Below are 132,743 nucleotides of genomic sequence, written 5' to 3' on the forward strand. Positions count from 1 at the left end.
CACGTGTAAAGTCTCACGTATGTATGAAGACTATAAACCCAAAACATGTACCAGAGTTTATGTCAATGATAATAGAATTCATTAGCTCAATCTTTTTCTCTCTCCTCTAACAAACTCCTAACAATCTCTCTCTCTCTCTCTCTCTCTCTCACTAGTTTATTTTTTTTTTTGAGATTTTTGTAGTTATTGCGTAATTTTTTTTTTATTAATAATAACTCTATGTGAAAATTCACAACAATGTTAAAGATAAATAAATATACAAACAAATTAAGAATATAAAATGTACTAAATACGTGCACATAAAATCCGCAGCAACGTGCGGGTTTTATCACTAGTTTATTGCTAAAATATGTCGTTCGACTCTTTTAAGCTTTGACACACATCAACTCCTAAATTTGTATTTAACTTATTTTTGTATCTTCAATATTTTGCCTAATTTTTGTTTAGGGTTTCATCTCTTGACGCTGCAACTTCTAAATTCATCCGCACTTTAAAATCTATTGTAGATAGGCGGGATGCAACATTTTTTAGCCTAAAATAAATATTCAAAATTTTGTCTTTTTTGAAGCAACTATTAAAAATTTGTCATTTTAAATATAACAATGAAATATTATTAAAGAATTTAAAGATTTATACAAAAATAAATGTTGTTTAAAATATTTGTGGGCTTTCTCTGAATGAGGCCTAAAGCCTTCAGAAGCTTTACACTAAGCCGTCCCTTATCTTACACCCAAATATGATTTGTACGGGAGCAATGTTGTTCATAAAATAATTACCAGATTTATCTTATTTTTATATATTTTTCTCTGAATAACTTCTTTCTCATGTCCTACTTCGATCTTCAGCTTCCTCTCAACTTCATTTTTTAGAAGAAAGTTTAGATGTTGTAGCTATTAGAATATTCTCAAAGGTTTTATTTTTGTTCAAATATCCATCTCACGACGTATTCTAAGAAGGATTTGAAAAATAAAGGGGTGTTCAGGAAATTCAACCTCTAATTTGTGATGTAATTTCCATTAAAATAATTGGAAAAATAACTAACAAATTGCCTAGACTGATGCATTAACATTTTGATATCAACTAAATTTTCAACGGAGCATCAAAGTCCACTACTTTGAAATAAAAACGTTTTTTTTTTTAAATTTTTTTAATTTTGAAAGTGTTTTTTTTTTGTTTTATAAAAAAGTAGTTGACATTGAGTACCCAAACGACATCAATAAATAAACAGAAACGACAATTAAAGTCCACATAGCTGGTGGGCCCCACAAACTCCACGTTTTCTTTCCGATTAAAACGACGGAGATAAATAACCAGAAAGCAAAGTAAAAACGAAGAGCAAGTTGCAACTACGAAGATCTAATCTATGCATTTCATATGATTTTAAAAAAAATGGAATGTGAGTGAGACTTGTTGAATCATACGAACATGGCGTCTACGAATCAATCGCAAAACCCTTCTCTCCTTCCCGAGATCGGACCAGACGGTCTTCCTCGAGAAGCCCCTGTGATTGCCTACACTGAGAAGATCATCGAGCAAGAACAAATTCAATTGAGGAAGTGAGTTTCTAATTTTCTTTTCGTCCTCATTTCAGATCCAGTTCTCGCGGTTCGATTAAATGCTTGGTTTCTGTGATATTGTTGTTTTGTTCCGCCTTTTAATTTTCGGAAGAACACAGTGTGATTGAATTTAATGAAGGGTTTCAATGTTAAATTGTTCAATTCATGTGCTATATATGATTAAAATCTGTAAAAGCTTGGTAGGCGATCGATTATGCGTTCATTCATTCGTGTCATGACCTTGTGGCTTGTGCAAAATCTTGTAATGCTTGTTGGTAGAATCGGACTTGTAGAGTTTCTGATTCACGGTTTGAAATTCGTATGTTCAAATACTGATTCAGATATATAGAAGAAAACTATTCAAAAATCCGAGATGTCGAACGTGAGTTTGCGAGCCTCAACATGGAAATGAAACTCACGGCTGGACCGAAAAAAGCAGGTTTGTAATCGGTGCATTGTGATCGTCATCATCATCGGTCTTTGTTTACATAGTTTAACTAAAATATTAATTTTGTTATGAAATATGGTTCAGCGCTCGAGCATTTAAGGAAGAAAATAGAGATGGGAACAGAGAGAATCCGTTTGGCCAAGCTGAAGGAAGACCAGGCTCGGAAGGTTAGATTGATCATGTTGGTCTCTTTTAATTTAGTTACTTATGCTTTTGAGCTTCTGTTATATTTATCGGTTCTTCTTTTTCTTTTGTAGGAATGGGAAGCGGCGTCAAAGGTTGTGAAAGAGGAAGAGGCACTGAAGCAGAAGCTATGTGAAGATTTAAATAGTCTGGTAAACGCATCTCTCAAATAATTTATGGTTTTTTCACTTTTAACCACTGGTTATTTTACATTGTTTCCTCTTGTTGTTTAGGTTCAAGAAAGTAGCAACGCTCAGTTTGCAAGACTAGAGGAGTTGAAAAGACGATTGGAAGCTATGAACCCAAGTAGAGCATCATCGGCTGTTGATCCTCGTGTATGTTAAATCTCTTTTCTCTCTTTTACATTTTTTTTCTGCTTGTTTGTAATGTAGATATGTTGTGACTTTGGTGTCATTGTTGCTCATAGGCGTCGATTTCGCATCTTTTTGAATCTTGCACTTAAGTATGCATATTTTAGCAAGCAATGATCACCCATTTCTGTAGATAACATGCTTAGGTGGTTAGTTGTGGATGATAGTCATTGAAATGAGATTGATCATCTGTCTAGTAAAGGATTCTTTGTTGCATTACAAATTTTAGGGATCCTAATGTAATCTTTCTAGTGAAGCTGTTTTCCGAGCATATTTTCTCAAACACGATGCTTTGTGGAAGCACCTGCTCCGGTATCAGATAATAATAGTTGATATTTTGTGTCGAATTAATGCAAATAGTAAGTGGGGTAGTTCATCGCTGACTTCACAACATATTTATGGATAAATTCTATTATGATCTATAGCGCAGATAGTCCATCAACTATTCTGAGAGTGACATTTTGGTCCCAAGTTAAATTTTGAAGCAAAAAGGATCCTCAACCAGCAGCACGTTCATAAGATTTTTTTTTTCACTTAAACAACTTAAAATTTAGTTAAAAATCTTAAATATTTTATTATTTAATAATTCTACAGAGTATCATTGAACAAAATCTAACTTTAAAAATTCAAGGGGTTGGTCTAGTCGTAGGAGTGATTTTGGACGCAACAATTGGGGTCACTGGGGTAGTTTTCCAGTGGAGTTGGATCTAACTCAGACACCATGGTTGTATAAAAATTCAAAATTGTTTTTAACTTTAATTGGCATTTTATTTTAAATTTTAATTAAGGATTTTAAATATGTTTTAAGTTGTTAGGGTGTTAAATTTTATTAAAAAAAAAAGTTGAATTGTTTGAAAATCACTAAAATGCTACGAAATCAGCAGTTTAAGGACCGTATTTATGAACCAAAATGGCAGGGGATTATTTGCACTAAAAAGCCTTCTTTATTTGGTAGAAAGTTAACTAACAATTAGACCAAGCCAAGACAACAAGAAAGAAAATCAACGGACCCATAAAAGTGTCGAGCAAGCTGTTTATGAGATCATTCAAATGGTTGGAAGACATTGATGGGATGCTTGTGAACTTCCGTCTAGGATGATAAATCAGCAGGCACTACCGCTCAGACGCCGGAGGTTTCGTCGACTCCTAAAATTCCCAAGGAAGAAAAAGGCACAAACGGGGTCGATCAACAGGCTTCAGTGGAGGAAGATGGAAGAACAAAGAAGAAAAGCCAATTTCTGGGAAGAGGGAAAGGAAGAGGAATTGGGGCCGTGAGAGCACCTCCGGCTCCTGGCTGGACCGGGGCCGGGTTCAACAGCTAATCGATGCTCGAGTTCTATCATATGAAGCAATTTGAGTATGCTAATTCTATTTGGTTCAAACTTTCCCTTCCGGTGTAATATTGTATTCGATACGCATAACCATGTGAATATGAGAGAGGCATTCTTACTCCTTCTTACTTGATTTCGGGCTCGCTGCAAGATAATCGCATAACCCAAAAACATCAAGATCTGTCGTAATTAATTTTCTTGTTCTGCCTCAGAGTCATAGGTAAGCATCTTGTGTAATCTTAAATTCCTTTAGAGATTCATTGTGTTATGTAATTCTTCTGTTCACCTCCAACCCGGGGGAAAGTATAATTGTTTTTCTTACATGTTACTAGTTAAGCTAACAATACACAATATTTTACCGTCTTAAGTATTTCTCTTGATTTTCTTACTCACAGCAAGAACAATAGGAATGGAGATCTGAGTCATGTCTATTATAAAGCCCTACTATAACTATCTCCATAAGGTTGAGAATTCAGATTGACTGACTTTTGCTTTGCCTCTAGTCTCATAAGAGGGAAGTAAAAAAAAAAACCCTCTTCCAAAATTGATAAGTTGGTACCAACAAAGCAGCTAACTTTATCAGATAAGTTGAAAGTAGGTCTGTATATGAAGTGAATGACTAGGAGTAGAGTAGGAGGACCACTTTCAATTCAAATACCAAAGTTGATTCAGATCATCAAAAAGTGGTCCCATTTACTTCCATTAGTTTATGACCAGCCAGTCAGTGAGAGCTTCAACAGTGATGCTCAAGCCTAGAATGACAAGCAATGGAGCAGAAACTAGTGTGTCTACTCATACTTCATCTGTAATCATGTCCCAAAAGCACAAGTAATAACTCTATTCACTGCGCTTCATAGTTAGGTATACGATTATAGCTTGGTTGGTCAACCTATAAACCCCACAAATTTATATATGCATTGACTCAAAGTTATGAGATATACCCAGAAGTTTGTATCTCCACTGTCCTATAAGCAACATCAGAAGGTTAACGTTGATTAAAATTTTAGCCAATTCATCTCTTCCTATATTTCTGATAAACGTTTACCAAATGCATAATTTTGTTTTCAAATTTAATGCGTTCACCTACTACTAGTTAAAATAGAGGTACTTGCAAAACTGGAAAGACAATAACTTAAATAGACATGATGGAATCAATTCAGACATAATGTTGGCCAAGCAGCAACATATAGTGATGCTCACAAACACGAACAATCAGTCCTCATATTCATGTAAGAATTTTCAGATACATGCATTTCAAAATTTAAATACGGCTGCTGATGGATATATGCCACACTTTTTATTCATGTAGAAATCATTTACCGTATGGACATAACGACGGATAAATCGACAAGATATTGAAAATGTGTAATGACGGAGAAACTGTTTTCCAATGAATATATTTTTTTTAAATAATTAAAATAAATACAGTTTGCATATACATAAATATATGAAAACTCTTTAGATATATATATATATATATATATATATATATATATATATATATATATATATATATAGTAAAAGAACTCGCAAATTCAAACCAAAGAATTGGTTTTCTTGAGTTCTAAGGAACGATCCACACACACAGGGAACAACATTGAAAAATACAAGAAAGAAATTACAAAACACCTCATACCCTTGACCCAAACCTTTCGGATTTTATCTCAAGTATTTTGATCCTTTGCTTTCTAATGTTCTAATTAGAAATGTCTCACGTACCCTCTAAACCCCTGAGGACCTTAATCTATAGCCCATAGAAATTATATGCCCGTTTGCAGAAGTTACCTGTCACCTAAGCTACCCCGATCATCCAACGGTCTAAATAAGGTTTTGGCTAGTTTCTTGTATCAAACGGCTCTAATGACATGACTTGTAGCTTATTCCGAGATTAGATCAACTTTATATATATATATATATATATATATATATATATATATATATATATTATGTTAAATATAGAACTTAAAATTCATAATTTGCATGACCAAAAACGAAAAGTAATAAGGGCCAAACTCAAAGGGTCTACCATTGGACAAATTGTAGACGTACGTGTATCATATATTGACGAATAGAAGGCATGGGTTTTTTAATGTCATTCGCCATTAACCACGGATAAAGCGTTTACATTGTTACCACGGTTATTTAGATCTTGTGTTACATATATGACAAAAAAAAATATGTAGATATTTCTTATTTCAACAAAAAAAAAAAAAAAAAAAGTTGCACAGAAATTAAATATGTGTGCGCGCGCATTATATTATAATTTATAAGTATAACATGTACTCTTCATTTAACATGTACGAAATCTGGTTGCAACAATTATGAGATCTGATATCCCTCTGCATGCAGAAACTAACCTAACTCAACTACACAACCATCAATATTATTATAGCTATGTATGTATAATGTATGTGTGTGTGTATATATATATATATATATATATATATATATTACACATATACTAATATATATATATATATATAATTTTATATATATATATGTGGAGGTGTATCATTGTCATCAAGTGTTGTGATCTAGAAGGTACAAAAATTCATATATACAAACAAACATTAAATCACAGTCACAGTCACACACACACCGTAATAGCCTAATGGGTAACTAATAGAAGTCCTGGTCCATAATATGAAAGTCTAACTTTACTACGAACGGTCTATTGCCATTAATTGCAGTCCCCACAATTATGAGTCAACTCTCTTACTTCTATACATTATTATGATTTTCTGAATAATTAATTGAGACGTTTTAGTAATCAATAATTTCCCATTATTATCCATAAAATAAAAAAATCAAGCCCCACAACGTCATATCACATGCAAAACCTTTCGTAGCTAATATATAGTATTTGAATTTCCCGCTCATGAGCTAATTTGAATTATACGTACACAATACCCTGCAATCGTACATGTGGTTTATATTTTATCATCAACGTTATACATTGATTATACATTTATACTACATAGTTAATACGTTAAATCTAGAAAAATATATTGGCTGAAATTAAATGTGAATTATTATCCTGGCAGTAGTGTATGTATGTGGTTCTAGCAGAAATTTCAGAATTTTGCCTGCAATAGGTCACACGTCACCTGATCTGGCCTTAATCTTTTGGGATTAATATTTCTACATATGGGCTCTCAGACATTTTATAAAGGCTTGTGTCATTTAGTTTTTTTTCACTTTTTTTTCATTGCAAAATAAAGTTGATAAAGCTTGGAATCTTTGCTAGCTGTGCCACTTAACTTTTGCATATTATCATTTTTACCTCTATGTCCCTTCATACAAATTTGAACTCCCTCTCTCTCTCTCTCTCTCTCTCTCTCTCTCTCTCTCTCTCTCTCTCTCTCTCTCTCTCTCTCTCACTCATTGTCTCTCACATAATATTTATAGACGTATATACGGGAACAACATGGCAGTATATATGCCAAATATATTAACTTTCATTTAATTTTCCTTTATGCATAGCATAGGCCAAACTGAAAAGACATTAATAAATGATACCATATCGTCTGCTATCTTATTCAATGCATCATTATTTTGCTACTAGATCTTTTTCAGTGTAGAACATGTGTGAATATATATCTTCAAAACTTATTCATATTTTTAGGCGCATGGTCTTTGCCATCCCAAACTTATCCTGAATAATTACAGTTGTACAGCTTTCCATAATAGTAACCTCTCAAATATAAAAGGACAAAGAATGATTAGAAGTTCAAAATTCAATGATTTATTGTATGGACTAAATTATCTACGTATAAGGAATGATCAATATGATGTCCTTGGAAATACATAGTATATTGCATTATCCCAATGTAATTATTCAACTTTAGGCTATAACTTTATCAATACGAACGTGCCATTTCTTGGGTATGCACAAAATAATCTTTTCAGTTTGTTGCTTGTTACTTTATTATTTCTTGTTACAAGCTCAAACTTCCATATAATTAAGACCAAATCACACTTACATGATTCTCCCAGCATATACCCTTTTACACACACATAAAAAAAAAAAAAAAAAAAAAAACCATTAGTGGTTATTCTTGATAACAGTGTGCTAGAATATCATTTATCCAATCAATTATCAGAGTAAATTAATAATTTTCAAAAGAGCCGTTAACTTATCCTCTAGTAATCTTCTAATCATTTCAAAATCTTCTTAATAAAGATTAATAATTAAAAAAAAACATAGTGGGTTGCAAAATATTCATAATTTCATTATATTCGTAATTGTCATGTAATCAATGTACGGTATTAATTAATTACCAGAGTCACATTTAACAAGTCGCTATGGCACGTGTTAGACGATCGATTCAAATTTCAGATCATGCATTACCTACTTATCATAATTCATAACCTTAAAGTTATATTAAAGCTAAAAGTAAAAAAAGAGATAATAAAGGGAAAAATAAACAGATGAGACGAGCGCACCAAAACATGACTTAACAAACAAAACTCAAATAATATACGAGGAGAGAGAGAGAGAGAGAGAGAGAGATGATTCCTTTCTGGCAAGTGTTTGTCTTTTGAAAAAAGAAAAGGGGCGCGAGGGGCGGGGGGTCAAGCCCTTCGTGGCAACGCTCTTCAAAAATTAAGTCCATAGCATCATAAATAATTAAATAAATAAAAACCATATTTAAAAGTTCCAATTCACTTCAATTGGGTCCCACCTTAAAATGATAGCTTTCTTATTATATATAAGCATCTCATCACGTGAAGAAATGATATTTGACTACTATCTCATCATCATGTGAAAATAGAAGAAAAATTGTGAGTCATCCTCTCTCTCATGTCATATCTCCCAAGAGTCAAACAGTCAAATAGAAAAAAACACTCACATGAGCATTGACACGAAAAAAGACAAAAAAAAGATAGAGACGTTGCTTATTAATTAATTCTTATAATAATAATGACTATATGACTAATTTATAATGTATATCCACACAACCTAATAACTGAAAAAAAAAAAAAAACTAGCTTGTACATACGTAACATATTTGTAATTAAAAAGTTGAATTAGCAATCAAAATGAGAGCCGTTTCATGTACAAGCGTGTCAACCAAATCCTTCTCTATCTCCGTCACTAAAGCCTCTCCTTCGTCCTCGAACGAAACATTATTATTTCCTTTCCCACTCTTGATGATTATTGCGTTGCGTTCACTCAGATCGCGATCGATCAACGCGTCGATGTCCTCGAGAACTTGACAGTCTTTGCATGGAAACCCTTGGACTCTCGAACACAAGATCTCGATCAAGTCTTGCCCTTGCGTGGCCTTACTGCCACGTGGCAGATTCGCGAGGGACGTCCATGGCTTCAGATTCATGCAAGGCCTAAGAATCTCCGCCAGAAGCTCGTCAACCACGTCAAAAGTCAGCTTTCTGTTGCAGCGAGGGCTTAATATTAACGAGGCGTGAGAGCGGCGAGAGTTACTGCGGTAAATATTGCTGTCGGAGAAGTGTAACTCCAGGCGGTGAAAAACCGAGGGGTCCAGTGGGTGAGAAGGAGAGAACCAGTTAGAGAGCGACACGTGGGAAGCGCTGGACACTCCCGTGCGGCCCAGGATTTTTGTGATGTACTGGCGGAGCGCGACGGTGTCGTTTTTCGGCGATGGTGGCGATGATGACGTGTCTCGCGAACCGGACACGTGGATTGAAGAGCGTGATGACGTCGGCACTTTTATGCGCTTCGATTCTTGAGCGTCATCTGCACCTGCCTGCTTTAATTTTCGCAACACGAAAAAACACAATGTTACAAAATATATTATAATCTAATTGATACGTACAAACAGCATGATAGGATTTTATTTATAATAAATAAATTAAACATTAAACATAGTTAGTCGTTAGTCTTATAAAATACACTGTTACATTAGTATTATTTTTCTGGAACATTTCTTAAAATACTAGTAGTTGCAGCACTAAATTATTAAGTAAATAGATCATTACATTAATAATCTCGAGTATCTTATCATTATCGTCTTAAAAGAAATAAAAACATCACATTTGGAATTATTGGGTCCCACTCTATTCTCTTTCCATGTTCATCGATCAGATTTCATGTCACTAACAATCATAATACTGGGAAGTAAAATATAAAAAAAAACATAATTCATGGTGCAAAACAATGTTTAAACAATGAAATTAAAAACACCGACCTGTGCTTTTTGAGGTTTAAGGTGGTGGCCGTGGACGATTATATTACCGTTGGTGGTGGTTTTCTTAACGGCAAGGAGACTCGGAACAACGTTTATGTTGAGTAGATTGTTGGACTTTGACGAAAAAGGCGGTTTCGTCATCTTTGATTTGACCTTGTCAGGAATATTTATGTTAGCTCTCTTATAGCTCTTACTCTGCTCCGTCTTCTTGGTCGGACGACCAAACACAAAAGTCTCTTCCTCCATTATTCTCTTCGCCCTCGTTCTCCGACTGTGATCACCGGCGGATTTATTCCTCCTCCCTTTCTCTTGCTGCTCTTGCCTCGCCGGAGAAGGAAAAGCCACCAGCGACGACGAAAGTAGAGTCGGCTTCGAAACTTGAAACTTCTGGTCTTCACTGACAGAAGGTTTGACTTTCAGCCTGGGAGAGCAAGAAAACGACGACGAAGCGGACACCATCGCCGAAGATGGCTTGGTCTTTGGCTTATCGTGCTCTCTGAAGAGCGTGTTGGTGACGTCAGCCAATGCGGTGGATTTCCTGGTCGTGACGGTTTCTTTGACTTGCTTCACGATCTGCCTCGCGTAATACCCGGGGCTTCGAGCGCTGTTTCCGCTGCTACTTGTACTACTGTCGTAGCAGTACTGTTCTTGATTATGGTGACGATGATGGTTCTTGGGTCTCCGGAGAGACGAGAGACGAGAGAGATCGAGATCGTCGACGGAGCTGCTGTTTTCTTTGCTGATCTGGAGAGAGAGGCGGTGGTGGTGGATGTCCACGTCGGATCTTCTCGCCAGCGAGATTCTCGGGGTCTCCGGTAACGAACGAGTCCCTGAAGATGAGGACGAGTTCTTTTTGTGGTCTAAGAGGTGTTTCGCTTTGTTCTGGATTACTGTGTTTCTGGGGTTATTATGGGTATTTGGTGAGTTTGAGTTCGAGGGACTGTTATTCTCCGGAAGAAGGTCGAGCCCCATCAGCCTCGCCACGAGGCTCGGCGTCTTCGTCCCCGGAGAGTCGACGGAGTTCGTCTCCGATACCGACGTTTTGTTGGCGCATCTTGTTTTGATTTGATTGATTCCCATCTGCGAGTTTATTACGTGGTTAATTAAGGAAAATTGGCGAGGGGTTTTATTATAATAATTGATAACGGTTTTTTTTTTTTTTTTTTTTTGGGTACTTACTTGGATATTGTTAAAGTTTTCTACATCTTCATCTTCGATGATGGATGACAAGGAAGTGATTTCCTCTTCTAGGCTATTCCTTGGAGCCTCAGCACCTGAAATATTATTGTGAAAAAATATGATAATTTGAAATGAGAGAGAGAGAGAGAGAGAATGAAATAATAATAATAGTAATAATATGTTTATTATGATAGTACCTTTTGGAATACTGGGTTCTTCCGGGAGCTCGAAAGTATTGGTAATGGACTTGAGAGGAGGCTTTTTAGTGGGATGATTATTAGTTGAATCGGACTGAAAGTGTTGAAAATCGAAGAGCTGAAAAACAGCGCACATACAACCAGCAGTGGCACTATTGTGATTATTGTCCACTAATACTCTTGACGATCTCTTTGAGGATCTCCAATACCACTCTTTTCCCATCACGAAAACGGCAAGAGAGAAGAAGAAGAAGAAGAAGAAGAAGCCAAATGTTTGAGTGAGTGTAAAAGTTTTGATTACGAGAGTAGTTTTAAAAGCATGAGAAAAACGGATATGAGATTAAGCCTGAATAACTGAGAAAAGTGGACCGCCTAATTAATATATAACAAGTATATTTTTCTTTTTGGGGTTGTTTGGAAATTAAGTACAACTCCTTTCAGTTATATTCACTCCTTATACACGTCTATCATTATTAATTATTTTTTTTTATTTTTTTTTTACAGTTTTACAATCACTCTAAATTTAACTTACTCCGAAGTTTTACTAGATCAGAAACCAGAACCAACTCTGCCCTTTCCTTTCATCCTCTTCTTTATTTTTCTCTCATTGGGAATTGAAATGGTTTCTTTTTTAAGAAAATATTATATAATTAAGATAATGATTTTAGCTGACGACATGAACACGCACTTCTTGACACAGTTGTAATAAATACCAATAATACTCTGCTCTCTAATTTTATCTCTTAGCTAGCTCAATTTACAATGCTGTTCCTCACTCACGCCATAACCCTAGATGCTTTTATTATTATTTTATTTATTTATTTCACAATACGAGGTGGGTTTATTGGGGATCTGCAATCTAATCCTACCCTTCTGTTTTCTCAACTACGTGAATTGTGACGTATATATTTATCCTATAATTTTGCAGTGCTAATTATGTTGCAATTATCAATATTTTACCAAAAGCCTTCATATTATCTTGGGCTATGAGGAATTTGCTCCGACCAAAATAGAACAAAAAAGGACTATGCAATGATGGGTCCAAAGTCTTCGGATTCAATTATTGAGATAGAGTTATATAGGCTTATCCCTTAAAAATCACGGAGCTTGAATTAAATTTTTAAAAACCCATTAATCAAAGTCAATGGGCTAGAGTTTATGTTGATCTGAAAAAAAATCCAGACAAGCCTACTTCGTTATGCTATTAGTTATTATGAATAATTGGAAACTTTTTTTAATAGCCCCTTTGACTTTTAATTGCAGCCTACTATTATCTTACCGTTGGAAACACCTCATAAAAATCACATGCATTAGCAAAAAATTAGGTCAATATTATGTTTTGAAAGTACGAATAGGCCTAATTGAATGAATGATATTTTCCTTATCCTAACTAGTTAAATTAGTCTATAATTGAGTAGGCGCAGAAAAAGTCAGGCATATTTCAGGGGCAAAGCTGGAAACTCCCAAAGAATCAGGAAATAGCTGAGACACGTCAAATGTTATGCATGAGGCAAGTAATAAATGTAAATACGAGTATACATGCTTATATGATATATCACTAGCTAGTACTATTTACTAGTATATATAGATTGCATGCACATAAAAATGAAAACTTCCGTGAGTAAGATTATTCATTTTTTTCGCTTTCAAAACATGCACATTTTCTTTAGGGCTTATTTGTGTTTGTAAGTACTAAGTTCCATATAGTATTCCAATGTTAATAAATAAATAAAATCAATTTTTTTGAAAACGAACAAGTAGCGATGGAGGTTGAGTTTGGTGGGGCCATTGTGAGCTATATTTTGGTGCATCATGTGATGGGTACGCTGGTCTGTGGACTGTATATGAACATATATATATATATATATACATATTTTTATATATATATACATATTTTTATATATATATATATATATATATTGTGAAGTGATTTCCGACAGCGGAAGCTACTAGTACAAAACGACGCTGCATTGGGCCCCAAAATATTTCTATATAAAATCCTACTTTCTTTAATACTTGTTGCCTGGCAATTCTTTGCTTTTGTACAATTGTATTTGGAGGTTTTATACAAAACATTTTAGCTCCAATGGCACTTTGGCTATATAACAATTCTCTTATATCTTTATTCAAAGGGACCACGTACAAAACGCTGCGGAATAATATGGTCCTTTTCTCTCATGTCATGATACCTTAAATGTTTCTGATTCTCTCTTTTGAAATGACATTATATAGTTTTACAGGTTTCTTTTTCGTTTGGCCGATATAAATTGCAAGTCCCAACAAAATGAGATAATGTATGAAATACGAACGACTCATGTATCTCCACTCTCTTCTGATATCTCCTTTTATTTATTTTTATTTTTTTGTAAATTAAAGTGTACAAAGACTTTGAGAATTAGTAGAAACTATTTACCGGAATCTCGGACTCCTCAAATTTTTTAAACATTCAAAGTTTCTTGTTATTATATTAATGCTAAGATTTATGCAGCCTTTTGAAACCAATAACCACACTTGATTTATAGACCCTCTTGCGTTTAATGGTTATTTTCGAAATAGTCAAATCCAAAATTTGATGTGGAATAGGATTTTTGAAACTCAAATTATAATGTGATGTAAGCTGCTAATTAAGTATAGGGTAGTGGTTTGCTTTTGGCAAATATTAATTTGTTCAAGACCCTAATAACTACATTTTCAAGGTTTCAGCATAGTTCGGTCACATATTCTTTCCCTCGAGAATTCAACTATATATATTGTTATACTTTTAGTTCCAAGATTATTCGAGATAGCATTGAATTTGTTATCTGATCCGTTTATTCATGGTTGACGTGGTTCTAGATTCTAAAAAAATGTGGTTCTCAAACTCATTCATTAATTATTCTGGTTCATCATCACAAGTAACTGAGATCGTTTGTTCGAATTCTATGCCCGCTCTATTGGCAGAGAGTTGATTGTGTTGTGTATTTTGGTTTGATCGATGAACGATCTTCAAGAAAGTGGTCGTGCGAAAGAGAGATGAATCTTTTATATAAAGGAAGCTTATATCGTAGTGCATCTAATGATAGAGAAGATGAATGCTTGAGGGAGTCTGCGAGTTTGAGTGGGCTAAAATTTAGAAAAATTATATAAATTTGGGCTAAAACTATAAAAACAAATTCGGGTAAAAATTATAACTTTTAAAAGTTGAGTGGGGGCATTGAACCTCCCTTACTCCAAGGCAGCTCTGTCTTTGAATATACAAGGTAGATGACCACTTTATCGTGGGTATTATACATGTACAAATTAGGCGAACTAATGAGTCGACATGTCCATAAAAAAATCAAGAGAATGCTTTAAACATGTCGTATTAACTTAGGATATAAGATAATTAATTAGGATGAGTTTTGTTTAACTTATGCAAGATATATATCACGATGTGTAAAATAATCGTGAAAAGATGGGACATATTAAACAAAGATGAAAATTTAATCAACATGTAAAATAAATAATATTAGGAGCTGATAGTTATTACGATATTTTCATATACGCAAGTGCATTATGTAGTCCTAAATACGAGTCAATCCCCACGAGGACTATGCTTAACCGAAAATCAAACTAACTAACCACGAATTGAACTCAAGGATTCAATGAGAATAATTATGACTAAAATTGACAAAGAAAATAAACAAAGCCTAGCTATCTCCGAAAAAAGCACAATCAATCTAATCTTTCTCAAGCATAAGTCTTTTTGTTACTTTGTGTTGGTTTATTTTGGTTATGGCGAATCTCTTGTTCTTTATGATGTTTGAAACATCAACATAGAACATGAGATGTCTGGTTTACATGTCAGTACTGTGACGTAGATTTCTGCAGACATGCTTTTTGTCTGATATGCTTTCGCGCTTTTTCCGATTGTCCAATGAGCATTCACCAAGTGCATTGAGAAACCCTAGCTAAGGAGACTTAATTGGAATGTGTCATATATAAGGAATGTTTCTCCTTTCTAGTAGGGTTACACATCTAGGTATTTTGCTGCAGTCATAATCACCGAAATATTGGGTCCTAGGTGTGCATTTTACCCGGGATATTGACAGTCACTGTTAGAGCTTAGTCATAGAGTTGTTTCGGTGTTATTCTGGTTATTGTAAAAACACAAAGTGTTATGAACGTTGTTCAAAATACTGGAAGAGTGTGTGAGTGGGAAATTAGGAGAGCTCAAACACAGGGGGAGTCTGGGTTAGAAATCACTAGGGTAGTCTTGAAGTTTAGAAAACATTTAAGGTGATCATCCATGGTTGTCTAATGTTGTACTTATTCTACCATCTAGTGAAGTTCTCTTTCCACCGAGAGTATCATCCCTCCAGAAGTAGGCACAATTGGCCGAACCGGATTACCAACTCTTTGTTTCTTTATTTACAGTTTATTTATTCTCTATATTCTGCTAAACTGCTAAGTTGTTTCATAACTTGTTATAACATCTTAGAAACACCACGAAAAGTAGTAGGTCTTCTTTTTCAAAGTCAATTCTAATCTCATAAACGAGGTAGCTAATATCATTCAAGCATTAAGATCATAATTAAATTAAACAAAGTAAGATGGAGTAAAAATACAAACTTCAATTAACTAAAAATTATCTATAACCATAATCAAGACTTGCTACACCATCACCCTATCGGGGATTAGTTCATGACGAAGACAGAAAAAAAAAAACAAAGAAAATAAATAAAATTCATAATCAAACCAAGGCAAAATATAATAAATGAGAGTTCCAGAATTATGGAGAAGAAATAAAAAAACGTTGAATCGATGGTGGCGGCGACGGTGATGAGCAAGTCTTCTTCTCCGTTTATCCTTCTCGATCTTCCAACTAGCCAAACAACATAACTAAAACGTAGGATAAAAAAACTTGTGTGCTTTAGAGGCTCTAAGCTGTAAATGTAGGTTTACAAGGTGTTTTCAGAGCTATATGGGCCATTCGAATGGATCTGATAGCTCAAAACGGGTTAAAATTACGAAATTCAAGTTTGCTGATATGGGCATTTTCGCGGTACTATTCATCAGCGCGCAATCGTGCTTCGAATAGCCATAAATATTAGCTCCAATGTCTTTGACATATGTATCCAATGACGGACAAAATGCATCCAAATTATTCAATAAAAAATCTCAAAATCGTACAGAAGGGGACATCGTGTTTCTTGTTTAGCTTTAAGTTGCCCAAACGTGTATGAATCGTCTTGAATTCTCCGATTACATCCTTAACATCAAAACACTCTCTCAAACCTGTAATTCACTAAAAAATACAATAAAAGCAATCAAAAGCACTTGAAAACTTATGAAATCCAAACCGGAAAATAAAAGTTTAACGCATACAAAATGAACCTATCAATAATCTTACTTGGTGCAATGAGCAATACGTCTAAATGGTTGTTGCCTAGTAGAAAATACATTCACTAGTCATAATCTTTATTTTCATTCACATATTATGTCAATATACCTTTTATACTTTGTGACTAATTATTTTTTTCATTTGCCATATATCTCATATAATAACATATACTATTTAACTTAATATATTTGAACTGAATTATTATGTGAAAATAGGCTTTAACGCTATATTATATATATATATATATATATATATATATATATATATATATATTTGGTTGATGTATTTTTATAATATTCTATAAGATAATTTGTACGGACAATAAAGATTACATAAATGTAAATTCAAAAGTTACGAAAGGTATATTCGTCATTATACTGTAAAATGAATAGTGATTTTGTAGTCTGTTTTATATATAATAATAATAATAATAATATATTTATACAAATTTGATCAGTAAGTAAATAGATGTGAATTGTGTAGCTATAAATAGGCTAAAAAGAATATAAAAAGACTCATTGTAGAAATTTTTGGATACCTGACTAACGTCATCAATCCAAATATTTTTGAATAATCTTGTCATGATAATCCTATTGAGCACATATAAGTTTCAATTTTTTGAATATCAGTGACATTTTATGTAATTTATATTCTTATATAAGATCATTACATTTTATAGAATTAATGGTGAATTGTTTTTAGATGAATAGTAAATTATATATATATATATATATATTTGAAACGTGACTGTATTTACGCAGTCCGTGTGTATATATTACAAAAAAAATGTTATAAGCGAAACGGTCATGCATACAATACAAGTCAACTTATTCAAATACAAACAGTGTATAAAAGAAGTGGTGTTCGTGCAAATTTTGATTTCTAGTAGGAGCTTTGAAAGCCTAGCCATGATAATTAATGATAACAACATAACTAGGTTTTAGTACTGATTAGTGGGAAAGATTTGAAAAGTTTAAAGCTACTTCCAAACATGATAAAATAATAATGGTACGTGTAGTAGAACTAGAAGTTGGCCAAATCTATACTGCCCAATAGAAAAGAAAAAAGAATGAAAAGAAAGAAAGGAAAAGTCACAGAAAAAGACACCAAAAAGGCCATATTAAGGCCAATCTTTTTAGGAGAAAAGAAAAAAAAGGGGTTTTTATCAGTTTAAGGTTTGGTTAGTAGCACATGCATGCACCGTTAAAGTAGAAACAAATTACGCAATGATATATTTAGTGGTAAATTTCCTTTTTCTTTATCTTTTTTAATAATGGACAAACTCCCTTTACAGAATATTATTTTTCTTTTCCATTTCTATTTGCCAAGAACCCTTTTTGAAAAACTTTACCGTTTTAGCTTTATATATATTAGATGTAGCGCAGATAATTAAATATTATATAATCTATGCAGATTCAGATTTTGTTGGGAGATTCCCCCAACACAATATTCCTGACCATCTAACAATTTCCCTAGGCTCCAAACTGAATGAATCTTCAAATAGAGTGTGGTTTTGGATGAGAGAGAGAGAGAGAGAGAGAGAGAGAGAGAGAGGATGAGAGAGAGAGAGAGCGCTATTTCAAATTCAAAATAGTTATCTGCTATGGGACCTAAATAAATTAATTTTGGTGCTATATTTCAGTGCCTACCATATGATTTTAATAAGTGAGAGAGAAGAGGACATAAAAGTAACTATTATTGGGTATGCATGAGGAAAGAAAAAAGAATAATAGAGGTCCCATATATACTTGTTTCTAAAATGTCCTAATCATGTAAAATTCATTATTGATCAGTGGGAAAGAGGCCCATTATTTTCCAAACACCATTCATAATAATCTCCTCTTGGACATTTTTTCTGTTCCACGTAACATTACCTTTTATTGACCCATATAATTATATGGTTTTTTTGCACCTCTAATCCTCGCGGTTTATTCAGAATGACAGTTTGTAGTCTTTCTAATTTTTCTGGCACAGTGACGTTGAACTAAAAATTAAAACTTGCTTTCAGCGAATCGTTTTTTTTTTAATTCCTGTTGGAATTTAGGTGAAAATAGTTTATGCTACGAATTTGAAATAATCCTTATTTACATTCCCCAATTTATAATAGTCTCTAATTCTTATTTTTCTAATTCTTATCCTGGACAGGAAAACCATTTTGGCTCCTGAATAATCATCTAAAATGTGTCAGACATATCCACCACCTATCAGAATCGCCAACAGTAGCATGAAATTTTTAAAGAACGTAGGTCCTAATTTTCATGGATTTTTCTTTACAATATAAAGTTTTCATATTCTGATGATCAGGGTCTAATAATTGAATGAATTTGGCTTTACAGATTGAAAGGTGCTTTACGCACAACATGCTCAAAATAGGTCTATGTTTAATTGCTGGAATCACATATATATTGAGTAATTATGACTATGCTATGCCTATGCCGTTAAATGAAATCAACAGTTAATGGATTACCACGACGTACGTACTTATTGTTGATAAGTTGACGAACTATTTGAGATCCGTTCTATCATATAAAATTAGCATGTCAAAAAATTTTGATCTTCAACATTATGTATCATTATAGTGGATAATTTCATTTCTCCAATTTATACACGTATCAACTAATGAATGAGTTGAAGAGTACATTAGACCAGGTGTAGATCTAGTTGTGTGGTGTCAGTTTAATTTTAAATAAAACTAATCAACTCCATGAACTTTTTCATGAATTGATGTTTGTAATATTTATGTTTGGGGAAATTCCACAGGTATCTCGTTTGAAGTTGATAATTCTTTGAATACCACGAATAATCACACATTCTATAAATACCTAATTCGATTTTATTTCCAGATGATTTTGTTAATATTTCTAATGAGAATGTATAAAACAAAATAATAAATTGGAATGAAACCGTAAAAATTATAAAGATAAGTCTAATTAAACTGTAAACAAAACGATTTTTTTTTTTATAAAAATATGGTATTTTCAGAATATAACGAGCTATTCTAAAATAAGAATGAAAAGCAAGGTGTTCTCGATAAATTTTTTATACCGAGGCGGCTGAGGTAATTTTCCACTTTATTTTTTATCATGTGATTTATTTCATGCAAAATTGAGCTCAGCCCATTCCGCAAAATGTTACCCAGAAGCCTATTATAACCCATCTTCAACTTTTGTATCGAAGTAGCCCATTTATTGGCCCCTTTCAGTTTGGGGAGTTTGTATTTAGCCAAAATCCTGTTTTTTTGTTGTTGTTGAATATGATGTCACAAAGAATCAATGGACGAATCCATAACTGTTTATCAATTTATATTTCACTCTATAAATTTGAGGAGTCTGTTGAAAATATGATATAATAAAGGATGCAATGTCCTAAATCCATGCATTTACACTCCTTAACAAAATGGTTATTGCTTATAGAATATATTTTCATCTTGTTGAAACAGCCCGCTTATTTGTGTTATCAACCAAGGTTCCTATTATATTTTCGGGGAAGCAATTCTTACCGCTGCTCATCATGAATAAAATTACAACCTCTCACACTTCAAATTTGTCTCCTTTTCAAAAATTGAATGGGATTGGACGCCATTATTCATAGTTGTGTGTCTTTGGTTGTTTATGCTATTCTGTCCAACCTCACATCGAGAGAAAAAATAAAATGATCTCCTTTGCCTTCCTTTTGTGTCCTTTTGGGTTACGTAGTTGGTCAAAAATGATATCATCGGATTAATCAAAAAAATTAATGTCTCTTCATCTTGTGTTTTTAGAGCATATTTCTTTCTTCTTTATTCCCTATAGCTCACATCACATACATGACACAACAATATCTCATTTGTATTCTCTTGAGATTGCAGATAATCCTCAGCTTCGCTAGTTTACTCTTAAGAATACTAAAATTTTGACTTTGATTATGCTTCTAATGCCACATATTTTACTTCAATATTGTTTCTACACGCTGTCTATAAGAGCCTACATCCATAAATAGCCTGCTTGTGATCCTTTTTGGCAGGCTAATATGGTTGAGGAACTTTGAGCTGATCTATACCGGACTCATATCAGATTTGGCACTATAACCATCCAAAAAAGCATGCTATTGATTCTTGGTCTGTATACAAAATTAAAACTATATATGATGGATTCGAAAAACATACATTGTTCACAAAATTACACATTTTTGTAAAATATTAAACAAAAGGACTAAATACATGAGCATTCAAAAATTTAATGTAAATGTTTAATATGTTTAAAAGACTAATAAGCAATTTGTTTATCGTGTAATACTTCACGTGGAAATTATAATCCTACTCATAATAATAATTATATTAATTTCATACATGTATGGCAAACTAGATTACAGTTTTTGTAAACATAGGATAGCTGTAATGGAAATGGACGCAAAAGTAGTATTTTTTTTATTGGAAACGGAAAAATAAAATGGACAAGTGCTTAGCACTAGGGTCGGATGGTTTAAGTTAAAGTCAGACATTTACGCCCTCAAAACGACCTTTTGTTTTCAGTCCGTTTTTTTAATTTCAGTTTTTAATTTCATAGATCTATAGATTTATCTTCTTTATTTTACGTTTGTTTATCTTTGTCAGCCCACCTCGCTACATCAATACTTGATGTGATATCCTCCGTAGTACTTCAAGCTCATTAATTAATTAATATTAGTCTTCCATCAAAAAAAGAAAAAAATCAATATTAGCCTTAGAACTAGCCAGGTCTAGTCTACACAACTTTATGGACTGACAAAGGAAAACATTAAAGAAAAGAAAGGCACACTTCAGTTTGCGAAATAGATTCACCTTAAAGTTACACGATACGTTACACACACAAGCAACGTCTGTAGCAATATTTTTATAGTACGTACGTTACATGTAATATACGCTAGCTATTTATTTCAGACAGAAGTCCATATATAAGACTCATCAGAGTAATAATCAAGTAGATCTTGACGTTAGAAATTAATAGCACAGCCTTTTTGGGATCAACAATAGTCAAGAACAGCATTTCAGGCACTCAGCTAGCAGCGCCGATCTCAGGCAGTCCGATGAATAGTTTAGTCTCCACTGCTTCCTTGTCATGGCTTCTTTGGCTGCAATAAATACTTTCTTTCTCTTTCTCCTGATTCTTCAATAATGGCTGCCATGGAGATTTAGCTCCAAGTCCAACACACTATTTGAAAAGAAACGTAATACCGCTCACATATGCATACCGAAAAAATGCATTTAGACTAATATAACATAAGGACAACCTTAAGCATTTTCTAATATATTGAACTTCTAGGAGATGTCTTTGATTTTTTTTTTTTATTTTTTTTTATTTTTTTTTTTTTTTTTTACCGGTTAATTTAATTACATTAGCAATTTCTGGTTTGTGAAAATATAGATGCCTGGACTTATCATAAGAAAATGGCCACAATTTTTCATAGTATTTCAGACTCGTCATCAAAGAATATTGTTGGTAAATCAGAACATTATTGTGATCTAATTTTCTTTGGGATAATTTATTCTAAAAGTAAGACGATAAATGTCATTAAAAACATTTTTCATGACATTTTGTTACATTTTTTTTTTCATGACATGTATTGTCATATTTTTGTAATAAATGGATCATATTGGATATTAGAAAAAACACTACAAATTATTGTACTGTTGGAATAAGGAAATTTTGGAAAATATGTGTTGAAATCCAGCTCGGCAGTTCGGCCTTCTCTTGACACTTCGCCACCTCGTCGGAGCTAAGCTTCACCTCGTCCTCGTCACTTCACCCCCTTTTTCTGACTAATGTGCCTTTGGGAACTCACACCACTCGGCATTCATGACACATGGGAAATTGTCGCATTTATTTATCATGTTATTTTCTATGTCTTGTTCTCTGTGTAATATTTATTATTATCTATTTATTAGGCATATTTATTACACGTCTTTATTACTTCACATGTATCTAGACTACTCTCATGTATCTACCATATGTATAAATAGGTGATACAATTTCATATCAAAAGATAAGAAAAATATTCAGAGTCTCGGATCACTCTCCCTCTCTCATTTCCGATTCTCTCTTTCTTCATCTTTTCTACATGGTATTAGAGCTCATAAATTCAATCATCATGAACTCATTCGAAAACTCATCCGCCTTCAACACCACCTCGACCATCTCGCAGACCTCGCCCACTCAGTTTCAATCTGAATCCTTCTCCCAACATATCACGAGCCACAAACTCAATGGCCACAACTTCTTACAGTGGTCTCAATCTGTGCTCATGTTCATATCGGGACGAGGTAAAGATGACTACCGCACAGGCGTGGCTACATCTCCAAAGATCGAAGATCCGGCATTTAAGAGTTGGAAGGCAGACAACATGGTGATGTCCTGGCTCATAAACTCCATGCATCCCGAAATCGGGGAAACCTTCCACCTTTACCCAACGGCAGCGGAAATCTGGCAAGCAGCTAGAGAAATCTTCTCCAACTCCGAAGATGTGTCCGAGCTGTTTAAGACTGAGAACACTCTCCACGACCTACGTCAAGGAGAGATATCTGTTACTCAGTTCTTCAGCTCGCTCACGCATCTATGGCATAAGATCGACCTCTACGAACATCACCAGTGGACCTGCTCCGAAGACTCAAAACTCTACCGCAAGATAGTGGAGACCAAACGTGTGTTTAAACTATTATCCGGGCTCAACCAAGACCTCGATGAGGTCAGAGGTCGGATACTCAGTACTAAACCACTACCATCTCTCCGTGAAGCCTTCTCCGTGGTCAGACACGAGGAAAGCATGAGGAAACTCATGTTTGGAGTTAACCAATCGAGCTCAATTCCGAGCTCATCCTCAGACTCGTCCGCCCTCACCACGCATAGAGACGAAGCACTTGCAGCTCGTGTCTCAATAGAGAGACCTCGTAAACCTCGCCCCTACTGTGATCATTGCAGACGACCTGGACACCTCCGAGAAACCTGCTGGAAGCTGCATAGGAAACCACCGAGCTCGAAGTCAACCCGAGACACTAAGGATCCAAACTCAGCCGGAAACTTAGTATCCACCTCGTCCGCTGCCTCGACCTCAACCTCGAACTCCTCTCCCTTCAGCAACGACCAGCTCGCTATTCTCCAAAAGCTTATCCAACAAGTCCAACTCAGTGGAGAACGCTTGGGCATTGGTCCTCTAGGTAACCCTCCTAGAGCTCCATGTAAGCTCAGAGAATCCCACAGCATGGATTGTCGACTCCAGTGCCTCTAATCACATGACTGGTAATCAAAGTCTATTCACAACTTACTCCGCTTGTAATAGAAGCATATCAGTCACCATCTCCAACGGAGCCAAGACTCAAGTCACTGGTATTGGCATCGTGGTCTTGACGAAGTCCATGAGGCTAGACTCGGTGTTCTTTGTTCCTCAACTACAGTGCAATCTCTTATCTGTGCATAAGTTCAACCAAGACTCTAAGTGCCGAACTATTTTTGATGAAAGTTCATGTGTGTTTCAGGAACAGGTCACGGGGAGAAAGATTGGTAATGTCGAGCTGAGTACCGGACTCTATGTCATCAAGCCAGATCAGCCCGCCATGTGTCAGCTCGTCCAACATTCACCCCAGTACAAAGAGATCATGCTCAATCACCTTGGACTAGGGCATCCAAATTTCATGTATCTCAAAAGACTGTTTCCTTCTTTGTTTATCAATAAAAATATCAATTCCATTCAGTGTTACATGTGTGAGTTCGCCAATCATTCTCGAAGCTCATATCACCCCACCTCGTACAAACCATCTCGTCAATTTGCCACAATTCACACTGATATATGGGGCACCTCAAAAGTTCCCAATATCACTGGAGTTCGATGGTTCCTTCTATTTGTTGACGACCACACTAGACTCAGTTGGACATACATGATGAAACAAAAATCCAAAACATCCAATCTATTCAAAACCTTTCACAAAATGGTCCAAACACAGTTCGACACCTCCATTCAAATTGTCCACACCGACAACGCTCCAGATTACTAAAATTCCGAGCTCGGAGATTTCTTCAAAACACAAGGCATAATTCACTCCAGCTCGTGCATTCATACCCCGCAACAAAATGAGGTAGCCGAGCTGAAAAATCGACACATTCTCGAGGTCGCCCGAGCCATCATGTTCTGCTCAAACGTTCCATCTCATTTTTGGGGAAAAGCAGTCCTCACAGCCACACACCTCATAAACAGAATGCCATCTCGGGTCCTTGGTTACAAAATCCCGGCCCGAGTCCTTCTAGAGACATACCCCCATTCTCGTCTCATCTCAACTCTACCTGCGAAAGTATTCGGCTGTTCAGTCTTCACCCATTCTTATGACCAAGGTAAACTGGAACCAAAATCGCTCAAGTGCATCTGATGAGTGCGTATTTTACGTACGAATCTGCTCTCGTTTGACTTGGATTTAGGGCGTTCTCAAGTGTTTTTGATGGTTTTAGTGTGGTTATAGTGAATTTCAGGTCAACATAGATGAAAAGTAGCTGTCGGGTCACATATCGATGGAACGGAAGTAAAAGCGATGAATTTGGAGTCAAAATGAAGATTTGGAGGTTGGTGCGCAAGACCTCGCACCGCGACCAGAAGACCTCGCGCCGCGACCCCTGCATTTTCACGAACACAAGAACTTCTCGCGGTACGCCTCGCGGTGATCTCGCGCCGCAACGATGCGAAGAAATGAGCCTCGCGCCGCGAGGATGGATGGCGCGCCGCGAGACGACGAATCCTGACGAAAATAAAGTCGAATTTTGACTTAATCTCAGCCGTTGGATCGTTTTTTAAGGCCCAGATCAGTCCAAAATTGTACTTCGACCTAAACCACTATAAAACATAACTCAGCCTCTATTTTTAGAGTACGCTTTATTTTATTATTGTTTTGGACAGCTTTTGCAACGGAGAGAAAGCTTATCAACGGAATTGACAAAATCCGATCAGCCGGAACTCCATTAATAGTTTTTTGCTTCTTCCTTCTATTTATTTTCTGCTCCTAATTTACTATCGTGTTCTTGAATTCCTTTCTCGTTATAATCATGAGCTCTCTTCGTCATTCTATGCTAGTTTTATTGCTTTTAATCACTCTCCTTGTGTTGATCATGGTCATGAACACCGTTAGAGGCTAAGTCTTTAGCGGGGTTACGATGTAGTCGGGGTTAGATATAGCTTAGGGGTTTCATTAGGGTTTGATTAGTTATTAACTGTTTCATGAATATGTTTGCTTGTGTGGAAGTGTTCTTAATGCATTCTTTAGCTTGATCACCTTTAGAATTGTTTAATTAGAGTTTTTAGCTGCTCGAGAGAGAGTAAAAATTCGTGGCCTTTTTCACTCATCACATTGTTTTAGGTTGCTTGACGGCTTAGACGAGTGTGTAATCGTTAGAATTCTCGCGTTTAGTGCATGTGGTTGTTTTAATAGGATTAGAGGCCGAGAGAATAAGTAATCCAACAACTGCATAGGTTCGCTAGATCATTCGAGAGAGGCTAGAGAATATTAATGAGAGAATGAGATTAGCTTAAATAGGAATAGTGGTAATTGTTCGTTCCCGAAACCCCGATGCTGTGTTACCTGGTGAAATCGCAACCCCGTAGTTTTCTTTGCTTGTTATCTCGTGTTTGTTTCTCTTTTATTTTTATGTTAATTCATTTGCTAGTTTTATAAACACATCCATCAACAAATCTGTGAAATCAATTTGCTTTAGGTTGTTTAACGTCGCTATAGTAACTAGTCTCTGTGGGATCGATATCTGTTACTTACGTAACACTATTACTTGTTCGATACGTCCACTTGCGTGCTAGTTATAAAAATATCGCAACAGCATCTTCCTTGGCTATTCAGCAACTCAGAAAGGCTACAAATGCTATGAACCCCGGTCACAAAAATTCATAGTCTCCATGGATGTATCTTTTCATGAGTTCAGCCCTTACTTCGCCAATCCAGTTCGTGAGAGGGAGAATAATGAAAATGACTTCCCAAATTGGCTCTTCATAAACCCAGAATTCACATCGCCACTTAGTCCACCTAGTTCGCTCCCAAATCTGAACTCACCTATCCAAAACACGATCACCTCGCCCCACTGTCCGACCTCACCTGTTCAAGAGATTCCCAGCTCGCCCAGTCCGACTCTGACTCCCAGCTCGCAAGCCTCTGAACCCTCTCCATGCGAACTGAACATCACCCAGAGTTCGGTACAAGCTCGCGAACAAAATGTATCTCCGAACCTGAACCACGACACTATTGAACAAGGTAACATCTCATCTCCAGACTTACTCATTGCATTGAGAAAACCTGCTCGGTCGTGTGGTCAATACATGATGAAGGATTACGTGTACTATGGGAACCTATCTATGGGCTACCAAGCCTATGTGGCGAAGTTAGATGAAGGTAATGTGCCACAATCCATCGAGGAAGCCCTTCAAAGTCTCGAGTGGCGAGATGCGAGTCATACCGAGATCCAAGCCCACGAACAAAATGATATGTGGGATATCGTCGAGCTACCACCAGGCAAGCGAACTGTTGGATGTAGATGGCTCTTTACCATCAAACACAATCCAGATGGGACAGTGGAGAGATACAAAGCCCGCTTTATCGCGAAAGGGTACACTCAGGCATATGGCATTGACTATCAAGAGACGTTGGCTCCAGTTGCGAAGTTTAATACCATCAGAATCCTCCTTTCACTAGCAGCCAACTTAGATTGGTCTCTCATTCAGCTCGATGTGAAGAATGCTTTTCTAAATGGTAAACTGGAAGAGGAAGTCTACATGCAACTCCCACCGGGATTTGACAATGATCAATGAGCCAACAAAGTCTGCAAACTCAAGAAGTCTCTATACGGTCTAAAACAGTCCCCTCGAGCATGGTTCGGAAAATTCACCAATGTGCTCAAGCGTTTCTACTACGAGCAGAGTCAAGCAGATCCAACACTCTTCTAAAAAATCTCCACACAAGGTAAGCACATCATCCTTAGTGTGTATGTGGACGACATAGTCATCACCGGAGACGACGTAGAAGAGATCAAGAGATTGAAGCAAACTTTGTCATCAGAGTTCGAAGTTAAGGACCTCGGCAGCCTACGATACTTCCTTGGCATGGAGGTAGCTCGGTCTGAGAAGGGTATCTCTGTTTCACAGCGCAAGTACACTTTAGATCTCCTCAAAGAAACTGGCATGCTTGGCTGCAAACCAGTAGATACTCCAATGGATACCAATGTGAAACTTCTAGCTCGCACCACCGAGGCTGCCAGTGACAAAGAAAAATTTCAGCAGCTCGTGGGAAAACTCATCTACCTCACCCACACGAGACTAGATATTGGATTCGCAGTGAGTATGGTAAGTCGATTCATGAGTAACCCTTCGAAAACTCACATGGATGCAGTTATGAGGATCATCCAATATCTCAAAGCTGCCCCAGGGACTGGCCTCTCCTTCAAGAAAAGACGAAGTCGCAGTGTCGAAGTGTTCACAGATGCGGACTGGGCCGGATATGTTCCAGACAGACGATCAACATCAGGCATGTGCACATACGTCTGGGGAAATCTTATTACCTGGTGAAGCAAGAAGCAGTATGTTGTCTCAAGAAGTAGTGCTGAAGCCGAGCTCAGGTCTTTAGCAAGCGGAGTATGTGAAGGCATCTGGCTGAAGAAAGTTCTAGACGACCTCAAGATTATCATCGAATGTCCAATCAAGCTTTTCTGTGATAATCAAGCCGCTCTCAGCATAGCTAAAAATCAAGTCCACCATGACAGAACGAAACATATCGAGATCGACCGATACTTCATCAGTGAAAAGATTGAAGCAAAAATTATCGATATGGAATACATTCCGTCAGGTCTTCAGCTCGCCGACATCCTCACCAAAGCCCTTCCGCGAACTACATTCTCCGAGCTACGTAGCAAGCTTGATCTCCTCAATATATACAGTCAAGCTTGAGGGGGAGTGTTGAAATCCAGCTCGGCAGTTCGGGCTTCTCTTGACACTTCGCCATCTCGTCCGAGCTAAGCTTCACCTCGTCCTCGTCACTTCGCCCCCTCTTCCTGACTAGTGTGCCTTTGGGAACTCACACCACTCGGCATTCATTTCACATGGGAAATTGTCGTATTTATTTCTCATGTTATTTTCTATGTCTTGTTCTCTGTGTAATATTTATTATTATCTATTTACTATGCATATTTATTACACGTCTTTATTACTTCACATGTATCTAGGCTACTCTCATGTATCTACCATATGTAAACACATTTCCTTTCTTCTTTAGAAGCCTCAATAAATGGTCCAGGTAGTACTAATTAATGCCATGAAAATCCGAATCAAAGCAGAAAACAAATGTGTATAAAAATGGACAAATTAAATAGAAAACAAAGTTCACCTGTCTACGTAGGTTTGCATTCTGTTCCAGAAGAATTTCTTCCTGAATTGTATGAAAAAAGATGTAAATTTTTGTAACAAAATGAGTTATAGATTAGTTATCCAACAATCACTTGTAGACATCATGGAACTTCCCTTTAAAAAATAATTCTACCTTGGCTTTTAGTTGGGTAAACTGCTTCTGGAATAGCGTCTCCTGGTAAACAGATGTATTCAGTAAAATCCAAACTTAATCTTTATGGCATTATTTTTTTATTCAGTTATGCCCCAAAGACAAGAATTTAATTAAGCTCATAAATTGGATATTACATCATTTATATGAAATCAATGCTTATAACAATGCCAAATTTGTGAAACTGTTCACCCACTTGTTATATGAAGTCAGATATATATATATATATATATATATATATATATATATTTGTATGTATGTATTATGTATATATACATTCAAAGTTAGGAATTAATTTTAGGGGCTAAAAAATGAAGCAATTTTGCATTTTGAATCCACGGTAATTAATAATATTTTAAAGATACGGAGATATATATGATAGTTTTTGAAAAGTTTGATTTTCAAAATATAGAGCTTTCTTTTATCAAAATAAAAGTGTTACCTATTAAAAATAGGCTTACAATTATATCTTGAATTAAACGCATGGGAAGGTTATGTGGCCGCCTCTCTCTCTCTCTCTCGCAATAAAGATATATATATATATATATATATATATATATATATATATATATATGTTATATATGTGTGTGTGTATTATACCTTTTTTGCTCTGACAGTGCGTAAGCTGTATTCAAGCTGACTATCAATCTGTTGGAGATCTTCATAAGAACATCCATTTAAGTCACGGCCTAAAAGCTTCCTAAGACATGTGAAAAACCAATTCGAGCTTCAGAAAATAATAAATAACATTGTCCTAGGTATGTCGTGCTCATATACATGTTAAAAATAAGATTGTCATCCAATTACCGCTTAGCAATTTCAAGGTGCTCAATCTTCTCGGCTAGTTTTGCAGACTCAACCTTCAGGTGCTGATGAAATAAAAAACCATGCACGCATTAAATATTGAAACGAGTTTATAATATCGTCTAAATATTTCGAATTCATATTGCAACATTATATATTGAAACGAGTTTATAATATTGAATATAATTACTCACCTGCATGTATTCTTCATCTTCAGGCGCAGAGGCCTTTGGTTGTTCACGCTGTTCTTTTGGGAGTTTTTGGTACCGTTCGATAATCGTCTCCATACTGAAGCCATCCAAAACAAAAATAGTTTAGATGTACAATTAACTTTTATACAAGATAAAATGATCGTCCACTGAATATAAATTCATTTATTTAGCGAAATCATTATTAACTGAGATGTAAATCTTCAATAACATATGCAAGAATAGTTATAGCGACTTGTGATTTCAAAATTTGGTATATGCATGCAATAATAGTACTTACAAATATATGCGTCCAAAAAATTATTTGTATTTGAGAGCTTGATGTATAGTTACCAATGATGAATGTAATTTACATACACAAAAGTAGGAATAGCAAAGGGTGTAGATCCGGCCGGGTCTACTTGTTCCGTTCAGATCTGGCTTAAAATAGATCCGTTACCTGGACCCGTTCACCCGGTTTTTAGAGCGGGGCAGCTAACAGGTATACTCATCGGATAAACGGATAAAAAAAATGCCGATGCATCACCCATTTAAAGTTTCTGTGTCCTAGGTCGGGTAGACCCGATAGACCCGTTTAAATTTACAAAAAAAAAAAAAAAAAAAAAAAAAAAAAAAAAAAAAAAAAAAAACAAACAATCTTAATATTATCCAAACAATTAAAAGAAATATGAGATTCAAAGTTTACAAATTACAAAACTATTGATGTGATCATGCTTTTAATTTTTTAATGAAAAGAGTTTAAAATCGAGTTTGTCTTCATGGCTACTTCACCAAAACCCTTGACAATATTGCATCATACAAAAATAAAATCATTATAGCAAGATTACATGATATTCTAAACACGTATTATAAAATATAAGAGACAATAAAATAAAGTGGTGAATTAATTAGCTAGGGTTTTTTTTTGTTTAATTAATTTTTCAAATCATAAACATAATAAAAAAAAAAACACTATATCAACAACTTATAATATTACTCAAGCTCTAAGGGATCAATAAAATGGAGAGTCCCCATTAATATTATTTGGTTTAGCCGTGTAATTTACTTTGCTCAAATAAAATGTTTGTACTCTCACCTTATTTATGGCACCAAAAAGCTCATTTTTATAGGTCTAAATCTAAATTATGATCTGATTTTACATGACTCGTTCAAGGTAGTTACATGGAAACTCAGATGAGAAAGGATCACAAGGGCATAAAAGACAAATTATTATATGATACGGACTAGAATAGAGTCTCCTGTCTCGTATACGGTTGCAACCATTATCTTCGCTCATTTCAAAGCATCATTTTAGATCTTCTGAAAATTTTCCTAACTAACCATGATTAACAACCAACTAACTCTTATTTAAACACTTAATAATCGACTGTATGGTTTACGTTTACTCAGGGCTCACTTATATTCAAATCCAGTAAATATTTCAGTGAGCTCGACATGAATAGATAACAGACTTGGTTCCTACATAACCTGATAATTAAATTTTCATTGTTAGCTTCTGGTATCAGTATATCACCATCATTACTGTGACTTCATTTTACCCCATGATGTAACTCCAACATTATTTACATTGTGATTGGATGTATGGAAGTGTACTGTGTACTGTCTATACATAGTATTACATACGAGAAAGAGAGAGAAATAGAGAGAGAGTGAGAGAGAGAGAGAGGAAGGGAACGTACAGAAAGATCACAGAAGATGTATGTATTTTAGATTTTGAGGTTACTTATCAATAACAAGCACACTAAATAGAAGGTTTAATTATATGGGCCATGTTTATGAAATTTGATACTTAACATTTAGAAAATAAGTAGATTAAATAAGTCTTAGTTTTCTAATAAAACCACTATCCTCAAATATTATATTAGATTAATAAAAAAAATCTATTCTTTTTTAAAGAATCATAATTTTATTTATAATTCAAGTCTTATGTAAGGTCAAATTCCTCATTTGATGTGTTATTAAATCTCATTATCTCAAAACGTACAAACACCATTTCAAATCAAATGACCTTTTTTTTAATATTCTATTCGATTTATATATTCAAATATTTATAAATCTGTGATGAATATCATAAATCTCCAACTAAAAGCAGCTTCAGGTGTCTTTGATAGTATGTAGAATTACAAATATATATACTCATGTTTCCTAAACGCAACAATTGGACCATTGGAGTAGTTTTCTGGTCGATACTGTTAGGCCTTATGTATTTTAGTCGGATGACATCACAATTAATAAAACAAAACATATGAACATGCATTCGTATACTATAACTCTATATCCTAACAATCACTTTGTTTATAATTTTTTTTTATAACGGTATTGTTCAGGTTGGACCCAAATAAAATCTACGAGATCCTGACATTGTCGATTAAGTGATTACCTAGATACTAATTATCGCCAACTTTGTGAATATTACTATACGGCATAATACATGTCTAACTTAGAAGGGAACTTGATGATTATTTACAGAATCCACGCGATACATGAATAAATGCACATGTGATTGTAAAAATATCATGGGGTTAATTTTATCTCAAAATCAATTGATAATAGAAAGAGTAACTCCATGATTTTTAATAAGTTTTTAGTTTTCATTCACTTTTAATCTGAGATTTCTAATACATTAGGAGAAAAAATAGAGAAGAAAAAAAAAACTTTCTAATACACTATATACAGTGACTCAGAGAGAGAGAGAGAGAGAGAGAGAGAGATTCTACCATATATACATATCATGTATATAAATGCTAATATATTATGACTGGACTTCCACTATGATGAGAAAAAAAAAAAAAAAAAAAAAAAAACTATACATATTGCTAAAAACACACGCATTCACAAAAGAATACATATAACGCATTCATCTTTATTAATTGAACTAATTAGAACAATTATACCAAAATGAACATCAAGCAGCACTATAATCTTCAACTGAATATTTTATTTTTAACACCAAAAAGTTTAATTTATTTTATCAAGACCTCTATTAATTTGGTATATATGAGTATTATATTAGTTGATCCATATCAACAACATCAAATTCACCAACAATTTGCTATTATCTTGTGTGCATTAGTATAATTTTTATTTAAAATTTTTCTTGTATTTTTATTAATATAACTTTTGTTGTATATTATTAATGCGGTTATCAAAATGATGCATTAATACATAATATTTAGTATGTATTGTGATTAGTTAACATAGAGAATTGTGTTATTTAATCAACGTCATGTAATTTACTCATTTTTTAGTTAATGATATGTAATTATTTTTATGAAACAATTAATTTAGGGTCAAATTTATAAATTATAGTTTTTTTTTATGATGATTTATAAATAAATAAAAGTTTAAACTAATTTGGTGTTGATAAATAGTATCGAACCAAATATACACCAATTTAGTTCAAAGAAACGATGATACGGTCGGAGCGCCATTACTCTAAAACCATAAACTTTTCAAATTGTCCAACGTTTGAGCTGCTCTCTTTGGGGTGTAATTCATTTCAAATTACTAGATATATAATCACTTTCATAGAAAACACTAATGAATATAGAACTTTGATATTTTCACTATTTTTTGTTTTTAGTTTGTGTCAAAAAAACATAAACTTATTCAAAAGTATTGACCAAGTCAAATTGGACTTAACCAAAGCAATGTAAATGAGAAACACAAAACATATCAATGGCAGTTGGAAATAATTAGTAAAGGGAAGTGAACATACTCAGTGCTTGAGTACTCATAGAGCTTGCCTCGCTGAGAGAAGATCATAACAGCGATTTGAGCATCACAAAGAACTGAGAGCTCATGAGCTTTTTTCAGCAATCCATTACGTCTCTTCGAGAAAGTGACTAGCCTGTTTGTTGGGTTCTCAATCTTTCTCATCTGAATTTTTCCTCTCACCATATTGTTGGCCTCTCGTATATATAGATCTATCAAAAACACAATCATGGAGGGTATAAATTAGTCTATCAAGCACTTACGATTAACCCTAACTAAAAAAAAGGTGGATTTAAAGAAAAATGACCAGCATCAAGTTTTTTAATTTTTTTTTTAAGGATTTAATCCAAATACAAAGGGGTTTAGTTCCAATATTATATTACCTGATAGAAGGAATCGTCGGACTTGAGCTCTGAAGACACGTACGGTCAAACTTAACAAGAACAAGAGTAATCGAAACAAAAAAAAAATGGTACGGAAAAATGTACAAAAACTGGTTTGACTTCGACTCTAACAAGATAACAATAACTTTTTTTTTTTGTTCTTCTCACTTTGTTAATATAAGAGACCAAAGTATAAGGTAGTTCTTGAACAAGCGAAAACAAGACAAAATAAGAAACGAAAAAATTATCAGGAAACCGAAACCCTACTAGAAAATCTCAAAAAACTGAGAGAAGATGGAGTTTTTTTTTTTTTTTTTTTTCTTTCCTTGAATGGATTCTTTGTTCCCAGAGACTCACTCACACCACATAGTCTTTCATTTTGTTTCCTTCCTTATTGATCTATAACCCATCCCATTATTATTCCCTTTGTCAATCGCTGTCAAACAGTTTTAACCCCACCCAAAAAAAGAAAGAAAAAACGCAATAATTGGGAAGAAAGAAAAAATAATATTTTATTTAGAACAAACCAAAACAAACAAAGAACTGCAAGAAAGATCAAAGAAGGGATGGGATGGGATAAAAGGGAAAGAAATCGCATTTATAATGGCTTTCTAACTCTCACTGCTTTATCTCATTTTTGGTAAGACTAAGACTGAGAAAGAGACGAAAGGTTTAAGAAAGCAATAAAAAATGATATTTTAAGTTTTTAACTAGTATTTTAATAAGGAAAGTATTTTTTTATTCTTTTATAATTTATTCTTTACCTCAATATGTAAGTAAATGAATGACTCGTAAAGCTCACAGTGTGAATATGTGGGCAAAGAACTTCTCTTGTATTGTCACTTTCTCTGCTAAGGATCTTCTACACTTTTTTTTTTTTTTTAAAGATCTTCTACCCGTGTTGTTTTATTTTATGAACTTTATTACTTTCGAACCCAACAAAAAAAAAAATCGAAAATTTACTACTCATCCAAAGGGTTAAAGGGAAATTAAAAATAAAATAAAAAGGAAAACGGTAATAATAATACAGTTGTAATTTCAAAAAGTGAAAAGAAATAAATACGGTTTTAAAAAGAGGAAGAAAAAAAAAATTAAATAGGCTCTCTTTTTTTTTTCCTTCTTGAATATGATTCATGATGAATAGCCCTTTTTCAATGATGTCAATTGTCAAACAATCATCGTACAAAGATTTGCCTAATGAGCCAATGAGTGAATGGCAGCGCAATACCTTTTGTCAGGAAAATAATATTTAAAAAAAAGGCCAACACAATTTAGTACATTCTTCACGTGGGTCTCGCTGTGTGGTGAGTCAACTAATTAAGTTGTTTGCTAGCTCCAATTAACTTTTCTCATATTTCCTCAAAGTTCAACGAAGCTAATATTCTTTGTTGTGGTACCTGAGTTCCTGGAGTGCGTTTGATGATGAATAAACTACAAAAAATAAAATAAAATAAATAATAATAATAATAAATAAATAAACAAAAAAATTAGAAAAATAAATCCCTCCACTTTTCACTTTTTTTTGCAAATTCTAATCGCATTTTTCATTTGTGCGACTGCGAACTTGTACATAAAATTTTAAAAAACTGCAAATCTGTACAATTGAGATAACCATTATTTTATAAATAATAAAAATAAAGCAAAGTTAGTGACATACTTAGTCTGATATTAATTAATTCAGTTGGAGAAGAAGAATCTCAAGCAAGTGAGATTTTGGTAGATTCAAATAGTATCCTCCCAGTTATAATGAATGTTCATTTATATCTTAAGTTTCTAGTGATATCACGTCTAGCCCATCAATATATGATTTAAATAACCCATAGCTTTTAAATGAATTACAGCTATTGGTTCATAAGTGAGTAGATTTTGCGAAATTAATAGTGATCAACTGTGTAATGTGTGCAGTTTTTTTTTATTGGAATTAAAATCACTCCGAGGGACAATTTCTTGGCATGGAAGACGAGTTTAAGTTTTGTTTTGCAATTTAAAAAAAAAAATTGTTTATTGCTTTTGCTATTAAATTTAGTAACTAAAAGGTAATCTGTTAATTCCACTTGTTCAATTTGCAAAATTTTAAAATGTTAGGGTATATGTTTACGCTTATTTACTTTTACCATAATCCATTATATTCAATGACCCAATTAAAGGAGTGTTTGGCGCAGAAGGCATTAAAGTGTTGAGGGACATAGATGGAAAAAGTTGAGTTGAGGAAATTCCAATTATTTGTTATAAAGACAGAAAAATTGGCCCGATATTTAATTTCTGTTGGGTCTACAAAGGTCGATCCTATAATTTGAGAGAACTAGGACAGATGAGAAAAGATCGATACAAATAATTGGGGGAAAAATTTCATAACTAAATTAAAATATGCGTCATTTTTTATATTTTATTAATATTTTTAAAACATTTTATTAATAATCGTCTTTTTTTTAGACAAAAATATTCCAATGTTTAAAAAATTTAGTCAATAATTATTGAAATTTTATCACCAATTATTGAAATCAGACCAATAACTATTAAAATCTGGTTAACTGTTATTGAAATCTTGTTAAAAATTATTGAAATTTGGTCAATAGTTATTGAAAATATTATCAATAACTATTGAAATCTAATTAACTGTTATTGAAATCTAGTCGATAACTATTAAAATTTAATTAACTGTTATTAAAATCTGATTAACTGATATTAAAAACAATTAATTATGAAAAATAAAAAAGTCAACGGCTAATATTAAAAAATATTACGAAAAACGGTTACTTTCGACTATTTTCACATAATTCTATTGGCTAATTTTATAAATAAATATATAATTTTGTTGTAATATAACATTTAATAGTTTCCCTTCAACTATTTACGTTATAAAATGGATCTGATTGATCTTATTTCATTATAACGGTTATGTAAAGTTATTTTGTTGTAATATAACTAATTCAAATATCTTATTTGCTTATACCAATAAATTTTAGAGACAATTAATTCAATAGTTTAATAGGTCAAAATTTATTTTATTAAGAAAATAATCCACCAAATCAAAGTAAATTAAATTAATTGTTTTAGTTAATCCAATTCACTTTGGCTTTGTGAATTATTATTTTAATAAAATAATTTTTTTTATTAAAATAAAAAAAAACTAAGGGATTAATTAATTTCGACAAATTCTTCTAATTGGTATAGACATTTGAAACTGTTCTTTAGAAATTTCATGAAAGACTAATCATGAAGCTTTCTCTCTCCAACAGAGCAATAAAACCGTCATGCTCTAAGAGATCATACAATACATTTTGTACATTGGTTTCTCAAAAAATGTTAAAACACATATTAAAAGTTAATTTTAATTTATTTTTTAATCAGTAAAGAAACACATTAATTAAAATTTAAACAATTAAAAATAAAGATATTGTAGTTTTTATCCCACAGGATCGTCTATCACTATAGATGGATAAAAAAAATTAAAAAAAGGTTAGAAGGTAAAAAAAAAAAAAAATTTGATATAAATATAAATAAATAAATTTAGGGTCCTGGTAATCAATAATTTGCAGATTTCGTTAGGAAAACATTAAAGAAAAGAAGGCATACTTCACTTTGCGAAATATATTCGCCTTAAAATTAAACAATGCGTTACACACACGCGCGCAAGTCTTGGAAAAATTTACACTTACATCTAATATAAGCTATATTTATTTCGGACGGAAGTCCATAAATAAGACCCATAATCAAGTTGATATTGACGTCACAGCTTAATAATGATCAAACCTGTAATATATCAGGCACACCCTTTTGGGATCAACAAGAGTAGTGATCAAGAATGGCATTTCAGACACTCAGCAGCGGATCTCAGGCAGTCCGATAAATAATTCAGTCTCCACTTCTTCCTTGCTGTAGCTTCTTTTGTGGCAATTATTATTTACTTCTTTCTCTTTATTCATGATTAATGGCTGCCACGAAGATTTAGCTCCAAAACACTATTTGAAAAGAAACGCAACAAGATTTAGCTCCAACACACACTATTTGAAAAAGCGCATTAATTTTCCAATTTAAGGACTTTGTCATGCATGTAGTATAATATTTTGAACTTATACGAGATCTCCTTAATTCTTTTTCTTTTTCTCACAACTTGATCACAATTAGCAGTTTTTGGTTTGTGACAATCTATATGTCTAGACTTAACATGCAAAAGAAATTGCCCACATTTTTCTTAGTTAATTATAGGAGACGTTATCAAATTAGATTAATGATTGAATCATAACATTTATTGTGACGTAATTTCCCTTTCTTCTTTAGAAGGCTCAAGAAACGTTCCAAATAATACTAATTAATGACCCGTATCAAGATCGTAAGGATGTATGCAGATAGTCAAACTAGAAGACAAAGTTTACCTCTTTACGTAATTTTGCATTCTGTTCCAGAAGATAGTCCTCCTGGATTGAGGAAACAAAATATGTAAAACTGCTTCTGGAATTAGTTAGTTAGAAAAAAAAAAAAAAAAAAAAAAAAAAAAAAAAAAAAAAAACTCTACCTTGGCTTTTAGTTGGTCAAACTGCTTCCGGAATAGCGTCTCCTGGTAGACAGATATATTCAGTAACAAATTAATCCAAATTTAATTGTAATTGCATTGTTAATTAACCAAGTATGTGCCATTGCCAAAGATTACTGTCCATATTTAATATTATAAATATGTATATATATTGTATGTAATACCTTTTTTGCTCTTATAGTGTGTAAGCTATGTTCTAACTTGCTATCAATCTGTTGTAGCTCTTCATAAGAACATCCATTTAAGTCACGCCCTAAAAGCTTCCTATGACATGTGAAAAATCAATTCCAGGTTCAGAGAATAATTAATAACATTGTCCTGTGTTAAATTTTATATCGTGCTCATATACATGTTAAAAATAAGATTGTCATCCAATTACCGCTTAGCAATTTCAAGGTGCTCAATCTTCTTGGCTAGTTTTGCAGACTCAGCCTTCAGGTGCTGATGAAATCAAAAACCATCCACGCATTAAATATTGAAACGAGTTTATAATATCGTCTAAATATTTCGAATTCATATTGCAACATTATATATTGAAACGAGTTTATAATAGTGAATATAATTACTCACCTGCATGTATTCTTCATCTTCAGGCGCAGAGGCCTTTGGTTGTTCACGCTGTTCTTTTGGGAGTTTTTGGTACCGTTCGATAATCGTCTTCATACTGAAACCATCCAAAACAAAAACAGTTTAGATGTACAATTAACTTTTATACAAGTTAAAATGATCGTCCACTGAATAGAAATTCATTTATCTAGCGAAATCATTATTAGCTGAGATGTAACTCATTCAGTATAACACGTGCATGAATAGCTATAGCAACTACTGATTTCCAAATTTGATATATGCATGCAATATTAATAGTTAGAAATAAGTGATTTCATAAATATTTGTATTTGGTCGTGTTGCAACGTTTCTAAATCATCTGTAAAGAATTTAGGTCAATCGATAACCTATAAAAGTCATAGCTTCGTAGAGGAACAACATGCAATTGTTCCTACAGTACAAGAGCGAATTATACATCATTTTGTGAGTGGTATATTACTTACGCTATGAACAAACATAGATTGCGATAAGCGCACAAAGTTACCTACTTCTATCCGTTTTGTATTTTTACAATGTCTTTTTATGTTTTCACAATTATTTAAATTTATTAATCGTGACTTGATAGCCTAAATAAAAATCATATGTGTGAAACACTTTTGATGTTTTGACACTTAAGCTTTTTTATGAAACGTCTATTCATGACCTTAACCAACCCTTTATGATATCTAGCTTAAGGAACCTTTAAAGCACATATAAGATCAAGTTACAATGGTCACATGAGAATCGATCTTACGTCAAAGTGGTTATAGATTTCTAGGCTATATTCATGAGCTCTTCAATTTGATTGTTAAAGCCTAGTTCTACCTAGCATAAAACTTGTTTAGGGAGTTTGATGTATAATCACCGATGATGAGTGTTATAATTAAGTCATCTCATGGTGATTTGGTTGTGCACACTTTTATCACTAGGAGTCGATTACTTACTACCAAACATTTTGTCTCGAATAATGTAACAACAATCTTTACATCGAGACATGAATCAATTTGAATGATCGATGATATATCATGTAGGAAATGACTATTGATGGAGATTTTTTTACTCCAATTAATTGTTTTGATAACATCAAGAGTTTAGTTTAGGTTTCTAGAATCAACAAAGCGTGCAAATAAAATATTAAAGAGCTTTTTTCTAAACTTCATTCGTGTTTATTTGGCTTTGAGTTATTCAATACACAAGCTGATTATATATACTTAAAACTAATGGTTATTTTTTATTCTCACATTAATTAGCTTTTATTGACTATAATACTTCTAAGTTTAGGAGAAATTGTTTTTTTTTATTGAATATTTAATTAATTATGTGTTGATTAGATATATGTACCACATGATTTTTTTTTATAATCGTGGTCTTCGAGTTTGACACAACTAAAATCCACGAAAGACTTTGGCATTATCGATCGATAGAATATTTCAGTGACTTCAATTGTTGTGTTTAGAGAGAATCGAGCAAGTGACTAATAAGGTCCCAATAATCGCCTTTATCCGAGCCCTTTAGGGTTAGCATGAATCTTATTTTAGATAGGCTTTAAAATATGTCTTAAAATTAATTTGAAGGTAAAATAAACCTAGTAGGCATGCTATGGCCATCATTATAACAAGTATGACTCGTTTAAGCCTTCAAAGTATAGGTACATGCAAACTCAGATGACAAAGGATCATGAAGGCATAAAAGACGTTATATGATACGGACTAGAATGCCTAAAAGGGTTTTTATACATTAAATTTTCACCTAAATAGAGTCTCCTGTGTCGTATAAGCTTGTAACCGTACTTTCACTTGTTCCAATGCATCACTCTAATCTTCCTCACAAACTATGATTTATTATAAGATCTCGTTATCAGCAGATATCGAAGACGACCTAATCGACAATCGATTAGCTTGCTGAATCAGGACTCTCTCTTATAACAAAATCTTGTAACGCTTTTATTATCAAGCTAGACAGGATTAGATATCATACTTCGTTCTACTTAAACTGATAATTCAATTTTTGTAACTTGCTTACATGGTATCACATTATTGTGACTTTATTTTAACCCCATGATGGGACTCCAACATTATTAACACTGTAATTGGATGTATTAAAGTGTACTGTGTATAGAATCTATCACAAAGAAAAAGAGTGAGAGGAAGGAAAAGTACCACAAAGACCTTGGACTAAATCCAAAAATCACAGGAGATCACTGAATTAGATTCTGGGGGTACTTAATCAACAAGCAAGAGAGATAAGGTTTTTTTTTTTTTTTTTTAGAGAAAGATAAGGTTTAATTTATGACTAATGTTTACGGAATTAAACAACATTTAGTAATAAAGTAATTTAAATAAGTGTTTGATTTTAAAAAATAAACCACTATTCTCAAATTTTATTAGATTATGAGAAAAAAAACAAATAAACTATTTTAAATGAATCAACAAAACAAAAAAGGAAGAAAAAAGTACCTAGAGAGTTGGAAACTAACATCATATTATGCACTTGAGTACTACTATATATAATGCATAAATATATCTACAATGGAAATCCCTTGGAAATATCATGATATATTTTCATTCCAACTAGACTTTTAAAGCTCAAAATGTAATTGAATTATTACGTAAGGGATATTTTAGTTTTAAGTTTTAACACTACTTCATTAGTCTGGTCAGAGCATGACCATATATAAGCCCTCTCGTATCAGTGAAAAAAAAACTCTAATAAGATTTAAAATAAATTTCCGATACATTTTCATATAAACATATTTTTATCTTCTTCCTTCAAAAAATTACGAAATATTAATTCATTGTCACTCATCAATTAATCTGATGAAAAATAACAAGTCCAAAGAAAATCTTGGTATCGTCCAAGTCAAATTTGAGGTCAACTTCCCTTTTCAAAATGTTATTAAATCTCAATTTTCACTAAATGTTATTCTATTGAATGATATACTCAAAGATTTATGTCTCAACCAAAAGCAGCTTCAAGTTCAAATCCAACAGTATACATTGAGATACCAGCTAGATATATAACCTTTAAAATAGAGTATAGACGATATATAAGCATGTGAATAGTAATACTACATACTCTACATCCTAGAATCCACGTACTATATGTATAATTCGTACGGGGAAAGATTCTTATAAAATTCACGTTATTATTATTTTTTTTATGTATCGTAGAATCCACGTTTAAATGAATTAAATTGTGAATTTGACTCGCATTGAAGTTGGGAAGAAAGTAAAACAGAGAGAGAGTTTTTACCAAATATATCATATACCTTTCATGTATATATATGACATCATGACTAGATTCCCACTATAGTGAAAAATGATACGTCATTGCTAATATGTAATAACACACATATTCACAAACGAATACAAATAGTGCTACTGGTGGCAATTGTACCAGTCGATTCTTTTATCATCTTTTGATATTATATAAATTTAAACGGGTTAACTAAATTCACATTACATTATATAATCACTTTTCATAGCAAAACACTAATTAATAGAGAACTAATTTGATGTTTAAACTTGTCTTTACTATCAATTTGTGTTGAAACATATATGCATATCAAATTGCACTATAGTTCGTATTTTTATCTAACCAAGCAAGCAATCATAACGATGACCATGTAAATGAGAAACATAAAACAGTAAAGGGAAAAGAACATACTCGGTGCTTGAGAACTCATAGAGCTTGCCTCGCTGAGAAAAGATCATAACACCCACTTGAGCATCACAAAGAACTGAGAGCTCGTGAGCTTTTTTCAGTAACCCATTTCGTCTCTTCGAGAAAGTGACTTGCCTATTTGTTGGGTTCTCAATCTTTCTCATCTGAATTTTTCCTCTCACCATATTGTTGGCCTCTCCTATAAATAGATCTATAAAAAAAAAAAAAAAAACACCGTATAAATTAATAGCTAGTAATAACAGTCTCTTACAATGAACCTGATAGAAAAAGAAGATCTCAGCATCAAAATTGATAAATAACAAAAAAAAAAAAAACATAAATATATTTGAAGGATATAATCCAAAAACAAGGGGGTTTACCTAATAGAAAGAATCGTTGAACTTGAGCTTTGAAGATACGTACGGTCAAACTTGACAAGAACAAGGGTAAATCGGAATAAAAAAATCTGGACGGAAAACGATACAAAACTGGTTCTACTCTTTTTTTTTTCTTTTCTTTTCTCTTTGTTAAAGTAAGATACCAAACTATAAGGGGGTTCTTGATTAATAAGCGGAAATAAGATAGAAATGGAAATGAAACAAAAATATATCAAGAAACCGAAACCCTAGAAAATCTCAGAAAGCTGAGAGAAGATGGAGTTTTTTTTTTTCCTCCTTGAATGGATTCTTTGTTCTCAGAGACTCACTCACACCACATAGTCTTCCATTTTTTTTCCTTACCTTATTCATACAAGCCATTCCATTATTCCCTTTGTCTATCGCTGTCAAACATTTTTTAACCCCACCCAAAAAAAGAAAAAACGCAATAATTGGGAAGAAGAAAATATAATAATATATTTTGAACAAACCAAAACAAAACACTGCAAGAGAAAAGGGAAAGAAATCGCATTTATAATGGCTTCCTAACCCTCATTGCTTTATCTTGTTTTGGTAAGACTGAGAAAGACTTCTGGGATATATAAGCTGAAGAAGAGAGAGACGATTGATTTACAACTCATTAAAAAATAAAATTTGGGAAAGTGTGTGTCCAAAGGTTGGGAAATTTTATTTTTAAAAGGTAGTAAGTTTTAATTTGACAAATATGTATATTATGAAAAAAAAAAAAAAAAAAAATGCTCTCAATACACTACAAATTCTTAAAATGTGTTATTCGATCTTTTGATGTGTCTTGCGATTTTCTATATTGTGACATGCGACCTTCTTTTGTATCTTATTAAGATTTGAAAACTTTAAATTTAAAAAATTTGATGTGAAGGACGTTTTTGTTAAATTGCACATATTTTCTAAATTAAAATGTTTTTCTAAATTTTCCTAAAAAAATATATACACGTATTTAACTAGTATTTTAAAAAATGAAAATGAAGTTTTTAAAATAATTAATTTTTTTATTCTTTTAAAAATTATACCTGATATATGTCTGTGAGTGGGTCATATAAGGTTAGAAGAAAGTTAGAAAGAGAAAAGAGAAATTGCTTCATTTATCATCAATTTCATAACATTTTCTCATTTTCCATCATAAGACTAATTTGACCTAAAATGTCACTATCTATGTCAACAATATTGACATCTATTTTTTCGCCTTCACTATTAGATGTCAATATTATTGATATAGATGGTAGTATTTTGATAGAAAATATGAAAATGTTATGAAATTGATGACAAATGAGATGATTTATCAATGAAAATAGTGATAATAGAACCAATTGGTCTGTAAAAGAGATAAATATTTATATTTATTTTCAACGGAGAAAATAATGAATAATTGTTTTTTTAAACATGTCAACAAACATCGTACAAAGAATTGATTGATAAACCAATGTGTGACTGACAACGCAAGAGCGTTTGTCAGGAAATAATAGAAAAGTCCAACGCAATTGAACCGACCGTACGTGCGTCACGTGGGTTTCCTTGTGTGGCGAGTCAACTGACTCAGCTTCTATTTACTTTTCTCATATTATTTAGCTCAACGAACTAAATATTCTTTGTTGTTTTCAGATAAATAAAAATATGTGTTTATTTATTGCGTTAGTAAACTAAAAAAATTAGAAAAAAAAATAATAATAATAACCCTTCACTTTTCACTATTTTGCAGTATAATTGTATATCAAGGATTGTAATACCCCATCTTGCACTAATACCGCGCATCTAATTTGAAGGTATTTCGCGGTATTTGACAAACGTTCGAAATATCTCATACAAAATGATAAATTGCATTTTTCGAGATATACAGCAAAAAAAAGTATCCCGTGAGATATTTGTACAACAAATAAATTTTAAAAAAAATACTTTTCAATTTTCATGCATACATTAAAAATCAAACATAAATTTGAACATAGAGTTTTCACATAGAGCTTTTATACATACTAATAAATACCTCGTCCTGCGAGATATTTAAAATCTTGATAATTATACATATTAATATGTTAATTTTTTTGGAAGTTATTATAAATTAAAATTATGATAAGCTATTAAGTAATTAAATAAAAGTTACACTATGTATTATATAAAAATCCAAATTAAATTAATTACATAAAATAAAACTTACATTTACTTTTATTTTCTTAATAATAAAAAAGGAAATTACATGACACTTGCAAAAAAAAAAAAAAATTGCCCAACAGATAGATATATTTATATATAATGTTTTACAGAATGTATTTTACTACTTATATTAAATTGATATATATATATATACACACACACACTGTGTTGACAAAAAAGAGTAAAGTAATTTCTCTTTACAATATTCAATATCGTTAACGTGTATTCGTAAAGAATTGTTGGCACTTATGTTTAAATTTATAATAAAAAAAAATTCCTACATGGAAAGCAAAATGTACTTCTTAATAATAAAACACCTATAAATAGCTTTAAGTGTTTTTCGATCACAAAAGTAATTAGGCTTATTTTTTTTTTTAGTAAATGAGCCTTGCTGAAGGGCCCAAAAAATTCAGTTGAAATTTTTATCTAGTTTGGGCTAATAATGCGAGATTTTCGGCGAAATTTAAGTAACTCGCGAAATATTCACATCTCTCTCCCGTACCTGTGTGAGAAACGAGAACTCGCGCGAGATTTCAATCCTTGTGCAGGAACGTATTCTCGCAAGTTAAAAAGTTAAAATCTTGTAGTGGCCATGAGTTTTATCTCAAGGATTCTTAACATTGGATATTAGGTTGCATTTCCTTTGTAGAATATACAAGTATGTATTGTCAACTTTTTATCTTGGGGACGATCCAAATATGGAAAACTCTCGGTGCAAATTAAATCTCTCTTCAATAAGATCGAGTTGCTTAGAGACGGACGCCACACATGCAACCAATGTCACACATATTCACCGCTTGAGTGCTAAAATTGAAAAATTCCTATCAGCCGAGGAGATCCAATGGAAGTAGCGTACTTGGTTGGTATAGTTATCTCACATGGATAAAAAATACAAAAAAAAAAAAAAAAGTTCATTCACACGCAAACCATCGATGGAAAAACAACACCATCAAGACTGGGCCATCGTCAGGGACCAAGTCACTATTGTGTGCCTCGAGTTTGCAACAATGGAGCAGATATTTCGGCTTGGAATATATAGAAGGGTCATCGCACTGATTCCTCAGGTGAAAAATACGGCCAATTAGGTCGAGGATTTTAGATCTATTGCACTTTGCAATGTCTTATACAAATAAACGATAACATTTTGCTTGGATTCGAGTGTAATCACTGGTTGCGTGCCCGAAAAAAGGGAAAAACATGATATTGCGTCTTGAAGCTAGACATGAGCAAGGCATATGACCGCATTAAGTGATCATGTCTCAGAGGAATTATGACCATGATAGGCTTTGGGCATCGCTGGATCCACCGTGTCATGAACTTTGTCTCGTCGGTCAAAGTTACGGTCTTCGTTAATTAGAAAGCTTTAGATTATTACGCGCGCTCAGCTATGAACAGTGCCGCATATGCCATATCCACAACATCAAAATCAGCCATAATAGCCTTGCCATTTCCCATTTGTTCTTCCCTGATGACATTCTTGTTTTGAGGCCTACTCGAAACCCTCTAGTCAACTCGTCAATTTTGTCGAGTGTCTCGTTCTTTCCCAACATTGAGGCAACATCTTATTATGAGCACATTCAGAATCTCACGACCACGACCACATGCATCGACTTGTATTTGGGTCTTTCGAGTGTCACGATTTCTGCTACGCGCTTGCAGCTTGGTTTCCTCTTAACGCGGTGTTTTGACGACTTCAAGGGCTGGGCAAATAAGTGTTTCTCAACGTGCAGTAAGGAAACACTTATTAAGTCACATATTTAGTCAATTCTCACCTATACTATGGGCACTTTCAAGATTCCTCTCGAAATCTGCGAAGCGATCGAGAGGCGCTATGCGTTAGGTGTTGTTATTGCACGCAAAAACTTCATTGGGCTAAATGGGTTAGGCTGTGCAAGTCTACACAATAGGAGGGCTTGGTTTTCGCAGACTTCGCGAATTTAATCAAGCTCTCCTAACAAAGCAAGTCTAGAGACTCACCTCTGTTTCGACCTCCCTAGCAGCGTGGGTCTTAGGCGTCAAGTACTACGTATCCCAACATAAATATTCTCAAAGCGTGCTCGAAACATGTGACATCATATGTGTGGCAAAGTCTCATGTGAGGTCAAGATCTACTTGACGCAAGTTGACGACGGAGAGTGGGGACGGGCAACAAGATTTCAGTCTACCATGATTGTTGGATTCCTTCATATTGAGTTTCATGATTCAATCTCTTCAGCACCGGCTGCTGACCACGAAGGTGAAAGACCACATCACTTCGACGGGTAATTGAGATGTTCGTCTCATTAAATAATTTTTTTTTTTCTGTTCGAAGCGGAGCTGATCCTCGGTCTTCCTCAGCCTCTTAAAGAACAAAAAGACAAGATCGCCTGGCACCTTGACGCCAAGGGGGTCTCTCCACGGTCAGAAGTGGCTATTATGCATTGACATTTCATTTTTTTTTACTTTGTAGATATATATTTTTTAAAATTTTAGTGTCTAAGAAATGTATAGAGAAAGAGATAAGAAAAAAAAGGTATTTCACATTCTCACACATCAATGTGTATGTTGTATCGGTGATAAGTTTTCATATAAGAAAGAATCTTATTTGTTTTTGCTCTTAGAAAATATCATATTTTTGGTTTCATTTTCTTGATAAAACATTTGATATTTTTTCTGGCATTTGGTTGAGAAATTGATGATTTTTTTTAAACAGTACTATCTCAACTATATTACAAATATCAAAATTTCATAGAATCAATTAAACGGTGACACAAGTTGAGGAAAAAATAAACGGTGACACAAGTTGAGGAAAAAATAAACGGTGACACAAAAGCAGGTATCCAAAAACTGGTGAGAAAACATATTTACTAACAATGTAACTAAGTTATCGAAATTGAGATTTGCTAAATAACTAATTTTTTTGTATATTTTAAAAAATATAGCCATTATAGTGATGTGGAATTGTTTGGATGTTATAAACATTTTATTTTTGAAATTATGTTCTGAAAAATCGCCTCTGCTCTCTCTCTTTCTCTCCGACCTAACATCGCCGGAAGCATAGAAAACCCCTTCTCTCTCTTCCCCGGTCCTCTCTCTCTGTTCTTCGGTACTCTCTCTCTCTCTCTCTCTCTCTCTCTCTCTCTCTCTCCGATGCAGCCAGTCGCCGTTGCTGTTTCGCCCCGGTATGTTTTGTTTTTTTTTTTCAAGAATTAAAAAAAAAAAATTGAACCCTAAATACTGTATTCATTTATACGATTTTTTTAATCAGAAAGATAATAATATCTCCAAAAAATTTTAAATATATTATTTTCAAATTTAAATATTTATGAACATGTTTTTATATATATTTTTTAGATTAAAATATATTAATGATGGTTGAAAGTGAAGTCATATTGCCTGTATTAATGATACGACAAAACTTGCGGAATCTGTAATTTTTTTTTCCATAAAGAAACGTGGGACAGTATTTGGTTTGGTGGTTGAAAGAAGTATATGCATGATCATATGGTCTAAAAAATGACACGCGAAAGACGATGTGAATGAAATAAATATCACTTTTTAACGAAGGAAAAGATGTTTCCTCGTTTATGTTTTTTTTTCTTTATTATTTTATTTTATTTTATTTATGAATCTATTAAGGGCCCCCACTGGTTGATGGACACATCACAAATTGCTTCCACAAGAAAACTTCACAAAAAAGCAAAGATTCCTCACCCATACGAAGACACGGAATTTCCTATTCAAATTGAAAAATCCAAAACCCATATGTAATGCATATTGTTTGTCACGTATTTCATGCAGCATCGCAATCAATTAAGGGACCAATTAAAAATGTTGATGAGTGAAACATGATTGGAAATTTGAAATTGTGTGATGTTATAAGCGGAATAATTGTTGTTACGTTAGATCGATAAAAGTTTTCATTTTCTTCCCCTTTTTTTCCAGTATTATAGAGAAAATTGATTCACATATTTTACCAGTCGAAATTGTAAACAAGATAAGAGTAAAACTTCAATTTCGTAAAAGATGTTTAATTCACAAAAGACACACTACAACTATATGCCCGACGTGAAAAATCGTGTATAATTTTAAATTTTAGACACGATAATTATTTTGGACATAGATTGTCGAGTAAAACCTCTTCGACTCTAAATCTCGCGTATAGCTTCTAAACTTCATAATAATAAGTCAATTATAAGGATATTCTGTCCTTATACTCGTTTTTTTTTCTTTGAACTCTCTTTAACATTTTTTTGATTTTGCACTCTTAGTATCTATCTCGCAGTTTCATTCCTCTCTCTCTCTCTCTGGTTTGTTGAATGGCTAGTGAAAAGGATATCGACGAGGGGTAGGAGGAGATTTCAGAACAAAAATTAAAGAAGCAAAATTGGAGTTCAAACTCTTAACAACTCGCTCCTTTATTTTTCACTCGCCAATTTTTTTCTCCATGTAAGTCTCACCTTCTGGTTTTTCATTTTAATCAAAACTATAAACAATATATAGAATTAATTCATTTTTTACCTCCTGAACTCGTACCTCGATTTCATTTCACCCGATGGACTCGGGATTGTTGCAGAACTAATCTCAGAACTTAGACACGTGTTACAACTTGCCACTTCCGTCAGTATTTGGACGTTAAGTTTAACTTTTTGATGACGTTGCAAGATTTTAAAGGGTATAAGAGTATTTTTTATTATTCTAAATACTTTTAATATTTAAATATTATTATCAGATATATTAATTGTTATTAAATAATTTAATATTTTTATTATTCTCTCTCTCTCTCTCTCCTTTCTTCTCTGCATTTTTCTTCTCTTAATAAAATGAAAAAGCAAATCATGAAGATAAAAACGTACAAGTAGCTTATGTGAACTTCAAACTCGCACCACCAGATAAACATTCAATAAAAATAATTAACACAAAAAAAAATTATGAAATTTCCAAGCTCAAGAAACAGGAAAAAAAAACCTCGGCGAAATAAAAAAAAAAATCTTCAACTCTATACAAGATCTAAGTTACAGAATGTGCACAAGTAAGAAAATCAGCTTGTGGATGAAGAAACCCAAACCCGGCCACCTCTTTGTCGACTCTTTCTTTGTCTTCTTCGAGCTCGGATCGATGAGGTTTTCGAGGGACTTTACCTTTCTGTCTCGAGTCTTACCCGCCTATTTCAGAAGTTCTCCGAGCCTTCTCTTCTCGTCTTCGAAATCCAGGTTTGCCGTCCCGCCTTTTTCATTTTTCTCTGCAGTTTCTTACCATTTTTTTGTTTCTTTTTTCTTCCTTTCGTTGGATTGATGATACAGCCGAGGTCTGTGACTCCTTCGAAAAATGGAGGCGATATCACTGCTTCGTCGTCGAGATTGGAGATTTCTTCGTCTAATGGCAGAGAGAGAGTCAGTGTGGTTTCTAAGAACACTTCTCTGATGAATTTCTTTCAGTATGTTTGCTGATCTTAGCTCCTCTGCCTCGCTGGAGAATCCACATGTCTCATTCACCGCCTTCTTCGCGCTCAACGAGATCCTCGAACACTGGGACGAGACCGTCCCGTCCTCGAAGAACAAACCGCTTCCTTTAACCACAATCTCACAGCCTCTCACCATCGAGAAATCCGTCAAGACCAAATCCATTCAGTTCCCAGAATAACCGCGAAAAAATCGTCGTCGCCGGCAAACATCACTCGCTGGAGCCGAGAAACTAGAATGGGCCAAAGGAGACGGAGCGAGAGAGATCGACGAGTTGAGAGAGACTCTGTTGAGCGAAACTAGGTCTTGGTTTCTCAGATTCTTGGGATCGGCTTTGGATGTAGGGTTTCGTCTGGAGAAGAAAGAGAAAAGCGGGACGGGATTCCCATCACCACCGTCGCACAAAATCTCCCACCGATCTCGACTCCGGTGGTTTTTATCGGCTTTATGCGACCATGTTCCATAGCTAGCACAAGGGCAAAGCTTTTCTGCACATTACTAATCATCGGTGGACGGTACCAGCAGAGATCAGACCAAATTAGTAATAATCCCAATATACAAAAGTTTTCACAAGTTCAAAATTCAATTTTTTTAATCAAAAGAGACCCATAAATTTTTACCGGGAAACACAACCCTGGTGAACCAGGAAATAAAAAAATGCAGAGAAGAAAAGAAGAAGAAAGGAAAGAGAGAGAGAGAGAGAGAGGAGAGACAATAATAGAAATATTTATTTATTTAATAATTAATATATCTAATAACAATATTTAAATCTTAGAATAATAGAAAATACTCTTATACCCTTTAAAATATTGTCACGTCATCAAAAAGTTAAACTTAACGTCTAAATACTGACGGAAGTGGCAAGTTGTAACACGTGTTTGAGTTCTGAGATTAGTTCTGCAACATTTTCGAGTTCAGGGGGTAAAATGTAACCGAGGTACGAGTCCAGGGGGTAAAAAAAGAATTAATTCCAATCTATATTTTAAATGAAACAATAAAGTAAGTTTTTTTAAAAAATAAAACTGTAAACAATTAAAAAAAATCTAAATGAGACTGTCTTTACGGTAAAGTTAACTTCAAATATAAAAAAAAAAAAAAATTTGTTCAAGAACTTCAAATATTAAATAAAACAACTATCTACTGGCTGAAAATTCGATATATACGAGATTTAAAATATTTGGTCGTAGTCATGGAATAAGTTTTCAAAGGTGATTTTTTCACAAAAAGAGAAAGAGAGTTACGCGTTTATTTGTGGGCTAGCCCAAATACATAATTGGTCAACAAAGGCTAGTTTGCGAGCCCATTTAAAAAAAAAAGGAAAAAGAAGAAGAATAAGAAGAAAGACGAGGCAGTGAAAACAAACAAAATTTTAATGGCAGAACCAGAGACCAAAACGACGACGACGAAGAAACGGAAACAAATGGCAGGGAAAGGAGGTCCGACTTGGCCATCAATCAAACCTAAGAAAGACCTCAGAGTCAAACCTCTCAAAGATTCCGATCTCTTCACTGTATGAATTCTAATTCCATGTCTCAAACCTTGCATCTTTCTTTTGATTTGTATTCTTCGATGTTCTTATTTTGATCATTATTGGCGAATCGTTACTCGTTTTGAATTCCATGGCTGTGATCGAGAATAAATTTAAAGGAATCACAAAGTTAGAGAAATTGTAATTGTAATAATAACGGTGAAGAAAATGACTTGATTTTATGCTGTAAAGTCGATTGGTATAGAGTTCCCGAACAATTTGATCACCATGCTCTGATTTTTGATCAAATGTGAATAAAATGTAATGCTTACAAGCGTTGAAACTGTTCAGGTTCCGAACTTTCTTACCCCAGCTGAGTCAAGAGCGTTCATAAAAGCCGCGGAATCGGTCGGTTTTGCTCACCAAGGGAGTCTCGGTCCGCTTAAAGGAGAGGCTTACAGAGACAACGATCGGGTCTCCTTCAACGATCCCGCTCTCGCCGATTCCATTTGGGCCTCGGGGCTTAGCCAGCTGTTTTCCGATATAAAGATTCGGGGAAAAGTCGCTGTTGGCTTGAACCCCAATATCAGATTGTACAGGTAGATCCATTTGTGTCTTTTTTATTTTTTATTTTTTTTAATATGGTAGTATTGAAAATGGATTGGATTTTCAGGTACAAGGTCGGTCAGCGGTTTGGGAAGCACATCGATGAAAGTGTTCATCTCGGGGAAGGAAAGCGAACGCATTACACGATGCTGATATATTTAAGCGGAGGCAATGGAAGTGATTCGGCTTCAGAGCCTCTAGTGGGAGGCGAGACTGTATTCTATGGCTCAAGAAACCGCGTCGTGGCCGGGGTAATAATACTAATTTTTGTCCCTATTTTTTTTATTTTCCTTTCTTTCTCGTACTGTTTTTGGATTTGCATTTAACACTTTAAACGTGGACAAAAATATCTGCAGGTTGCTCCGGGGGAAGGGATGGCTCTTTTCCATATTCACGGGGACAAATGTATGTTACACGAAGCACTCAATGTCACCCAGGGAATCAAGTATGTTTTCCGTTCTGATGTTGTTTTCGCTTGATTGCTATATAACTATACATAGCTTGGGATGAGAAGCGAAATTCGTTTCAGAAATATACTGTCATTCTTTGTCTTAACGTAAACCTGAGTTGTATCCTAGCTATAGATTGGATTTAGTAGCGAGTGCCTACTCTTCCACTAAAAAAAAAAAAGTTATCGCCATTTATTTTGAACAATATTGTACGGAAAACAAACTGAATTATTACAAGTCCTCTTTCTCAAACACACACACAAACTCTCAAATATGCCATCTCATCACATACAACAAATATATGTATCTCTAGTTAGTTCACCACTCGGCATTTGGCTCTAACTTCACCGTTCTCAATCACCCCAACGTTCCCAAGCTTAATCATCGAAGCCGCGAACTCTGTAAAGAACAAAGACTGATCTTTCGCAAACGACTCGACTATCCACTTAGTCCCGTAATCGTTCATCAAGTTCTGGTCCGAAGAAAACACTCCCTTTTGAGCCAAGAGTCCCTTGTAGTAGGCGTTGTCGAAAACCGCGGAGGTCGAGTCCAGAAACTGGCCCGCGTTTCGATCCCTATTGGGCTTGGGGCACCGGGCCCGGAGCTGCTGGGCCAACGCGGGGTCCAACGTCGGGTCAACGTCGTGGGACCCGCTGAAGTTGCGGAGCCGGGCCTCGAAGGAGGAGCAGTGAGAGAAGCCGAGGGTGTGTCCGCCGGACAAAGCGACGAGGTCTTTGAGGCCCAACCCTCGTTTAGCGAAGCTTTGGGCGAGCTGAGACACGTTCATCGTCGGAGCCGGCAAGTTTACCGTTTCGGACGCTTTCGATACCCTTCCGTCTTTCCTTCCCTTTCGCACATTCCAGTAAGGCCCTCCGGACTAGGATAAGAGAATTTAAATGACGATGTTAACTTACGAGAGTTTTTTTTTTTTTTTTTTTTTTTTTTTTTTTTTTTTTTTTTTTTTTTTTTTTTTTCGCATCGATCTTGAATTTTAAATGATAGTTCACGTTGATCGTTCACTACTACGAACTATTTTGGCTTGCGTGGCTCCAGGGACAGAGTCAGAAATGTTAATTAGTTTTGGCTAATATGCAGTTTAGGGGGTGGGGCTATAAAAGTTAAAATCCTAGCAAAAAAATGTAAATTTTTTAGAATGCATCTACTAGTATTATAAAGAAATATTTCATAAAATTCATGGTTAGGAATAAATTATATATTTATATATATATATATATATATATATATATATATATATATATATATATATTTGACGGACTTATATTTTTATTTGTATATTTTATTATTATCACAGTTTTATTGTATTTTGTGTGGAAAATATGAATGAAAGTGAAGAGATCAGCTACGGACACCACAATTAAGAGATTAGGGATTGATTTTTGGTTTAAAGGCCAAATTGCACTCATGAAACAAGAAACCGTCCTAGGGCAAGCCAAAATAATTTGTAATTGTTACGTTTAACTTACAATTGTGACGACATCTCTAGCGGCAATGGAAAGTATGTCGGAACAAGAAACCGTCCCTGGGCAAGCCGATTCAAGCTTTGTTTTCGCGTCGTCAATGACATAAAACGACGCCAGCGAGATGTTAGGAGGGCCGTCTTTCTCCGCTTGGTTACCGGGAGTCGAGTCAAGTAACACCGACGCATCGCATCCCTAATCACATTCAAACAAATAAATAATTCTCTAATTAGATCATATGGACTAACACTTAATATTATTAGTGCGGATCGTACTAACCCTAACGAAACAATCATGAAAGAACATCCTGAGGATTCGAGCCGGGACTTTGGGATCGTGGATCGTCGCGTTGTAGACGGTCGCTAGGATGATCTTCTCGGCTTGTGGACAAGTTTGGCTATAATAATAGCTATTCAAAGCCGACTCCGATAATGGAACGACCATAGCCATTATTAGAAGCATCATACCGAGGTAAAGCATGGTTTTCGGTGTAAAGCTCACCATTTGATTTTGTTATCAATACAGTGAATAGTATTTCGATTTCTGCTGTTGATTTTTCATCCCAATTTAGCTCTCTCTATATATACGCATGTATTTCTTCAACTATGTTACGCTTTTAAGTTACTCAATAATTGAACAGGCTGTATAAATTTGACCCTTGTTCTCTAGCTACTGTGCTTTAGGATTAAGTATTCCAATCTTTGGGGCTTCGTGGATCAACAAAATATAGAACACATTTTAAAGCTTGTTATCTTGTTCACAATATTGTAAATTGAGATAAGCTGTACCAACTGAATGTTCCGAGTCAATGCATGTGTAGTAGAAAAATGTTCTGTATAAATTGTTGTCACGTATTTTTTTTTTGGGGTAATCAGAGTATTTCAAAATAAGCAAAGTCCATAAGTGTAATGTCTGTTGGCTTATCTCTATCGAAGTTGGTTTATTTATTCAAACGCGTACGTTTGGTGAGTCAGTGACGGCGAGTACACATTTTTGTATGTACTACAATTTGTTATTTAGTACGTAATTATTTTGTTAATTTGTTGTGTTTTTTAATCACGTAAACAAAAATGACCATATGAATATAATAAACAAAGGCTGGGTCGTAATTCTCATTATGCCCGTACCACAATACTAATTTATTAAAGAGGAGTTTGTCAAACCCGTTCTAAAATGGTGTTATAAAATATTATCCCGATGATTGTGTGAAAGTTTCATCACTATTATTTATTTTGTTTGCATCTTATTGGCTTTTATTTACTTGCTGTTTATATATTTAATTCATGTCCACGCTTCGTAAGATAAAGAAACATAAATTCGTTACATTTTTATACGGGTATATAACTACAAATTTGTGTACATTTTGTTACTCGTTTTTTTTTTGCTTCCTGTCTGCTTGTAATTGATCTTTTCTTTGTGTCAATAATTTTACACTAGTTACTAAATCTCATTCTTAGCATATTTATATAAAAGTAATATTCTTTTTATTTTTATAGAAAATAAAGTAATATTCTTGGTATTTGATTCTTGTTTCGCAAATTGCAAGTGGACCTAATCTAAGCCCAAGCGGATTCACCATGTTTTTCCAAGTGGACCGATCTGTCGAAGAGGCACTTTTCTTTTCTTGCACAAAAGAAACCTATCCCGCTTATCCTACACGTGGTACGATCTTAAAGACCAATGATTCCGTGAAAACAATACAAACCGTAGGATGAAACCCCACATTCGTATTATTAAGTAGACTGATTTAGGGGTCCCTCAAAGATTAACAAAGCAGATAAGTGGGGGCTGATTTTCTAGGGTTTGGTGGTACTCTCTCTCTCTCTCTCTCTCTCTCTCTCTCTTTTGCCCTTTGCTTGATTATTAGCCGAAACGTACACTAAAAGACCAAAATCTTTCTTTCAAGTCCTCAATCGTTCTCTACACAAAAGAAACCTGGAAGAGATACGTACTTTACAGAAAAGTTCCATGCTTTAAAGATTACTTTCGTTTTGGTCCTCAATCAATCAGGCAATGGAAGAAACCGACGAAATCCCAGACGCCAACAAAATCGACACCGGCGAAGAGGAAATCGCGGACCAGAGTCTCCCTGAGCTCGAGCCTCCGTCTCCTTCCCCGACGCCGGAGGTATTTCTGAAGGAAGAGGTTTCTGATCCCGAGCGAGAGAACGGAGAAGAGAAATCCCTAACCGTGGGTCTCGCTCCCGTCCCGACGACTTTGGCGGCGAAGAGGCCGTCGAGGGACCGCCACACGAAGGTGGAGGGGCGTGGCCGGAGGATCCGGATGCCGGCGACCTGCGCGGCGAGGATCTTCCAGCTAACCAGGGAGCTAGGGCTGAAATCCGACGGCGAGACGATCCGGTGGCTTCTGGAGCACGCAGAGCCGGCGATAATCGAAGCCACCGGGACCGGAACGGTACCGGCCATCGCCGTCTCCGTCGGAGGAACGCTCAAGATTCCGACGACCTCGCCGGCGAGGCCGAACGGCGAGGTCTCGGAGATCCAAAGAAAACGACGAAAAAAATCGTCGAACAGCGAGTTCGTGGAGGTAAACGACAGCGCTTCAATGTCGTCGGGGCTCGCTCCGATCGCGCCTGCGGTGTCGTTCGGCGGAGGGAATGGGCTTTTGCCTATGTGGCACTTGGGTGGGCCCAACAACGGCCCAGCCGGGCCTTTTCTGATGTTCCCTAATGGGCCTGCCAGCCAGGCCCATATGTGGGCCGCGACGCCGTTTTTTGGCGTCCAGGCCCGGCCCATTTCCAGCTTCGTTTCTGCTCTTCAGCCGGTTCAGCTCCCCGGTCCGCATCTGTCCATGGCCGGTTCGGTTTCTAGCGTCTCAACCTCAACTGTCTCTAGCTGTAATAATAATAATAACAATGGGATTAGTAGTAATAGTGTTGGGTTATCTGGTCCGAGTCCGACCACTTCGACTCAGATGTTGAGAGACTTTTCGTTGGAGATTTACGACAAGAAGGAGCTTCAGTTTATGGGCGCCAACTCACAAGCTCAGTGATGACCATTTTTAATTTAGATTAATTAGGGCCTTTTTAGTCATTCAAAGTTGTTGACTTGTCTTTGTGTCAAGACTTAGTAACTTGTAACTTGTAACTGCGGGTTTGTAGCTTCTAATATTTTTCTTTGCTAGACGGAGTGGAGTATTGAGATTGTTGTGTGTTCTATTGAGATTTGAGTGTGTCTCCATAATTATAACGGTTAATATGTATGATATTTAAATGCTGATTTAAAGGTTAATCACGTGTAATTTGGGTGATGATTTGGTTGAGTTTTGTCCGTTCCCTCGTGGCGGAGAAAAGATCACGTGATCCTCGTGATTCACACGTGTTGTTGAGTAGGGCCCACCGATGGTATGGGTCCGGGAAAGACTGTCCGTGGGGACGTGGACCATCCATCCATAGTCCATACTGAGATGTGTCTTTTCTCCTTTTTTCCTCCAAAAAAGTGGGCCACAAATTGTGGTCATGTTACTTAGGACACGTGTCGAGGGATTAATGGGTGAAACATGGTTTTCTCTTTCTAGGCGTGGTTGTTGCTCAGAAAACCCCAACTTGACAGGCTGGCCCAGCTGACACGCGCTTATGGGACCCTTGTGGTTCTCCGGTAATTCTCTTTCATACCAATTGATTTACCAGCAGTGCAGTTCGGTAATTACTCAAACTAATGCTCTTAAAGCAATGATTAGGAAATGGAACTTGTGATACTTTCCCGCCATTCGCATTCCCAAATTTACTCTAATCGTTCATACAAAGTTAGCTATTTTATTGTCGTTTATTCTAGGGCGTGCACGGTCCGGTCCGGTCTAAAACCGGTCAAAAAATCAAACCGAACCGGTTTAAAAAAAATTAAACCGGACCGGACCAAATAAGAAAAAAAAACAGGACCGGACCAAACCGGTTAAAACGGTCCGGTCCGGTTTGAACCGTTTTAAACCGTTTTAGACCGGATCATTTTGGACCGTTAGACTATTTTACACCGTTTTAAATCGGAGCATTTTATTTTAACCTATTTTTATTTATATTTTCTAAAATAATATTCGGTCCGGTTCCCTTTTATACCGTTTTGGACCGTTCTAGACCGGACCGTCTTAGACCGGACCGATTTAGACATATTTTTTTTTTTATAATTTTTTTTATTTAAATACTAACCGGTCCGGTCCGGTCTAAATGGCGGTTTAAAATTTTTAGACCGGACCGGACCGGACCATTTAAAAGTTCAAACCGGACCGGTGAAATTTTAAACCGTTTCAAACCGGACCAATGGTCTAAAAACCAACGGTCCGGTCCGATTTACGGTTTTAACGGTTTTTTTGCGCCGCCCTAGTTTATTCTATAAACTGTAAATTAAACTATGCAACAATGTATGTGTTTGCTTTGGATCAAATCAAACGGTGTAAATTAAACTAGTAAATTGCTTTCCACCGGACAAAGGCCCTCCAGACGTAGGCACGAATTGTCGAACTGGGTTACCAATCCCTGTGTTCTTTATAATTTCGCACTTACAGCTTTCTCTGTTTGATCACTCGAATTTTAGTTTTTGTCACAGAATCTGTCACAACATATTCCGTGACATACGCACGGTTCACGTAATTTCAGAAAGCGTTAGTTCTTCACCTATTAAACCCAAGGGAAAATCAGGTGCTAGTAGCCGTAAGAAAAAAAGGGAGGCCCCGTAACACAAAGAAGTTAGATCCTGTTTCAGGCGGATGTGGGGAATTGTTGAACAAATCAGATAAGGTATCTTCTCCTTCATTGTTTTGCGAGTGATTTGCAAAATGTCTTTTTAATACGTGAAAAGCTTGTCGATAACAAATACTGAATAATGTGTTTGTGTTATGCCAGGCCATCGATTGTACTATAAATTATGAGCAGTGAGAGTTGGAGCCCAAGGAGGCACCTAAGGTGCCTCAGGGGACTGATGTTAGCAAGACGTCTTCACTTAAAGTAGGAGTGATTCCTTGTCCTTTCGTTTAGTTTGGTTCTCCTATTTCCTTGAAAGTTTGAATTTTTTGTAACTGTTACCGTGCCATAAGGAACACCTGCAAATGCTCCGAATGTTGGAAAAACTCAATCCGCTGCTAGAAAGACGAGAAAAGGAAAAGGAAAAAAAAGGATTAATGGCTTTAAGGATCCTGGTGAAGTAATGGACTGTAAAAGATCAGTTACGGAAGCTTCCAGTTCTGTCATTTCTCAAGATAAGATATCAAGCCCATCGTCCGTTAGTTTAAGCTTTCAGAAACGAGTCAAGTGAGAATTCAGTTAAGAGCACTGCCCTTGTCAGCTCAAGTTCTTGTAGTTCTGCCAAAGGGCATCCCATCACAGACAACATCCAAAGTGTTCAAGACACTGAAGTTGCCGACTCCTCTCAGCCGACCTGTATTGTTAATGGAAATGCAGTACCCTTCTCTACGCATGTGTTGGATGGTCACAGTGTTGGAAATGGATATATAAACATAGAGAAGCCTAAACTTATTAGAGAAGCTGATCTAAAATCATCTTCGTCGGAGAAACAGGTTAGAGTTTTTGACATGAAAGAGAAAAATGTTTTAATTCGGGATCAAGATGGTAGATGTCTATCTGATACAACGCCTTCAAGCGAGTGGCTGAGTGTTGCTTCTACGTACTTTCCACCTCGTTATCCACATCTCCCTCATGCCACAGATCGATTGCATCTGGCATCATCACTTTCCTCAGACTTCGATACCGGCCATACACCAGCGAAATATTGAAGGTGTGTGTAGCCCGCTCTTGGCCCCACAACTGCCTATGAGTGTAGACTGGCCTCCTATGGTTCGCAGCATTTGTGGGCTAGCTCCATCTCGTGCCGAGGTGGCACTACACTTATCCCCAGGAATTCTCCAACTGCAACATGCCTCTTAATTCAGCGAGCACTGATGAGGAAAGCAAGAATTCCGGGGATTTCGTAGATTCGCCCGATTTAAAGAATAAAAATGAATTACAAGAGGACTGGGAGTGGTTATCGGAGGACGAAATGGATATCCATGAAGTAGATTATAATGCAATATTTTGGTGGTGGAGTGATGTACTGGGACCCATCCGATCGCCCCATGGGAGGATTCTCTCGTCCTCCTTCCCTTAGCTCAGACGACAGCTCATGGGCTTGGCGCGAGGCTGACATGAACAGAGCTGTCGACGATATGGTTGCTTTCTCATCTCCGTACAGCACAAACGGTTTGACTTCTCCAACTGCTGCGTTTTGTTCTCCTTTCGATACTCTTGGTCCAGGACACCAGGCCTTGGGTTATGTCATGACGGGAAGCGAGATTCAGGCCAAGATTCTTCATACCCCGACAACACTTACGGATGCACTTTCCGAGGAAGATACTGGTAGATCGCTGACAGATTTAACCGGCGAGGTCGAAGGGAAAGCTCGAGATTCCCTTCCTTATCACGTTTTACCTCCCATCGTAATCCCAAATATAACGCGGGACAGGTCAAGGTTCGAGTTTAAGCTAGCGTGGTCATGATGTTAAAAGTCCGTGTCTTCCGCTTTCTAGAAGCGAACACCCTCGAGTAAAGCGACCACCGTCGCCTGTCATGCGATGTGTTACGCGGGGCCCGCGGCCCCCTCCCCCGTCCCCCCTGAGTGATTCCCGAAAACACAGGGGCTTTCCGACAGTTAGTAGTTCGAGCCCAAGGCATTGGGGTATGCGAGGCTGGTTCCACGATGGAGCTAATCTGGAGGAAGCTTGCTTATACAGAGATGGTGCTGAAATTGTCTGGCCATCTTGGAGAAGTAATAACTTTTCAGGGAACTCAATCATACAACCTCTTCCTCCAGCTTTACTGCAGGATCGTCTCATAGCTATATCCCATCTAGCTCGTGACCAAGAACACGTGAGTGAAGCATTGTTTTTTTGCATGGATCGTCCAGGTTGCTGCACAAAATCTGGCCAGAAAGCCTTACATAACATGGGCTGTCAAGCGGGTTACACGTTCTCTCCAAGTGCTGTGGCCCAGGTCCAGGACAAACATATTTGGTTCGAATTTGACAGGTTTGGCACTTCCTACCACTGATGTAGACCTTGTTGTTTGTCTCCCTCCTGTGAGGAACCTGGTAAATTTGCTAATCTCACCCTTAGAAAATTCGATATCTATAATTTTCATTCCATCATCTGTACCATAATTAACTTATTTCTCGTCTGATTCGTCTTTTGAAACAGATACCTATAATCATGCTCGCGGTTGAAGTTCCTCATGATCTGATCGCCGCATCTAGTTCAAACGTTCAATCACCAAAAAGAAGAACCTAGTCATGACCAAGGCTCTACAGCTCATAGCGATGTGGTTATTTTGGAAGAATCTGCTTTGCCAAAAAGCACACTGATAAACCGTGATTCTCCAAAGGACTCAATATCAGTTCGGCTTGACATTAGTTTTAAATCTCCGTCACATACAGGACGCCAGACTACTGAGCTGGTATGTGATTTTGTTGATATTTGTATACAGAAAGACATTCAGATTCTATCCCTTGAGTGTTTATATGTCCACCTGTTTGCAGATAGAGAAGCAAACGATTCTCTTTCTTATTTCTGAATATGTAATTTTGGGTATAACATGCTATTTAAATCTATATAAACTCAAATAACTAGGAGCTAACACATAGAAATGATTACTAACTGAAAAAGATATAATGCCAAGCAGATAAATATAAACTCAATTCAATAAACAATATCCTCGCCTTGGTTTTTTCTAGTTATTAATAGAATTTGCTGTTTCTATTAAAAAAAAAAAAAAAAACAATATGACTAGGACAGAACTGCATTACCTGAAGTTGTGCCTTATATTTCTCTGCATTTGTTCTTAGGACACCTTTAGCACTTTATGAATTATTCCTAAATATTAATTCAAATTGCAGGTTAAGAAGCTGACTGAGCAGTCATTTCATTCTGGTGGCTTGAGCTCGTATTGTTTGGTGAGTAGTCATTTCATTTGATCAATTTGGGACATGATGATGGTGTGTTGTAATGTTAAACCGAGTCCTATAAATCATATGCAAATGTTTTTGGATGTTGCTGATCAAAATATACTACCATCCAATTGATGCATTCTAGTGAATTAATCCTAGAGATCCTGTAATTGTGGCTTTAACTAATCAGGCTGGGCTTTGCATCACCTGTGACTGGTATCAGATGTCTACTTTATCTCCATAGTATGTAATCAATCGTAATCTTCATTCCCATGACAGATATTGCTAGTTATACGCTTTCTTCAACATCAGCATCATCTTGGCCGGTCTATCAATCAGGTGAATTAACGCTGTTTTAGCAGCATCCTTTATGGAATGTTTTATCACACGTGAAATTAAATTTTATGGACAACAAGTTGTTCGGTTCACAGATTTCGTGATCTAGCTGAAGCCAAATTATATTTTAGTGACAAATTATATTTTTTTATTGCAGAATTATGGGAGCCTGCTGATAGATTTTCTTTACTTTTTTGGGTATGTTGTGATTGCTGTCTATAATTCAAGTGCTTATTTTATTTACACGAGACATGTCATGAAATCTTTTTGTTATTCATGTACGCTCCTCAAGAAACGTTTTTATCTTAAATAAACCAACTTTATTTCCAGGAATGTATTAATTTGATCCTCGTCAAATGCGAACATCAGTGAGGGGAAGTGGAATTTATATTAAAAGGGAAAGAGGTTGTAGGTAAGGCGCTCCTATTTTTGCTTTATACCATAAGCATAGATTTTAGTTTTCCCAAAATTCTTGCTATCATGATAAGAGAAGTCAGATAAACCAAAAAGTTGCAGGTTTGATTCAGTGTTACGAAAATTCTGATTATCATATCTGCATGATGTTTGATGTTCCAGCATTGATCCAATACACATTGATGATCCCCTATTCCCAACAAATAATGTGGGTAGGAATTGCTTTAGGATTCATCAATGTATCAAGGTAATTTCCTATATTATATTTCAACAATGGTCTCAGTTTATTTTTTCTCTCATTCTGTTCAGTTTTGGTTTACTCTTGTGGATATATAGTTTTGAGTGACACAAATAAATATGATATAGGCATTCTCGGAAGCATATGTGATATTGGACAATGAGTGTGCCAACTTTGCCAGTGACAAGGATATGAGTTCGGATGTTTCTCCAAAACTGCTTCCAAAAATTATACCCAAGTATTGGTTTATCGCAGGAGTAGTAATTCATCACACACTACATGTTTGGAAGGTATTCTCAGATTTCGTTGTTGAATGTTACAATAGTTTATCTGCTGTCTTTTTTTCTTTTCTTTCTGGGTGTTAAATGAGCACAAAAAATTTAAGACAACATAAACAAAAAAGCAACAGAAATCTAATTTTTTCCGTTTTAAAGAATTCTCTTCCTTACAGAGAATAGCATCGGATTGGGTTATAAAATCTGAACTATATGAACATCTTGTGTAATTTTTCAAAATGAATTTTTCATTGTTACTTCCCATGGTTTGTCACTTCACTTCCATCTTCATAATTCTTACATTACGATGTTCTGAATATTTTCCCTTTTCTTATAGCATTCGCAGCGTTCGGTTTCTTGATTAAGTAAAAGATCGCAGCGGTATGTAAGTTCTACATACCGTAAATGGTTTCGAGTAAAGGGCTACTTTTTCAGCTCTCTCTCTAATAGGAGGCGCAATCTGAACATAGAGAGCAACCGTGTCTTATTCTCAAATGATGATTGTGTACTCAGGCCTCGCACCGCATGTCATCATCGGGATATCTGGGCATTACATCTCCATCGCCATTGAGGTAATTTACTCTGCAAAATTATAGACAAAATGATGCTTTCTTGTGAATTACTGAATTAGCATAAATTACTTTGGAAACTCAGAGACATGGGTGCCATCCGAAATGTCTTGGCAATCTTTACACATCTCTTATGAGATCTCTGTTATAATGCATGAGTTATATATTCTATACATAACTTGAACATGGCTGATTTTTCCTGTCCAGGGAAAATGCCATCAAGTTTCAAGCATGTAGATAACACGAATGCCAGTTTTGAGCGAACCGCAACTAACCCATTTTCCTTCTCAAAACTGACTTCAGATTCGAAAAACTGGTTTTCCCAAGATTAAGGAGCCGTGAATAAATCTTCCTCGAGTTCATGGGCATAGCCAGATTGTCCTGACAACCGATATCTATAGCCTGAGTAGTGAATTATTGTTGCAGTTATCACCCTTATTTCTCCACGCTTGTGCTCTCTGTTCAATAATTCGCATAAACAATCCTAGATTTGTACTCTGTTAATTACTTGCAGTCCGCTCTCTTTTCTGTAACAGGGTGGTTTGATTCTATAGTTGTAAATGTACACTACTTGTAATGTATAATGTAATTTGTACATTATGTATTAATTTAATACAAAGGCAAACCTTACAACAAAATTGTCTCCACTTGTAAAAAAAAACGATTCGCGATGGTCAAGTTAATAAACTCTAGTCGTCTTCAGAGAAGAGATCAACGTCCTTTGGAGGACCTCGTCGGAGTTGCTCTTGTAGATCTCCGCTCTTCGGCAAGACAAGCTCGATCCCCTCGCCCTCTGTCGAAAAATACCTCTCCAACACTATCTGTTCCAAATTAGTAAGGAAACCGAAGACATCAAAAGCTTCACTTATGAAAACATTGCCCCAAACATAAAAAAAAAAAATCGGAAAATATTTAATTGCGTTACCACTGCAGCATAGGCGTCGGAATTGTTTCGCCTAGCAGAATCACTCAGGTCCCTGAAAAAAAAAAAGAAAAAAAAAAGAGTTCGCAAGTTATAAACCAATCCAATCCAACCTCTAGTTTTCAATACACAACGACACTCTGTAAGATAAAAATATGAATATGTACATAAAAAAAATTACATGTTGATCATTCTGTCAGATGCTTCTTTAGTTGTCCCATGTTCATCTAGCAAGTAAACTCTCCAACCCCTGGATTATGAAGAAGCACAGATTAAAGTTAATATTGTCAACATTACGTTAATTAACAAGTTATATTTATTAAAAAAAAAAAAAAAGTACCACCTTTGAGCAGCTCGAGCGGCAAATCTGCCAGCAACACTCCGAACTTTGTTTGACTGTGGCGTCTCACTCCCATCGCTTGATTTTGGAAGCCCAATTATAAACTCATCAACTTCCTACATTTGTTACTTATTTATTATTAAATTTTCAGTAACAAAAAAAAAGAAAATCAAATGAAAACTCAGTCTAGTGTTTAAGTCTACGTACCTGTTTCTGAGCAACCTCAAGAAGGTGTAACTCAAGTTTGTCTCCTCTCAGTTTCAAAACCTTAAACGGAGTAACAGAGTCAACAAACAAAACGGAAGAGCGACGAACTAATAGTAATAACAATTTTATTCTCTAAAAAGACGAAATTGGATATGGAGTGTGGGGGATTATTACGGAGAGAGGACGGACGGTGTAGCCTTTGCTGAGAGCGAGGCCAGTACGGGACAATCCCAAATCTACCCCTAGACTGAAGCCTCCTCTCCAGTTCGGGTCTCGCTTCCGGCGAAGGGCATTCGGTGGAATTTCATCTATCAAACTCGAAACGGCCTTTACTCCGTTAATGTGTCTACGTTTCTGGGGAGGGAAGGGCAGAGTGAAAGGGGCGTTTTGGGGATTTTGAACGAAGCCATGGAATGATGATTGTGGCGGCAGGGAAGCTCGTTGTAGTTGCACCGACCTCATCCCTGCGCGCAAAATTGAGAGAGAGACGAATTTAATGGTCAAAATACAAATTTTGCTCTGGTATTTATTTTTGGGTCAAGCGGCTATATAGCCAAATAGAACTTAAGATTTTGTAAAATAGCCATAGTTTGTCAACTATAAGCAAATTAGCCAAAGTAAGATTAATCTAGGTTGGATTAAATTTAATCCCAACGAACTATAAAGACTGAATGTAAGGTTTATGACGACTGAATTAAAATTAATCGAGGCAGGATTAAAAGTCGTAGTACTCTCAAATGGTTATTTTGCTATACCTAATGAAACTATGGCTATTTTGCAAAAGTCATAATTTGAATTGGCTATTTCATATCATTTTTCCTTTATTTTTTAGCTACGTCATCACAAACCCCTACTGATGACATTTAAAAGTGTAATTAAATTATCTAAATGTGTAAATATATTTAATAAATTGACCACTACCTCCGATGACCCAATTCCCTACGACTCCGGCGCCGGCGTCAGCTCCGGCGATGCAACGCTTTCCAAGCATGGACACGATTGCGAGCAGATCCGGGGATATGGGCAGAGGAGGAAATTACGGGTTGGTACCGGCAAACTCGCGGAGAACAGCTTCATGGAGCGGAGGACTCAGCGAGGCTCGTGATAACAATTCTTCTTCGACGAATGAGATAAGGCCTTTAGGGGAAGCTTTAGGGATACCTCCGCAGATGTACGTACTAATTTTATGTGATGTCATGTTATTTATTTTCTAATTTGTTTGCAATGAATGTAATCATATTTTATCGCATATCAAGATTAATTATTTGTATCAAATTAGAATAAATTTAAATAATTATATATGTAATTTTGTGATAAATTAATACAATCACTCACAAAATATATAATTATAATTATTATTGCGGAGCCGCTGAAGTTGCGGAGCCGGGCCTCGAAGGAGGAGCGGTGAGAGAAGCCGAGGGTGTGTCCGCCGGACAAAGCGACGAGGTCTTTGAGGCCCAACCCTCGTTTAGCGAAGCTTTGGGCGAGCTGAGACACGTTCATCGTCGGAGCCGGCAAGTTTACCGTTTCGGACGCTTTCGATACCCTTCCGTCTTTCCTTCCCTTTCGCACATTCCAGTAAGGCCCTCCGGACTATGATTTTTTTTTTTTTTTTTCGCATCGATCTTGAATTTTAAATTATAGTTGCACATTGATCGTTCACTACTACGAACTCTTTGATTTTGGCTTACATGGTGGCTCCAGGGACAGAGCCATAAATGTTAATTAGATTTTGGCTAATATGCAGTTTATGCATCTACTAGTATTATAAAGAAATATTTCATAAAATTCATGGTTAAGAATAAATTTATATATTTTTTTTGACGGACTTAAATTTTTATTTGTTATTTTACTATTATCACAGTTTTATTGTATTTTGTGTGGAAAATATGAATGGAAGTGAAGAGAACAGCTACGGACACCACAATTAAGAGATTAGGGATTGATTTTTGTTTAAAGGCCAAATTGCTCTCATGATACAAGTTTAGGGTCCACAAGTGCCAAAAAGCCAAACTAATTTGTAATTTTACTTTTAACCAAGGATTTAAATACCGGACGGGAACCGGTCCGGTTCCCCCTTTTTGGAGCTCCCCGGCACCGGAACCACCAAAACCGGAAGTTTCCGGTGGTTCCGGGGGAGCTCGCCCAAAAACCGTCGCGACCCACACAAAAACTTCCCACTTCCCGACCGGATCCCGCCGACCCGCCTAGTTCCCGACGCAACGAAGACCATTTCTGCCCAGATCCCGCTGGTCTCTCTCGCTCCCGCTCGATCTTCTTCTTCTTCTTCTTCTTCTTCTTCTTCTTCTTCTTCTTTTCTTCGGTCTGCTTTTCTTTCCTTTCCACGTGGGTTTTTTTTGTTTTTTTCTTTCTTTTGGCTGATGCATTTAATTTTATACGGCCATGAAGACTTAATGGCAAAGTAAGTAACTAATGTAGATAAGTGATGAGTTGGCAAGCTCAACCTTATCCTATTAATTACAATCAAACCCCTTATTCCTTATTTTCTTTTAAATGGGTCCTGAAAATTATTACAACTAACTCCTCCTCATATAATTATTTAATTAAAAATATTTCCTCGGAAATACTTTATTAATTGAGATAACTCGATAATTCCTTCACTCATTCCGAGATTTCTCATTACCTTAATATATTTAAATTACTCAATAAACTCATTGGACCATAATTCACCTAAGAGACGGAAAAATATAACGAGGAATTTACTTCACTAACTTCCTTCCGGATTAATTTCACGTTGAAATTAGTTAGGTCGTTAAAATATATTTTCACTTTCACAATCTTTCTTACATTCGTGAAAATATTCTAAAACATTGTACATTATTTTTAATTTTATGAATTTTATCCTACGTACTTTGTAATTTGTATGTTTTCTGTATATTACTTTTCTGAATTCCCCTCGGTAAATACGGTATTTGACGGTATTCCTCTACGGTAACGGTAAGTTCAACGGTACCAGTTTCCTTTTTTTTTCTCGCTTCTCCCGGTATTCATTTACGGTACGGGGGGTTACCAGTAAATTCGAAAGCTCGGAACGGTAATGGTAACGGTATTTCGATGCTTGCTTTTAACTTACAATCTCTAGCGGCAATGGAAAGTATGTCGGAACAAGAAACCGTCCCTGGGCAAGCCGATTCAAGCTTTGTTTTCGCGTCGTCAATGACATAAAACGACGCCAGCGAGATGTTAGGAGGGCCGTCTTTCTCCGCTTGGTTACCGGGAGTCGAGTCAAGTAACACCGACGCATCGCATCCCTAATCACATTCAAACAAACAAATAATTCTCTAATTAGATCATATGGACTTAACACTTAATATTATTAGTGCGGATCGTACTAACCCTAACGAAACAATCATGAAAGAACATCCTGAGGATTCGAGCCGGGACTTTGGGATCGTGGATCGTCGCGTTGTAGACGGTCGCTAGGATGATCTTCTCGGCTTGTGGACAAGTTTGGCTATAATAATAGCTATTCAAAGCCGACTCCGATAATGGAACGACCATAGCCATTATTAGAAGCATCATACCGAGGTAAAGCATGGTTTTCGGTGTAAAGCATGGTCCGACGGCGAGACGATCCGGTGGCTTCTGGAGCACGCAGAGCCGGCGATAATCGAAGCCACTGGGACCGGAACGGTACCGGCCATCGCCGTCTCCGTCGGAGGAATGCTCAAGATCCCGACGACCTCGCCGGCGAGGCCGAACGGCGAGGTCTCGGAGATCCAAAGAAAACGACGAAAAAAATCGTCCAACAGCGAGTTCGTGGAGGTAAACGACAACGCTTCAATGTCGTTCGGCGGAGGGAATGGGCTTTTGCCAATGTGGCACTTGGGTGGGCCCAACAACGGCCCATTTCGAGCTTCGTTTCTGCTCTTCAGCCGGTTCAGCTCCCCGGTCCGCATCTGTCCATGGCCGGTTCGGTTTCTAGCGTCTCAAGCTCAACTGTCTCTAGCTGTAATAATAATAATAACAATAACAATGGGATTAGTAGTAATAGTGTTGGGTTATCTGGTCCAAGTCCGACCACTTCGACTCAGATGTTGAGAGACTTTTCGTTGGAGATTTACGACAAGAAGGAGCTTCAGTTTATGGGCGCCAACTCACAAGCTCAGTGATGACCATTTTTAATTTAGATTAATTAGGGCCTTTTTAGTCATTCAAAGTTGTTGACTTGTCTTTGTGTCAAGACTCAAGACCAAGTCAAGACTTAGTAGCTTGTAACTGTGGGTTTGTAGCTTTTAATATTTTTCTTTGCTAGACGGAGTGGAGTATTGAGATTGTTGTGTGTTCTATTGAGATTTGAGTATGTCTCCATAATTATAACGGTTAATGTGTATAATATTTAAATGCTGATTTAAAGGTTAATCACGTGTAATTTGGGTGATGATTTGGTTGAGTTTTGTCCGTTCGGTCGTGGCGGAGAAAAGATCACGTGATCCTCGTTATTCACACGTGTTGTTGAGTAGGGCCCACCGGCGGTATGGGTCCGGAAAAGACTGTCCGTGGGACGTGGACCATTTGTCTTTTCTCCTTTTTTCTCCAAAAAGTGGGCCACAAATCGTGTTCCTGTTACGTGGGACACGTGTCGAAGGATTAATGGGTGAAACAGGGTTTTGTCTTTCTAGGCGTGGTTGTTGCTCAAAAACCCCAAGTTTGACAGGCTGGCCCAGCTGACACGCGCTTATGGGACCCTTGTGTTTCACCGGTCTTTCAGCAGTAATTCTGTGCAGTTCGGTAATTAGTCAAACTAATGCTCTTAAAGCAATGATTAGGAAATGGAACGTGTGATACTTTCCCGCCATTTCCACAGTTCTACTCTAACCGTTCATACAAAGTTTGCTATTTTATCGTCGTTTATTCTATAAACCGTAAATTAAACTATGCAACAATGTATGTGTTTGCTGTGTTGGATCAAATCAGACGGTGTAACAACTGGAAATCCTTCAAGCGAATCCACGCGCTGATATTAGCGACCGGCCTGGTTCACGACCCATCGGTCTCGAACCAGGTCGTTGACTACTTCGCGAAACACGTGGCTCTAATCGACTACGCTTGCGACTACTTGAGACACGTGGACTGGCGACGGAGTTCATTCCCTTTCAACGCCCTCGTCTCCGGCTACGCTCGCAGCAATGTGCCCAGATCAGGATTTATGGCTTATAGAAACATCCTCAGAGTAGGGTTCGTCCCTGATGACTTTACTTTCACGGCGGTCCTGAAATCATGCACAAAGTTTCACGGCGTCGGAGAGGGCAGTCAAGTCCACGTCACGTTTGTCAAGATAGGATCGTCGAGAAACGTCTACGCGCTGAGCTCGCTGTTGAGCTTCTATGGCGGGTTTGGAGATTGCCGAAGTGCGCGGAAAGTGTTCGACGAAATGCCTGTGAGAGACTCCGTGGCTTGGACGTGCATGATATCGATCTGCGCGAAGACTGGGTGGTTCGACGAGGCCGTTGAGCTCTTCTCTCTCATGGACGTGGAACGAGACACCGCGTGCTTCGTCGGTGCTGTCACGGCTTGCGGCCGAAAAGGGTACCTGAATCTTGGGATGGCGATTCACGGAACTCTCTTCAAGTTATCATCCGAAAAAACAACCCCAGCGATATTAGGAAATGCCGTGGCAGACATGTACATGCGATGTGGGTCCCATGGTGAAGCGAGGCGGGTCTTCGACGAGATCCCGGAGAAAGACGTGGTGTCATGGAACATCATGATATCCGGGCTTTTGCGGTGCGGGCTTCTGAAAGAGTCGCTCGAGACATTCCGGGAGATGAGGCTCGAGCCCGACGAGGCTGTTCTCACCAGCGTTCTCTCGGCCTGTGCCGCCCTCGGTGAGATCAGCTCCGGCCGATCAGTGGTCCGCCACCACATCGATGACGTGGCGCGGTTCGACGTCGGAGTCGGGACCGCGGTAGTCGATATGTACTTCAAGTGCGGCTGCGTCAAAGAAGCCTCGAAGGCTTTCGACGAGATGCCTCGTCAAAACGTGGTCACGTGGAACGCGCTGATCGGAGGGTTAGCGCTCAACGGCCGCGGCAGAGAGGCGATCGGACGGTTCGAGGAGATGAAAATATCCGGCGAGAAACCCAATGGAGTCACGTTTCTCGCGATCTTGATGGCTTGCTCTCATTCTGGTCTGGTCGACGAGGGCCGTAGATTCTTTCTCCAGATGCCGGATCAGAATCGCGGTTTAGAACATTACGGGTGTATGGTCGACTTGTTCTGCCGGGCCGGGCTTTACGACGAGGCACATGAATTAGTCTCGGCGATGCCGATCAAGCCCGATCGGCTGATTTGGGGCTCTCTTCTCAGCGCCTGCAACGCCGCCGGAGACGTCGAGCTCTCACGGGAGATATCGGACCGAGTCCTCGAGTTCGAGGCTCACGATAGCGGCGCTTACGTCCTCTTATCCAACGTGTACGCGAGCAATGAGAATTGGGTCGATGTGACGAGGCTGAGAGGGGTTATGAGGAGTAAAGGGATAAGAAAGTCGCCGGGGTCAAGCGTGGTAGAGATCGATGGCGTGGCTCACGAGTTTCTTGCCGGCGATACGAATCACCCGCAGAACGATGAGGTTTTTCGACTTCTCGCTTTGCTTGCCAATCAAGTTTGTGTTTAACTCTTTCCAAATCTCTATTTTTTAATTGCTATTTTTCGATTATAGTACTGACTAAGAAAAAAAAAATGGTCTCTTTTTTAACATTGGGGATAGCTCAAAAAGCATTTTGTTCATTTCTGTATTGAAAAACTGGCGTCACTTCTTTTGTGAAAGAATTTGGCTTTAAATCAGAAGCCACTTGAAAATTAATAAGACATGAAACAGAGCAAAGTTGTTTCTTTTCCTGTATCTCTTATCATATTCATTTCTGTATCTGATTTGCATATTTGAGAATAAAGTAGAGAACATAACATGTAGATTCAAATTTCACAAAGGAAGACTTAATGAAGTGTTACACTGAGACAAAGAGACTGTTGAGAGAGTATAAAAGAATCAAGATTTGTTTTTTTTTTTTTTTTTTCTTTCCTTTATTTGTTTGTCTAAACTTGGAGTGTGTTCTGGTTGAGAGCTGTGTACCTCCACCGCTCTTTCTCGACGAAATCAGCGTCCAAAAAGCGGGCCACGAAACCCCAAAGCCTGTACACGTCTTCGAAGTTAGCCAAGAACCCGAGCGCGGCCGTGACCACCGTGATCCCGTCCTCGCACTTCCGGTCCGTTCCTCCTCTCTCTCGCCTCTCCACCACTCTGCTCTTCATCTCCGCGTACTTATCGGAGAACTGAATGTGGCTCAAGAACCCGTAGCTGAGCGATAAGCCCGTCCGGTCAGCCAGCTTCTGAACCAGCACGGGCTCGACCTTCTCTCCCTTCCAGTCGTAGACGTTGAACGCCACCGCCGGACCTCGGTCGAACCTCACCTTCGGCCCGTACACTCTCACCAGCTTCGCTCCCTCCGAGTTCGGGTGCTCGAGCTTCGTTAGAGCGTTGACCAGCCAGTTTATCAGGTACCGGAGCCGGGTCGTGATCGTGGTCAGCCCGAGCGAGTCGACCAGGTCCAATCCCCTGCACTCAGCCTCAGGGTCGCCGGTGACCGCGCGAACCTCCGAGCTTTCTCCTCCGTCCGATCTCGACCCCGACCCCGACCGCTCGGCGATCTCGACGCTCCGCGCCACGATCTGGCTGGTCGGATCGGATAACGGGCCGGAGAACGAGGTCGGCGACTCGAGCTCGGACGACTCGTCCTCCGCCGGCCGGAGGAGCTCGGCGGCGGGGACCACGTTGACGATCCCCGGCGCGAGCGTGGAGTCCTCGAGGATCGGGACGACGGGTTTCTTGACGAACAAGCAACCGAACCCAGAAGGGTTTTCTCCGAACACTTTGTAGAAAGAGCAGACCAAGAAGTCGGGGCGGAGGAGCGAGAGGGCTAGGCAGTCCATGTCCTTGGGCCCCAAGGCACACGCGTCGATGAGCACGTGCCAGTCGTTCTCCTGAGCCACGCTCATCCAGGTGTACGGATATCTCGCCCCGGTGACCCTCGAGTGCAACGGGAACACGAAAACCCCTTTCTTCTTCTTGGCCTTGGCCTTCTTCTTGTTCCCGACGATCATGTCCTTGAGCTTGGACGAGCTGATCCTGAGCCTGGGCCAGGAAAACTCGGCGGACACGGCTCGGGCTCCTCGTCTCTCCGAGCTCTGCACCATCGTCCCGACGGCCTCGCTCTCGTAGTCGTAAACGGTCAGAAGCTTAGGGCTGGACTTGAACGGGTACGACTCGGCCACGAGCCTGAAAGCCGAGGTTCTGTTGGCGGTGAAGACCATGGCGTAATCGGAATCGGAGAGGTTGAGGAACGCCATGATCCTCCTCTTCATCGCCGACTCCAACGCCGAATCTTCTCCGCCGCCGCGGAGAAGCTGGGCCTTCAGATTCCCGGTCCTGTACGAGATGCCGAAGAACGGGAAGTCGAGGCTCGGCGAAGGCGACGGAAGAGACGACGAGACGAGGCGGTTCTTGTGGGTCTGGAGCTGGGAGAACGAGAAGAGGCCTATGCCTATGTAGTCGAGGCAGGCGTGGCCGGACTCGGAGAGGTGGTAATACTCTCTGTCTCTTATCTCGTCGACTCGGTCCGTGTCCGAGTACTGTGGATACGTCCGGTTGAACTCGGCGAGCGAGTCGGCCAGGGACGGGAGAGACTCGTGGTCGGTGAACTTTGCGCCGGGGAAGATCGACGACGCGGTGGTCTGAGCGAAGTTCCGGCGGCAGACAGAGGAGGTTCTCGGCGGCTTCGAATCGGGTTTGGTGTGGTCTTCTGTGATGCTCAGAAATGGGGTCGGACAACATGTGTGAAGGCATACCTGTGAGGCCTCTTTCAGCCTCGGTGAATTCATTTTTCCTTTCCTCTTGAAAACAGGTTTCTATGTATTCATTTCTCTCTCTCTCTCTCTACTAAAGCGCTCAGGTTGCTTTATATATGGTCCACTTTTTTTTCTTTTTTTTTTTTTGGTGGTGGTTGTATAATCAACAAGAAGAATTAAAAAAAAAAAGAAAAAAAAGCGCACTTGGCTAACTTGTTTTCATTGCGTTTGAACACAAGAGTGTGAAGTTGACTTTGCCCATCATTTTTTAGTGTTGACCATTGATTTATAACTTATTTTAGTTAAGATTGGGTCAGTTACAATCTACAAGTTATTTCAAGTGGTGTTGTGTATATCTGATCCAATCATCTATTTCCTCAGACAGTGACTATAATGTTTCAAGTTGTTATATTTAAAACCATAAAAGAAAAAGCACAGGTATTTCATTCATTTATTGTCTTAAATATAAATTAATAAAATTGTCCTAGCCTCCGGATACTATCAAAATATGACATGGGTTTCTTCAAACCTCGAGTTATGACATCGAATAAATAGAACGTATTATTTATTATATTTATTAATAATTACTTGTAATTTTGTTCTTTCATTTGAGCTTAAACGCAACCTCGTAAGAGCTCTAAATCACTTTAAGCACACTGAGAAACATAGAGCCAAGTGAAAGATGTGATTCTTTTTTTTTGGGTGAAATAGACTCAAGCTGCGAACACAAAAGTGGGCGACAAAAAGAGGCACTCTTTGGCTGGCAATATCAATGTGACCCAAATTTACTTTAAAGCGTGAAACGCTCCAAAGTTGCTTAGGCCTTAAGTCTTATGAAAAATTACACAACCAAATATTTGGTGGCATAAAAAAAGGGTGACAATCTGGGTCAAGCTCTTTCGACTTTTTGGGGCCAAATCCGAAGAAACTTAATCGTATGTATGAAGTTGCATGCGAGTATTAAAATTGTTTTGTTTTTTTGGTTCGTTCTTCTATGAAAAGAAATGGAAAGAGTTCGTGTACTGTTTTGTGTTCTCTTTTTTCCTCTTTAATGGAATTTTCTTTTATCAGAATCACCTTTGGATGATTCTGCATACATATGTACATACATACGTAGCTATTATTGGGTCAGCAATACAGTCAAAGATAACAAAAGCAAAAGCAAAGAGAAAATAATTCAGCTGTCTTCCTTTGCATTGGCATCACTGGAATAAAAGGAAGAAAACGAAAAAGACGAAAATAGCCGAGCACTAGACCTAGTAAAAGGAAAGATAAAAAAATATACAAAGAAAAAATGATTACAATAAGCATGTCCTCTCCCTAATCATACACATACAATAGTCGATTCTTATACATACTAGTTATTGGCAGTAAATTATATATATATATATATATATATATATATATATATATATATTGATACGCATTGAGTTTTGACCGGAACGGCATTACTTCTACGGATTATTTTCCTTTTAATCATTTAGGCTTTAGCATGCGTAATTGGTGGGGGATGGGGATATGTTTCTATTTTTTTTTTTTTTTTTTAAGTAACATATGAATAATATATATGAATTTAAGGGAGGCCTAAGTGTCAAATATAAATTTATAGTAGACACTAGACAGAAATAAACTCTAAAATTTAATAGGGATAAAATTCAACTAAAATAGAAGTAAAAATAGGAGTATAAAAGGTATTTAATTTAGTTAAATATTAATTTTTTAGATAAATAAAAAGGAACGACTTTATCATAAATAAATGAAATAAATAGGATTAAGTATCAATTATGTTTTGTAAAAAAAGTGTTGCCTGAAATTGAATTCATATCAAATTTTTACTTTAAAATTTTACAAAAATTAGACGTATGTCATTATATAAATGCAGCTGCAACAAATTTAATAAAATATATCTCATCTTTAATGTTGAAAATTAGTGTGTTTATTGATATTAAAGAGTATTTAATATCATGTTATTGGCTGATTTATGACAAATATTCGAGTGAGGTTCACTCATCGAAACATAAAAGTTTGACCAGATTCTTATTCCTCGTTGCGAGATGTATAAGATAAATTATTTATTTGCCTTAATCGGAGTTAAGATGAATGAGAAATTGATGTTCAAAAGTTTTAAAACTGTTATGAAACAATTTTGTGTATATTAATGACTGGTTATAAACGTGGCTTTAAGGCTAAGGTAAAATGGTTTGTAACTCCATAATTAACACACACTTATTGGGCTGGTAATAGTCATGCTTGAATGAGCATTAAGTCATGAATGTTGTAATCTATCCCATTAACACAATTAATGGGCTTGAATGAGCATTAAGTCAAGCCATGAACGTTATATGCATTCTTGTCTACCTTATAAAAGGATGAGTTTGTTCTCATTCATATGAAGAGAAAAATGAGCCAAGCATGACTGATAGTCTATAGCAAACACACAAAAATATTTTTTTCTTTCCTCAATTCTCTAGGTGTAAGTGGTAGAATATTGGCATGTGTTCAAATTCGCCGGAGCTGAACAAGTTGATGCTTTGGGGGTGTAATAACTCTTTAAGGAAATTGTCGAACAAACTTTGACGTGTTCTCCATTTCACTTTTTTTTATCGGTTTCTTGGCGATATCTGGTTTGGTTGTTTAGTTTATTTATTTTATACCCTTGTCTACATATGGATTTTATTAGTTTCGTTGCTGATTATTTTATTACATTAATCTATACAATTTGTCTATTATTTTTCGCCTATTATTAGCGATATGACTAACATTTAATCCCCCCATTACCCCAATTTTTATGGTGCCATGTCCTCAAATTCGATCTTTTTGAATAACAATCTCATGGTTAGGATCGTCAGTGGAAACACCCCGACTATTAAAGGCCAAGTATTAGCCTCCAAGCAATCAGAACATACAAGGGCAAGTGGGTCCTTAGGACCTTGATTTCTCAAACAGAACGTCCCTTAAACAAAGAGTTGGTTGATCTTGATATCGATCGACTTTGAGCTTTTTGACAACATTTGAACAAAAAACCAATGGGTAGAAAATAAAAGAATATGAGTGACTGAATACTATCGTCGATGGCAATGAAACAACTTGCAAGTTCAAGGTGGCCGTATGAAACTGTTAAGTTTACAGAGATTTGATCAATTGGGTTATAATTCAAGTGGGACAAAACGACCAACCATTAACATTTGACCATTTTTGACGACTAACGATTAATCACCCAAAACGATTGAAAGTGTAACTTGCCGGTTAACCGTATTTTCTTAGGAACGGTGAATTATATAATCTTCAGGTTCAATATTTTTTTTTTTTTTTCCTGGTGGTTGATTAAAATTAACTGATCAATTAATTTTGACATGTTATAATGCCCACCTTAGGTCCAATTATCAATTTCCATGTGCAAGAGCGGAACTAATTAAGACTTAAGACGATCTACTTCAAGAAATTAAAAAAGCCAATTCATGGTACTACTATGATTTGAAAACGTAACAGAATGGAGAGAGAAAGTAGATCTGAGAAAGAGATATTTCAAGCAACTGAATTTGACTAACTTCTCATTGCTTGACTGTGATGATTTATACATGTACAAGAGACTGATAATTTACATGCGTGCGTGCCACGGCAGACGTAACTGCTGTCCTACGTGGCACCCACTTGGCTAACTAACTGACTACCAGCTGAGCTGGGTTTTGCTTCACTACACACTACGCACGCTGATAGCGTGTTGCCTAAGTTACATCAATAGCCCCTCTCAATTCGGACTCCGGTGAGGGTAGAGAGGCATCAGTGATGTGTAGTTTGTCGCGGAGGAAGGTGTGCTGAGGGATCGAGAGAGCTTTGGTGAAGACATCTCCAACCTGCTCTTCACTGCTCACAAATCGCACATCCAGTTCCTTGGCAAGCACGCGATCTCGAACGTAGTGGATATCAATCTCTATGTGCTTGGTGCGTTGATGGTACACCGGATTGGAGGCAAGAAGATTCGCACTGATGTTGTCACACCAAATGACAGGTGGCTTTTCTACTGGAAGCGCAAGTTCAGTGAAGAGTGATTCGAACCACGCAACGTCTGTAGCAGCAGATGCGAGAGCCCTGTATTCAGCCTCAGTGCTTGAGCGCGCAACCACCTGTTGCTTACGTGCACTCCAGTTTAGGAGATTGTTGCCGAGAAACAAGCAGTGGCCACTTGTGGAACGACGACTGTCCAGATCTCCTGCCCAGTCAGCATCACTAAAACAGCTGATGTTGAATCTTGTGACCGGAGTGAAAGTCAGGCCAAGAGTCACAGTGCCACGCAGATATCGTAGAAGACGTTTGCACGCTGACCAGTGCACAACACTTGGAGCTTGAAGATACTGGCTGAGCTTGTTGACAGTGAAGGCTATATCTGGTCGAGTGCTTGTGAGGTATTGCAGAGCGCCAATTGTGCTCCGGTATAAGGTAGGGTTTTCAAATGGAGGGCTGTCTGTGGTATGAAGTTTGGTGTTTTGACACATGGGAGTTGGACTTGGTTTGGCGTGGATCATGTTGGTTTTGACAAGCAAGTCAAGGGTATATCTGCGTTGGGTTAGGTACATGGCTGAGGGTGTTCTGTGGGCTTCAAAGCCTAGAAAATAGTTAACATCTCCTAGTGTTTTGAGGGCAAATTTCTGGTTAAGGTCAGAGATAAGCTGAGTAATATGGGTTGAGTCGTCTCCGGTTATGAGAATGTCATCAACATAGATGATTAGAAGTAGAATTTTGCCTGCAGACTTTCTGTAGAACAGAGAATTGTCTGACTTTGAGTTGACGAAGTTCCACTGATGAAGAGCAGCTCGAAGACTTTCAAACCAGGCGCGAGGTGCTTGCTTTAGACCATATAGAGCTCTTTTGAGCTTGCAAACATGTGTTGGCTTCGAGGGATCTTCAAAGCCATCTGGTTGCTTCATGTACACGGTTTCTTTGAGAACACCATTGAGAAAGGCATTGTTGATGTCAATCTGCTGTATTTGCCAGCCATACGTCATGGCTAGTGTGAGTATCACTCGAACAGTTGGCGCTTTTACAACAGGGCTAAAAGTCTCAAAAAAGTCCACACCAGCCGTTTGCTGAAATCCCTTGGCCACCAACCTGGCCTTCAGGCGATCAAGAGTGCCATCAGCTTTTCTTTTGATCCTGTAGACCCACTTGTTAGCCACCACATTCATGTTCTCTTGAGCTGGAACCAGATCCCATGTGTCATTGGCATGTAATGCCTTTAGCTCTACCTGCATAGCATCAGTCCATCTAGAGTCCAGAAGAGCTTCATTGACAGTGAATGGTTCTCTCAATAATTCTAACAGAGACAATTCCACATTAAAGATTTTTGGTTTGAAAATTCCTGACTTTGACCGAGTGGTCATGATGTGTGTTGATATGGCCTGTTGATGAGTGTTAGAGAGAGAGGATGATGAGGTAGGGGAGTGTGAACTTGGAAGAGATGATGATGAGTCAGTGGTTTGCAGGTTTGAAGAGGCTGGTGGGTCAATGTCAGCTTGGAGATAAGGTTGACTTTGTGAGTTATGTGTGTGAGAGGGCTGAGATGGTGAGGAACTAGTTGAGGCAGTGTGTGGTGTGGGCCTGGGCAAGTGTGGGAGATAAAAGACTGATGTACTATTGTTGATGAGTTCATGATTTGTTTCTGGAAAGAGTGTTTGATATGGAAATTCTGACTCATTGAATGTGATGGTTCGAACAATGTATACCCTGCCACTACTGTGTAGACAGCGATACCCTTTATGATGAGGACTGTAACCAATGAACAGACATTTAGTGGTTCTGAAATGAAACTTTTTGGTGTGAAAAGGTCGAAGGTATGGAAAGCAGGTGCAGCCAAAGGTTCTGAGAAAGGTATAGTCTGGTTTCTTGTGGAACAACTTTTCAAAAGGTGACATATGTTGCAGTGTTGGGGTTGGTAGTCTATTTATGGTATAGGTTGCAGATACAAAAGCTTCCCACCAGAAAGACAAAGGCATGTGAGCATGAGCGAGTAAGGCTAGACCAGTTTCAACAATGTGTAGATGCTTTCTCTCGGCTGTGCCGTTTTGTTGGTGTATGTGTGGACAAGGATGTCTGAAATGAATTCCTAAGGATTGAAGGAGAGGTAAGAGAGGTCTGTATTCCCCACCCCAGTCTGTTTGAAGAGCTTTGATACTGGTGTTGAACTGAGTTTTGACTAGAGCTTGAAATTGTTTGAAAATTTGAAAGGTTTCTGACTTGGCTTTGAGAGGGTAAATCCAAACATAGCGACTGAAATCATCAATGAAATGAATGTAATATTTGAAACCATCTCGTGAAACATGAGGAGATGGTCCCCAGATATCTGAATGAACAAGCTAAAAAATAGATGTTGTTTTGGAATCAGACACAGGAAAGGGAAATTGATGCAGTTTACCAATTTGACACGCATCACAAAACTGATCAGTTTTTATTTCTTGTTTGGACACAGGAACAAACTTTAACACTTGATCTAATACTCGCTTGGACGGGTGTCCTAAACGTGCATGCCAAGTATTAATGTTGCAAGAATTATGTAAAGCTGCAGAATTACAAGAGGATACAACAGACTGTTTTGGAGTAATACTGGATACAAAAGCATTTTTAAAAGGTAAACATGAAGAATTTGACATGTTCTCTGAGGCTGCTACATCAAGCGTGTAAAGGCCATTGTGCAGCACACCTCTGAGAAGAACAGTCCTTGTCGTCTTATCCTTGACACAACAAGAGACATTGTCAAATTCAACAGTCACATTGTTATCTTGAGTGATTTGAGAGATGCTGAGCAGATTTTTGGTTATGTGAGGAACATGTAAAATGTGTTTGAGATGTAAGGCTTTATCAGGTATTTGTGTTTTACAAGTGGAATTACCAATGTTAGAAATACTGAGTTTAGAGCCATTACCTACAGTGAGCTTTCCTTTTCCCTTGTAGTTGGACTTGATGTTGAGGTTGGAGATGTCTGGTGTGACATGGTTTGTGGCGCCGCTGTCAACATACCACGAGGCATCAGCACTTGCATCAACTGGATCAAAACCATGATCATTCTGCTCAGCTTCATGGTTTGTTGCAGTGAGATACGCCTGCGAGTTGACGTTGTTAACGGTTGAGCCTGTGTTGACAGTTGACTGTGCATTGGAGCTGGGTTGAGTTTGCTCTGGACCAGCGTAGGTGACATCAAATCTGTGAAAACACTTGACAGATGTGTGACCGACTCGTCCACACAGCTGACACACTGGACGATTTCCAGAGTTTCCACGGCCATTGGTGCGTCCTCCGCGACCACGACCTCTGCTCCGATTGTTTGATGACTGACCACGACCTCTGTACGCCACATTTGCAGAGAGAGAGTTGTGGATGTCTCCACCAAGTGAGGTGTTGAGTTGTTCAAGGCGCATCTCCTGAGATTGCAACATGAACTGGACTTCTTGAAGCGTCAGAGTATCATGACGAGAGGTCAGATTGATAACAACTGACTCATATTCCTGGCCAAGACCACCAAGAATGTAAAGAATTAGCTCCTCGTCGTTGAAGACTTGACCAGCAGCGTGAAGAGAATCAGCTAATCCTCGCATCTTCATGATGTACTCATCAATGGACATTGAGCCTTTCTTCAATGTCTGCAGTTGAAATCGGACTTGAAGAACTCGAGCCTTCGAGTTTGTGGTGAAGAGTCGCTCAATCGTGGACCAGATCTCAGACGCATGAACACAATGCGTGAGATGTCCAAGCATGGATTCTGAAATTGATGAGTAGAGCCAGCTCACAACGAACTGGTCAAATCGAAGCCATCGCATGAACTCAGGATTCAGCGATCGAACTGAAATTCCAGTTTCATCAACACAATCAACGAACTGAGGAGGTCGGAGAATTGTGCCGAGAAGAATTCCGTCGAGACTGTGAGCTCTGACTGCAGGAAGAACCTGAGATCGCCAGAGATTGAAATTGCCTCTCTCGAGTCGTAGAGAAAGAGGATTGAGGTGAGTCGGTAATACTTGAGTTGCTTGAAGTTCCGATGCAAGATTCTCCATCGCCGAAGTCGCCGAGCTTGAGGAAGCCATGAAATTCGCCGATTTGAGAACCAGATTTGACCTAGAGCCAAAGCTCTGATACCATGAAAACGTAACAGAATGGAGAGAGAAAGTAGATCTGAGAAAGAGATATTTCAAGCAACTGAATTTGACTAACTTCTCATTGCTTGACTGTGATGATTTATACATGTACAAGAGACTGATAATTTACATGCGTGCGTGCCACGGCAGACGTAACTGCTGTCCTACGTGGCACCCACTTGGCTAACTAACTGACTACCAGCTGAGCTGGGTTTTGCTTCACTACACACTACGCACGCTGATAGCGTGTTGCCTAAGTTACATCAATATGATTGGACCAAACCTCCAATTCATGTTAAATAAGAGTTTAGTTTTGACTAATTGTTAGGATCCAAAGGTAGATGATAATCTTTTAGTTCTATTTCCTCCACTCTATATATAATTAATAGTAGTTACACGCGCGCGCGCACACACATATATATATATATATATATATATATATATATATATATATATATATATATATATATATATATATATATATGACGTTACCTAAATTTGGCTTTTGGATATTTGTTAGCCTCACAATTACTTTAATTATCAAATAAAATATTAATTAAGTTTTCATAATTATAAAAGTATGTAATATTCGAATTTGAAAATTTAGTTTGTAATATTCTAATCAACTCTAATTTAAGTGGTATTTATTAAATTTCCATTGACTTGTTAATAACCTACTTTAATTTCCTTTTAGTCTAGCTACGCGGAAAAACTTGCTAATACGGCTTCTAATTAATAACCATATTGATGTTAATTACATCTTAAAAATAAGCAGTTTTCAAGCTGTACTCTACCTTTTGTTTTCGTACGTCTTTGAACTGTCCCACTACACTTATAATTTCGAGATAGACGGTGTGATAGTGACTATTTGTTTATATTACAACTAAGTCGATGGTTTACGCTGGATAACCTTTATATTATTATAGTCCAACATGAAAACATTTTTTCAAAGGCGTGATATTTGCCAATGTTTGATGAATAAAAACACATGGTTACTAAAAAGAGGTTTTAGAACTTTAATTTCTTGCAAGAGCCAAAACTGTTAGTAACTATAGCCTGTAAACCCTAATTAAAAAGTAACGGAAAGCTATTCATATTATGATCACATGCGTGAATTATATCTAATAATGACTCGATGACATACCATATTGACGTCTTGATCGATGAGATTGTAGAAGGCAAATAGATTATGAATGCTAAGCTAAGCAGTCAAAGGGCAACTCTCCTTTGGCAAGTCTAGGATCTTAGTGATGGTTAGATATTACTCCAACCACCAAAATGTAATATATATACCTGCCAAAAGAGAGGAACCCTATAACTAGTTTGCTTAAAGAAATTGACCCAGCTATCTTTTTTTCTTCAACACTGTGTTGTGTTTGTGTTTTGCATATTATAAAAAAACTGATTACTACAGATTTATATACAGCGAGACTTTGGTTTCAACCCATGGAATAAACCCTGGAAGCAATGGCATATGCTTGGAAAAGTACTGCTTTATTATAGTGGCCGGGATGGATAAGGGGTTCGATCCATATATACGAGCCCTTGAAATCTCTTTGAAATGAGAGAAGAGGAAAAAAGTTGGAGAAATGGGAATCCAAGATATGCTCAATCAAAGCAAAGGCGTGTGACTCTGAGTATAACATGAATGGCATATCCTGGTTTAATTCCTTTCCTTTCCCTTTCTTTTTTTTTTTTTTTTTGTCTTCTCTTTTGGCATTTCACTCCTTTCTTAATTCGAATATATACAGCCCTTTTGCCATATCTGACTTTTCAGATCGAATAATTTGATCACTAGCATTCTTTTCTCCAACTTATAATTTGATCACTAGTATCATTGAGGCTGCTATTATATCTATTTTAATCTTTAATTGTGCGCATATATACACGTGCATATATATTAGCAGCCTTTTGGCCGGATAAAATATAAATGATTTTTTGGCTCGTTATTTTCAAACTTGCTTTGTAAATATTGAATAGATGTCTTATGTTTTTATAATTTTGAAACATGATAGCAGAGAACTTGGATTCATTAGATGGCGGACTAAATCTTATATTTTTTTTTCCAGCTTTATATTATTTTATTGTAGCTTGAAGATTAGTTTCATGTCTTGCACTTCGAAACTTGATCATGTATATGACATCAAAGCCATAGCGAATTAATTTATTTAATTTAGTATTCTAGACGTTAACATTTGATGCAAAAAAAAATAAAAAAAATTGTGTCCGTCTGTTTCTTGAGTAAGTTATAATACTCACAACATTTTCTTTGTATTTAGTTAAGTAGATTACATAGTTTTGTGTGAATGAATGGCATTTAGCCAAATTCCAATCTAAACAATATTGAGAGGGGCGTGTTGCTGCCAAATAACGCTTCAACAAATTACCAAACAGATATAAGTATTATTAATAATATACAAATTGCTAATGTCGTTTCTTGATCACCACTCGAGACACACAGGGCGATGTAAGAGGCGGACTCAAGATGCGAAGTGCACCATTAAAATTGGGGCAGACCTGAAATGTCATGATCTCTAGAGTGTCCTCAAAATTGCGGCCAGAACGGACCGTAGCGAATTGAATTAGAACCAAATAGCCACAATATTTAAGGAGCCTTAGGAAGGCGATCGAGATGGTGGTGATAGTTGTCGTCTTGATCCCTCCGCGCCCTCTTAGCTCATTTTTGCTTCAACACTCTATATTAGTCCCGGGAGCTAAATGTGAGGGGAGATTACCCCCGACGTGTGCTTCAACACTCTATATTAGTCCCGGGAGCTAAATGTGAAGTGACATCTCATCTCGTTTCTAGAGTGTAGAGAGAGGAAGGTGAGGAGTGAGAGAGTGGATTTTGGCGAATGCTTGTCATGGTAGAGAATGAGTTACCTTACTCTTGGGTTGAATAAGGTACTTATAGAGTTTTTGGTGGTCTCATGCGTCTTTAGAAGAGTCTTGGACAACGAGGCTTGCTTAAGAGGAGAGAGAGTGCTCGTTCACACATCCTTGGCCCAGGCAAGAATTTCGGCTCGCTTGGGCTTGCGGGGCAGGGCCAGGCCAGGCGAGGACATTGGCTTGCTTGGGCAAGGAATTGGGATTGTTGGTCAAGCTAACATGGGCTCGCCGGGCCGGCTAGGTCTTAGGTGTGAGCTGGAGAGTGGGTTCGCCAGGCTAGCCGGAGCTCAGGCATGGGCTTGTTGGGCTGGGGGGCTCGTGTGTTGGTTCGCCTAGGCTAGGATTGGCTCAGACGTGCGCTGGCTAGGGCTCGGGAGTGGGCTCCTTGACGCCGAAACTTTCATCTTTGATTTTTGACCATGATCATGATTGTGTTCTTGTGTCATTTTTACTTTTGAAGTGTCGTTTTTTATTTGTGAAAGACGACGACAAAACACAGTTGGTTTTATTTTATATTTTATGAAATTAAACATGCATGTCATTAATGATAACATCTTTAAATACACTTAATGTCATCTCCAAGCATAAGTAAGATGTTTAGGCAAAACATAAATGAACCAAGTCCTTGTGATAACAAATTTACCACACCCCCAATTTTGCAGATCAATCATCCATGAATCCATGTATCCGTATCCATGTATCAAGCCATATATATCCATCACTTTCTTAGAGCCATCGAAGAAGGAACTTTTGAGGTTGATACGTTGTTGGTAACGAAGAATTTAATTTGATAGGACTCACCAAGCCTGTGCTAGCAAGCTAACACATTGGCATGTAATTTCCTCGAGCACCCTAGTTGCATCCTCTTCATGATCTTCCTATTTACCAAGCTTTAGAGAAATTGACATTGATCCCCTTGAATGTTGACTTCGAGAATTGTGTTTCACTGTTCAATTCTTGTTTCATGTAAGATTGCGAAGACTTATTGAACTGTGAGTTCTAAGATCTCGTCTTCAAAGCTTTGGAACTAATTGCTATCATAGCCACAATGACATCGTATTTCAAATACAATCCCATGAGAACTGACATTATCATATTGTCCTTTGAGATCTCACTACGAGCCAAGAACAAAAAGCCATCGATACTAGTATCTTAGCGAAGTAGTCGAAGATCGTTATTTTTTGGTTGGTTTGAGTTGAATCTTCAGCGACATAACGCCCGCTTTTGAGTGCACTACCAAACGACTCTCTAGACAACTCTAGATTCCTCGTGTTGTGTGGATTCGTGTGACTTGAAAGAGAATCGTCGTTGGTAGAGAAGATAATAGCCAATTGAGAAGCAATTGATCTTCTCTGTTCCAACGATAAAATTCAGCATTCCGATGCATCTCCTTGATTCCTTCATCGTTGATCATTTCAATGAACTCCAGTGGACAAACCTCAGTTCCATTGACGAAACCCTGCAAGTTGTGATCATTAATGGCCGGGTGAAACTGAGAACATCAAATTGAGTAGTTATCTCTGTCAAATTTGATTGAGATGATCAGAGTATTTAGCGTTGGAGTGAATTGCGAGTTCAGATTTGACTCATGACAGATTGTTGTATTGCGATGGCAAAGAAGACGAAGCTTGGAACGCCATTGAAGAGAGCTCTGATACCATGATAAAGAAAACAAAGACAAGACAAGACTGATATAGAAAGAACCTTCTTTGTTTTGAACTCTCATTAACGAGAACCTTCTCTACCTTCTCTGTTTTGAACTCTCATTAGCTATCTCATTCAATGTAATAGTGTATAGATACAGAGTTTCCTAACTAACAATGTAAAGTTAGTTAGGAAACTTGCACGTTTCCTAACTAACTTTCTGACTGAAACGGTTATAGCTCTACAAGCTCCACACTAGGCTTCACACGTGCTGATGACATGGCAATGGCTTTGCCATATAGCCTAGCTGACTTGGAGACTTCTCTAACACTTTCATACTCAGACCAAATTTTATAACCACATATAAAATATTGTAACAACGGGATCATATGCTAACTATATAATTGTAGAGAATATTGATATCTGCCAATATGTTCTAGCCAGATAGCTAATTAAAATTAAAATTTTGTAAAATAATAAAATTAGTATAAAAAATTATATAAGGTGTCAGTTTTTTGTTTGTTTTTTTTTTTCCTTGCTCCCGTACGTGAACTTATATTCGGGAAAAATGCATGATATACATATGCCTATAATTTTATAGACAATAATCCTTCTATTTCGCAAAAAAAGAACTTGTAATTTTGAATGTTTTGTATAATTATTTTTCTATGATAAAGTTTTAAATCTTTAATATATATAGAATTTCTATAACTAGATAGTGCGGTTTAATACCAAAGAGATAACTTCTTGGAAATAAGAGCTCAACACAGGAAAGTATTCTTATTAATACAATCAAAGGACGAGTGAATATATATTTAAAAGTTGCTTTCTAAACACGGTATAGACGAGTCAACTTTATATATATATATATATATATATATATATATATATATATATATATTAAAAAAACAAAAATTCTATCTAAAAGACTAAAACGCAGTATAGCTTAGTATAATTATATGACATCCTATAAGAAAAAGTGTACAGAAAGATTCATAATATCTTAAGAAAGCATGCGTATCCAGTGTAAGAAATTCATTAAATCTCGAATTATATGTTGATAGTCTAAAAGCATCTTTGTGGTTGCGACTTAAAATAATATGTATAAACGAATAACCTGTTAAGTGGATTGATAAGAAGCTGCTAGTATATGTATGGTACGTTAGCGTATATTATACATACAAGGATATGCCCAAGGAACCGTAATATATACCTTTGAGCTTGAGCAAAAATAATTAAGTAGCTAGGGTTGGAATTAAGCGAAAACAGCTACAGGGCAACTCATCTTGGCAAGTCATTTTTTATGTCCAATATTCATTCCTCACTCACGAAAGGAAATATATATCAGAAATGCCTGCCAAATCGAGAAGCCCTATGACTGTATTTGCTTATTTGTATTTCTCTCCTCCTTTCTTTCACTTCTCAATTTCATTCTTGTTGATGAGTTTGGTTTTCTATTACAGTTCAAGGCCTTTTATAGGCACTACTTTGGATAGAATTGGTTTTCAGGGCTAAGAAACATTTGGAATATATTGGAAACAAATGCACAAGCGTTTATACCATGAATATGCGTCAAGAGCTTCCTTTTCAATATGTTGTGTTTATGTAGTCATCCATGGAAATCTACCCGAGTGTCGAAAGTGCCTGAGATTCTCTTTCGCTCTCTTTCTTAACTTTTCCTCGCTGCGTCACTTTCAAAGAGGAAACGAAAGGACGTTATAAAAAAATACGAAGGGGTGAGAGACGAAAAAAAGAAGAGAAAGGCATATCCCATTTCATATCCTTTTATTTTTCATCTCCTTTATTTATTTATTTATACATTTCGAATTTGGCATCTCAGGATTTCTGAGTTGGTAAGTCAAGATGGACTCACGAAATTTGCTAGTGGGAACAAAACAAAAGTTCTATATGGATTTTTTTTTTTGAAGAATTTATTGTAACTAGTCAATTCTTTAAATTCGTTTAAGTTTCTAGTCAAAGTTTTATTTTATTAATAAAATAGTTCACCAAATTACCGAAATAAATTAATTAATTGTTTATGTTAATTTGATTTACTTCGACTTAGTGGACTATTTTTCTAAGTAAGTTAAGTTAACCTAATCAGTTAAGTAATTTACTTCGGTCTGATGGACTATTTTCTTAATAAAATAAAACTTTGATTATTGTAAAAATAGAGTGGACTATTAAGTTACTGGTTTAATTGCCCCGTATTTTTTCTAAGCAACTAATATAATTAAATTTATCTATGGACAAACTAGTTAGAATAATAGGCAGTGGCGGAGCTAGAATTTAGCAAGGGGCAAATTTGATTAATTTTTTTTTTCAAATCCTCTAAGGGGCAAATTTGATTAATTATATTTAGGTTGGAAAATATGAAAAAAAAATATAATATAATTTTGGGCTAAAAATATAAAATATTAAGCTAATTTTTTTTTTTTTTTATAAATTTAAAGGTACAAATTTAATTTTTAAAAGTTCAAAGGCATTGGCCCAACTTGAATCTAAGCTGTCTCCGCCCTTGATAATGGAAACATGTTAAGAACAAATAACACACGCAAGTATTTTATAATAATATATATTAAACTTACATGGTTGCAAATAAAATACATAAAAAGTACATAGATTAAGTCACTTGTAATTGAAAAATAATCAACATTTCAAGATTTTAAGTAAAATAGTCAATTTCGATTATGTGACAACGAATTTGAATTTTGTATTATGATTTTATCCTTTTGTATATATGTATTTTTTTCATCTTTTGATTTGTTTTTTAAGCGGCTTCATAGATATGCGGATTAGGATCATAAAAATACTTTTCTTCTAAGTTTCAAGCAACAAACAATTCAATTAATAGAATTCTTCAACGTTTAATTGCTTATATTGATATTCATCGTCTCCAAATTCTCTTGTTCCGTTACGCTTTCTCCTGGCAATTAATATTAACAATACTCACTTCTAAAAAAATGTTATTAACAAATATTAACATTCAAAATTGGGGATTGATTTGAAGTTTTGAATGGGTTAATTTGTTTGTTAGTTGATTTGATTTGTTTATATATGGGAGTGGGTTTTCTTGAATTTTGTGCAGGATTTTGAAATTTTGAAATTCAAATATCATGTCTTTCAGTGAAATATCGAGTTTAACCTTTCATTCTAAAAAATATCGAATTCATAACTTCTGTTTAACTAAAATGACGAAATTTTACCTTGAAATACATAACAATGCCACAAATCTTCTTTTTATTGATTTTTCATTGACGTTGAATATAATATTTATATGTAAACACTAATTATATTTATTCATTCATGCTATATATGTAATTTATTTAAAAACGAAAAAAACAAAAAACAATCTCTATATCGTGGAGAACACATAAATAGGGAAATGGTAAAAATCGACAATTGATAGTCAACAAAACTACAGATTCGAACAGAGAATCTATGACTCAGAGTTGCGATTCGAAACACGGAATGAAATTATCTCTTGGGAGATATGAATTTTATTATTTAATTTAGATATAAGACTATTTTTATTTCAAAATTGGGAATTTGGAAATTAGGGTACTAGTTTGGATTTTATTCGATTTTTCTTATATAAGAGTTAACATCAATGAAATTGAGATTTGTAACACTGTTATTCATTTCAGGGTGTAATTTCGTCATTTTAATTAAACAGATGATATGAACTCGACATTTTTAAAAATCAAAAGCTAAACTCGACATTTCACTAAAACACAAAGTATATATGTATTATTTTCCACACAAATAACCAATATAGCATATATTAATCGTCACGAAGTTATCTTATTTTGTGGTGCTTTCTCGTATGTTTACAATGATATAAATCAACAAACACCTTTATAAAATATTATTTAACCACTATTAACCTTCTAAATTTGGGGTTCGAATATTAAATAAATGAAAATTTTCAGCCACCATAAAAAGCTGAAGAATATTTTCAAGAAAAATTAGTCGATCTAAGCCACATCAAACGTTGCAATTGTAATCTAGCCAACGTTTTGTTTAATTTTCGAATCTAGCCAAATTTGATAACGTGTCATATTTATGAAAGATGGTATTTACTATATTAGCCTTGGTTTGGTTTCAAAAATCCAACGTTTTGAAACTTGGGTTTGAAGCCGAATTTGTTATATTCGGTTTATATTTAGAATTAAAAAAAAATCTATATTTGACAAAGTTGGTTATTGAGCGTTTATTTCTTTAATGAACATTATAGTCGTGTAAGCAAATACAGTGTAAATGTTTGTAAATTTTTGTAAATCTCCGTTTTGCTTTGTTAATTTATGTTAATTATGGTAAATTTACATATGTGCAGGTAGAGCCGATTTCTTTCATTTCCTTTAATACGCATTTAATACGGTATTTTTATTTTCCAAATTTATTTTCTAATTTTGAACGGGTCATGAGTAATTACGTGTATTCATTATCATGTTTGACTTATTCAATCAATAAATATTTCCTTTCCCTTTTAATTACATCACCGAATCTCCTATTATGAATTCAAAAAACTGAAATTAAATTGCTTTTCTTTAATGAACATTATAGCCGTGTAAGCAAATACAGTGTAAATGTTTGTAAATTTTTGTTAATCTCCGCTGATTTGTTAATTTCTGTTAATTATGGTAAATGTTTTGTGCATTTATTGCATTACTGGATTCACACGCATAATATCAAATAAACCAATTTCTTTTTCTTTTTTTTTCAAATTTATTTTCAAATTTTGAACGGTTCATGACTAATCCCGTGTATTCATTGACGTGTTTGACTTTGACTTATTTAATAAATAAATATTAGCTTTCTCTTTTAATTACATCACCGAATTTCCTATTAAATTAGCTAAATATCCAATTAAATTGCGAAAAAATCTGAAATTAATTAGCTGTATATAATTCAAACCGGTCAAACGTGGGCTAGTGCTTTGATCAAGTAAGTATAAGAAAAATGGTAAATTAGGTATTTTATATCCGTAAATTTCAATAAATGGCTAGATTGCAAAATTTACCAAACGTTGGCTAGATTTCAAAAATCATGTTTCAAAATGGCTACGTTGCTGGTTTACCCTATTTTCAATTAAGGAGATAGTTGTGCTTGAAGCTCAATAATAGAGGATGCGGGCTTCAAGCCACACGGAAGCAGTCAATTTTTTTTTTTGTTTTTTTTTTTGTTTTTTTTTTTTGTAATCTGCCCAAAATCAAATGGTTATGAACTGGTGCCAGTTCCTTGCGGTTCGGGAGTGCCTTGCAGAAACGGACCGGTTTTTCGGTAAATATAGCCTACATGTAACTCTGATTGGCTTTACGTGCCTTATATCTACTAGGAACTGCTGTTATAACCGTTTTTTCTCTTTTCTGTTTAATCGAGCTTGATTATATATAGGCTTTTTTCTTGTATCATTAACGAATTACATCTTTTCATAATTTGAGAATCTTTCAATTCTCATGGTATCATAGAAAAACTCTTTCTCGATTTCTGGCTACCTGTTCTTACAAACTTCCAGCTTGCTCAATCCTTACCGTGAGGGGATATATTAGAAATTCTCAAGTCAACTGGAAATATACCCTTTGTATTTCTTATATATTATGGTCATAAATTACTCATCTCGTTTCAATTTGGTTGCCTAATGATACTTAACATGGTCTTTGAATATTAGATTGAGGTGCATCAAGACATATTTCTGCACACAAATATATGTTTATTTTACTGAAGTCGTTTATCAAGTCAATTGTCACTCTTCCTAATCACACAATGTTTCATGTCCATCGATATGGTGATATTGAAGTTAATTCTTAGATGGTTACCTGCATATAGATAATATATCATGTTTGTTAGTTCATTAATAATGAATTCAAAGGGATCATGTTTCATAGAGATAATTATGTGATTTATGATACAGCCAACATGAGAATAATTGCCTTTTGCTCGGGTAAAGGACGATCAAGGAAGTTTAACCATATGTTAGCTCCAGTATGATGTGATTTATAGACTCAGACGCTTGTTTAACAAGAGATTATTACCACTCGAGAGCACTTTAGAATTTTTTTTTTTCTTAGTGATAAATGCAAGCTTTGTGAGATTGCCTTTTGCTCAAATAAACTGTCTCATACCTCATTGATTCTGATAGTTGGGGTTCATATATCACACTGCTTCTCATTCTCCTTATTATTTTCTTACTTTAGTTGATGATTGTACTCGATAGAATTTGTTGGATAATTTAATGAAGAAAAAATGTGATGATCATGTAATTTTTTTAGATGTTTTTCCATGACGTCAACTAAAACGTTTTTCTCAAATAAGGATTGTGAGCTTCTATTTAATAAACTCTTCTTGCAGCAATTACCTTGTGTTTAATCACCACAACAGAACTCAATGGTAGAGAGATAGCATCAACATCTACTCAATGTTGTCAGGGCCTCATTTTCTAGAAATATCTTAATGAAAAAAGCGAAAAAATAGTCGAGAGTATTTTTATAAGATAACAAATTTTCTCTCTTCATTTAGTTATATAAGTGATCAATTAAAAAATTTTGGTTGATTTTGGATAGTTAGAATGGTTTAGTAATATTTATGTCATTCCCCTAATTCAAAGGTTTACGCTGGCTAAATTGTATTATTTTAGTCCATGTTTAGTTTAAAGGATATATGCCAATGTTGTATGAATAAAGAAGAATTGACCCTAAAGTAATTAAAGACACAAGATTTAGAACATTTATTTCTTGCAAGAAACATTTTGTAACTATGGCTTGTAAACCCTAAAAACAAAAGTATGGTGTATATGCATATGATCACATGCGTGAATTAAATCTAATAATGACTCGATCACATACCATATTGACGTCTTGATCGATGAGATTGTAGAAGGCAAAGAGATTATGAATGCTAAGCTAAGCAGTCACAGGGCAACTCTCCTTTGGCAAGTCTAGGATCTTAGTGATGGTTAGATATTACTCCAATCACCAAAATGTAATATATACCTGCCAATAGAGAGGAGCCCTATAACTAGTTTGCTTAAAGAAATTGACCCAGCTATCTTTTTTCTTCAACACTGTGTCGTGTTTATGTTTGTGTGTTTTGCATTTAAAAAAAAAACTATTTACAACAGCTTTATATACAGCAAGACTTTGGTTTCAACCTATGGAATAAACCCCGGAAGCAATGGCATATGCTTGGAAAAGACTGCTTTATTAATATACGAGCCCCTTGAAATCCTCTTGAAATGAGAGAAGAGACGAAAAAAGTCGGAGAAATGGGAATCCAAATATGCTCAAACCACAAAGCAAGCAAAGGCGTGTAATTGTCAGTATAACATGACAGCTCTGTAAATGGCATATCCTGGTTTTGTTCCTTTCCTGTCCTTTTCTTTCATTTTGTCTTCTTTTTGGCCTTTCAGTCTTTTCTGAATTCGAATATATAATACAGCAGATATTTTTGCCATTTCTGACTTTTTCTGTTCGAATAATTTGCTTTGATCCAGCTTGCTTATAATTTGATCTTTGTATTTGATGCTATTTCTCATTGAAAATGTTTAAGCTTTAATCGTGCATATATATAAAACATATTTACCAGAATTTTTGGCGGGTTTTGGCTCGCTATTTTCAAACTTGCCACTGATTTTGTCCCATTATTGCACTTCCTTCATATTTATTGAATAGATCTTATGTTTTTACAAGTTTGAAGGTATGATTATAGGACTGCAGATTATAGGCAGCTTGGATTCAGAAGATGGCTGACTAAGTCTTATTGTGTTTTTTTTTTTTTTTTTTTTTAACTTTATATTATTTCATTGTAGTTTGTAGATTAGTTTCTGGTCTTACATATGGAAGCTTGATCATATATGAAACATGCATCAAAGCCATCCAGAATTAAAATAAAGGTTTGCTAACTTTAGTATTCTAGACGTATACACTTTTGTATTTAGTTGAGATCACATAGTTTGGGGAATGACTAACATGTAAGCAAATTCCAAATATGAACAATTTTGAGCGGAACGTGTTGAACTGCCAAAAAAACGCTTTAACAAAAACAAAATTAAGTATTTAGCAATATGCAAATATACATTCAACTCCGAGTAAGCTAGCCATTATATATAGTGCCGTTGGTCTTTTTAGTTTGAGAAATTAATCATGCATGTCATGTCATTAATGATAATATATTTAAATACTACACATACATTCATCTTTATAGAAATAAGTTCCTGTGCCACATAGAGTTTACTCTACTACACTGGGAATAAAAAGTCTTAAGTATCAAACATTGAAATTACATAATAGCCACATGTTTCAATTTTTTTTTTTTAATTAAATAGCCATAAACATGGTCTCCTCAAAGAGGTTTCCTAGGTCAAAAATCCTCGGCTGGATACTATATCGGTAGTGATAAAAAGTTGATCTAAACCAAAAGGTTTGTGGCTGAGCTCCCCCTCCTTCTAGCGCAAACTATTGTCGCTGAAATTTTGACAACATGTACTCCGCAACTAAATAAATGCTATGTTAAGTAGGCATTTAATGACAATTCCTCGAGATTTTACCCATCAAGAACAACCAAAACATCATGTTTTTAAAAAAGATTCACCCGTCACACGCACGGGCCAAATTAAACTATTGAATTGCAACTTAACCAATGTTTCAATATATTTTATCAAATGGTCATACTAACTTATTTGGTAGCTTTTATTTTGTTTCTACCAATTTTATCATTTTATGGCCACGTTATTTTGAGTATTTTGTGTTACTACATAAACTAAATTCTTTTTCATTTTAGCATCTACCGCACGTTACATAAACTAAATTCTTTTTCATTTTAGCATCTACCGCGCGTGATACCAAAATGTTAGATGATTGCTCACAAATTTACAATTTCATTTAATTTGAGAGAGTTGTGTGAAGTCTAAACTCACGTTTTGGGCAGTTTCAATTGAATTTTTGTAACGGCCTCTTCAATTTTACTGGCATGTTCTTTTATGAATTTCAGTTATGAGAAACACTCATTGTTTTATGTTCATGTTCCAACCCGGATCATAACTTTTACAATATTTCCAATTGCAGAATCGTCGTTGAGTTTCTTTGTTTTATTTTTAAAAATCACGTATATGTTTACTTTAACCGGTATATAACCTTATAAATAAACTAATTTACACGTTTTTATATGTATGATATTTAAATATTAACACGATTAACTCTTTTTTGGTTTTTAAAATTTCTAGAGATTCTTAAAGATGTTTTAAAATCGAGAGAAATCAAGAGTTCTCAATTTTTCTTGACAATTTTTATAATCTAAGATGAAAAAATACAAAAATATGAAGCTCAGAAGTTCAAAATCAATGAATATTTGTGTGAGTTATATTTTGGGTTTTGTACTTATATCTTATTTTTAGGTAACCATTTAATTAATACGTGGTATTAAAATATTTCAATAATTGTTTATAAAATTTTATGACCGGCCACTTGTTAAATATTAACTGAAGATTGACTATTTTATAAATCCTAAATTTCAAATAGGCTAATCATTTATAGAGCCCTTAAAAATGGTACAGGAAATCGCATGCTTACCCTCCTAGATTTAACATGATATTCGATACTTGAAGCTACATTTCATACAAGCACATTAAAAGATCATTAGATATTAATTTTTAAAAATATAATATGAAATTCTCAATTTCATTGTCGACACCCTTTAAATTTATACTTACTTTTATAGCCTGTAAAGTTCACACACACACACACACACACACATATATATATATATATATATATATATATATATATATATATATATATATATATACGGTATTGATTTAATTAGTTCTTGTCTTTATAAGTATCATGGATTACATATTTTTAATCTTGTCGATGAAACATTATCTGTTGTACTAATATCTATGAATTCATGGTTTCACAAATAATGGATAGATTTTAAACACTTATTTTATAGTTTTTTTTTTCACATTCGTCGCCATAAGATTGGAAATTAAAATCAAGCGTAGACAACCTTTAATTTAGCAATGTTGGGAAATAACAAATTTCAACACAAAGTCCCTCGTTCGTAGAACACCATTTTGTCGAAAGCCCTGAAACCTCTTACTCCAATTTCCTTATATATCGTCAACAATTTTACCGGAAATACTTTGGATTATCTCGAACCCCGAATTGGATATGATGTACAAAGTAGGAAAGCATATATATAGTATAAGCTGATGAAAATTCTTCCTTAAATATGTTGAGCAAAGTTCATAATCACATATAGGATACTGTATAAACAGGATCGTATGCTTACTAAGGAATATTGATCTTTGACCAATGTTCTAGCTAAATAGTTTATTGAAATTAACAAAAGAATAAAAAAAATCTTAAATTAGTGAAATAGTCCAAATTTGAAGGAAGATAGGGTCAATAAATTAGTTGTATACAAACTCATATACAATGTAAATATATATATATATATATATATAGTACCTAACATACCCTAATTGGTAACTCCACACCACCTCTAAAGTGAAAGTCGTAGTTCAATTTCCACCGACAGCGAAGCTGTTTATAAAAAATATAATACATACATACACACATACATACGTACATACGCATGTGTCACTTTTTATTGATAGTTAGCGTCAATATTTTGATAGACATATCGTATAACTCTATCTATTTTTCTAAAAATAACTTACTAGTTTGATTATATTGCTAAAAATAAAAACTGATCTTGACAATTTATCTAAGGTCTACACAGGAACTTTTTTTTTTTTTTTTTTTTTTTTTTATAAATACACGGGGACTAGTTAAGTAAGCAGAAAAAGCATTAAAATTGTTTACTGAAACACAGTCTAGCTTAGCACAATTATATGACATCCCATTAGAAAACGTGTACTACTCAAAGGCTCACTATATCTTAAGAAATTATGTATCCAATGTAAGAAAATGATTTACTCCTCATTTTATTAATTAAATTTAATATGAAAGCTATATATACACATTAGAGTTTAGGTACTCTCATACTTTGAGTTGTTAGCCTAAAAGCATATGCTGTGCGACATAGATATGATATGTATTTAGGAATCTATACACTACTATTAGGCATATGTATAGTACGTTAGCATGTATATACATGCACACAATACAAGGATATGTCAAATGATACCTTTGAGCTTGAGCAAAAATAATTAAGTAGATAGGGTTGGAATTAAGCGAAAACAGCTACAGGGCAACTCATCTTGGCAAGTCATTTTTTATGTCCAATATTCATTCCTCACTCACGAAAGGAAATATATATCAGAAATGCCTGCCAAAGCGAGAAGCCCTATGACTGTGTTTGCTTATATATAATTCTCTCCTCGTCTCTTTCACTTCACTCACTCTATATCGTGCTTGTTGTTGGGTTTGGTTTTCTATTATAGTTCAAGGTTCCACCTTTTATAGGCACTAAATTTGGATAGAATTGGTTTTTAGGGCTAAGAAACATTTGGAATATATGGGAAACAGATACAGAAGCGTTTATACCCTGAATATGCGTCAAGAGCTTCCTTTTCAAGATGTTGTGTTTATGTAGTCATCCATGGAAATCAACACGAGTGTCGAAAGTGCCTGAGATTCTCTTTCGCTCTCTTTCTTAACTTTTCCTCACTGTGTCACTTCAAAGGAAACGAAAGGTCGTTTGTAAAAAATATGAAGGGGTGAGAGACGGAAGCCAAGAGAAGGCATATCCTATTTCATATCCTTTTTTTTTTTTTTGGATATTTGTATTAGTACTATTTCGAATTTGGCATCTCAGAGTTTCTGAGTTGGTTAATCAGATGGACTCACGAAATTTGCTAGTGGGGACAGAACAATGCTTCATATAGATTTTTTCCTAAGCAACATATATAATTACATTTGCCTATGGGACAAACTAGATGGAATAATAGGAACTTTTTAAGAAAACTCTCGGGTTGCCGCGATAATCTTATTTATTTACAATACATGTTCAACTTGCGTACATATCTTCAAACAAAATTATATTATATATAAAATATATCTAATATACATCTACATAAAATATAAAATAAAAGTAAATGCATTCCTTCTAATTTAATCTCAATATATATATATATATATATATATATATATATATATATATATATTATTCTATCCATTTCTCTGCCTATCACATATTTGAAACAGTATTAAACTATATAACAAGAAAAAAGGAAATATTTGTTGCAACTAGCTAATTTTTTAGTTTTTTTTAGATTGTAAGTTTTATTATACTAAAAAAATAATCTATCAGGCCAATCTAAATTAAATTAATTAAAACAGTTAATTGAAATTGACTAAAACAATTAATATAATTTATTTCGATTTGATGAGTTCTCGATTTTTCTTGATAATTTTTATAATTTAAGATGAAAAAATACGAAATCAGTGAATGTTTTGTGTGAGTTATTTTGGGTTTTGTACTTAGGTAATCATTTAATTAATACATGCATGTCATGTCATTAATGATAATATATTTAAATACTACACATACAGTCATCTTTTTAGACATAAGTTCATGCCCCATAGAGTTTACTCTGCTACACTAGTAATAAAAAGTAGTATCAAACATTGAAATTACATAATAGCCACATGTTTCAATTTTTTTAAATTAAATAGTCATAAACATGGTCGCCTCAAAGAGGTTTCCTAGGTCAAATTTCCTCGGCTGCATACTATGTTGATAGTGACAAATTTGTGGCTCCCCTTTCTAGCGCAAACTATTGTCGTTGAAATTTTGACAAAATGTACTCCGCAACTAAATAAATGCTATATTAAGTAGGCATTTAATGACAATTCCTCGAGATTTTACCAACAACCAAAACATCATGTTTTTAAAAAAGATTCACCCATCACACGTAACGGGCCAAATTAAACTATTGAATTGCAACTTAACCAATGTTTCAATATATTTTATTAAATGGTCAATACTAACTTATTTGGTAGTTTTTATTTTGTTTCTACCAATTTTATCATCTTATGGCCACGTTATTTTGAGTATTTTGTGCTACTTCATAAACTAAATTCTTTTTCATTTTAGCATCTACCGCGCGTGATACCAAATGATTGATGATTGCTCACAAATTTACGATTTCATTTAATTTGAGAGAGTTGTGTGAAGTCTAAACTCATGTTTTGGGCAGTTTCAATTGAATTTTTGTAACGGCCTCTTCAATTTTACTGGCATGTTCTTTTATGAATTTCAGTTATGAGAAACACTCATTGTTTTATGTTCATGTTCCAACCCGGTTCATAACTTTTACAATATTTCCAATTGCAGAATCGTCATTGAGCTTCTTTGTTTTATTTTTAAAAATCACGTATATGTTTATTTTAACCGGTATATAACCTTATAAATAAACTAATTAATTTACACATTTTTATATGTTGTTGTTGCGACCACCTCTTCCACCGCGATTGCGTCCTCGAGCGCCGCGGCCGCCATTTTGCCCCCTTCCACGAAAGGCTAAGTTGGCTGATGGATTCGAGTAGGTTTCAGAGCTTGAATTCGAATTGTGTGATTCAATTCTCATTTCTTGCGATTGAAGCGCAAATTGATGCTCAAGCAGAGATGGAGTTTCCGATCTGTTGGTTAGGTTTACAACCACTGACTCGTATTCAGAACTGAGACCTCTGAGAATGTAGAGGATTAGGTCATCATTTTGGACTGGAGCACCGGCGCAGCTGAGATCATCTGCGATTGTCTTCATTTTGAGGATGAATTCGTTGACGCTGAGATTACCTTTCTTTGTCGTCTGAAGTGCGAATCGGAGTTGAAGAACTCGAGCCTTCGACGTTGTTTGGAAGATCTGACTCAGCGTTGACCAGACTTCGGCGGAGGTGAGACACCGGTTTACATGACCTAGCATTCCTTCTGAGATGGAAGCGAAGAGCCAACTCAGGAGGAATTGATCGTGTCGAAGCCAGAGCACATACTCTGGATTTGGAATTAGACTCGCACCGCCATTGTTGTCGGTTGTGCTCAGCAACTGAGGTGGACATGAAAGAGTTCCAAGTAGAAATCCTTCGAGTCCGTGAGCTCGCGCTGTAGAGAGGACTTGTGTGCTCCATAATTGGAAGTTATTCCGATCAAGTCGAAGATTGAGAGGATTGATGTGTGGAACAACATTCTGGTACAATTTGACTTGATCCGCTAGAGTTTGAAGCCGAGGATCGCTAATTGTTGGTGACGCTGCGGTGTTTTCCGATGACGCCATTGAAATCGTGAATTGACTCGGTCGATGAGCCTAAGCTCTAATACCATATCAAGAACGAAGTAGAGAGAGAGAGAGAGAGTGGTCAATGATTGATTGATTTGACTTAACCACTAACTGATTCTGTTAGTCAGTATACATTTCTTGTGGCTTCATCTGAGCCGTTCATTGTATCTAACTGCCATCTAACGGCTTACAATTTAATATATATTAACACGATAAACCCTTTTTTGGTTTTTAAAATTTCTAGAGATTCTTAAAGATGTTTTAAATTCGAGAGAATTCGAGAGTTCTCAATTTTTCTTGACAATTTTTATAATCTAAGATGAAAAAATACAAAAATATGAAGCTTAGAAGTTTAAAATCAATGAATATTTGTGTGAGTTATATTTTGGGTTTTATACTTATATCTTATTTTTAGGTAACCATTTAATTAATACTTCGTATTAATTATATTTCAATAATTGTTTATAAAATTTTATGACCGGCCACTTGTTAAATATTAACTAAAGATTGACTATTTTATAAATTCTAAATTTTAAATTTCAAATAGGCTAATCATTTATAGAGCCCTTAAAAATGGTACACGAAATCGCATGCTTACCCTCTTAGATTTAACATGACATCGATACTTGAAGCTACATTTCATACAAGCACATTAAAAGATCATTAGATATTAATTTTTAAAAATATAATATGAAATTCTCAATTTCATTGTTGACACCCTTTAAATTGATTTTAATTAGTTCTTGTCTTTATAAGTATCATGGATTACATATTTTTAATCTTGTCGATGAAACATTATCTGTTGTACTATATCTATGAATTCATGGTTTCACAAATAATGGATAGATTTTAAACACTTATTTTATAGTTTTTTTTTTCACATCGCCATAAGATTGGAAATTAAAATCAAGCGTAGACAACCTTTAATTTAGCAATGTTGGGAAATAACAAATTTCAACACAAAGTCCCTCGTTCGTAGAACACCATTTTGTCGAAGGCCCTGAAACCTCTTACTCCAATTTCCTTATATATCGTCAACAATTTTACCGGAAATACTTTGGATTATCTCTAACCCCGAATTGGATATGATGTACAAAGTAGGAAATTATATATATATAGTATAAGCTGATGTTAATTCTTCCTTAAATATGTTGAGCAAAGTTCATAATCACATATAGGATACTGTATAAACAGGATCGTATGCTTACAAAGGAATATTGATCTTTGACCAATGTTCTAGCTAAATAGTTTATTGAAATTAACAAATTTACAAAAGAATAAAAAAAATCTTAAATTAGTGAAATAGGCCAAATTTGAAGAAGATAGGGTCAATAAATTAGTTGTATACAAACTCATATACAATGTAAATATATATATATATATATATATATATATATATATATATATATAGTACCTAACATACCCTAATTGGTAACTCCACACCATCTCTAAAGTGAAACTCGTAGTTCAATTTCCACGGACAGCGAAGCTGTTTATAAAAAATATAATACATACATACATAGGCATGTGTCACTTTTTATTGATAGTTAGCGTCAATATTTTGATAGACATATCGTATAACTCTATCTATTTTTCTAAAAACTTACTAGTTTGATTATATTGCTAAAAATAAAAACTGATCTTGACAATTTATCTAAGGTCATATACACAGGAACTTTTTTATTTTTATTTTTTATAAATACACGGGGACTAGTTAAGTAAGCAGAAAAAGAATTAAAATTCTTTACTGAAACACAGTCTAGCTTAGCATAATTATATGACATCCCATTAGAAAACGAGTACTCAAAAGCTCACTATATCTTAAGGAATTATGTTCCGTATCCAATGTAGGAAAACTATTTACTCCTCATTTTTATTAATTAAATTTAATATGAAATACTATATATACACATTAGAGTTTAGGTACTCTCATACTTTGTGTTGTTAGCTAGCCTAGAAGCACAAGTTGTGCGACATAGATATATGATATGTATTTAGGAATCTATACACTATACTATCAGGCACATATGTATAATACGTTAGCATGTATATACATGCATACAATACAAGGATATGTCAAATAATACCTTTGAGCTTGAGCAAAAATAATTAAGTAGATAGGGTTGGAATTAAGCGAAAACAGCTACAGGGCAACTCATCTTGGCAAGTCATTTTTTATGTCCAATATTCATTCCTCTCTCACGAAAGGAAATATATATCAGAAATGCCTGCCAAAGCGAGAAGCCCTATGACTGTGTTTGCTTATATATGTAATTCTCTCCTCGTCTCTCTCACTTCACTCACTCTATATCGTGTTTGTTGTTGGGTTTGGTTCTTTATTTTAGTTCAAGGTTCCACCTTTTATAGGCACTAAATTTGGATAGAATTGGTTTTTAGGGCTAAGAAACATTTGGAATACATGGGAAACAGATACAGAAGCGTTTATACCCTGAATATGCGTCAAGAGCTTCCTTTAAAGATGTTGTGTTTATGTGGTTATCCATGGAAATCAACACGAGTGTCGAAAGTGCCTGAGATTCTCTTTCGCTCTCTTTCTTAACTTTTCCTCACTGTGTCACTTCAAAGGAAACGAAAGGTCGTTTGTAAAAAAATATGAAGGGGTGAGAGACGGAAGCCAAGAGAAGGCATATCCTATTTCATATCCTTTTTTTTTGGATATTTGTATTAGTACTATTTCGAATTTGGCATCTCAGAGTTTCTGAGTTGGTTAATCAGATGGACTCACGAAATTTGCTAGTGGGGACAGAACAATGTTTCATATAGATTTTTTCCTAAGCAACATATATAATTACATTTGCCTATGGGACTAACTAGATGGAATAGTAGGAACTTTTTAAGAAAACTCTCGGGTTGCCGCGATAATCTTATTTATTTACAATATTTACAATACATGTTCAACGTGCGTACATTCCTTCAAACAAAATGATATTATATAAAATATATATAATATACATCTACATAAAAATAAAAAATAAAAGTAAATCTTGAATTGCATTTTAGTCTCAAAATAGATATATATATATATATATATATATATATATATATATATATATATATTGAAATTACTGATTTTGCGCAACTGTTGCAGAAAGTGTTGTAACAGAAAGTGCGACAGTTGCTGAAATTTAGAGAATCAAAAGATAAACGATATGAATGAGAAAATAATAAATAGACATCATAGTCGGTAATTCAGTTCGGCAAGTCGTGTCTACGTCTGGAGGACATTTGTCCGGTGAAAAATAATTTAATATGATAACGTGGTACAATAAAGATTTACACTCAACGACTCTCTCGCTAGCTACCCAAGAAAAAAAGAAAAGAAGGAAGGAGTTGTTGCAACTAGCTAATTTTCTAGTTTTTTTTTTTAAGATTGTAGCCTAACTTTTATTATACTAAAAAATAATCCATCACACCGAAGTAAATTGAATTAATTAAAAAAGTTAATTTAAATTAACTAAAACAATTAATTTAATTTACTTCGACTTGATGATTTCTCGATTTTTCTTGATAATTTTTATAATCAAGTTATGGGCAACCACGTTACAAGAGCGGGGGATAAATAGAATGCTAAAATCAAAGAAGGTACAAGAACTCCCCTTGATATCTTCCAATAAAGTGTCTAAGAGTCTAAGACTAACGGATTTTAATTCAGTGGTTACACGAACGCAATTTATTTATGTATAGTTAATTTATAATTATTGATATTATTTTTAAAAGTATGCCTAACTCTCCCTATTATTGCGATAAAATCTCACACGCAAGCGTACGTGTCGCTCAAGTAATATATATGTTGAAGTATCGAGTGTCGAACCCACAAGAACTAGAAAAATCAACGATTTACTATAACTCGTAGCGAATTGATTCCAAGGAAAAGTGAATATGGTTTGGTACGAATAACAAAATTAAACAAAACTAAAATAAGATTAATCACGAGTTTTTCAATAAAAAGAAAGTAGAAGTTATGATTACACTTGAGAACTCGTTAGAATCACGCTTGAAAAAAAAGGGATTGGTACGTATAAAACGTACTTATCACCTATTAACTAACTTCCTAGAAGACTACACATTCTAATTAGGGGTGTAATCGGGTTGGGTTAGTCGGTTTTTTCATGTTCTACCAACCCGAACCGCTACAACTAATTTTTTAATTTTAAAACCCAAACCAACCCGGATGAAAGGTAAAACCAAACCAAACCAACCCGAAAATAATCGGGTTGGTTTTTCCGGATTATAATTCTCGACAAAATGCCTTTATAACTCGAATGAAAATCATATACGTATATTATATCTAGAACGTTTTGTCAAATAAAATTAAAATTTTACTTATCTTTAAAAAAATTACGTATTAAAATAGAAATTACGCATATTTTTAATTACCAAGTTTTCATGTAGTCGTAAATAATAAAGTATAATACTAGGTATTTTTATTTAATTATAATATTATTAAAAAAAATATTATTTTTTTAACAATAATACATATAAAATATTTGCAATCTTACAAAAATTAATAATTAACACTATCGGGTTGGTTTGGTTCAACCCAATAATTTCATCGGGTTTTAATGGGACGGTTTAAAAAGGAGTGCGGTTTGGTTTGAGTGATCGGGTTGTTCGGTTTGGCGGTTTTGATGAACACCCATAATTCTAATGGACAATAGTCCCTGTGACAGCACAACCAAAAAAAAAAAAAAAAAATTAACTCTTAACTCGTGAGCAATTTTTTTTGTAGATCGCATTAGAATAGATAAAAAAAAAAAAAAAAAAAATAAAAAATAAAAAAAAACAAAAAAACAACTCAGATAGCTCTTTTAGAAGAGACTTATCGCAATCCTCAACACTAAACCCAAATAAAGAAGAGACATTTTTGTTTAACCATACGTAGGGCTTCAATAGCAACTAAACAATCCATCTCCACTTGAATCCACTTCCATCCCTCTGACTTAATCCAGCTTGAATATGCATATTATATCATGTTATTATTATCTTCAGATTAACACTCATAAAATTTTCTCATCACGCTCCAAACTTCTCATCAAGAATCATACGTCCCACGTACCTACATTGAAAAAAAAAATGTTAGATGTGTTCTTGAGTAATTAGTCCTTTTTTTATTTTTTATTTTTTTGCTTATAGACGTACCTTCCAAGCATCATAGTCGTAGCTTGCGGATTAGCCCCGGGAGAGCCACGATACGTGGAGGCATCGACAACCCTAAGAGCGTCGATCCCAATAACCTTATACTCTTTGTCGATAACCTTGTCCACTTGACATCCGCCGTGGTAATGCCACTGTGTCATGACCGTGTCGACGCAGTAACGCTCCAAATTAGTCGACGTATCGACGTGTCTCGGCTTCAGATTCACAGGCGCTACTGCTACGAGGTTCATTAGGTCTTGGACCGAAACGTGTTTGTACTTGAACTTCGACAACGCCTCCGATCCAACCAAATCCTTTAGGGTCTTCATTCCCATCACGCACTTGTCCAAGTCCACTCGATCTTTGTAGTAGTTGAAAGTGACTGAAGGATTGTCGTCCGGGTTTGTGTTCTTCAGCTCTAGATGGCCTGTTGAGGCCGGGCCTTCGACTTTTTGGACGATCACGCCGATTTTGATCGTCGTATGATCGTCCCTGGGTGGACCTTCATCTCTATCTACTCCAAACAAAGGTTGACCAGACTATAGTACAACACAAATAATTGTCAACAAAGGAAAATTTCACAAATATCTTGGTTAAGAAAGATTTTTTTTTTTTTAATATCTTTAATTTTTAAGTATTCCACAAATTTCCACCTTTTTCAACTTTTAGGGTTTAAAAAAATTAAGTAGTAATTAGAAAGTAAGTAAAATAAAAATATAAACAACAAGGATATAAACTTTACAAATGACATATTCTCATAATAAAGAAATAAATAAAATGCATAGGGTTTGGTAATTGTCTCTTATATTTATGAATAATATAACGGATTAGCACACTTAAAACGTTAACATTGCTATTTCATTAGTCAACGTTTCAAATAGCTACTAAATCTGACGTGATAAAGTTAATTTCTATTAATTTTTATTATATTTTGGATATTTGTACGTATATCTCAAATATTTGTTAATAGTTACTTAAAAAAAAATTAACAAAATCTTGATTATTTATAGAAATTTAAGTTTTAACGTGGCTAGTTAGGTGCAAAACCTATATTTATATATGTGTCTAGCTACTTCTTATATTTTGACATGATTGATGAATCGAATAACCTGGTTTAGCAAGCGCTGAAAATCTTTTGACAGGCTCTGAGGCAGGGATGGAATAAGGTTGATCCCACTGATTCCTTCAAAGTAGGAACCGGATTTGGTGCGACCAACGACTTGGGCAAGAGTCACACCAACCGGAATAGGCGATGGGACGATGATAGGGTTCATGGGATTGTCGGCAATGCCTTGACCAACCATGGGCTGGTCCAAAACGACATCGATTCCGTGGGCCTGAAGATGATGCGCCGGCCCAATTCCGCTCAGCATCAGAAGCTGTGGGCTCGCGATAGCTCCGGCTGACACTACGACTTCACTCTTTGAGTTGTCGTTTAGTAGAGCAGTGTGTAACATTCCCTTCTTGTCCTTGTAACTCACCCCATAAGCTTCTAGTCTTGATTTCCCTGGAGACCAAAATTTTAATACGAATAAATAAATCAGCTAAAGAAATTATTGTTTATAATGCTTATAGGTGTGTTATGAGAGTGTATAGTAGTTCTAATGTTAGGGATTTTATAGTTAGGTTACCTGAATTTATACATGACACGGCATAAAAATTATTTGAAAGTAACACATCGGTTAATAAACATTTAAATAATTGTCTTTTTTTTTTTTATTATGAGTGTTTGACAGTTAAAATATTTTTGTCCGAATTCATTACTGAAGTTATTATTATAAATATATATTGATTGAAAAATGACGTGTATAAATTATTGGCTGTTTTTTAAACAAATTTAAAACATTAACTAAATAGTAATTCAAAGGCTTACTATAAATTTTCTTCTTTTATTTTATTTTAGGTGGTCAGATAACAAATCTAATGCGATCCTTTCTACATATAAAATTATATATATATATATATATATATATGACACAACTATAATTTATTTCTTGAATTACAAATAAATATAGCATACCATGATTGTTTCTGAAGAGAATCTTGTGTACCGTGGCATGCAAGAAAACCTCAATCTTTCCCGGGTGAGCAAGCCCTAGAAAATCCGCGGCGGTTCTCCGGCGATCATTGCCGTCAAATATAGTACCACCAACCTTACTCCCATCCAACTCCGCATAAGAAAACCCGTTATCCGGACCCACCCCGACCTCGAGAAGACCGTCCTTCAACGCCGCCTGCCACGTCATCACCTCCGGCTGAAACGCCACCACGTCCTCCACCCACCGGTAGGCCTCCTCGACCCCCGGCGGGTCCCACCCGGCTCGCTCCACGTAGGCCGAGTCGGCGCGGGTGTAGAACCCGGCGTTGACCGAGGACCCGCCGCCGAGGACCCGGGCTCGGTGGTTGACCACGCCGTCCTCGGAGACGAAGACTTGCGCCGGCGACTTCTTCGACACGTCAGCGAGGTTGAGCACAAAGTTTCTCGGGCTGGTTATCCGCGGGTCTCCGTATGGAGAGCCTCCTCTCTCGAGGACGAGCACGGTTGATTTTCCGGCCAGAGTGGCGGCGAGAGGACAACCGGCCGTTCCTCCGCCGATGATTATGTAGTCGTGATGTGTCACCACCGAAGCTGAGGTGGCCTCTTTCATGAATGGATATGGACCTTATTAAATACAGACGAAGATCAAAATAATTAATATAATGAAGAAAATTAAACTAGTTTATCCCTAGTTTCTTTTAAATTTATAGTCAAAGTTTAATTTTATTAAAAAAAATTGATCAAAATAAATTAAACTTCGTGATCTGTGGAAACATTTTTTTTAATAAAATAAAACTTCGACTATTTTAAAAATGAGAACAAACTATTGAACTACGGTCTAATTGTCCCAAACATTATTGAATATTAGTTATTTTGATTAAAATTAAGGGAAAATAACACATTTATACCCTGTGTTTTAGTGAAATATCGAGTTTAACCCTCGGTTTTCAAAAATGTCGAGTTCATACCCTCTGTTTAACTAAAATGATGAAATTATACCCCATGTTTAACTAAAATGACGAAATTATACCCTGAAATAAACAACAGTGTCACGAATATTCTTTTTATTGACTTTTCATTGACGTTGACTATAATATGTATATATAAACACCAATTATCTTTATTCATTCGCGCCATATATGTAATTTATTTAAAAACTAAAAGATAAACAACAGTCTCTTAATTGTGAAGAACACAGAAATAGGCAAATGGGTAAACATCGATAGTTGATAGTCATCAAAATCGTATATTCGAACAGAGAATCCAGAATTTAGAGTTACAATTCGAACACGGAATGAAGTCATTTCTTAGGAGGTATGGGTTTTATTATTTAATTTCAATTTAAGGCTATTTTTATTTCAAAATTGAGAATTTGGAAATTAGGGCACTGATTTAGATTTGATTTGGTTTTTCTTATATAAAGTTAATATCAATGAAAGGGAGATTTGTGACGCTGTTATTCATTTCAGGGTATAATTTCGTCATTTTAGTTAAACAGAGGGTATGAACTCGACATTTTTGAAAACCGAGGGTTAAACTCGACATTTCACTAAAACACAGGGTATAAATGTGATATTTTCCCTAAAATTAAACTATAACATCATAGTTTTCAGTAAATCTTATTATAACTTGGCATATCATTAACTTAACTAATTTATCATTATTAACTAAATGTTAACAAAAATATAATTGACAGTTTTCATGTAACCGAATTACTTTGTAATATGTTAAAAAAAATGTATATTTAGGACTAGCTTAGCACGTACACCCTCTTTAAAAAATGGGTGTGAGTCAATGTGAAAGCAATAACGTAAATAATAATTATGGAAGTTTAGTAAAAAAAAATTACTTAAATTTAGTGTAGTTTATAATATTGAAAAAGTGAAAAATTAGAATTCTCTAAATTATAACATAAATTGGAAAATAAATGAATGCGAAAATAAACACGTTCTTTTTTGTTTTTAATTTTCTATCCTTTACGTGTGCATTTAAAATTGACAGTTGCAAATTAAAAGAAATGACCTTGCGCGATTCCAATCATGATCATATTACGTGTGTGCAAATAAATGGAAAACATTAACGTTTTTTTCGACTTGGAACTTGCCATTTCTATCATGCTACACATTAACATCAGTAATCTACTAAGCAACATATAAAATTATTAAAATAGAAATTAATGATGCTAAAAACATAAAAGAAGTTGAAATCCAAATCCATATATACATGCATGCTAAAAATATGGTTGATACCTATCTTTGATTAATTTTTCTATCAAAGTACAATTGTTCATTTTGACATATTTATGTGCCATTGCTTGCTAAGTATATTAGTATTTTTATTTATTATTTTTCCATAGTAACGTTGCGCATATCCTTAAATTTTATTATCATTTGACTAGGAAGTGAGAGCAACTTTCATAAATACCTTTTTTTGTGTAAGGAAGGGCACGAGTGAAGATACATATTCCAGCAAAAACAGCCCCAAATAAAAATCTCCACAAGCCCATCATTCCTTTACTCTGGCCTATAGTACTACCTTGATCAACGTAAGCTTCTTTATAATCATTTCGATCATTCAGACAAAGGAATAAGTGAACATTGACAAACTAGCTAATTACAAAAAACAAAAAGAAAAACAAACTAATAACAAATAAAAGAAAAAGGATTATGCTGACCTTTGGTAGGTTATGCCCAAACGAAATGAGACATTTTAAAAAAGCCTCGATAACCTTCTTATATATATACTATTAATCAATTAATTCTTGTAATTAACGAATATCAGATTTCAGTATGGATCGCTTTCAAAACACATACAATCATCTTTAAATGTCGTTTATTGAATGTGTGCACGTGAACGCCAACACACACACATATATATATATATATATATATATATATATATATACATATATATATATATATATATATATATTTCTTTAACTGAAGAAAAAAAAAACTTAAATCAATCGTGAAACTTCCCCGTCCCCAAACAAAGATAAAAACTACAACCAATGCCGGAGCCAGTAATTACAAGAAGAGACAAATCAAGTTGAAAAACAAAAATCAGGGGATCAAATTTTAGAAACTCGTATAAAAATTAGAGAGCAATACAAAATCGGTTATTTAGTTGAAAACAAAAACTCAATGTTTCACAGCAATAATTGTTGACGTTCTAGAAGTGTACCGAAAAAAAAAAAAAAAAATCAAAAGAGCCGTAGTCCGGATTTGAAACAATTTTTGCAAATTTCTTCGTCCGAATTTATAAATTGATCTATAGTAGTCCGGTTCAGTTTCAAATATCAAAAATGATAGTTTAGACTAAATTGGTTCTAAAATTTTTCTTTTATTTTTATTTATTTTTTTAATAAGTGGTCAATTTGAGTGAATATGTTTATATGTCTAGGACTTGTGATAATTAAGTTATCGTAGATATTTTTTAATAAAATTGCAAATGAATTAATATGATTAATTTCAAACAACCAATATATTGGACCGGTCCGATCTGAATGATGTTGTCTGATTTTTTTAAAAAAAAATTTCTTATATAACGTAGTAGGATCTTAATTTTTCTAAATTATTTACAGAAATTATGTCTATTTTAAGACTAATTTAAGACCCAATCGGACCATTCACATACTAGCATCCCTAGTACGTGCGTATATGTAAAGTATTCGTTCATTTTAAAGTTTGAGAGTGACTGAGACAAATAATTGGATGATATACATGATTTCTTGCGCATATATTACTTATAATATTGGTGAAATTTTCTAAACACGTTTTGTGACAGACTGGTGCAAAAAAAAAAATGTACAATTAAGTATATATTAATTTTATGCAATGAGGTAGCTGAGGTACTCAGAGTCATGATAATTCCTGCCACTGTATTAAGGGAGGTGGTTCCATCTCGACAGGCTACAGTAAATTGCACACAGAATATAAATCCGGTTGGTCCCACACAAATATATATCTTATTGCTTCTAGTTCTTGTACACTGATTATAATATTTAAATAGAAATTATACGGAATTGTTTATTAAACTTAAAAGACAGGTTCTATTATTTTTTTTAAGTAAATAGCCGTTGACATGTTGGTTTTTAGGCAATTATTATTTTTATCCTTAATTATTTATTAAAAAATAATTTTTTGGTTTATTTAATAGTTTATATTTGGACAGATTTTATTTAGGTTTTCTTTTCTTCTCCTAATATATAGTTATTTGTTATGGTGTTTTATCTAAATAAATGAATTTGTTTTCTACTCCTAACTAAATGGAAAGTAGTGTTCCATTTTTTAAAAATTAATTTTCTAAAACTGTAAGTGTTTACTTATAAAATTACATGTTAAAAACTAGAAAACGGAGAGTTTTATAAACACAAAAATAAGAAAATACATTATGAATATTGCTGAGCATCAAAGAAGTTCATGTCATCACAAATATAGGTTAGTGTGGAAAATACTATTTACTTAACATCAAGGACTCTTTCATCGTGAAATTCAATGTTTAAATGCAACCAATTACAGTGCCATGACGCTGCATAGAATGGCAAGTAGGCCAAATAATACCCCTAATTAATCATCGGACATAATTGGCCTTTAATAGTTCTTACAACCATAAAAAAAGAAAAAGAAAAATGAAAAAGGTATAGTAATATAATATTAGTAATAATCCACTTCCAATCAAAATTAAAGTTACAAAAATAAAATCTCGACAAGAGAAAATATGTATGATCAACTTTGGAAGACATGTATACCAAAGAATTTCAGGTTTTGCTGTTCTTCCTAGATCAGCTAAGAAACTGATCTGTCATTCAGAATATTACTTCCCACGTATCTGCAATGCAATTAGTACCAAATAAAAGTCATACATTATTTTACAAACAAATCTCAAAGCTCAATTATTTTTAAGAAACACATGTCGTCGGTGATGATAAGTAGGTTTATTACTTTGAAGTTTCAATTATAAACAGCTATTTGATGTACGTACGTGAAAAACCAGCGTAAATTGTGATATAAAATTTAACTAGGGCATAATTAGCATACGTACCTTCCAAGCATCATAACGGTGGCTTGTGGATTAGTTCCAGGAGAGTCAATAAAGGTTGACCCATCAACAACCCTCAAACCCTCGACGCCAACGATCTTGTAATCTCTGTCCACAACCTTGCTGACCTGGCAACCTCCGTGGTAATGCCATATAGTCAACACTGTGTCTATGCAGAACTGTTCGAGAGACACGGCCGTGGTGAGGTGTTTGGGTCTCCGGTTCACGGGGAAACCCGCCACGAGGTCAATTAGGGTTTGGACCGAAGTGTGGGGATATCGGTATTTCGAGAACGCCTTCGAGTTCACCACGGATATGATCGTTTCCATGCCTTGGACGCACTTTCTGAGGTCCTCTTCGTCGTTGAAGTAGTTGAATGTGACCGAGGGATTGTCGTCGGGGTTCGTGTTCTTCAGCTCCAGATGGCCCGAAGATCGTGGGCCGTTTATTTTCTCGAGGATTATACCGCCTTGGATCCTCGTGTCGATCATCAGATTCATGGCTTCGTAGGCCTTGGATTTGGTTTCATCGTTTCTGTTTGACGTGGTTGTGAATGGCTTGTTGGTCTAGTACATTGTACATGCATGCAAATGAAATGTGTGAACATGTTATGAGTTTATCAACATTATTATTAGTTTTGTCTACCCTAAATTAAGATAGCATGTAATGCCTAGACACATTATGTTTCTCTATTTAAAATCAATGTCTACGAATACTATTAAGTATTTTTTAGATTCTTTATTATTTTGTTTATAAGAAGTATGTACCCGTATTGTATATCTTTCAATACTGTATTCTTTTCCCACCACTCGTTTCTAAAATATACATAAAGCCATGAAAAGCATATATAGTCCTCAAAATCAATGTCTACGAGTACAATATTAAGTATTTTCGATTCTTGTTTATATTGTATATAAAAAGTAGTATATGTCAGTATATCTTTTCAATACTGTATTTTCCCCACCACTCGTTTCTAAAAATATACATAAAAGTCATAAGTATATGTGGCCCGCCCACGTGGATAATTATGACGATTAAAGTCTAATTATCAACATACTATTCATTAAAATAATTCGCCATTAATTAATATGTTAGTCCCTCAACCATTTTTTTTACGACTGGTTATTAGTCAACCAAATTAAAGTAGTTGAAAAAGTATGAATATAGTAACCTGATTTAAAGACTGGTCATAGTATTGAGAGAGCTTGAGAGTCAAAGAAGGTAAAACCCTCAATCCACTAGCTGCTTCAATGTAGCTACCAAACTTGGTAATTCCGACGACTTGAATGAGTGAGACCTCAACAGGGATCGGAGAGGGTACAAAGAGGACGTTCATTGGGTTATCAGCCATGCCTTGCCCTACCATTGGCTGGTCCAAAACGACGTCGATTCCGTGGGCTTTAAGATGTTGGGCCGGCCCAATTCCGCTTAGCATCAGCAATTGTGGGCTTCCAAGAGCCCCAGCTGATAAAATGATTTCGCTTTTGGTGTGATTGTTCAGATATGCCCTGTGAATCATTCCCTTCCCATCTTTGTAAATCACTCCATAAGCTTCTGGTTTTGACGCCCCTGTAATCCATTATCAATATATCACGGTTGTTATTCTATATCACTCCAAGTGTATGTATGCAAATATGATGTTATCTTCACCAGCTCCCAAAATTTATTAGGCTGGTGCCCTTATTCATTAAAGAAATAACTTGTGGGGTTTATTCAATTTACTTTGAAAGTGACAACTACTCGTATACTTTTTCAGGCTTATACAACAATATGAAAATTTAAAAATATTTGGATTTTTATTTTAAAAATATCAGGTTCACAACAATGTAAAGTTTAAGTATATTTTTGTAAATGGCACCTATATATATCACTGCTGTTATTTTATTTTTTTCCTTTTTATATTTAGCATTATTGTTCAGAAGTTTTTTTTCTTCACTCCAAGAAGTCACTCAACAAAATAAAATATTCTATGACATTATTAGTAGAAGTGTGATGTCGGCTTCATCATGCAGTCAATGTTCCCTGAATTTATCAAGCTGGAGTCATTATTCGTTAAAAAAAAAAGAACATGTGGGGTTTATTCAATTTATCTCTGAGAGGGAGTGATGTATAAATCCAAACAACTACTACTTAATCAGGTTTTCAACATTATGAAAGTCAATATATATATATATATATATATATATATATATATATATATATATATATATATATATATTTTAAAATTGCCCATTGACGCACTACTTGAATTTTTATACCAACAAAAAATAGACCTAACGACCAGGTATGTTTGAAAAAAAAAAGTCAAGTTCGCAGTTACACTACAAAATTCAGTATTATATTACATCAATTATCATAAATGTGAATGACTCAGTACCAATCTAGTAAGCAATGTAGAACGTGTTTATTAGTTGATTATCTGGGATATCATGTATATATTCATAAGAACGCCTTTCCCTCTCTATATGATTCTATATAGCTACTAAATTTAAATAAAACCCTAACAACAATATCCATACACATATATATTTACCTGACTTAGACCTAAAGAGAATCTTCTGCACGGTGGCACGCAAATACACGGTGATCTTGGCCGGATCAGCGTAGCGAAGCAAATCCGCCGCCGTGTGTCTATGTCCTTCCCGGTCGAAAATAGAGCCGCCAACTTTAGTTCCGACGAGATGGTCAAACGTGAAGCCATTGTAGGGCAAAACCCCGGCCTCCAAAAGCCCGTCCCTCACCGCGGCTTGCCAGCCCTTGACCTCGGGCTCGAACGCCACCACTCTCTCCGCCCACTCATAGGCCCTCTCGGCTTTCGCCGGGTCCCACCCGGCCGCCGCCACGATCGCCGCCTCGGCGCGGGTGAAGAATCCGGCGTTGAGAGCCGAGCCGCCGCCGAGGACGCGGGCCCGGTGGTTGAGAACCCCGTCCTCGGACTCGAACGCCTGCGCCGGCGAGCCCGGGGCCGAGTCCGACAGCGAGGGTAAGAAGTTTCCGATGTTGGCGATGTTGGGGTTTCCGTACGGAGACCCGCCGCGCTCCAGGACCAGCACGGCGGCGCCGCCCTCCGAGAGGGTCGCCGCCAGAGGACAACCGGCGGTTCCGCCGCCGATGACTATGTAGTCGTGGTGGGTCGTTGTCGGTGGGGCTAGGGTTGCTTCTTTCACGAATGTGTAACTTGGAGCTGCATATGGGTAATATTAGGTCAAACTATAAGGGTTACTAACACTGAAAAAGTTTTTTTTTTTTTTTTTTTTTGTATGTTGAATTGCTCGGCTGAGTCGTAGATGAGTTTGAGTGAGAACCAAATCAATTTGTTCGTTCTTTAATATGAGAGATGGTTCAAACTTTACGTGTGTATACGTTGCATGCATATCTGCAATTATAATTGTATTTGTATATATATATACGTACATACCTTTCTCAGAGAGACAAGAGCCATGGAAGAAGAGAATAATCACGCCCAAAGCTTTCCACAACGCCAAGCCCATATCGTCGATCGGTTTGAAGTATTTTCCTCTCTTTTCCAATCCAATTGATGTGGTAAATAATATGCAATCTGTGTCCTATTTAAGGAAATAAATGGAAACAAATGGTGTGTATGTGTGTGTGTGTGTCAATGTGTAAAAAGCATTTGCGTCGTTTATGATGGTATTGTTGATAATGTCTCTCACTCTCAGCCTTGCAAAATCTCCACAATCAACGCTTGTTTTGCTGACTTTTATCAGAGCCTGAATCAGTACTGGTACAACCGTATTAGTAAATGTGTGTGCCACATTAATAGAAAATTACAAAAAAAAAAAAAAATAGCTCTTTTCTTTCTCTCTTTTGTTTTTGTGGAGAAATGTGGACATTAAGACCAATTAGATTCAATTAATATTTTGACTATTTCAGGATTTTACACATCAACCAATCTTTAAAATTTTATTCACTTTAGCTATCACACTCAAATCTATAACACACCAACCAAAATCATATTAATGATCGATCGACACATCTATCTGTTTGATTGATCAATGTCACACCGCAGTTTGATCTAATTTGGTTCTTCTTCTTCATCATCATTCTTCCCTTTATTTCTTAATTGGGTTATATTTATAAAGTACGTAGCCCACTTATTTCACAAATAATTCCTTTCATTATTTGATTAAATGGAGGTAGGTCTCTGAAGCTACATTTGGATAACAAAGAAGTCATCACTTCTCTTAATGGGTAAATAGTGATTAACACAGAAGGAAACCCACTTGCATATGGTGGATCCACAAAAGGGTGGTGCAGAAATAATTAAGTGGAGTAGTTTAATTAGCCCACCAATCTTGTTGAAGCCATTTAATGTTAAATACATATGAGTGTACTACTACGACCGACTCTCATTAAAGTCATTTTTTGTATTTTGCACGTGTTTTGGTTACGAGTCTTTTCATTTTTGCTACGACTATATACTGCAGAGTTAGATATGAAAATGTGTAAAAAGGACAAAATTTGTTTGTAATCCAATTATCTTACTGCAACTATCATGTCATAATCTTACTATATAACTTTAATTCTGCCTAATTACCACACAGTAACTTAATTACTCTAGGCATTATAAGTACATTTTCTATGCCAGCCAATATTAAATTGTGTCAAAGGACTAGAAAATCAAAACCACCTGAAATAATTAGAATATGATTATATATTATAAGCAAAATTGACAAAACTTGACTAAAACGTATCTAGGCAAATTTTGAAGATAATATCTGGTAGATAATTTTTATATTGTAAAAAAAATTATTACAAAAAATTAGTATATTTAACCAGAGAAATGAACATGAAAATATATATATATTTATATATATATATAGTTAAAATCTTTATTGCGTGTTATCTAATATTTTGTTTCAAGATGCATAATTTAAGTTTTAAGCCCCCTAAAATATGAGACAACTGCGTAGGACACGTATATTCAATTTCGTTACGTGACGTGCTGTTCGTCCTCCCATGCAATACGGATACATCGGAATGTCATACTTTCATATTGTTGAAAATGATACATACCTAGTAGTTGTCATTTAGAACAAATTTAGTCCATTGACAACTTTTTTTTTTTAATAGATTGAGCTTATTCGTCACGAGTCGTTGTGAAGTATCACCAGTCGTAGGGCAGTTCAATTATAATTGAAAAGATCAACAAAATTTTATTAACAAAAAAAAAAAAAAAGGATTTTGATATGTAAACGCATTTTAAAGTACATAATTGACATTAAGAGACACATAATATTTTTTAAAATCGTGAAAAAAAAACGTAATATTTTAATTAAACGAGACATACGATATTTTTTCTTTATCCATTTTATTTTTAAAAAATAGCACAAATTTTATTTTATTAAGAAAATAGCTCATCAGGCATAAGAAAATTAAACTAATTATTTTAGTTAATTTAAGGGATTATTAAGTTATATGGCCACACGGCTATAGTGAATTGTGATATAGTCCATCTTTGGTTAATTTCTTATAAATAGCCAAGTGGACTTATTAACAGGTTAGTAAAAAAACTTATTTAATCCAGTCAAACATATAAAAAATAGGTTGTGTATTATGTAAAAAATAGGTAATTAATAGGTTGCCACGTATGCAAGTTGGCTATTTCAAAGTATTTACCAAAGGTTGGTTAATTTATAATTCTTATAGTTTAGATGGCTTACGTAGCTAATTTTTTGTAATTTAATTTACTTCGGCTTAGTGGACTATTTTTTTAATAAAATAAAATTTTGGTTAAAATATTAAAAGAAGTTATGGAATTGGCTGATTTCAACGAATTTTTGTTAGGTAAATATGGTTATATAGTTATTGTGTATTTTTTTTTTCATAACTGCAAATTTTTTAGAGTTGAGGATTAATAACTTTGCTTTTTTTTCAGAAATCTTGTAATTTCAATTGCCAGGTAACAAATGTAATTGGGCCTTATAGCCCATTAAAATCTAACAATATGTGCCGAAACTATGACTTAAAATTCATTCGAGAGCTTGAATAGATGCATTCTGAGTCCAGTCCATTAACGAATTCGGAAAAATAGTGACGGTTTTAAATTATTTCAAAATTAGTATTTTTTGTAATATAAACAGTTATTTAAGATAAAAAAAATTATAAATAAAACTGTAAAAAGTAAAAAAAATTAAATAAATCCCAAAATAATAAGAAAATTTCATTGAAAAAATGTAAACATTAAAAAAAAGGATTGTTTACAAGCTTAGAAAGAAAATTTTGGACGTGCTATTTTGCGATTAATCTAAGAAAAACACGATCACATATTCAGATATAATTTTCTTAATCTATAAATAAATTGATCATTTTTGTGGTTTGTGTAGGTGAGGTATGGTTCATGTTGTCGCGAAATGTTTAAATCGGACTTATTACCGGTATAACGAATTTAGAGAATTTTATGTTTAAATACCATTTTCTTTAATACGTTTAAAATAATTATTAATTTTTTTGATACAACGAATTTAGAAAATTTTATGTTTAAAAATAGCATATAGTTTTGAGGGTCAAGTGGCTATATAGCCAAATAGAACTTAAGCTTTTGCAAAATAGTCATAGTTTGTTAACTATATGCAAACTAGCCAAAGTAAGATTAATCTAGGCTGGATTAAATTTAATCCCAACGAACTATAAAGACAGAATGTAAGTTTTATGAAGGCTGGATTAAAATTAATCGAGGCATGATTAAAAGTCGTAGTACTCTCGATTGGCTATTTTGCTATACCTAATGAAACTATGACTATTTTGCAAAAGTCATAGTTTGAATTGGTTATTTCATACCATTTTTCCTAGTTTTAAATTAACAATAATAATATTTCGATCGATTTTTCAATTTTATTTGGAAATTTTCAAATGAATTACGCTATTCATATCGAAAAAGCTAATATGTTAAATTCTTTTATTTTTCTGCCAAATTTCAATCGATAATTGGTGATTCTGCAAATTTAAACCACCAAATTTGTAACCAACAACAAAATCTGAATTTAAAGTAAGAAATTACACCAAATTGCGTAAAAAAAATTGGCTATCTAGTAATGTCAAATGTTTAAGTTGGCTATTATTCTAATTTTTTGTTATTTATTCGAATTACCGTGTTCGATCCAATTAATAACCGACTCATTTATTGAGACCCAAATTCGCTTTAAATTGTGTCGTCATCGTTTCGTATTTCGTGACCAAATTTTAAACTCTAATGAAATATTGTCGCGTTTGTTGGCTTTCTATTTTGTTGAGGCGAAAGAAGGTAGAGGGAGAAGAGAGAAATAAACAAAGTATATCCATAAATAAATAAATTAAAAAAATATGCGACATACAAAGATGAATTCGAGGTGATGTATTACTCGTTTTCCTATATTTGATATTTTTTTAGCTTCACATATTTATTTTTGGTTGTATACATGGGATTTGGGGAAATAGGAACCCCACCAAGATGACGGTGTGTTCGATTGGGTTGTCGCCGAGGTGGTGGGCGGACCACGTCTGCTTGGGGACGTGGTGGGACCCGCTGTTCGAGGGACACGCTAGGTAGGAGAAGGAGCGCTCGATGCCCGTTGTCATGCTGTTTATTTTTTCAAAAAATTGGGAAAGTGGCTATTTATCTAAGATTTACATTTGAAGATTGCTATTTGCGTACCTAAGATTTATCAAACGGCGTTGGCTATTAAACAATGTCAATTGTTTAAGTTGACTAGGTGGTAGAACTTAGGTGGAAAGAACATTAAATTGCTATTGCATTGGTAACTTAAAATGTCATAATCATTAGTGCAATGGTGTTCATATATGGCACTAATACTCACTAATACTTTACAGAAAATAATTATAAAGTGAAAAAAAAACAATATTATTATAGGCAATTTTTAAAGAAGTCTACATTGGAGTATTTTGTAAAAATATTGCTCATTAGTGATTTATAATAAAATAAATTATTTTTGATGATATGTTATGAATGATCAGGCCCGTCTCATCCCTTAGAGAAATAAAGCCATGGTTTTAGGCCCATCAATCAAGAAGACCCACTAATAAATAAATAAAAGAATAAATGTTACTTTTGCTCCCTGAATTATGATGGTCCTAAATTCCTCCCCACCCCCCCAAACTTTTAAAACTCGATTTTTTCCTCTTAATGTGTGATTCAATTTCATTTATGTCATTCCGTCAAATATTCTGTGAGTTTGGTTGTTAAAATAACACATGGGTCTCACGTGCTATTTGAGAAAAAAATGGTGTTATGGGTAATTCCATGAATTTTTATTTTTACTTTTCCTTCCTCTTTAATTTTTTTTTCTACTTATTTTATCCCCAATTATTTTATCTCTCGTTCAAAAAGAGAAGATAAAAAAAACACCCAGCTTCCCAAATAGAAACCAGTCTGGTTTTTTCTCACTTTAAATTGGAACTTTCAATCATTTTAATGATTATGATCGAGTAAATTGAATTGATGATTTTCTTTGGTTTTTTTTTTTTTTGGAATTCAATTGAAGGTTATTTACTTTACGTTCTGATAATGGTTTTGATTCGTGTTTCCGATCAATAGATCGAAGAAATTTCACAGCACAGCGAGAATCTTCTGGATGACAAAGGCAACGAGCTCGAGAATGGTTGCGAAGAGCTTTTGGAGATCGAGCTCAAGATCGACGGTGCTCCAATCTTGTCCGGCGAAGCTTCCGGTGGTGGTGGCTTCTCTCCCACCACCCTAAAAAACCTCGTCAAGTGCAATATGCAGGTCCAACTCCTTCAGATCCCTTGATCTTTCTCTCTTTTCCGTCTTTGTTGGCTAGATCTGAGGTCTTTGATTTTTGGTTGAATTCCATGATTCAGTTTTACGCCATATTAATTCGATTCCACAAATTATTCCTTTGGAATATTCTCAATAATTGAGTAAAGCTCTTCGCAGGTTGATTCAAGGCAAGCTCGGAGAGCATAGGTTGTCGGAGAGCATATTATTATTATTATTCCTCTGCTGAAACGCGGACGAGAAGTCATCATCAGAACCAGTCTTAGCCACCTTGGAGCTCCTCCAATAGTCCTCCAGATCCGATCCGGAGATTTCTCTGGCTTTCCCTGAGAAGAAGATAACTCAGATCTGTACAGAAAAGTAGAAAAAAAAATCAAAGAGGAAGGAAAAATAAAAATTAATGAAATTACCCATAATACCCTTTTCTCAAATAGCACGTGAGATCCATGTGCTATTTTAACTACCAAACTTCACAGAATATTAGATGGAAGGACATAAATGAAATTGAATCACACATTAAGGGGGAAACATCAAGTTTTAAAAGTTTGAGGGGGAAAATTTCATGGCCACCATAATTCAGGGGGCAAAAGTAACATTTATTCTAAATAAAATGTATATTGTTTTATATAAGGACTTTACTTGCTTACACAATTACGTTGATGTGCCCCACTAATATAAAACATATATATATATATATATATATACATATATATATATATATATATATATATATATATATATATAAGGGCGTTAGATTTGTAGAAAAAAAAAGTTAGAAAATTAGAATGTGACCAACGTTTGCAAACATTTAAGAAAATAGTCAATGACAATTATATTTGACTTAAATATCTTCATCAAACATGTTATAATTAACAAAAAAATGCAAATAATTTAAAAAATAAAAAATTAATGACAATGGGTCTATTTTTGATGCTATCCTCGTCAAGAATTTGTAGGATTCGGAATCACTCAATTTCGAGTTCATATGAGGAAGATATGTATTTTTGAAGTTTTGATGAGAATAAAAAAAATTGCTTTAAACAAAGGATAAATTACACTCATGCCCCCTGAACTTTTGACCATTTAACAACGTGGTCCTTACTTTTATTTTTCTTACAGCGTCGCCCTTAAACTTTCATATTCTTACAAACTTATTCCTTCCGTCAAATTTTTTATATATTCCGTCTATTTTAACTCGTGTAATCGACATATTACAACTTGAATATTTAAAATTACCTATATATCCTTTATTTAATTATTTTATATTTAAAATTAATAAATTAAAATTAAAAAATTTCATTTTTCATTTTCTTTGTTGTCTTTTTTATTATTTTTTTTATACATTTCCATTATACTTTTTTTTTCACGATAATAGAAAATTAATAATAAATAATAATTCATTTTTACAATTCATTTTTATTAAAAATTCATATTTTACATAAAATAATAATTTTTAATAATATTAAATAATTATAAAATCATTATTTTTTTGTTATTTTACAATTTTGTCCCTGTTTAAATAGTCACATGTCAATCACATGGGCAAAAATGGATGGATTGTTGAGAAAAATAGACGGAAAGACTAAGTTTGTAAGATTGTCAAAGTTCAAGGGTGACGCTGTAAGAAAAATAAAAATAAAGACCATGTTGTTAAATGGTCAAAAGTTCAAGGGGCATTTATGTAATTTATCCTTAAACAAATGACAAAATGGAAAAATCAAATGATTTATTAAAGTCTCACATCATCTGTTTGACTATATTTCTTAAAATTTTCAAACGTTTGATATATCTCAAGCGTTAAGTTTATGGCCATTAATAGTAATATTTTGGAAAGTAACTTAAGTTGTCCTGATGTGCCATGCTAATATAAAAGACAATTTAGATACACATAGCAAAAGAAAAGCTCATCATGTACTATCCCAATTTTAACCATTAATTACTTGTGATATTTTTATTGTACATAAGTATTCTAAAGGGTACTAAGAAAAAAAATTATAAAGGAAAAAATTTTATAGGGTACAACAACGCTTCATTATAAAAATAAAACCATATGTTTGAGAACAAAAAACTGTTACAAATTTTTATTGTTTTTTTATCATATCATTATTATTATTATCAAATATGAAATTTAAACTGTTAGTACTTTTTTTATATTTAAATATGTAGAGATTTAATGCCCGTTTTCACCCAGTTTTGAATCGGCAAATGCCTATCTCACATAAACATAAACAAACAGCCCTAATTACTCTACGATTCAATATTTTATCAGAGAACCAAAAACACCGAATTAAAGCAATTAGAAACAAGCCAAACAATGCAGATGATTGAACAGAGAAATAAAAGTGCAGAAAAGTAAATCAACACAGAGGATTTATCGTGGTTCGGCGTCCAAATTGCCTACTCCACGTTGAGCTCGACAGATAAGCTCGTGCACTATAATCAGTCTCGGTTACAATACAAGATACACAATATTCACCAGAAATCCAAAGACACAGATCAATAACGATACAAGAACGAAAACCCCCAAAATCAAACCCTAGCTCTCGCCGTGACTCAATCCGAGAGCCACGAAACTGGAAACGCCGTCCACTTGGTCACAATCACCACAATCACGAAGAACACAGTCAGGTTTTACTCCTTGGGCAAGGAATTCAGACAACCCTAAAGAAAAGAGAAGAAGCAGAGCGGATTTCTAATTTCTTGGATGAATATTGTAGAGAGAGAGGCTGTGAGGTAGTGAGAGAAAGTGTATGAGTGTTATGTCCTAAAACTGGGGTTTGGAGGCTTATATATTGCTTCAGCTGAGCCAAGACAAAGCCCAAACTCATAGCTTCACTTATCAGCATTTGATGTAGTTTTTCCTCTTCTCCAGCTCTTCAACTCTTGCTTGCCGTATGGGCTTGGCCCAAGAGAAGTTGGTGGACCTCTTCATTCCAACAAAATATACTACTTTTTTGAAAATTTGCTTTAGACCTCCGAATGTGTTAAGCCGGCCATGTGAGTGAGTTCCCTATTTATTAGCATTAGAGTTGCTCTTAGAGGTGAATTAGAACCTGAAAAATAAGATCATGCATGTTTTCTTTGGCTGAAATGGTTATTCTTTTTAGTGAGGTGTAATGACATGAAAAATTAAATTGCTTTCAATGGGGTGCAACAAAGACCAAATATATTGATGAATCTATTTGCATTTACAAACTCATTTTCCATAATCAACCAAAATCATAATTAGAACAATTCTATTCATAATTTGAACAATTCTATTAATAAATTTTGAGAGAAAATATATTGTGTACGATTTTACCCTTTTTTTTCCTTTACTTTTTTCTCGATTATTTTCTACCGTTTATCCACAGTTTTCAGTCCCAGTTTCCTTATAATTTATTGTCAAAGAATTTACAGACATGAAGTCAGATCATCAAAAAACAGTCATTTCATATGTAGGATTAATATCAAATATCATAGAATGGAGCAATTATGAAATCAATGGTTATGAACTGGTACCTTACACTTTATATCAAAAATATTTCTTCGTCATTCAATGGATCCTTACCGGGAAATCGCAACATAATTTATTTTTATTCATCATCTTGACTTCTTTGAGATGGTGCCTAGAATTTGGGTCCAAAGTCGAGCTTTACGTGCCAGAGCCACCGCCGGTGGCGGCGGCAAAATTCCTACCCGGTACAGAAGCTTCTGCACTAGCTCCGGTGGCTGAGCCCCGACCGAAACTCCCTTCGCTTCCGTCGTTGCAAAACTCCATCCGCCATCTCCGCCGCCGAAGATCGATCCTTTGCCAGCAAAAAAAACCAATCGCCGACGCTTTCGTAGCCTCCGTCGCCGCCATCGCCGTCACCACTGAGAAATCTCTGCTTCGTTTTCCGTCCGCGTGGTGTTCGTATTGTTCGAATCCGACCTAAGGACAGTGGAATCGGAGCGAGCAATTCAACGACAAACATCGCGGCGGATATGGAGATCTGGCTCGAGGGCGTGGTTGTGATTGGGGGATGAGAAGGCGACGTATTATTATTTTGGTTGATTATGGGAAATGAATTTTTGAATGGTAATAGATCTGTCCATTCCCCAAATTAAATTTGCTTTGAACAAGTAAATGTGGGCCAAAAACTACTTTTAAGAAAAGCCCTTTTTTATATAAATCTTGAAGCCCATTTTTGAAATTGGAGATCCACCAACAATAGATAACAAGAGACTGTATAGAAGGTTGTTGAAAGTGAAGTTTAACAACAAAAGTTAAAATTTAGAATATATATACAAATGGAGAAGTCACGACTAGTTACCCTGAATTTAAATATAAAAAAGAAGTTGAATGATCATACAAATTTAAATTTATGTAGAAGTATAGCCACTTAAAAATCAGTTACCAAATTTTCCTCAAAAAAAAAAAATCAGTTACCAAAAATTGAAATGTCGGTGGTCGATTGGTGTTCATAGTCCAAAAAATTAGAGATTATGATGGTAGATGAAAGTTACGACAAAAATATTGTGAAAATTTGGAAGAAAAAAAAAAGTATCCATAAAAATAATGGAAACTATGACTAAAATAATATTTGTAGAATTTAATGGGTTCCAAAATCCAAACACATATAACAACTTCTAAAACTTAAACATCCATAAATAAATTTCAAACACACAAGAATTACTAAGAACAAAGAATAAGTTCCAAATGCACATAATATAAATCAATCATTCTCAATTTGTTTATATTATTGACAGCTAAATCTGCAAAAAATTAATTTATATCTCAATTTAAATCATCATTTTCATAGTATAATTACAATCAAATATGAAATAATAATGAATATATATGAGTTTTCAAACAAAAAGAATAACTTATAATTTGCTTATAATTCATAAAACCTCTAAATTCTAATTTGACAATCGATATCGCCGCCGTTAAAATGAGGTGACTCACCGTAAAATATGGTGGGCGGCGAGCGACGAGGGGTTAATTTGGGCCTATATTGTTGAAGTGGATCCGTCCTATTGATATGGACTTAGGCTAGTATTTTTGGATGTTATTATCGCAAGGAATGTCGTTTTAACCTAAAGAAAATGACGTCACAACAAATATAAATTCTTCTCGTTAGAAATTTTTAGGTACACTTATAATTTGTCGAAAGTGGAGTTAAGAAATTCGAGCTCTCTATATTTTGTTTTTATATATTTCTAGAGATCATATTATGCCGGTCTGAATAAGTCAATTATTCCGGATTTTGATATGTTTTCATAATAAGATAAATGAAATAAGTAGCTTAGCATGAAAGGAATATGCTAACAAGAAAATACCAATGATGCAATTCTTGCTTATTTTTCTCTTCCTACAGTAATATTATATATTATCTGCCACTCGAAATCCAATGGATATACTTGTATATATAACTTGCTAAAAAATTATTATCGTTTATCAAATGTATTTCCTCTACCTCGTTATTCTGTTTGAAAAAAATATCGCTCTCTAATGCATCTGAAGCATACAAATATCACGCAAGTGGCGTATACATCATTGTTTATTCGATTAAATAAAATGATGGTTGTTAATTTCTGATTTTTTTTTTAGTGATAAGAGATATTTAAAAAAAAATATTGATAAAAATAAAAAACTTAAATTATAAAATTAGTGGGTTCTTGTCCGATTGAGATCCACGGCCAAAGAAAAAAAATCATATATTAGATCTGAGATTCAAATCTGAAAAAAAATAATAATTCAAAACCACTCTGATAAAAAATCGAACGGTACAAAAATCAGATTTTATAAGTCCGGTTATTGAAACATCATCAAAATATAAAAGCAAAATGTGAAAAAAAAAAATCATAAATAAAAATAATTTTTTCGTATGTCGAAAATCCTATATTGATCAAGATTATTGGAGTCTCCTTATTTTACCGGAGGAAACAATAGCGAAGATTAAAAGTTCAAACTTTTGATTTTTTTGGGAGAGATCGGCTAGGATTTTTGTTTGGAGTTCTAAAGTTCGTAATTATTTATATATAATACTAATATACACACGGACACAACTTTTTGACCAAGCCTCCTATATGCTGCCAAAAAATATGGGCATATCCACAACATTACATGTATCTATATCGTAGTCAACGTTATCTCGTAGCGTGAAAATACTCGGCGTTTGTATTTTGAGGACCTCGGTGACTAAGAATTTGGTATTTCTAAGTGGATAAAATGATCACTAAATCAATCCATTTGGATTTTTTATTTTTTTATAATCAACCCATTTGAATTTTTCTTGCATAATTTATAACAGAAAATAAAACATTAACCTTTTTATGATATTAAAAAAGTTGAAGGATCGTCATATGGCTAATCATTGTGGGTGAGTATTGTACATATGTATATGCATAGAGTTGAGACAATATTTTTTTTTTTTTTTTTTTTTTTTCGTTAAGGCCAGTTGGCTTATTGTTTATTAATTTATAATTATACGACTCTAATAACTAGATTACGATGACAAATTTAAAATTTAGGGACTTAAGTTGGAGAAAAATATAATCAAGTGCTTAATACAAGTTACAAATATTTGTATGACCATTATTATTACCAATTGATTTCTTGTTTATTTGAATCAAGATTAGCGTTTATGGTTAATTGACTTTAATCCATAATAATATTTAATTAAAAAAATATTGTATTTTTTTCTTATAAACTAGCATTGAAGAACGTGTAGCAAAATGGACACGATCCCAATTTGTAACTCCCCATCCATTCGGGTATACGCTGCGCGTGTGACAAGCAAAAATATAACTTTTTACGAAATTAATAAATACAGTTTTCGTTATAATTCAATGAGATGATTGCATTTGACAAGAACAAATTATGAACTTAAAAACGTTTTGTACTTAATTTAGGTTGGATATATCTATCAATTGCATAAATGAGTTGATGGCTGTTTTTCTTTCCAACCGCCGTGTATATACTTCTTTTGTGAAATTATATTTTCTTTTAAGAAATCTTTTTGTGTATTTTCCAAGTCACGTTATTGATTTGAAATCATATACAAACAACGTCCAAGATCGTTTCAAAAAATAATTGTTTGCATGATTAACTCTTAGTACGTACTGAAAAAGAAAACAAATCATAATTTTGTTGTGATAAGAAATATCTACCAATAAAATAAGAAAGACAGAAAGAGGAAAGTGATAAGAAAGAAATGAGAAATTACCATAACCATACTCTATATGCTTCTTTTATTTTATGTTACGTTGATTCCACGTAGATATTCTTTTAACATCCATTACCAAGTCAAGCAAGAATATTAGACTCGTGAAAGAAAACCGGACAAATAATAACAAGAAAATTTTATTTCCCAATTTTAATAAAAGAAAGAAAGATTATTTTTTTTTTATACTAAATCCCCCGTAAAGGGAGAAATAGCAACCAAACATAAAAAATATAACAACCAATTATATTTCAGAAATATTGAATAAAAGAAAGAAATGACCAAAATAGAAGAGAATTCAAAGAGCAAAATTTCATTACTAACAAGAAAGTTCATTGCTTTCTGTACAACATATATTGATCAATCAATCGACTAATCTTGAACTAGGGGTAAATCGCTAGAACGCAAAATCGAACCCTCTCTGTTCCAAGAAAGATCGACCAGCACAACATATACAAAAAAAAAAAAAAAAAAAAAACTCCATTGAAATTCACGGTATACGTATCATCAAGAAGACGAGAAAGAGATGATCAGTTAAGATGACAAGAAGTCAAACTCTTGAAGAAGGAGAGATCTTGATGACGAGACCAGGGAACACGTCATCGGGGTCGTGGATGTGAGGGTTTCGCTCGACGATGAACGGGTCGTCGCACTTGTCGCTGATCGTGTGGAGAGTCTCTCCTTCTCCGACGACGTAGATCTCGTCGCAGTGCCGAGCGTGAAGCGAAGTCCCTCGGAGTTGGACGGAGTACTGATCATCGTCGCCGTAATCCGATTGCCCGGAGCTTTCCCTCACGGAGGCCATCAGAATCAGGAACAGAAGCACCGCCGCGCAGTACCACGACGCCACGTCGGAGGAGGAGAGAGAAGACGACGGCGATGATGATGATGATGATCGTCCTGTCGCTTTTGAGGTTTGGGTGGTTTTGGGAGAAGCCATTTTAGAGAGCGAAGCGAAATGTATGAGAGAGAGAGAGAGGGTTAGGTTTTGTTTGGGTTTTGGGTCTGCGTGTGTGTATTTATATGTTTGAGCGCCGAGAGAATCAGAAAGGGTTTATTTATTATTATGTTATTATTATTATTGTTTTGGGTAATTTACTTTTTTATTTACCAAAGAACCTGGAATTGACTCTTTGCGTGTGTTTATGTTTATTATGACTTTGATTATACCAGCTTATTATCACCTTTTAGCTAGCTAGTAAATTGGGGACATTACCTGAAGGGGTTTTTTGGTGATATAATTTCTACTTTATTTATATTTTCTAAATGAGGAATATATGGGGTTTGAGGAGGGTCAAGAGAATCAGAGAGGGTTTATTTATAATTATGATTACTATTGATATTATTAAATTTTGAATTGGGTTTTTTTTAATTATTTTATTCGTTTATCAAAGAACGTGGAGTAATTGACTCCTTGCGTATAATAAGAGTGTATGACTTTGATTACTCGCTACTTTTTACTTTTTAGCTAGGTACTAAATTGGTAAAATTAGGGGTTTGGTGATATCAGCCGAGCGAGTAGTGTATCGACACGTGTGTTTGTTTATTATTGGTCAGAAAAGGTTGGATTGTTGTGGATGAACTTGAGACGACGTTCGAAATGTGCTATCCAATATTAAAATAAACATGAATTAAAACATAGCTTTGAATAATTAGAGATGGCTTTGGTTTGGTAAGAGTGAGACTCGTTGTATAAGAATCATTTGGCTACAACATGACGTCTATACGTATAAATTAATATGAATAAAATAGCGTATTGGCCAATCAAAAGAGTTGCTAGCTTTCTTGGTAGAACACCCCAAAACTGAATTTATGATGGAAATGTCAAAATCAAAAAGCATGAATTTTATAGTTATTTTATGCCGTTGAAACTTGAAACCTTTAACTTGTTTCCCATTTATCTTTTTCTCTTCGATATTTTTATCATATTTCGAACATTATATATCATGTATTCGATTAATAAATTATATTAAGGAAGCTAGGACTAGAATTGATCTTCATGAAATATTAACCGATCAGATACAATTCGTTTTTTCTGATCATACTGATTGAAAAAAATATAATTGTATCAAGAAATTAACTTTGGGCCAATGATCATAAAAGAATATATGCCTATATAAAAGGGAACTTGAGCTATATTGGATCAGGAAAAGAATGATCGTGATGACCCATATCATATGGAGCGTGAAATATGCGATTATTTATTTATTTATTTTGGTGGCAAAACTGCGTTAATAGATCGTGACTCGTTTTTTTTTCATTTCACAAGTGGCCAATACTTTTGGATATAGCCAACCAACTCTGTTTCAACTGACCAAAAAAA

The 132,743-nt window shown here is 35.1% G+C and overlaps 14 protein-coding genes and 2 pseudogenes across 20 annotated transcripts; 6 read left to right on the forward strand and 10 right to left on the reverse strand.

Moving 5' to 3' along the window:
• Window positions 1-1,301: 1,301 nt before the first annotated feature.
• LOC149380036 (junctophilin-like protein) lies at window positions 1,302-4,192 on the forward strand. Its single transcript, XM_089604467.1, has 6 exons — window positions 1,302-1,556; window positions 1,898-1,995; window positions 2,089-2,171; window positions 2,262-2,339; window positions 2,421-2,522; window positions 3,653-4,192. Exons 1-6 carry the CDS (start codon window positions 1,426-1,428, stop codon window positions 3,878-3,880), a joined length of 720 nt encoding a protein of 239 aa, XP_089460593.1. The 5' UTR covers window positions 1,302-1,425; the 3' UTR covers window positions 3,881-4,192.
• Window positions 4,193-8,682: 4,490 nt separating this feature from the next.
• On the reverse strand, window positions 8,683-11,781 carry LOC149380037 (uncharacterized). The gene is made up of 4 exons (XM_089602270.1): window positions 11,436-11,781; window positions 11,239-11,333; window positions 10,060-11,139; window positions 8,683-9,618 (listed from the first exon to the last, which is right to left on the reverse strand). Exons 1-4 carry the CDS (start codon window positions 11,656-11,658, stop codon window positions 8,908-8,910), a joined length of 2,109 nt encoding a protein of 702 aa, XP_089458396.1. The 5' UTR covers window positions 11,659-11,781; the 3' UTR covers window positions 8,683-8,907.
• Window positions 11,782-21,509: 9,728 nt separating this feature from the next.
• Window positions 21,510-34,872, reverse strand: LOC149380038 (MADS-box protein AGL42-like). The gene is made up of 8 exons (XM_089602584.1): window positions 34,449-34,872; window positions 34,070-34,277; window positions 30,337-30,430; window positions 30,146-30,207; window positions 29,939-30,038; window positions 29,321-29,362; window positions 29,168-29,209; window positions 21,510-21,965 (listed from the first exon to the last, which is right to left on the reverse strand). The coding sequence occupies exons 2-8, from the start codon at window positions 34,249-34,251 to the stop codon at window positions 21,810-21,812; spliced, it is 678 nt and encodes a 225-aa protein (XP_089458710.1). The 5' UTR covers window positions 34,252-34,277; window positions 34,449-34,872; the 3' UTR covers window positions 21,510-21,809.
• Window positions 34,873-37,941: 3,069 nt separating this feature from the next.
• LOC149380039 (MADS-box protein AGL42-like) lies at window positions 37,942-44,122 on the reverse strand. Its single transcript, XM_089602585.1, has 8 exons — window positions 43,611-44,122; window positions 43,234-43,441; window positions 39,553-39,646; window positions 39,362-39,423; window positions 39,147-39,246; window positions 38,965-39,006; window positions 38,825-38,866; window positions 37,942-38,410 (listed from the first exon to the last, which is right to left on the reverse strand). The coding sequence occupies exons 2-8, from the start codon at window positions 43,413-43,415 to the stop codon at window positions 38,270-38,272; spliced, it is 663 nt and encodes a 220-aa protein (XP_089458711.1). The 5' UTR covers window positions 43,416-43,441; window positions 43,611-44,122; the 3' UTR covers window positions 37,942-38,269.
• Window positions 44,123-52,559: 8,437 nt separating this feature from the next.
• Window positions 52,560-53,867, forward strand: LOC149380040 (2-oxoglutarate (2OG) and Fe(II)-dependent oxygenase superfamily protein). Its single transcript, XM_089602950.1, has 4 exons — window positions 52,560-52,742; window positions 53,052-53,299; window positions 53,374-53,557; window positions 53,663-53,867. The coding sequence occupies exons 1-4, from the start codon at window positions 52,605-52,607 to the stop codon at window positions 53,783-53,785; spliced, it is 693 nt and encodes a 230-aa protein (XP_089459076.1). The 5' UTR covers window positions 52,560-52,604; the 3' UTR covers window positions 53,786-53,867.
• A 197-nt stretch (window positions 53,868-54,064) lies between these two features.
• LOC149380041 (Peroxidase superfamily protein) lies at window positions 54,065-56,064 on the reverse strand. The gene is made up of 3 exons (XM_089602949.1): window positions 55,513-56,064; window positions 55,240-55,428; window positions 54,065-54,632 (listed from the first exon to the last, which is right to left on the reverse strand). Exons 1-3 carry the CDS (start codon window positions 55,735-55,737, stop codon window positions 54,069-54,071), a joined length of 978 nt encoding a protein of 325 aa, XP_089459075.1. The 5' UTR covers window positions 55,738-56,064; the 3' UTR covers window positions 54,065-54,068.
• A 917-nt stretch (window positions 56,065-56,981) lies between these two features.
• On the forward strand, window positions 56,982-58,417 carry LOC149380042 (TCP family transcription factor). Its single transcript, XM_089602375.1, has one exon. It carries the CDS (start codon window positions 57,247-57,249, stop codon window positions 58,243-58,245), a length of 999 nt encoding a protein of 332 aa, XP_089458501.1. The 5' UTR covers window positions 56,982-57,246; the 3' UTR covers window positions 58,246-58,417.
• Window positions 58,418-60,363: 1,946 nt separating this feature from the next.
• LOC149380043 (uncharacterized) lies at window positions 60,364-65,322 on the forward strand (annotated as a pseudogene). The gene is made up of 10 exons (XR_016294249.1): window positions 60,364-60,386; window positions 60,483-62,686; window positions 63,126-63,182; window positions 63,456-63,515; window positions 63,670-63,710; window positions 63,805-63,924; window positions 64,089-64,173; window positions 64,293-64,454; window positions 64,953-65,011; window positions 65,216-65,322. The product of XR_016294249.1 is annotated as an uncharacterized LOC149380043 (transcript).
• Window positions 64,621-67,600, reverse strand: LOC149380044 (uncharacterized). Of its 4 annotated transcripts, XR_016294134.1 has the most exons (9): window positions 67,399-67,600; window positions 67,304-67,330; window positions 66,652-66,941; window positions 66,478-66,537; window positions 66,274-66,386; window positions 66,112-66,180; window positions 65,934-65,985; window positions 65,635-65,829; window positions 64,621-65,021 (listed from the first exon to the last, which is right to left on the reverse strand). XR_016294134.1 is itself a non-coding variant. In XM_089602707.1 (8 exons), exons 1-8 carry the CDS (start codon window positions 67,466-67,468, stop codon window positions 65,698-65,700), a joined length of 810 nt encoding a protein of 269 aa, XP_089458833.1. In that variant the 5' UTR covers window positions 67,469-67,600; the 3' UTR covers window positions 65,373-65,697. The 4 variants fall into 4 exon arrangements, 3 of the variants coding, with proteins under 3 accessions (XP_089458833.1, XP_089458832.1, XP_089458834.1); XM_089602707.1 differs by lacking the exon at window positions 64,621-65,021 and having other exon boundaries at window positions 65,373-65,829; window positions 67,304-67,327; XM_089602706.1 differs by lacking the exon at window positions 64,621-65,021 and having other exon boundaries at window positions 65,373-65,829.
• A 126-nt stretch (window positions 67,601-67,726) lies between these two features.
• On the reverse strand, window positions 67,727-70,047 carry LOC149380045 (peroxidase 66-like). The gene is made up of 3 exons (XM_089602709.1): window positions 69,835-70,047; window positions 69,561-69,749; window positions 67,727-68,070 (listed from the first exon to the last, which is right to left on the reverse strand). Exons 1-3 carry the CDS (start codon window positions 70,033-70,035, stop codon window positions 67,753-67,755), a joined length of 708 nt encoding a protein of 235 aa, XP_089458835.1. The 5' UTR covers window positions 70,036-70,047; the 3' UTR covers window positions 67,727-67,752.
• On the forward strand, window positions 70,045-70,858 carry LOC149380046 (transcription factor TCP19-like; annotated as a pseudogene).
• Window positions 70,859-71,331: 473 nt separating this feature from the next.
• On the forward strand, window positions 71,332-73,342 carry LOC149380047 (Pentatricopeptide repeat (PPR-like) superfamily protein). The gene has a single exon (XM_089603097.1). The coding sequence runs from the start codon at window positions 71,384-71,386 to the stop codon at window positions 73,112-73,114; it is 1,731 nt and encodes a 576-aa protein (XP_089459223.1). The 5' UTR covers window positions 71,332-71,383; the 3' UTR covers window positions 73,115-73,342.
• Window positions 73,320-75,466, reverse strand: LOC149380048 (Pyridoxal phosphate (PLP)-dependent transferases superfamily protein). Its single transcript, XM_089603096.1, has one exon. It carries the CDS (start codon window positions 75,373-75,375, stop codon window positions 73,534-73,536), a length of 1,842 nt encoding a protein of 613 aa, XP_089459222.1. The 5' UTR covers window positions 75,376-75,466; the 3' UTR covers window positions 73,320-73,533.
• Window positions 75,467-106,858: 31,392 nt separating this feature from the next.
• On the reverse strand, window positions 106,859-112,135 carry LOC149380049 (protein HOTHEAD-like). Of its 3 annotated transcripts, none has more exons than XM_089603416.1 (6): window positions 112,110-112,135; window positions 111,860-111,970; window positions 109,418-110,059; window positions 108,507-108,904; window positions 107,401-107,936; window positions 106,859-107,317 (listed from the first exon to the last, which is right to left on the reverse strand). In XM_089603416.1, the coding sequence occupies exons 2-6, from the start codon at window positions 111,942-111,944 to the stop codon at window positions 107,275-107,277; spliced, it is 1,704 nt and encodes a 567-aa protein (XP_089459542.1). In that variant the 5' UTR covers window positions 111,945-111,970; window positions 112,110-112,135; the 3' UTR covers window positions 106,859-107,274. The 3 variants fall into 3 exon arrangements, with proteins under 3 accessions (XP_089459542.1, XP_089459541.1, XP_089459543.1); XM_089603415.1 differs by having other exon boundaries at window positions 111,860-111,988; XM_089603417.1 differs by having other exon boundaries at window positions 111,860-111,958; window positions 112,110-112,125.
• Window positions 112,136-113,884: 1,749 nt separating this feature from the next.
• On the reverse strand, window positions 113,885-118,139 carry LOC149380050 (protein HOTHEAD-like). Its single transcript, XM_089603126.1, has 5 exons — window positions 117,894-118,139; window positions 117,009-117,659; window positions 115,647-116,044; window positions 114,479-115,041; window positions 113,885-114,265 (listed from the first exon to the last, which is right to left on the reverse strand). The coding sequence occupies exons 1-5, from the start codon at window positions 117,964-117,966 to the stop codon at window positions 114,223-114,225; spliced, it is 1,728 nt and encodes a 575-aa protein (XP_089459252.1). The 5' UTR covers window positions 117,967-118,139; the 3' UTR covers window positions 113,885-114,222.
• A 12,405-nt stretch (window positions 118,140-130,544) lies between these two features.
• Window positions 130,545-131,424, reverse strand: LOC149380051 (peptidoglycan-binding LysM domain-containing protein). Its single transcript, XM_089603545.1, has one exon. The coding sequence runs from the start codon at window positions 131,358-131,360 to the stop codon at window positions 130,971-130,973; it is 390 nt and encodes a 129-aa protein (XP_089459671.1). The 5' UTR covers window positions 131,361-131,424; the 3' UTR covers window positions 130,545-130,970.
• Between the last annotated feature and the right edge of the window lie 1,319 nt (window positions 131,425-132,743).

The sequence above is a fragment of the Urtica dioica genome, chromosome 12, assembly GCF_054948205.1.
Source record: "Urtica dioica subsp. dioica isolate 48M chromosome 12, U.dioica_male_clone48M_v1_H2, whole genome shotgun sequence".
Taxonomy (NCBI): domain Eukaryota; kingdom Viridiplantae; phylum Streptophyta; class Magnoliopsida; order Rosales; family Urticaceae; genus Urtica; species Urtica dioica.

Coding starts and splice junctions, on each gene's coding strand:
- LOC149380036 (XM_089604467.1), top strand. CDS start 1,426: ATGGCGTCTACGAATCAATCGCAAAACCCTTCTCTCCTTCCCGAGATC. Junction 2,172..2,261: donor AGGAAGACCAGGCTCGGAAG/GTTAGATTGATC, acceptor TTTCTTTTGTAG/GAATGGGAAGCGGCGTCAAA. Junction 2,340..2,420: donor GTGAAGATTTAAATAGTCTG/GTAAACGCATCT, acceptor CTTGTTGTTTAG/GTTCAAGAAAGTAGCAACGC.
- LOC149380037 (XM_089602270.1), bottom strand. CDS start 11,658: ATGGGAAAAGAGTGGTATTGGAGATCCTCAAAGAGATCGTCAAGAGTA. Junction 11,334..11,435: donor AGAACCCAGTATTCCAAAAG/GTACTATCATAA, acceptor ATAATATTTCAG/GTGCTGAGGCTCCAAGGAAT. Junction 11,140..11,238: donor AAAACTTTAACAATATCCAA/GTAAGTACCCAA, acceptor ATAAACTCGCAG/ATGGGAATCAATCAAATCAA.
- LOC149380038 (XM_089602584.1), bottom strand. CDS start 34,251: ATGGTGAGAGGAAAAATTCAGATGAGAAAGATTGAGAACCCAACAAAC. Junction 30,039..30,145: donor CACCTTGAAATTGCTAAGCG/GTAATTGGATGA, acceptor CACATGTCTTAG/GAAGCTTTTAGGCCGTGACT. Junction 29,210..29,320: donor TTACCCAACTAAAAGCCAAG/GTAGAATTATTT, acceptor CATACAATTCAG/GAAGAAATTCTTCTGGAACA.
- LOC149380039 (XM_089602585.1), bottom strand. CDS start 43,415: ATGGTGAGAGGAAAAATTCAGATGAGAAAGATTGAGAACCCAACAAAT. Junction 39,647..43,233: donor TATGAGTTCTCAAGCACCGA/GTATGTTCTTTT, acceptor GGATGGTTTCAG/TATGAAGACGATTATCGAAC. Junction 39,007..39,146: donor ACACTATAAGAGCAAAAAAG/GTATTACATACA, acceptor TCTGTCTACCAG/GAGACGCTATTCCGGAAGCA.
- LOC149380040 (XM_089602950.1), top strand. CDS start 52,605: ATGGCAGAACCAGAGACCAAAACGACGACGACGAAGAAACGGAAACAA. Junction 52,743..53,051: donor AAGATTCCGATCTCTTCACT/GTATGAATTCTA, acceptor GAAACTGTTCAG/GTTCCGAACTTTCTTACCCC. Junction 53,300..53,373: donor CCCAATATCAGATTGTACAG/GTAGATCCATTT, acceptor TTGGATTTTCAG/GTACAAGGTCGGTCAGCGGT.
- LOC149380041 (XM_089602949.1), bottom strand. CDS start 55,737: ATGGTGAGCTTTACACCGAAAACCATGCTTTACCTCGGTATGATGCTT. Junction 55,429..55,512: donor TTCATGATTGTTTCGTTAGG/GTTAGTACGATC, acceptor GAATGTGATTAG/GGATGCGATGCGTCGGTGTT. Junction 54,633..55,239: donor CTAGAGATGTCGTCACAATT/GTAAGTTAAACG, acceptor CTCTTATCCTAG/TCCGGAGGGCCTTACTGGAA.
- LOC149380042 (XM_089602375.1), top strand. CDS start 57,247: ATGGAAGAAACCGACGAAATCCCAGACGCCAACAAAATCGACACCGGC.
- LOC149380044 (XM_089602706.1), bottom strand. CDS start 67,468: ATGCTTGGAAAGCGTTGCATCGCCGGAGCTGACGCCGGCGCCGGAGTC. Junction 66,942..67,303: donor TTGTGATGACGTAGCTAAAA/AATAAAGGAAAA, acceptor TTTTGCGCGCAG/GGATGAGGTCGGTGCAACTA. Junction 65,830..65,933: donor CCGACGCCTATGCTGCAGTG/GTAACGCAATTA, acceptor AATTTGGAACAG/ATAGTGTTGGAGAGGTATTT.
- LOC149380045 (XM_089602709.1), bottom strand. CDS start 70,035: ATGCTTTACCTCGGTATGATGCTTCTAATAATGGCTATGGTCGTTCCA. Junction 69,750..69,834: donor TTCATGATTGTTTCGTTAGG/GTTAGTACGATC, acceptor GAATGTGATTAG/GGATGCGATGCGTCGGTGTT. Junction 68,071..69,560: donor CTAGAGATTGTAAGTTAAAA/GCAAGCATCGAA, acceptor AAAAAATCATAG/TCCGGAGGGCCTTACTGGAA.
- LOC149380047 (XM_089603097.1), top strand. CDS start 71,384: ATGTATGTGTTTGCTGTGTTGGATCAAATCAGACGGTGTAACAACTGG.
- LOC149380048 (XM_089603096.1), bottom strand. CDS start 75,375: ATGAATTCACCGAGGCTGAAAGAGGCCTCACAGGTATGCCTTCACACA.
- LOC149380049 (XM_089603416.1), bottom strand. CDS start 111,944: ATGATGGGCTTGTGGAGATTTTTATTTGGGGCTGTTTTTGCTGGAATA. Junction 110,060..111,859: donor CCTTCCTTACACAAAAAAAG/GTATTTATGAAA, acceptor GTATTTAATAAG/GTCCATATCCATTCATGAAA. Junction 107,318..107,400: donor ACGACTATGATGCTTGGAAG/GTACGTCTATAA, acceptor TTTTCAATGTAG/GTACGTGGGACGTATGATTC.
- LOC149380050 (XM_089603126.1), bottom strand. CDS start 117,966: ATGGGCTTGGCGTTGTGGAAAGCTTTGGGCGTGATTATTCTCTTCTTC. Junction 117,660..117,893: donor CTCTTGTCTCTCTGAGAAAG/GTATGTACGTAT, acceptor ACCCATATGCAG/CTCCAAGTTACACATTCGTG. Junction 114,266..114,478: donor ACCGTTATGATGCTTGGAAG/GTACGTATGCTA, acceptor ATTGCATTGCAG/ATACGTGGGAAGTAATATTC.
- LOC149380051 (XM_089603545.1), bottom strand. CDS start 131,360: ATGGCTTCTCCCAAAACCACCCAAACCTCAAAAGCGACAGGACGATCA.